This window comes from Oncorhynchus kisutch, linkage group LG25 (genome assembly GCF_002021735.2).
Source record: "Oncorhynchus kisutch isolate 150728-3 linkage group LG25, Okis_V2, whole genome shotgun sequence".
Lineage (NCBI taxonomy): Eukaryota > Metazoa > Chordata > Actinopteri > Salmoniformes > Salmonidae > Oncorhynchus > Oncorhynchus kisutch.
Genome location: NC_034198.2, coordinates 43876243 through 44020421, shown reverse-complemented (window position 1 = coordinate 44020421; position 144179 = coordinate 43876243). Strand labels below are relative to the sequence as shown.

At 46.9% G+C, this 144179-nt stretch overlaps 2 protein-coding genes and 1 non-coding gene across 5 annotated transcripts; all 3 read right to left on the bottom strand.

Moving 5' to 3' along the window:
- Positions 1-17360: 17360 nt before the first annotated feature.
- On the bottom strand, positions 17361-52264 carry LOC109870227 (protein MEMO1). The gene is made up of 9 exons (XM_031805248.1): positions 51785-52264; positions 44841-44922; positions 44109-44177; positions 43592-43704; positions 39161-39272; positions 32683-32825; positions 22548-22624; positions 19172-19276; positions 17361-17684 (listed from the first exon to the last, which is right to left on the bottom strand). The coding sequence occupies exons 1-9, from the start codon at positions 51894-51896 to the stop codon at positions 17553-17555; spliced, it is 945 nt and encodes a 314-aa protein (XP_031661108.1). The 5' UTR covers positions 51897-52264; the 3' UTR covers positions 17361-17552.
- Positions 52265-53071: 807 nt separating this feature from the next.
- On the bottom strand, positions 53072-53143 carry trnah-gug (transfer RNA histidin (anticodon GUG)). The gene has a single exon. It is a non-coding gene; the product is annotated as a tRNA-His (tRNA).
- A 9112-nt stretch (positions 53144-62255) lies between these two features.
- LOC109870146 (striatin) lies at positions 62256-122600 on the bottom strand. 3 transcript variants are annotated; one of them, XM_031804761.1, is made up of 17 exons: positions 122218-122600; positions 106096-106199; positions 95543-95616; positions 87758-87836; positions 81102-81242; positions 80608-80755; positions 79993-80152; positions 76500-76607; positions 73593-73739; positions 67936-68072; positions 67248-67423; positions 66134-66303; positions 65515-65679; positions 65261-65401; positions 64846-64947; positions 64443-64529; positions 62256-63562 (listed from the first exon to the last, which is right to left on the bottom strand). In XM_031804761.1, the coding sequence occupies exons 1-17, from the start codon at positions 122422-122424 to the stop codon at positions 63393-63395; spliced, it is 2316 nt and encodes a 771-aa protein (XP_031660621.1). In that variant the 5' UTR covers positions 122425-122600; the 3' UTR covers positions 62256-63392. The 3 variants fall into 3 exon arrangements, with proteins under 3 accessions (XP_031660621.1, XP_031660623.1, XP_031660622.1); XM_031804763.1 differs by lacking the exon at positions 76500-76607 and adding an exon at positions 109301-109451 and having other exon boundaries at positions 122218-122598; XM_031804762.1 differs by lacking the exon at positions 76500-76607 and having other exon boundaries at positions 122218-122598.
- Positions 122601-144179: the final 21579 nt, after the last annotated feature.

Below are 144179 nucleotides of genomic sequence, written 5' to 3'. Positions count from 1 at the left end.
TGAGAAGGCTGGACAAAATAAACTTTTCCCACCAAACATCTTGGCTCTGCTATGGGGCAACAGACACGTCAAGCCGGAGAGAAGGAAGGAGAGAGAAAGAGACCATTGTAAATACACCCATGTTAACGTTTATTTATTTTCCCTTTTATACATTAATGATTTGCACATCGTTACAACACTGTATATAGACATAATTTGACATTTGTAATGTCTTTATTCTTTTGGAACTTTCGTGAGTGTAATGTTTACTGTTCCTTTTTATTGTTTATTTCCATTTAATTTATTATCTATTTCACTTTCTTTGTCAATGTTAACACATGTTTCCCATGCCAATAAAGCCCTTTGAATGTAATTGAGAGAGAGGCATGTTCCCAGGCTCCACAAATGAATGATCATTAATAGCCAAGGGAGAGGGCATTGGACAGAGCAAGAGCAGAGACAGGTCCCCAGGTCCACTGTGCAGTCCCAGTCCCAGTCTCAGCCCCAGTCCCAGTCCCAGTCTCAGCCCCAGTCTCAGTCTCAGTCTCAGTCCCAGTCCCAGTCCCAATCCCAGTCCTAACCTCGGTCCCCATTCCTCACTAATCCACAGCTGTCCAACCGTATCTTTGACCTGACCTGACCTCGTCCTCCATTCTTCACTAATCCAGTCTCAGCCTCAGTCTCAGTCCCAGTCCCAGTCTCAGTCCCAGTCTCAGCCCCAGTCTCAGTCTCAGTCCCAGTCCCAGCCCCAATCCCAGCCCCAGTCTCAGTCTCAGTCCCAGTCCCAGCCCCAATCCCAGTCTCAGCCCCAGTCTCAGTCCCAGTCCCAATCCCAGTCTCAGTCTCAGTCCCAGTCTCAGCCCCAGCCCCAGTCTCAGTCCCAGTCCCAGTCCCAGTCCCAATCCCAGTCTCAGTCTCAGTCCCAGTCTCAGCCCCAGTCTCAGTCTCAGTCCCAGTCTCAGCCCCAGTCTCAGCCTCAGTCTCAGTCCCAGTCCCAATCCCAGTCCCAGTCTCAGTCTCAGTCTCAGCCCCAGTCTCAGTCTCAGTCCCAGTCCCAGTCCCAGTCTCAGCCCCAGCCCCAGTCTCAGCCCCAGTCTCAGCCCCATTCTCAGCCCCAGTCCCAGTCTCAGCCCCAGTCTCAGTCCCAGTGTCAGCTTCAGTCTCAGCCCCAGTCTCAGCCCCAGCCTCAGCCCCAGACTCAGTCTCAGCCCCATCCTCAGCCCCAGACTCAGACTCAGCCTCAGCCCCAGTCTCAGCCCCAGCCTCAGCCCCAGACTCAGTCTCAGCCCCATCCTCAGCCCCAGACTCAGACTCAGCCTCAGCCCCAGTCTCAGCCTCAGCCCCAGACTCAGTCTCAGCCTCAGCCCCAGACTCAGTCTCAGTCCCGTACAGCACAGGGCAAGAGCTGAACGGGGACAGAGCCTCTAGGCCCTGGTCAGACATGTGCACTGGTGAATAGAGTGCTGTTTACTTTTAACAAGGCACACCTGTTAATTGAAATACATTCCAGGTGACTACCTCATGATGCTGGTTGATATACTACATGATTCCTTATGTGTTATTTCATAGTTTTGATGTCTTCACTATTATTCTTCAATGTAGAAAATTGTCAAAATAAAGAAAACCCCTTGAATGAGTTGGTGTGTCCACACTTTTGACCGGTAGTATATCTCCATTGATTGTTGAAGAATATAACTTATAAATGCCTCATGATTTTAGTTCAACTGTTACACTCCATCAGAAACCAAAATATAAACTTGTTTTACTCCATGTTTGTAAACATTGTAAATGTAAACAAACACTGTATACCCTCATAACATGGTTAAAACTATAGTGTTGATATCATGGATGGTCAGTCCTGTATAGCCTCATAACATGGTTATAACTATAGTGTTGATATCATGGATGGTCAGTCCTGTATAGTCTCATAACATGGTTATAACTATAATGTTGATATCATGGATGGTCAGTCCTGTATAGCCTCATAACATGGTTATAACTATAATGTTGATATCATGGATGGTCAGTCCTGTATAGCCTCATAACATGGTTATAACTATAATGTTGATATCATGGATGGTCAGTCCTGTATAGCCTCATAACATGGTTATAACTATAATGTTGATATCATGGATGGTCAGTCCTGTATAGCCTCATAACATGGTTATAACTATAATGTTGATATCTCGGCTCACTGATATCTCAGCTCACTGGTCACGATGGCAACACCCATCCGTAGCACGCGCTCCAGCAGGTGTATCTCACTGATCATCCCAAAAGCCAACACCTCATTTGGCCGCCTTTCGTTCCAGTACTCTGCTGCCTGTGACTGGAACGAATTGCAAAAATCGCTGAAGTTGGAGACTTTTATCTCCCTCACCAACTTCAAACATCAGCTATCTGAGCAGCTAACCGATCGCTGCAGCTGTACATAGTCTATTGGTAAATAGCCCACCCTTTTCACCTACCTCATCCCCATACTGTTTTTATTTATTTACTTTTCTGCTCTTCTGCACACCAATATCTCTACCTGTACATGACCATCTGATCTTTTATCACTCAGGTGTTAATCTGCAACATTGTAATTATTTGCCTACCTCCTCATGCCTTTTGCACACATTGTATATAGACCCCCCCTTCGTTTTCTACTGTGTTATTGACTTGTTAATTGTTTACTCCATGTGTAACTCTTTGTTGTATGCTCACACTGCTATGCTTTATCTTGGCCAGGTCGCAGTTGCAAATGAGAACTTGTTCTCAACTAGCCTACCTGGTTAAATAAAGGTGAAATAAAATAAAAAAATATCATGGATAGTCAGTCCTGTATAGTCTCATAACATGGTTATAACTATAATGTTGATCTCATGGATGGTCAGTCCTGTATAGCCTCATAACATGGTTATAACTATAATGTTGATATCATGGATGGTCAGTCCTGTATAGTCTCATAACATGGTTATAACTATAATGTTGATATCATGGAGGGTCAGTCCTGTATAGCCTCATAACATGGTTATAACTATAATGTTGATATCATGGATAGTCAGTCCTGTATAGTCTCATGACATGGTTATAACTATAATGTTGATATCATGGATGGTCCTATATAGCCTCATAACATGGTTATAACTATAATGTTGATATCATGGATGGTCAGTCCTTGCATCCACAGCTCTGTCTATTAATCTGAGAGTGGTTACATTTCTCCAGGCCCATCCCTGTTTTTACCAAAACAGAGGTCAGGCGACCATTTTGTTATTGTTTCATCTGTGGATTTGCCCTTTAAAACAGCTGTATATTATCAAGATATCAAAGTGTCACCAACCAAAAGGTAAACAATAGGCCGATAGCAAATGCAGCATATGGCCACAGATAGAGCAATGAGCCAGATACTTCACCGATGTATAAATGTGAAGCATCCGGTTGGCGTTTCCTCTCACTACCAAATATGGTGCAGAGAGGAAGTCCAGTGGCTGGCAGTGGGAGAAGATGAAGCTACACCGATTTTGGCTAAAATTATGCACATTTTCTCATCAATGAAACATTTGATCTCCATACAGTCTTCTGTTTCCAAAACTAGAATCTATAACAAACATAGTGCACTACGTTTGGTAGACTTGACTTACCTAAGTGTTTACAAAGATTCATTTGTTTAGGACGAGTGCACTAGAAAGTGGGCGTTTTCCTAATGAACTTCATGCATATTCAGTAAGGCACAAATTGTCTTCATCCTCTTCTTGGCGGTAGCTGGCTAGCTGATCCCAAGTAGATATCTAGCTGGCTAGCTGGTCCCAAGTAGATTTATAGCTGGCTAGCTGGTCCCAAGTAGATATCTAGCTGGCTAGCTGATCCCAAGTATATATCTAGCTGGCTAGCTGATCCCAAGTAGATATCTAGCTGGTCCCAAGTAGATATCTAGCTGGCTAGCTTGTCCCAAGTAGATATCTAGCTGGCTAGCTTTTCCCAAGTAGGTATCTAGCTGGCTAGCTTGTCCCACGTAGATATCTAGCTGGCTAGCTTGTCCCAAGTAGATATCTAGCTTGCTAGCTTGTCCCAAGTAGATATCTAGCTGGCTAGCTTGTCCCAAGTAGATATCTCACTAGCTAGCTAATTCACAACTCACACAGAAAAAGCGTACTTGTCTTAAATAGCTATAAATCAATGTCTTTGTAAGTTTTGTACACTACAAGTACTCCTTCTGTGAATCAACTTTTTTTCACGATAAGAAACATATGTCTTCAATAAATACCGTGTTTTTCTGTAAAATGTTCTCTGTGATTTTGTTTAGGGGAGGGGAAGCAATATAAACAATAACATTTTTTTTATTCTTAATTAATTTCCCGCTTGATTATGAAATTGTTTGTGTTTGTTGTCAAAGACACGGATAACTACTGCGATTACTGCAATACTGTCCAGAGGAGGAAAATCATTGTTCCAGTTTCCAACAGACGTTGAAAGGTATGTAATAAATAATGAGAAGATGCATTTGGAGTAATTATTGCATGGTGAGACACACGTCATTGGCTGTTTAATCAGAAGGGTGCTGTATCCATGACTACCCATCGAATCAATCACCAAAGCAAGGATCACTGAAAGACACAAAAAGCTAGCTACCAGTAATGAAACAAAACTACAGCTGGGTTTAGCACAACTAGCATGAGGCAGCATGGCTAACTAACTATAGTTCACCAGGAGACCTTAAGCAGAGACCAACATCCAGCAGAAACTACAGTAAGGGGGAGAAAGGCAACTGGAGACCATGAGACCCAACTCCAGCAGATGATGCCGAGTTCAGGCGGAGGCTCAGGTGACAGGAAGAGGTTCAGGTGGTCTGTCAGGTGACCGAGGTGACAGGAGGCTCCTTCACAGGTGACAGGAGGAGGCGTCCTCATGAGCATACAGGAAGCGCAGATGTCAAAGGAAGCAGCGTTTAGCATAGGTGTCGTGCAGGAGTCCATCAAATAGAAGGAGGTCTATAGTATAATAATAACACACCCGTGATTGATTGCACACATATTGAAATAAAAATATCACAAAGATAATCTCATACAGATGTTTCATATTTCGTAAAGAGAATACAGCTCCTGGAAAAGAAGCTGTCAAAATCACACAGCCTGGCAAATGCAAAGCAGGTATCCTGCAAGACTGACAGCCACCAAAACCACGCAGTACTTCATCATCTCACAGATTGGATTAACACATACGTTGGCTTCCAATAGACAACATTAGGATTGATTATACAATTACTGTGATTTGATCATAATGCATCTATCCTCTTTATAATTTGCAGAACAAAACAAGACCTTCTAAAGTACAACAGGGAGCAGCCACCTCTAATCTGTCTTCTAAAGTACAACAGGGAGCAGCCACCTCTACCCTGCCTTCTAAAGTACAACAGGGAGCAGCCACCTCTACCCTGTCTTCTAAAGTACAACAGGGAGCAGCCACCTCTAGCCTGTCTTCTAAAGTACAACAGGGAGCAGCCACCTCTACCCTGCCTTCTAAAGTACAACAGGGAGCAGCCACCTCTACCCTGCCTTCTAAAGTACAACAGGGAGCAGCCACCTCTACCCTGCCTTCTAAAGTACAACAGGGAGCAGCCATCTCTAGTCTGTCTTCTAAAGTACAACAGGGAGCAGCAACCTCTACCCTGCCTTCTAAAGTACAACAGGGAGCAGCCACCTCTACCCTGCCTTCTAAAGTACAACAGGGAGCAGCCACCTCTACCCTGCCTTCTAAAGTACAACAGGGAGCAGCCATCTCTAGTCTGTCTTCTAAAGTACAACAGGGAGCAGCAACCTCTACCCTGCCTTCTAAAGTACAACAGGGAGCAGCCACCTCTACCCTGCCTTCTAAAGTACAACAGGGAGCAGCCATCTCTAGTCTGTCTTCTAAAGTACAACAGGGAGCAGCCACCTCTAGTCTGTCTTCTAAAGTACAACAGGGAGCAGCAACCTCTAGTCTGTCTTCTAAAGTACAACAGGGAGCAGCCATCTCTAGTCTGTCTTCTAAAGTACAACAGGGAGCAGCCACCTCTAGTCTGTCTTCTAAAGTACAACAGGGAGCAGCAACCTCTACCCTGCCTTCTAAAGTACAACAGGGAGCAGCCACCTCTACCCTGCCTTCTAAAGTACAACAGGGAGCAGCCACCTCTAGTCTGTCTTCTAAAGTACAACAGGGAGCAGCAACCTCTACCCTGCCTTCTAAAGTACAACAGGGAGCAGCCACCTCTACCCTGCCTTCTAAAGTACAACAGGGAGCAGCCACCTCTAGTCTCTCTTCTAAAGTACAACAGGGAGCAGCCACCTCTACCCTGTCTTCTAAAGTACAACAGGGAAAGTAAATAAACATAAATATGGTCTCTCTCTCTCCCCCTCTCTACCCCCTCTCTCTCTACCCCTCTCTCTTTCTCTCTGCCCTCTCTCTTTCTGTCTCTCTCTCCCCCCTCTCTCTCTCTCCCCCCTCTCTCTCTCTATCTCCGTCTCTCTCTCTATCTCCGTCTCTCTCTCTCTATCCCCTCTGTCTCTCTCCCTCTCTCTTTCTCTCTCTCCCCCTCTCTCTCTCTTTCTCCCCCCCCCCCCCCTCTCTCACTCTGCCCCCCCCCCTCTCTCTACCCCCTATAAGTATTTGGTCACCTACAAACAAGCAAGATTTCTGGCTCCTCTGTCCTCCACTCGTTACCTGTATTAATGGCACCCGTTTGAACTCGTTATCAGTATAAAAGACACCTGTCCACAACCTCAAACAGTCACACTCCTCCGTAAGCACCGGCCCCCCTTCAGCAGTGAGGTAATGGGAGCCGTCACCTGACCAAAACCCCGGATAAACCTCCGGTAGTAATTGGCAAACCCTAAAACCCACTGCACCTCCTTTACCGTGGTCAGAGTCAGCCAATTAAGCACGGCTGTAACGCGGTCACACTCCATCACCACCCCAAAGGTGGAAATGCGATAACCCAGGAAGGAAACGGCTTATTAGGAGAACACACATTTCTCAGCCTTGATGTACAGGTCATGCTCCAGCAGTTGCCCAAGTACCTTAAGCACCAGAGACACATGCGCGGCGCGTGTGGCAGAATAGATCAGTACATCATCCATATACACTACCACACCCTGCCCGTGCAGGCCTCTGAGAATCTTGTCTACGAAAGATTGGAAAATGGCTGTAGCACTTTTCAACCCATACGGCAAGACGAGGTACTCTTAATGGCCAGATGTGGTACTAAACGCGGTCTTCCACTCATCTCCCTCCCGGATACGCACCAAATTATACGCACTCCTGAGGTCCAGTTTTGTGAAAAAACTCGCCCCGTGAAATGATTCCACCGCCGTGGCGATGAGAGGTAGTGGGTAGTGGGTAACTAATCCAAACCTTAACGCGAGCCCACGATCCATAAAGTTCCCAGCTGAGCCTGAATCGACTAGCGCCTTAATGCTGTAGAGAGGGAGAAAAACTCAGAGAAAGAAATTAGTAAGAACATATGACCAACAAGGAGCTCTGGGTGAGTCTGGTGGGGTGAAAAAGGAGTGCTCTGCCTGCCATCCTGACTCCCAGACGAGCTCCTCCAGCACAGATCGGCAGGGTGTCCTCTCCGACCACACCAGGTGCAGGAGGAGCCTCCTCCCCTGATCCCCCTCGATGCAGCCCCCCCTAATCCCTGGGGATTGGAGCGGGACGGCCTGGAGGTGGAACCAACCGACGCCCGCGGGCAGCCAGCAGGTTGTCTAGTCAGATGGACATGTCAATGAGTTCGTCGAGGGAGAGGGTGGCGTCCTGACAGCGTCCGTACTCCCGGAGGCTACAGCGATAGTGGTCCATCAGGGCCCTGTTGTTCCACCCCGCCCCAGCGGCCAAGGTCCGGAACTCCAGCGCAAAGTCCTGCGCGCTCCTCGTCTCCTGTCGCAGGTGAAACAGCCGTACAACTTGGGGTATTGATCCCTTGCAGAGTCTGGGCCATTCCACACTGCGTTGGCCCACTCCAGGGCTTGACCCGTTAGACAGGAGACGAGGACGCTCACGCTCTCCTCCCCCTAGGGAGTCGGACAAACGGTAGCCAGGTACAGATCCAGCGGTAGTAAGAACCCCTGGCACCCAGCCGCCGTTCCATCGTACTCCCTGGGGAGCGCCAGACGCAGAGCACCGGATCCGGATGCCGTAGGATGGGTAGGTGGTGCTGGCAGAAGAGGAGCTGGGGGTGAGGTAGGGAGGCCACTCCTCTCCCATCGGTCAATCCTCTCCATCATCTGGTCCATTGCCGACCCGATACGGTGGAGAATGGCAATATGACGGAGGACTCGCTCCTCCATGGATGGGAGAGAAGGTGCAGCTGCTCCTGCTGACTCCATTGAGGTTCAGAGGATTCTGTCACAAACGCCTGGAGTGGTGGGAGCAGAATCAGATTCAGAGAGGAAACCGACTTTATTAGGATTCCCAAAACCAACACCCAAAACAACAGGCGAAAATCGACAGAAAATAGTCCAACCCAACACAGGGCACAACCTGACTAACAGAAAAACAATCCCCCATAAAAATAGGCGGGCCTAACATACTTAAATAGACATGAATCAAAAAACAAAATAATAGACAGGTGCAACCAATAAGACCAAACAAACAGAAAAGGGTATCGGTGGTGGCTAGTAGACCGGCGACGACGACCGCCGCCCGAACAGGCAGGGGAGCCACCTTGGGAGTCGTGACACTGGTGGCCACTGAGAGTACTTCCCAGGGTCTCCTTGTCTTGAGGGGAGTGATTCTCACGGACTCCCCTAATCTTTGTCGGCTGGGTAGCAGGACAGTGTGTGCGTAGGATACCTAATGTTTGTGTGTGGAAGTGTGTGCGTAAGAAGCCAGTATAAAATGAATGGTTTTGTACAACAGACCAGCGCCCTCGTGAATAAACCTTATTGACTATTTTAGCTGGGCCTCCGTCTGTTGCATTCAACCAGTATCTTACAAATTCTAGGTTGCAGACTGAGTAGTATAATTAAATTGGGTTATGAGAACATTATGAGAACATAATTCTCATGACAGGGGGAATAGGTTTTGTCGTGCCCTCTTCACGACTGCCTTGGTGTGTTTGGACCATGTTAGTTTGTTGGTGATGTGGACACCTAGGAACTTGAAGCTCTCAACCTGCTGCACTACAGCCCGTCGATGAGAATGGGGCATGCTAGGTCCTCCTTTTCCTGTAGTCCACAATCATCTCCTTTGTCTTGATCACATTGAGGGAAAGGTTGTTGTCCTGGCACCACACGGCCAGGTCTGTGACCTCCTCCCTATAGGCTGTCTCGTCATTGTCGGTGATCAGGCCTACCACTGTTGTGTCATTGGCAAACTTAATGATGGTGTTGGAGTTGTGCCTGGCCGTGCAGTCATGAGTGAACAGGGAGTACAGGAGGGGACTGAGCACGCACCCTGAGGGGCCCGTGTTGAGGATCAGCGTGGCAGATGTGTTGTTACCTACCCTTACCACCTGGGGACGGCCAGTCAGAAGTCCAGGATCCAGTTGCAGAGGGATGTGTTTAGTCCCAGGGTCCTTAGCTTAGTGATGAGCTTTGAGGGCACTATGGTGTTGAACGATGAGCTGTGGTCAATGAATAGCATTGTCAACATAGGTCCAGGTGGGAAAGGGTAGTGTGGAGTGCAATATAGATTGCATCATCTGTGGATCTGTTGGGGCGGTATGCAAATTGGAGTGGGCCTAGGGTTTCTGGGATAATGGTGTTGATGTGAGCCATGACTAGCCTTTCAAAGCACTTCATGGCTACAGACATGAGTGCTACGGTCGGTAGTCATTTAGGCAGGTTGGCTTTGTGTTCTTGGGCACAGGCACTATGATGGTCTGCTTGAAACATGTTGTCCACAGACTTGGACAGGGAGAGGTTGAAAATGTCAGTGAAGACACTTGCCAGTTGGTGAGCGCATACTCGGAGTACAAATCCTGGTAATCCGTCTGGCCCTGCGGCCTTGTGAATGTTGACCTGTTTACAGATATTACTTACATCGGCTACGTAGAGCGTGATTAGAGTAATCCGGAACACCTGATGCTCTCATGCATGTTTTAGTGTTACTTGCCTCGATGCGAGCATAGAAGTAATTTAGCACGTCTGGTAGGCTGGTGCCATTGGGCAGCTCTCAGCTGTGATTCCCTTTGTAGTCTGTAACAGTTTGTTAGCCCTGCCACATCCGACCAGCGTAGGAGCCGGTGTAGTACGATTCAATCTTAGTCCTGCATTGATACTTTGCCTGTTTGATGGTTCATTGGAGGGCATTGCAGGATTTCTTATAAGTGTCCAGGTTAGCAGTCAAACCTTCCCTGTAACCTGTAACCCCACTCTAATAGTCAGACCTGCCCTGTAATCTGTAACCCCACTCTAACAGTCAGACCTGTCCTGTAATCTGTAACCCCACTGACAGTCAGACCTGCCCTGTAATCTGTAACCCCACTCTAACAGTCAGACCTGTCCTGTAATCTGTAACCCCACTGACAGTCAGACATGTCCTGTAATCTGTAACTCCACTCTAACAGTCAGACCTGTCCTGTAATCTGTAACTCCACTCTAACAGTCAGACCTGTCCTGTAATCTGTAACTCCACTGACAGTCAGACCTGTCCTGTAATCTGTAACTCCACTGACAGTCAGACCTGTCCTGTAATCTGTAACTCCACTGACAGTCAGACCTGTCCTGTAATCTGTAACTCCACTGTAACTCCACTGACAGTCAGACCATTCCCTAACCAGAAACCGTGGATTGATGGCAGCATTCGTGTGAAACTGAAGGCGCGAACCACTGCTTTTAATCAGGGCAAGGTGTCTGGTAACATGACTGAATACAAACAGTGCAGCTATTCCCTCCGCAAGGCTATCAAACAAGCTAAACGCCAGTACAGAGACAAAGTAGAATCTCAATTCAACGGCTCAGACACAAGAGGCATGTGGCAGGGTCTACAGTCAATCACGGACTACAGGAAGAAACCCAGCCCAGTCACGGACCAGGATGTCTTGCTCCCAGGCAGACTAAATAACTTTTTTGCCCGCTTTGAGGACAATACAGTGCCACTGACACGGCCTGCAACGAAAACATGCGGTCTCTCCTTCACTGCAGCTGAAGTGAGTAAGACATTTAAACGTGTTAACCCTCGCAAGGCTGCAGGCCCAGACGGCATCCCCAGCCGCGCCCTCAGAGCATGCGCAGACCAGCTGGCCGGTGTGTTTACGGACATATTCAATCAAACCCTATACCAGTCTGCTGTTCCCACATGCTTCAAGAGGGCCACCATTGTTCCTGTTCCCAAGAAAGCTAAGGTAACTGAGCTAAACGACTACCGCCCCGTAGCACTCACATCCGTCATCATGAAGTGCTTTGAGAGACTAGTCAAGGACCATATCACCTCCACCCTACCTGACACCCTAGACCCACTCCAATTTGCTTACCGCCCAAATAGGTCCACAGACGATGCAATCTCAACCACACTGCACACTGCCCTAACCCATCTGGACAAGAGGAATACCTATGTGAGAATGCTGTTCATCGACTACAGCTCGGCATTCAACACCATAGTACCCTCCAAGCTCGTCATCAAGCTCGAGACCCTGGGTCTCGACCCCGCCCTGTGCAACTGGGTACTGGACTTCCTGACGGGCCGCCCCCAGGTGGTGAGGGTAGGCAACAACATCTCCTCCCCGCTGATCCTCAACACTGGGGCCCCACAAGGGTGCGTTCTGAGCCCTCTCCTGTACTCCCTGTTCACCCACGACTGCGTGGCCACGCACGCCTCCAACTCAATCATCAAGTTTGCGGACGACACAACAGTGGTAGGCTTGATTACCAACAACGACGAGACGGCCTACAGGGAGGAGGTGAGGGCCCTCGGAGTGTGGTGTCAGGAAAATAACCTCACACTCAACGTCAACAAAACTAAGGAGATGATTGTGGACTTCAGGAAACAGCAGAGGGAACACCCCCCTATCCACATCGATGGAACAGTAGTGGAGAGGGTAGCAAGTTTTAAGTTCCTCGGCATACACATCACAGACAAACTGAATTGGTCCACTCACACAGACAGCATCGTGAGGAAGGCGCAGCAGCGCCTCTTCAACCTCAGGAGGCTGAAGAAATTCGGCTTGTCACCAAAAGCACTCACAAACTTCTACAGATGCACAATCGAGAGCATCCTGGCGGGCTGTATCACCGCCTGGTATGGCAACTGCACCGCCCTCAACCGTAAGGCTCTCCAGAGGGTAGTGAGGTCTGCACAACGCATCACCGGGGGCAAACTACCTGCCCTCCAGGACACCTACACCACCCGATGCTACAGGAAGGCCATAAAGATCATCAAGGACATCAACCACCCGAGCCACTGCCTGTTCACCCCGCTGTCATCCAGAAGGCGAGGTCAGTACAGGTGCATCAAAGCTGGGACCGAGAGACTGAAAAACAGCTTCTATCTCAAGGCCATCAGACTGTTAAACAGCCACCACTAACATTGAGTGGCTACTGCCAACACACTGTCAACGACACTGACTCTACTCCAGCCACTTTAATAATGGGAATTGATGGGAAATTATGTAAATATATCACTAGCCACTTTAAACAATGCTACCTTATATAATGTTACTTACCCTACATTATTCATCTCATATGCATACGTATATACTGTACTCTATATCATCGACTGCATCCTTATGTAATACATGTATCACTAGCCACTTTAACTATGCCACTTGGTTTACATACTCATCTCATATGTATATACTGTACTCGATATCATCTACTGTATCTTGCCTATGCTCCTCTGTACCATCACTCATTCATATATCCTTATGTACATATTCTTTATCCCCTTACACTGTGTATAAGACAGTAGTTTTTTGGAATTGTTAGTTAGATTACTTGTTCGTTATTACTGCATTGTCGGAACTAGAAGCACAAGCATTTCGCTACACTCGCATTAACATCTGCTAACCACGTGTATGTGACAAATAACATTTGTTTTGATTTGATTTAGGAGCTACCTAGGATGCTATTCTCAGTGGCTTTAAGACGTTAACGGTACCCTACAGGCTCGGGTCCAAAGTAGTGCCATTTGGGCCAGGGTTTTACTACCAGGACATTATCCAAGCTTGTAAAGCAGTCAGTCAAAAGTCATTTCATTGTCATCATTTCAGTAAAATATGCATTCCATTTACACCTGCAGTTTTATTATTCCTTTAGTGAGTGAGGTCTGCAGAGTGCACACTTTAGTGAGATCACATGAGGTCTGCAGAGTGAGTGAGGTCTGCAGAGTGAGTGAAGTCTGCAGAGTGCACACTTTAGTGAGATCACATGAGGTCTGCACATGTAAAGAGGACTTCAGGACTTCAGGACTTATTTGAAAGTTTTAATATTCATTTTAAAAGTCTTGTTCAGGAAAACAACAGGGTCATAAGGAACAAGTTGAGTCCCTAAACGAACCCCAAATACAACCCCATTACTGTCCTCCATCCCAGATGAAAATATCAAAAAACACCCCTTCCCTTCCAATCCAAAAATAAATAATACATAAAGATAAATGCAACCACACTTCAGGCGGAGGAGGGGGAGGAGAGGGGGAGGGGGAGGAGAGGGGGAGGGGGAGGAGAGGGGGAGGGGGAGGAGAGGGGGAGGGTGAGGAGAGGGGAGGGAGAGAGGGGGGGTGAGGAGAGGGGGCGGGTGAGGAGGGTGTGAAGGGGGAGGAGATGGGAGAGGGTGAGGAGAGGGAGGAGAGTGAGGAGAGGGGGAGGGGGGGAGGCGGAGGGGAGGTGAGGAGAGGGGGAGGGAGAGGTGGAGGGGGAGGGGAGGGGGAGAGAGGGTGAGGAGTAGGGGGAGGAGGAGGGGGAGGGGAGGGGAGGGGAGGGGTGAGGAGAGGGGGAGAGGGGGAGGGGGAGGGACAGGAGGGGGAGGGGGAGGGGAGGGGGAGGGTGAGGCGGAGGCGGGGAGGAGAGGGGGATGGAGAGGGGAGGCAGAGGGAGGGGAGGGGAGGGAGGGGGAGGGTGAGTCCAGGGAGAGGGGGAGGACGAGGGGGAGGAGAGGGGGAGGAGATGGGGAGGTGAGGAGAGGGGGAGGGGGAGGAGAGGGGGAGGGTGAGGAGAGGGGGAGGGGGAGTGGTAGGGACGGGTGAGCCGAGAGGGGGAGGGTTGAGGAGAGGAGGCGGGTGAGGAGAGGGGGAGGGGGAGGGGAGGAGATGGGGAGGGGGCGGAGACGTAGGGTGAGGAGAGGGGAGGGTGAGGAGAGGGGGAGGGTGAGGAGAGGGGGGAGGGTGAGGAGAGGGGGAGGGGGAGGGAACGAGGGAGGAGAGATAGGGGGAAGGAGAGGGGGGAGGGTGAGGAGAGGGGGAGGGGGCGGGAGGAGAGGGGGAGGGTGAGGACGCGGGGGAGGGGAGGGGGGAGGAGAGGAGGGGGAGGAGAGGGGGGGGGGTGAGGGTGAGGAGAGTGAGGGGGAGGGGGGGAGAAGGGAGGGGGAGGGGAGGGGGAGGGAGGCAGGGGGAGGGGAGGAGAGGGGGCGGGTGAGGAGGAGAGGGGGAGGGGGGAGGAGTGAGAGGGGGAGGGTTTGAGGAGAGGGGGAGGGTGAGGAGAGTGGGGAGGGGGAGGAGAGGGGGGGCGGGTGGAGGAGGAGGGGTAGGGGGAGGACGAGGGGGACGGTGATGATGTGAGAGGGGGGGGCCCGAAGGGATTGTGATGAAGAGTAGGGTGAGGAGAGGGGAGGGGGAGGAGCGGGGGAGGGGGAGGGGAGGAGAGGGGGAGGTGATTGGATTGATGAGAGGGGGGAGGGGGAGGATGAGGGGAGGAGGGTGGGAAGAGGGGGAGGGGGAGGACGAGGGCGGAGGGGAGGAGAGGGGGAGGGGAGTATGTTGCGGAGAGGGGGGAGGTGTTGTGATGAGAGGGGGAGGGGGAGGATAGGGGAGGGGAGGAGGGGGAGGGAGAGAGAGGGGGAGGGGAGGAGAGAGGGGAGGGAGGAGAGGGGGAGGGTGAGCGAGAGGGGGAGGGTGAGGAGAGGGGGTGGAGGAGGGGGGAGGGAGGAGAGGGGGAGGGGAGGAGAGGGGGAGGGTGATGAGAGGGAGGGGAGAGGGGGGTGAGGAGGGGGAAGGGGAGGGAGGGGGAGGCGGGAGGAGAGGGGGACGGTGAGGGGGGGATGAGAGGGGCCGAGGGGTAGGGTGATGGAGGGGAGGAGAGGAGGGAGGGGGGAGGATGAGGGGAGGGGGAGGAGAGGGGGAGGGTGAGGAGAGGGGGGTGAGGAGAGGGGAGGGGGAGGGGGGGGAGGGAAGGGAGGGGGAGGGGAGGGCTGAGGAGAGGGGGGAGGGTGAGGAGAGGGGGAGGGTGAGGAGAGGGGGAGGGAGGAGAGGGGGAGGGGAGGAGCGGGGGAGGGGGAGGGGGAGGAGAGGGGGAGGGGGAGGAGAGGGGGAGGGGGAGGAGAGGGGGGAGGGTGAGGAGAGGGGGAGGGTGAGGAGAGGGGGACGGTGATGAGAGGGGGAGGGTTTGATGAGGAGGAGTAGGGTGAGGAGAGGGGGAGGGTGAGGAGAGGGGGAGGGTTGATGAGAGGAGTAGGTGAGGAGAGGGGGAGGGTGAGGAGAGGGGGAGGGTGATGAGAGGAGTAGGGTGAGGAGAGGGGAGGGTGAGGAGAGGGGGAGGGGTGAGGAGAGGGGGAGGAGAGGGGGAGGGTGAGGAGAGGGGGAGGGGAGACGGAGGGGGAGGGGGGAGGAGAGGGGGACGGTGATGAGAGGGGGAGGGTGATGAGAGGAGTAGGGTGAGGAAGAGGGGGAGGGTGAGGGAGGGGGGGCGGAGAGGGGGAGGGTGAGGAGAGGGGGAGGGTGAGGAGAGGGGGTAGGGTGATGAGAGGAGTAGGGTGAGGAGAGGGGGAGGGTGAGGATGAGGGGGAGGGGGAGGAGAGGGGAGGGGGAGGAGGGAGGGGAGGAGAGGGGGAGGAGAGAGGGGGAGGGGTGAGGAGAGGGGAGGGGGAGGAGAGGGGGAGGGTGAGGAGAGAGGGGAGGGGAGGTGAGGAGAGGGGGAGGGGGAGGAGAGGGGGAGGGTGAGGAGAGGGGGAGGGGGAGGAGAGGGGGAGGAGAGGGGGAGGGGGAGGAGAGGGGGAGGGGGAGGAGAGGGGGAGGGTGAGGAGAGGGGGAGGGGGGAGGGGGAGGAGAGGGGGAGGAGAGGGGGAGGAGAGGGGAGGGTGAGGAGAGGGGGAGGGTGAGGAGAGGGGGAGGGGGAGGAGAGGGGGAGGGGGAGGAGAGGGGGAGGGTGAGGAGAGGGGAGGGTGAGGAGAGGGGGAGGGGGAGGAGAGGGGAGGGTGAGGAGAGGGGGAGGGTGATGAGAGGGGGAGGGGGAGGAGAGGGGGAGGAGAGGGGGAGGGTGAGGAGAGGAGGAGGAGAGGACGGTGAGCAGAGGAGGGGGGGAGGCGAGGAGTAGGGTGAGGAAAGGAGGAGAGGGGGAGGGTGAGGAGAGGAGGAGGGTGAGGAGGAGGGTGAGGAGAGGAGGAGGGGGAGGAGAGGGGGAGGGGGAGCAGAGGAGGGGGGGAGGTGAGGAGTAGGGTGAGGAGAGGAGGGGGGTGAGGAGAGGAGGAGGGTGAGCAGAGGGGGAGGGGGAGGAGGGGGAGGAGAGGGGGAGGGTGAGGAGAGGAGGAGCGTGAGGAGGAGGTTGAGGAGAGGAGGAAGGTGAGAAGAGGAGGAGGTTGAGGAGGAGGGTGAGGAGAGGAGGAGGGGGAGGAGGAGGGTGAGGAGAGGAGGAGGGTGAGGGGGAGGAGTAGGGTGAGGAGAGGAGTAGGGTGAGGAGAGGGGGAGGGGGAGGGGGAGGGGGAGGAGGAGGGGGAGGAGAGGAGTAGGGTGAGGAGAGGGGGAGGGTGAGGAGAGGGGGAGGGTGATGAGAGGGGGAGGGTGAGGAGAGGAGGAGGGTGAGAGGAGGGTGAGGAGAGGAGGAGGGTGAGGAGGATGGTGAGGAGAGGAGGGTGAGGAGAGGGGGAGGGTGAGGAGAGTGGGAGGGTGAGGAGAGGAGGAGGGTGAGAGGAGGGTGAGGAGAGGAGGAGGGTGAGGAGGATGGTGAGGAGAGGAGGCGGGTGAGGAGGAGGGTGAGGAGAGGGGGAGGAGAGGAGGTTGAGGAGAGGAGGAGGGTGAGGGTGAGGGTGAGGAGGGTGAGGAGAGGAGTAGGGTGAGGAGAGGGGGAGGGTGAGAGGAGGAGGGTGAGGAGAGGGGGAGGGGGAGGAGGAGGGTGAGGAAAGGAGTAGGGTGAGGAGAGGGGGAGGGTGAGGAGGAGGAGGGTGAGGAGGAGGAGGGTGAGGAGAGGGGGAGGGTGAGGAGAGGGGGAGGAGAGGGGGAGGAGGGGGGGAGGGGTGGAGAGGAGGAGGGGGAGGAGAGGGGGAGGAGAGGGTGAGGAGAGGGGGAGGAGAGGGCGAGGGCGAGGGGTGGAGAGGAGGAGGGGGAGGAGAGGGGGTGGAGAGGAGGAGGGTGAGGAGAGGAGAGGGGTGAAGAGGAGCCTTTCTGGCTTGGACAGGGCTACTATCGGCACTGGTCAAAAAGTACAAAATAGGGAAGAGGGTGCCATTTGGGAATGTCCGAGGTGAACCACATCAATGTACAAGGAGGGCCCCGGCTGCGTAGCTAACAGAGCTGTCCTGCCAGTTCCTGCACTGGGAAGACTGGGCATAGTTCAGGAAGGAGAAGTTCATCTCTGTTCCACTCTTCCTCAGCTCAGACACAGCCTGGAAAACAAAATCAATCAAGTAGGAAGAAAGCAAGAAACAGTCAGATGTACACTACCGTTCAAAAGTTTAGTGTCACTTTGTCCTTGTTTTTGAAAGAAAAGCAATTTTTTTGTCCATTAAAATAACATCAAATTGATCAGAAATACAGTGTAGACATTGTTAATGTTGTAAATGACTATTCTAGCTGGAAATGGCAGATTTTTTATGGAATATCTACATAGGCGTCCAGAGACACTAATGTACTTGTCCTCTTGCTCAGTTGTGCACCGGGGCCTCCCACTCTTCTTTCTATTCTGGTTAGGGCCAGTTTTTCCTGCTCTGTGGAAGGAGTAGTACACAGCGTTGTACGAGATCTTCAGTTTCTTGGCAATTTCTTACATGGAATAGCCTTCATTTCTCAGAACAAGAATAGACTGACGAGTTTCAGAAGAAAGGTCTTTGTTTCTGGCCATTTTCAGCCTGTAATCAAAACCACAAATGCTGACGCTCAAGATACTCAATTAGTCTGAAGGCCAGTGCTATTGCTTCTTTAAATCAGAACAGTTTTCAGCTGCGCTAACATAATTGCAAAAGGGTGTTCTATTGCTCAATTAGCCTTTTAAATGATAAACTTGGATTAGCTAACACAACGTGCCATTGGAACACAGGAGTGATGGTTGCTGATAATGGGCCTCTGTACCCCTATGCAGATATTCCATCCGTTTCCAGCTACAATATTCATTTACAACATTAACAATGTCTACACTGTATTTTTTGATCAATTTGATGTTATTTTAAATGGACCCCAAAAAAATCTTTCAAATACACTTTTTAAGTCCAAATGTTTGAACAGTAGTGTACATCACATGACACAGGAACAGTCAGATACACAGATCTTCTGGCACACAGGGCTGTGTCATGTGATGTACAGTGCCTTGCGAAAGTATTCGGCCCCCTTGAACTTTGCGACCTTTTGCCACATTTCAGGCTAGAATGGCCAAGTCAAAGTCCAGACCTGAATCCAATCGAGAATCTGTGGAAAGAACTGAAAACTGCTGTTCACAAATGCTCTCCATCCAACCTCACTGAGCTCGAGCTGTTTTGCAAGGAGGAATGGGAAAAAATGTCAGTCTCTCGATGTGCAAAACTGATAGAGACATACCCCAAGCGACTTACAGCTGTAATCGCAGCAAAAGGTGGCGCTACAAAGTATTAACTTAAGGGGGCTGAATAATTTTGCACGCCCAATTTTTAAGTTTTTGATTTGTTAAAAAAGTTTGAAATATCCAATAAATGTTGTTCCACTTCATGATTGTGTCCCACTTGTTGTTGATTCTTCACAAAAAAATACAGTTTTATATCTTTATGTTTGAAGCCTGAAATGTGGCAAAAGGTCGCACAGTTCAAGGGGGCCGAATACTTTCGCAAGGCACTGTATAACTAACAAAGGTGTACTGTAGATGTCAGATTCTAACATGGTTGTTGTTGTACCCGTTACCACTCACGTTTAGCAGCACTCCAATAGGATGACGTCCACAGATGGTGTTGTGGTATTTCTTCAAGTAGTTGGTGAAGGACATGGGGTCCAGTGTTTCTATAATGCCCATACCCTGGAGAGACAAGAGAGAGGGGTTTAGAACCCAGTCTGATACAGTTAACTATATAACCCTAACCCTGGAGAGACAAGAGAGAGGGGTTTAGAACCCAGTCTGATACCCCCAACAGTTAACTATATAACCCTGGAGAGACTAGAGAGGGGGGTTTAGAACCCAGTCTGATACAGTTAACTATATAACCCTAACCCTGGAGAGACAAGAGAGAGGGGTTTAGTTATACAGTTAAGTTAACTATATAACCCTAACCCTGGAGAGACAAGAGAGAGGGGTTTAGAACCCAGTCTGATACAGTTAACTATATAACCCTAACCCTGGAGAGACAAGAGAGAGGGGTTTAGTTATACAGTTAAGTTAACTATATAACCCTAACCCTGGAGAGACAAGAGAGAGGGGTTTAGAACCCAGTCTGATACAGTTAACTATATAACCCTAACCCTGGAGAGACAAGAGAGAGGGGTTTAGTTATACAGTTAAGTTAACTATATAACCCTAACCCTGGAGAGACTAGAGAGGGGGGTTTAGAACCCAGTCTGATATGGTTAACTATATAACCCTAACCCTGGAGAGACAAGAGAGAGGGGTTTAGAACCCAGTCTGATACAGTTAACTATATAACCCTAACCCTGGAGAGACAAGAGAGAGGGGTTTAGAACCCACTCTGATACAGTTAACGATATAACCCTGGAGAGACAAGAGAGAGGGGTTTAGAACCCAGTCTGACACAGTTAACGATATAACCCTGGAGAGACAAGAGAGAGGGGTTTAGAACCCAGTTTGACACAGTTAACTATATAACCCTAACCCTGGAGAGACAAGGGAGAGGGGTTTAGAACCCAGTCTGATACCCCTAACAGTTCACTACAGTACCAGTCAAAAGTTGACACCCATTCATTAAAGGGTTTTTCTTGATTTTTACTATTGTCTATATTGTAGAAAAATAGTGAAGAAATCAAAACTATGAAATAACACATATGGAATCATGTAGTAACCAAAAAAGTGTTAAACAAATAAAATGTTTTGAGATTCTTCAAATTTGCCACCCTTTCTTTGCCTTTATGACAGCTTTGCATACTCTTGGCATTCTCTCAACCAGCTTCATGAGGTAGTCACCTGGAATCCATTTCAATTAACAGGTGTGCCTTTCTTTCCATCTTAATGCATTTGAGCCAATCAGTTGTGTTGTGACAAGGTAGGGGTGGTCAGTCAATACGGAAAACTTCAAGAACTTTCGTTTCTTCAAGTGCAGTCACAAAAACCATCAAGGGCTTTGATGAAACTGGATCTCATGAGGACCGCCACAGGAAAGGAAAACCCCAAAACCTCTGCTGCAGAGGATAAGTTCATTAGAGTTACCAGCCTCAGAAATTGCAGCCCAAATAAATGCTTCACAGAGTTCAAGTAACAGACACATCTCAACATCAACTGTTCAAAGGAGACTGCGTGAATCAGGCCTTCGTGGTAAAATTGCTGTAAAGAAACCACAACTAAAGGACACCAATAAGAAGAAGAGACTTGCTTGGGCCATGAAACAGGAGCAATGTACATTAGACCGGTGGAAATCTGTCCTTTGGTCTGATGAGTCTTTGTGAGACGCAGAGTAGGTGAACGGATGATCCCCGCATGTGTGATTCCCACCATGAAGCATGGAGGAGGAGGCGTGATGGTGCTTTGCTGGTGACACTGTCAGTGATTTATTTAGAATTCAAGGCACACTTAACCAGCATGGCTACCACAACATTCTGCAGCGATACGCCATCCCATCTGGTTTGCTCTTAGTGGGACTATCATTTGTTTTTCAACATGACAATGACCCAACACACCTCCAGGCTGTGTGAGAGCTATTTGACCAAGAAGGAGAGTGATGGAGTGCTGCATCAAATGACCTGGCCTCCACAATCACCCGACCTCAACCCAATTGAGATGGTTTGGGATGAGTTGGACCGCAGAGGGAAGGAAAAGCAGCCAACAAGTGCTCAGCATATGTGGGAACTCCTTCAAGACGTTTGGAAAAGCATTCCTCATGAAGCTGGTTGAGAGAATGCCAAGCGTGTACAAAGCTGTCATCAAGGCAAAGGGTGGCTACTTTGAAGTATCTGAAATATGAAGTGGAAACATCTTGGAGCAACAACGGCTCAGCCGCAAAGTGGTAGGCCACAGAAGCTCACAGAACAGGACCGCCAAGTGCTGAAGCGCATAAAAACCGTCTGTCCTCAGTTTCAACACTCACTACAGAGATACAAACTGCATCTGTAAGCAACGTCAGCACAATAACTATAAGTCTGGAGCTTCATGAAATGGGTTTCCATGGCCGAGCAGCCGCACACAAGCCTAAGATCACCATGCGCAATGCCAAGCGTCGGCTGAAGCTGAAGCGGTATAAAGCTCGACCACCATTGGACTCTGGAGGAGTGGAAACATCTTCTCTGGAGTGATGAATCACGCTTCACCATCTGGCAGTCCAACGGACTAATCGGGGTTTGGATACCAGGCGAACACCACCTGCCCGAAAGCATAGTGCCAACTATAAAGTTTGGTGGTGGAGGGTTAATGGCCAGGGGATGTTTTTCATGGTTCGGGCCCCATAGTTCCAGTGAAGGCAAATCTTAATGCTGCAGCATACAATGACATTCCAGACGATTCTGTGCTTCCAACTTTGTGGCAACAGTGACGATGCCCCGGTGCACAAAGAGAGGTCCATACAGAAACTGTTTGTCGAGATCGGTGTGGAAGAACTTGACTGGCCTGCACAGAGCCCTGACCTTAACCCCATCGAACATCTTAGGGAGGAATTGGAACACAGACTGTGAGCCAGGCCTAATCACCCTACATCAGTGCCCGACCTCCTTAATACTCTTGTGGCTGAACGGGAGCAAATTCATGCAGCAACGTTCCAACATCTAATGGAACTCCTTCCCAGAAGAGGGATGGCTGTTATAGCAGCAAACGGGGGGGGATCAACTCCATATTAATACCCATGGTTTTGGAATGAGATGTTTGATAAGCAGGTGTCCACATACTTTTGGTCAAGTAGTGTATTTTACATATGTTATTGCAGGTGTAGCAAAATGTTTACGTTCATAGCTTCAACAGTGCTGTAATACTTAACAAAATAAGCAAATCCCCAAAATAAAGAGAACGGAATTAAGAAATATAGAAATATTAGAACAAGCAATGTCAGAGTCCTGAATATATAAACACAGATATGATGGTGTGTACAGACATCTTTCATGTTACTAGAAATACCTGAATATCAGACTGTGTTTACCATTTTATCAAGGTGTTCAATGGATCTGTGGATCTCTCCTTGAGCCTCGTCATAGTACGTGTAACGGAACCGTTGGCCTGTGGGAAGGAGGTAAACATATTAACTGTTGGCCTGTGGGAAGGAGGTAAACATATTAACCATTGGCCTGTGGGAAGGAGGTAAACATATTAACCGTTGGCCTGTGGGAAGGAGGTAAACATATTAACTGTTGGCCTGTGGGAAGGAGGTAAACATATTAACTGTTGGCCTGTGGGAAGGAGGTAAACATATTAACCGTTGGCCTGTGGGAAGGAGGTAAACATATTAACCGTTGGCCTGTGGGAAGGAGGTAAACATATTAACTGTTGGGCTGTGGGAAGGAGGTAAACATATTAACTGTTGGCCTGTGGGAAGGAGGTAAACATATTAACTGTTGGCCTGTGGGAAGGAGGTAGACATATTAACTGTTGGCCTGTGGGAAGGAGGTAGACATATTAACCGTTGGCCTGTGGGAAGGAGGTAGACATTAACCGTTGGCCTGTGGGAAGGAGGTAGACATTAACCGTTGGCCTGTGGGAAGGAGGTAGACATTAACCGTTGGCCTGTGGGAAGGAGGTAAACATATTAACCGTTGGCCTGTGGGAAGGAGGTAAACATATTAACAGTTGGCCTGTGGGAAGGAGGTAAACATATTAACCGTTGGCCTGTGGGAAGGAGGTAGACATATTAACTGTTGGCCTGTGGGAAGGAGGTAAACATATTAACCGTTGGCCTGTGGGAAGGAGGTAAACATATTAACCGTTGGCCTGTGGGAAGGAGGTAGACATATTAACTGTTGGCCTGTGGGAAGGAGGTAAACATATTAACCGTTGGCCTGTGGGAAGGAGGTAGACATTAACCGTTGGCCTGTGGGAAGGAGGTAGACATATTAACTGTTGGCCTGTGGGAAGGAGGTAAACATATTAACTGTTGGCCTGTGGGAAGGAGGTAGACATTAACCCTTAAATCACACATTTTCATCACTAATTGTGTATAAAATGGGAAATGACAAGGTTGACAAACGTTGACCTCTAAAAATAGTATTTTAGAATGATGAAATTACTATTTTATAACTTTAGGAAGCCTTGAAAAATATGCAGGTGGTTGAGTTGCCCATTAAAGGAATGATATTTAGTCAACGGTAGCTACTATGGACAATGGAGAAATATTGTTATGGGATTGCTTTATCTGTCATATCCATATTAGTATCTACTGTCTGCCTGTTATCATCCAATATCGTTCCCAATATTATTCCGTACATGTCAGTTTACTTGTGCTAAGCATTTAAAACTGTAAACACATTAATGTTCATATTCAGTGAGCTCCAAAACTATAGTATATATATTGTTGTTTTGTCCTTGTACTCCAGCACTTTAGATTGGAAATGATACAATGACCATGAGGTTACAATGCAGACTGTCAGCTTTAACGGGTATTTTCATCCATATCAGGTGAAACATTTACAAAATACAGCATTTATTGTACATGGGTACATACAGTGCCTTGCGAAAGTATTCGGCCCCCTTGAACTTTGCGACCTTTTGCCACATTTCAGGCTTCAAACATAAAGATATAAAACTGTATTTTTTTGTGAAGAATCAACAACAAGTGGGACACAATCATGAAGTGGAACGACATTTATTGGATATTTCAAACTTTTTTAACAAATCAAAAACTGAAAAATTGGGCGTGCAAAATTATTCAGCCCCTTTACTTTCAGTGCAGCAAACTCTCTCTAGAAGTTCAGTGAGGATCTCTGAATGATCCAATGTTGACCTAAATGACTAATGATGATAAATACAATCCACCTGTGTGTAATCAAGTCTCCGTATAAATGCACCTGCACTGTGATAGTCTCAGAGGTCCGTTAAAAGCGCAGAGAGCATCATGAAGAACAAGGAACACACCAGGCAGGTCCGAGATACTGTTGTGAAGAAGTTTAAAGCCGAATTTGGATACAAAAAGATTTCCCAAGCTTTAAACATCCCAAGGAGCATTGTGCAAGCGATAATATTGAAATGGAAGGAGTATCAGACCACTGCAAATCTACCAAGACCTGGCCGTCCCTCTAAACTTTCAGCTCATACAAGGAGAAGACTGATAAGAGATGCAGCCAAGAGGCCCATGATCACTCTGGATGAACTGCAGAGATCTACAGCTGAGGTGGGAGACTCTGTCCATAGGACAACAATCAGTCGTATATTGCACAAATCTGGCCTTTATGGAAGAGTGGCAAGAAAAAAGCCATTTCTTAAAGACATCCATAAAAAGTGTTGTTTAAAGTTTGCCACAAACCACCTGGGAGACACACCAAACATGTGGAAGAATGTGCTCTTATCATATGAAACCAAAATTGAACTTTTTGGCAACAATGCAAAACGTTATGTTTGGCGTAAAAGCAACACAGCTCATCACCCTGAACACAACATCCCCACTGTCAAACATGGTGGTGGCAGCATTATGGTTTGGGCCTGCTTTTCTTCAGCAGGGACAGGGAAGATGGTTAAAATTGATGGGAAGATGGATGGAGCCAAATACAGGACCATTCTGGAAGAAAACCTTTTTTATTTTATTTTTTATTTCACCTTTATTTAACCAGGTAGGCTAGTTGAGAACACCTTTATTTAACCAGGTAGGCTAGTTGAGAACAAGTTCTCATTTGCAACTGCGACCTGGCCAAGATAAAGCATAGCAGTGTGAGCAGACAACAAAGAGTTACACATGGAGTAAACAATTAACAAGTCAATAACACAGTAGAAACCAAAGGGGGAGTCTATATACAATGTGTGCAAAAGGCATGAGGAGGTAGGCAAATAATTACAATTTTGCAGATTAACACTGGAGTGATGAATGATCAGATGGTCATGTACAGGTAGAGATATTGGTGTGCAAAAGAGCAGAAAAGTAAATAAATAAAAACAGTATGGGGATGAGGTAGGTGAGAAAGGGTGGGCTATTTACCAATAGACTATGTACAGCTGCAGCGATCGGTTAGCCGCTCAGATAGCTGATGTTTGAAGTTGGTGAGGGAGATAAAGTCTCCAACTTCAGCGATTTTTGCAATTCGTTCCAGTCACAGGCAGCAGAGTACTGGAACGAAAGGCGGCCAAATGAGGTGTTGGCTTTAGGGATGATCAGTGAGATACACCTGCTGGAGCGCGTGCTACGGATGGGTGTTGCCATCGTGACCAGTGAGCTGAGATAAGGCGGAGCTTTACCTAGCATGGACTTGTAGATGACCTGGAGCCAGTGGGTCTGGCGACGAATATGTAGCGAGGGCCAGCCGACTAGAGCATACAAGTCGCAGTGGTGGGTGGTATAAGGTGCTTTAGTGACAAAACGGATGGCACTGTGATAGACTGCATCCAGTTTGCTGAGTAGAGTGTTGGAAGCCATTTTGTAGATGACATCGCCGAAGTCGAGGATCGGTAGGATAGTCAGTTTTACTAGGGTAAGCTTGGCGGCGTGAGTGAAGGAGGCTTTGTTGCGGAATAGAAAGCCGACTCTTGATTTGATTTTCGATTGGAGATGTTTGATATGAGTCTGGAAGGAGAGTTTGCAGTCTAGCCAGACACCTAGGTACTTATAGACGTCCACATATTCTAGGTCGGAACCATCCAGGGTGGTGATGCTAGTCGGGCATGCGGGTGCAGGCAGCGACCGGTTGAAAAGCATGCATTTGGTTTTACTAGCGTTTAAGAGCAGTTGGAGGCCACGGAAGGAGTGTTGTATGGCATTGAAGCTTGTTTGGAGGTTAGATAGCACAGTGTCCAAAGACGGGCCGAAGGTATATAGAATTGTGTCGTCTGCGTAGAGGTGGATCAGGGAATCGCCCGCAGCAAGAGCAACATCATTGATATACACAGAGAAAAGAGTCGGCCCGAGAATTGAACCCTGTGGCACCCCCATAGAGACTGCCAGAGGACCAGACAGCATGCCCTCCGATTTGACGCACTGAACTCTGTCTGCAAAGTAATTGGTGAACCAGGCAAGGCAGTCATCCGAAAAACCGAGGCTCCTGAGTCTGCCGATAAGAATATGGTGATTGACAGAGTCGAAAGCCTTGGCAAGGTCGATGAAGACGGCTGCACAGTACTGTCTTTTATCGATGGCGGTTATGATATCGTTGAGTACCTTGAGTGTGGCTGAGGTGCACCCGTGACCGGCTCGGAAACCAGATTGCACAGCGGAGAAGGTGCGGTGGGATTCGAGATGGTCAGTGACCTGTTTGTTGACTTGGCTTTCGAAGACCTTAGATAGGCAGGGCAGGATGGATATAGGTCTGTAACAGTTTGGGTCCAGGGTGTCTCCCCCTTTGAAGAGGGGGATGACTGCGGCAGCTTTCCAATCCTTGGGGATCTCAGACGATATGAAAGAGAGGTTGAACAGGCTGGTAATAGGGGTTGCGACAATGGTGGCAGATAGTTTCAGAAATAGAGGGTCCAGATTGTCAAGCCCAGCTGATTTGTACGGGTCCAGGTTTTGCAGCTCTTTCAGAACATCTGCTATCTGGATTTGGTTAAAGGAGAACCTGGAGAGGCTTGGGCGAGGAGCTGCGGGGGGGGCGGAGCTGTTGGCCGAGGTTGAAGTAGCCAGGCGGAAGGCATGGCCAGCCGTTGAGAAATGCTTATTGAAGTTTTCGATAATCATGGATTTATCAGTGGTGACCGTGTTACCTAGCCTCAGTGCAGTGGGCAGCTGGGAGGAGGTGCTCTTGTTCTCCATGGACTTCACGGTGTCCCAGAACTTTTTGGAGTTGGAGCTACAGGATGCAAACTTCTGCCTGAAGAAGCTGGCCTTAGCTTTCCTGACTGACTGCGTGTATTGGTTCCGGACTTCCCTGAACAGTTGCATATCACGGGGGACTATTCGATGCTATTGCAGTCCGCCACAGGATGTTTTTGTGCTGGTCGAGGGCAGTCAGGTCTGGGGTGAACCAAGGGCTGTATCTGTTCTTAGTTCTGCATTTTTTGAACGGAGCATGCTTATCTAAAATGGTGAGGAAGTTACTTTTAAAGAATGACCAGGCATCCTCAACTGACGGGATGAGGTCGATGTCCTTCCAGGATACCCGGGCCAGGTCGATTAGAAAGGCCTGCTCACAGAAGTGTTTTAGGGAGCGTTTGACAGTGATGAGGGGTGGTCGTTTGACTGCGGCTCCGTAGCGGATACAGGCAATGAGGCAGTGATCGCTGAGATCCTGGTTGAAGACAGCGGAGGTGTATTTGGAGGGCCAGTTGGTCAGGATGACGTCTATGAGGGTGCCCTTGTTTACAGAGTTAGGGTTGTACCTGGTGGGTTCCTTGATGATTTGTGTGAGATTGAGGGCATCTAGCTTAGATTGTAGGACTGGCGAGGTGTTAAGCATATCCCAGTTTAGGTCACCTAACAGAACAAACTCTGAAGCTAGATGGGGGGCGATCAATTCACAAATGGTGTCCAGGGCACAGCTGGGAGCTGAGGGGGGTCGGTAGCAGGCGGCAACCGTGAGAGACTTATTTCTGGAGAGAGTAATTAAAAAAAATTGTAGTTCGAACTGTTTGGGTATGGACCTGGAAAGTATGACATTACTTTGCAGGCTATCTCTGCAGTAAACTGCAACTCCGCCCCCTTTGGCAGTTCTATCTTGACGGAAGATGTTATAGTTGGGTATGGAAATCTCTGAATTTTTGGTGGCCTTCCTGAGCCAGGATTCAGACACAGCAAGGACATCAGGGTTAGCAGAGTGTGCTAAAGCAGTGAGTAAAACAAACTTAGGGAGGAGGCTTCTGATGTTGACATGCATGAAACCAAGGCTTTTTCGATCACAGAAGTCAACAAATGAGGGTGCCTGGGGACATGCAGGGCCTGCGTTTACCTCCACATCACCCGCGGAACAGAGAAGGAGTAGTATGAGGGTGCGGCTAAAGGCTATCAAAACTGGTCGCCTAGAGCGTTGGGGACAGAGAATAAGAGGAGCAGGTTTCTGGGCATGGTAGAATATATTCAGGGCATAATGCGCAGACAGGGGTATGGTGGGGTGCGGGTACAGCGGAGGTAAGCCCAGGCACTGGGTGATGATGAGGGAGGTTGTATCTCTGGACATGCTGGTAGTAATGGGTGAGGTCACCTCATGTGTGGGAGGTGGGACAAAGGAGTTATCAGGGGCGTGAAGAGTGGAACTAGGGGCTCCATTGTGAACTAAAACAATGATAACTAACCTGAACAACAGTATACAAGGCATATTGACATTTGAGAGAGACATACAGCGAGGCATACAGTAATCACAGGTGTTGAATTGGGAAAGCTAGCTAAAACAGTAGGTGAGACAACAGCTAATCAGCTAGCACAACAACAGCAGGTAAAATGGCGTAGACTAGGCAACGGGGCCAACAGATAGAACAAACAAGCAGAATGGAGTACCGTGATTAATGGACAGTCCAGCGTGCATCAGCTATGTAGCCAAGAGATCAGTGTCCAGGGGGCAGCGGTGGATGGGGCAGGGAAGCTGGCCTGGCGAGTGTTATCCAGGTAAAAAAAAACTAACAATGACTAAATAGCTTGTAGCTAGTTAGCTGGTTAGCTTCTGGAGGTTCTTGAGTGTGTTCTAAAAATAAATACAAAATAATAGCGATTCCCTATCACATTGGGTGAGGCAGGTTTCCGGAAGGTATAAACAAATTAAAAGTCAAAAGAGATAGAAAGTAAATATGGGTCCGGTGAGCGTTTGAGACGCGGCGATTCAGGCGGTTAGCAGGCCTGTGCTAACAAGCTAACAGTTTGTAGGCCCGGGCTAGACAAGGTAGCAGTTAGCGGGCCGGAGCTGGACAAGCTAGCAGTTAGCAGGCCGAATTAGCAAGCAGGGAGATAGCGAGGGCTAGAGAGTTAGCCTTTGGGGGACGTCGCGATGGGGTGAGTCTGTTTATTCCTCTTCATGCGATGACATCGGTAGACCGGTCGTGGGCCCGGGTATTGTAGCTCAGGAGTAGCACAGGTGCTACGGCCGGGCTAGCTTCAAGCTAAGTGGGTGGAAACGCTAGCCAGGAGTAATCCGAGGTTGCGGTTTAGCTAGATAGCTAGTTGCTAGTTTGCGGTGGGAATCCGGGGATTAAAAATAAATAGGTCCGTTGTGCTCTGGTTAAAGTCGCGTTGTACGAACAGGCGAGAGCTTTCCGAACTACAGGTTAGCTGATGACCGGTTAGCTGGAGACCGCTAGCATACCCGCTGGTTAGCTGGCTAGCTTCAGTTGAGGGGTCCCGAAGTAAATATAAATACTTTAGGAAAAATAGCTACATTGGGTGAGTCGGGTTGCAGGAGAGTATTTGGAAGCTTAGGGTTTAGCAAAATGTTTTCAAAGAGATATGTGGAGAAAATATGTAAAAAACGAAAAATAAACGATATATACAGGGACACGACAGGACAGGACGACCTACTGCTACGCCATCTTGGATGATGATGGAGTCTGCAAAAGACCTGAGACTGGGATGGAGATTTGTCTTCCAACAAGACAATGATCCAAAACATAAAGCAAAATCTACAATGGAATGATTCAAAAATAAACATATCCAGGTGTTAGAATGGCCAACTCAAAGTCCAGACCTGAATCCAATCGAGAATCTGTGGAAAGAACTGAAAACTGCTGTTCACAAATGCTCTCCATCCAACCTCACTGAGCTCGAGCTGTTTTGCAAGGAGGAATGGGAAACAATTTCAGTCTCTCGATGTGCAAAACTGATAGAGACATACCCCAAGCGACTTACAGCTGTAATCGCAGCAAAAGGTGGCGCTACAAAGTATTAACTTAAGGGGGCTGAATAATTTTGCACGCCCAATTTTTCCGTTTTTGATTTGTTAAAAAAGTTTGAAATATCCAATAAATGTCGTTCCACTTCATGATTGTGTCCCACTTGTTGTTGATTCTTCACAAATCAGTTTTATATCTTTATGTTTGAAGCCTGAAATGTGGCAAAAGGTCGCAAAGTTCAAGGGGGCCGAATACTTTCGCAAGGCACTGTATACCCCCCCCCCACCACTGTAAGGGTTTTCTTCTGGTGAGAGGCAGACCAAAATGCAGCGTGGTGGTTATTCATGTTTTTAATAAAGACGACTATACATGAACAGACTAAATAAAACCAGAAAAGTGAAAACCTAAACAGTCCTATCTGGTGCAAACACAGAGACAGGAACAATCACCCACAAAACCCAACACAAAACAGGCTACCTAAATATGGTTCCCAATCAGAGACAATGACTAACACCTGCCTCTGATTGAGAACCATATCAGGCCAAACATAGAAATAGACAAACCAGACACACAACATAGAATGCCCACCCAGCTCACGTCCTGACCAACACTGAAACAAGGAAAACACATACGAACGATGGTCAGAACGTGACAACCACATTTTTAAGGGACCAAAAGTATTGTGACTCGACAAACCCGTTGGATGCTTTGGCTGGTTGATTTGGTTTCAGATTATTTTGGGAACTAATGGGGATCCATAATAAACCCCAGGAAGAGTAGCTGCTGCCTTGGCAGGAACTAATGAGGATCCATAATAAACCCCAGGAAGAGTAGCTGCTGCCTTGGCAGGAACTAATGAGGATCCATAATAAACCCCAGGAAGAGTAGCTGCTGCCTTGGCAGGAACTAATGGGGATCCTTAATAAACCCCAGGAAGAGTAGCTGCTGCCTTGGCAGGAACTAATGAGGATCCATAATAAACCCCAGGAAGAGTAGCTGCTGCCTTGGCAGGAACTAATGAGGATCCATAATAAACCCCAGGAAGAGTAGCTGCTGCCTTGACAGGAACTAATGAGGATCCATAATAAACCCCAGGAAGAGTAGCTGCTGCCTTGGCAGGAACTAATGAGGATCCATAATAAACCCCAGGAAGAGTAGCTGCTGCCTTGACAGGAACTAATGAGGATCCATAATAAACCCCAGGAAGAGTAGCTGCTGCCTTGACAGGAACTAATGAGGATCCATAATAAACCCCAGGAAGAGTAGCTGCTGCCTTGACAGGAACTAATGAGGATCCATAATAAACCCCAGGAAGAGTAGCTGCTGCCTTGGCAGGAACTAATGAGGATCCATAATAAACCCCAGGAAGAGTAGCTGCTACCTCGGCAGGAACTAATGGGGATCCATAATAAACCCCAGGAAGAGTAGCTGCTGCCTTGGCAGGAACTAATGAGGATCCATAATAAACCCCAGGAAGAGTAGCTGCTACCTCGGCAGGAACTAATGGGGATCCATAATAAACCCCAGGAAGAGTAGCTGCTGCCTTGACAGGAACTAATGGGGATCCATAATAAACCCCAGGAAGAGTAGCTGCTGCCTTGACAGGAACTAATGGGGATCCATAATAAACCCCAGGAAGAGTAGCTGCTGCCTTGACAGGAACTAATAGGGATCCATAAAAAAAACCAGGAAGAGTAGCTGCTGCCTTGACAGGAACTAATGGGGATCCATAATAAACCCCAGGAAGAGTAGCTGCTGCCTTGACAGGAAGGAACTCATGGGGATTATTAACCCAAATTACAACACAAAATGAGTTTGCCCTAAATTGAGCAACTCGGCTGGTTGTGATGTTTACGATGCACTATCACATTTTAAGTCATACAAATAACAATTATTTATAGCCTATACCGAGGCTAAATACAAGTATTCAAAAACATAATTTGATCTTTTTTGGGGTGAGTGACAGTTAAGGATGAAGGAAAGGTTTTTCCACAAGACAGAACCACTGTTTCCTTATAGAACCCCAAGGAGACAGAACCACTGTTTCCTTATAGAACCCCAAGGAGACAGAACCACTGTTTCCTTATAGAACCCCAAGGAGACAGAACCACTGTTTCCTTATACAACCCCAAGGAGACAGAACCACTGTTTCCTTATAGAACCCCAAGGAGACAGAACCACTGTTTCCTTATAGAACCCCAAGGAGAAATAACCACTGTTTCCTTATAGAACCCCAAGGAGACAGAACTCTGTTTCCTTATAGAACCCTTTTCACCGACCTGGCTATTCTTTCCAGCAACTACAGCGAATGGATGTATAACCAGACTAGCTCAACTCAGTAGTGTGAACAGGGTATAATATATTGATCTCTACCAGTCCTGTTCAGTACGTACCCCAGTGGCAGAAGTCCGAGGAGATGATGAACAAGTTGGAGGGATCAGCCAGATACCTGCTGAGCAGTTTCCCATAATCCTGTTCTTTAGACTCACTGAGAGATCCAACCAGCACCGGGACAATGCTGAGCTCATCTTTATGACTGCAGTAGGAAATGGAGACAACACATTACAAGTCTGTATGGGTGTGGTGCACTGGGGACAGTTACCTGACTGAGATGGTAGAAGCTGTTACAGAGACACGTATTAACCCAAGCTGATTAAAAGGAAGGTGTGGGTATTAACCCAACCTGATTAAAAGGAAGGTGTGGGTATTAACCCAACCTGATTAAAAGGAAGGTGTGGGTATTAACCCAACCTGATTAAAAGGAAGGTGTGGGTATTAACCCAACCTGATTAAAAGGAAGGTATGGGTATTAACCCAACCTGATTAAAAGGAAGGTGTGGGTATTAACCCAACCTGATTAAAAGGAAGGTGTGGGTATTAACCCAACCTGATTAAAAGGAAGGTGTGGGTATTAACCCAACCTGATTAAAAGGTGTGGGTATTAACCCAACCTGATTAAAAGGAAGGTGTGGGTATTAACCCAACCTGATTAAAAGGAAGGTGTGGGTATTAACCCAACCTGATTAAAAGGAAGGTGTGGGTATTAATCCAACCTGATTAAAAGGTGTGGGTATTAACCCAACCTGATTAAAAGGAAGGTGTGGGTATTAACCCAACCTGATTAAAAGGAAGGTGTGGGTATTAACCCAACCTGATTAAAAGGTGTGGGTATTAACCCAAACTGATTAAAAGGAAGGTGTGGGTATTACCCCAACCTGATTAAAAGGTGTGGGTATTAACCCAACCTGATTAAAAGGAAGGTGTGGGTATTAACCCAACCTGATTAAAAGGAAGGTGTGGGTATTAACCCAACCTGATTAAAAGGTGTGGGTATTAACCCAACCTGATTAAAAGGAAGGTGTGGGTATTACCCCAAGATGATTAAAAGGTGTGGGTATTAACCCAACCTGATTAAAAGGTGTGGGTATTAACCCAACCTGATTAAAAGGTGTGGGTATTAACCCAACCTGATTAAAAGGTGTGGGTATTGCCCCAACCTGATTAAAAGATGTGGGTATTAACCCGACCTGATTAAAAGGAAGGTGTGGGTATTAACCCGACCTGATTAAAAGGAAGGTGTGGGTATTAACCCAACCGGGTTAAAAGGAAGGTGTGGGTATTAACCCAACCGGATTAAAAGGAAGGTGTGGGTATTAACCCAACCGGATTAAAAGGAAGGTGTGGGTATTAACCCAACCTGATTAAAAGGAAGGTGTGGGTATTAACCCAACCTGATTAAAAGGAAGGTGTGGGTATTAACCCAACCTGATTAAAAGGAAGGTGTGGGTATTAACCCAACCTGATTAAAAGGAAGGTGTGGGTATTAATCCAACCTGATTAAAAGGAAGGTGTGGGTATTAACCCAACCTGATTAAAAGGTGTGGGTATTAACCCAACCGGATTAAAAGGTGTGGGTATTAACCCAACCTGATTAAAAGGAAGGTGTGGGTATTAACACAACCTGATTAAAAGGTGTGGGTATTAACCCAACCTGATTAAAAGGTGTGGGTATTAACCCAACCTGATTAAAAGGAAGGTGTGGGTATTAACCCAACCTGATTAAAAGGAAGGTGTGGGTATTAACCCAACCTGATTAAAAGGAAGGTGTGGGTATTAACCCAACCTGATTAAAAGGAAGGTGTGGGTATTAACCCAACCTGATTAAAAGGAAGGTGTGGGTATTTACCCAACCTGATTCAAAGGAAGGTGTGGGTATTAACCCAACCTGATTCAAAGGAAGGTGTGGGTATTAACCCAACCTGATTAAAAGGAAGGTGTGGGTATTAATCCAACCTGATTAAAAGGAAGGTGTGGGTATTAACCCAGCCTGATTAAAAGGTGTGGGTATTAACACAACCTGATTAAAAGGTGTGGGTATTAATCCAACCTGATTAAAAGGTGTGGGTATTAACCCAACCTGATTAAAAGGTGTGGGTATTAACCCAACCTGATTAAAAGGAAGGTGTGGGTATTAACCAAACCTGATTAAAAGGAAGGTGTGGGTATTAACCCAACCTGATTAAAAGGAAGGTGTGGGTATTAACCCAACCTGATTAAAAGGAAGGTGTGGGTATTAACCCAACCTGATTAAAAGGAAGGTGTGGGTATTAATCCAACCTGATTAAAAGGAAGGTGTGGGTATTAATCCAACCTGATTAAAAGGAAGGTGTGGGTATTAACCCAACCTGATTAAAAGGAAGGTGTGGGTATTAACCCAACCTGATTAAAAGGAAGGTGTGGGTATTAACCCAACCTGATTAAAAGGAAGGTGTGGGTATTAACCCAACCTGATTAAAAGGAAGGTGTGGGTATTAACCCAACCTGATTAAAAGGTGTGGGTATTAACCCAACCTGATTAAAGGTGTGGGTATTAACCCAACCTGATTAAAAGGTGTGGGTATTGCCCCAACCTGATTAAAAGGTGTGGGTATTGCCCCAACCTGATTAAAAGATGTGGGTATTAACCCGACCTGATTAAAAGGAAGGTGTGGGTATTAACCCAACCGGATTAAAAGGAAGGTGTGGGTATTAACCCAACCGGATTAAAAGGAAGGTGTGGGTATTAACCCAACCTGATTAAAAGGAAGGTGTGGGTATTAACCCAACCTGATTAAAAGGAAGGTGTGGGTATTAACCCAACCTGATTAAAAGGAAGGTGTGGGTATTAACCCAACCTGATTAAAAGGAAGGTGTGGGTATTAACCCAACCTGATTAAAAGGAAGGTGTGGGTATTAACCCAACCTGATTAAAAGGAAGGTGTGGGTATTAACCCAACCTGATTAAAAGGAAGGTGTGGGTATTAACCCAACCTGATTAAAAGGAAGGTGTGGGTATTAACCCAACCTGATTAAAAGGAAGGTGTGGGTATTAACCCAACCTGATTAAAAGAAAGGTGTGGGTATTAACCCAACCTGATTAAAAGAAAGGTGTGGGTATTAACCCAACCTGATTAAAAGGTGTGGGTATTAACCCAACATGATTAAAAGGTGTGGGTATTAACCCAACCTGATTAAAAGGTGTGGGTATTGCCCCAACCTGATTAAAAGATGTGGGTATTAACCCGACCTGATTAAAAGGAAGGTGTGGGTATTAACCCAACCGGATTAAAAGGAAGGTGTGGGTATTAACCCAACCGGATTAAAAGGAAGGTGTGGGTATTAACCCAACCGGATTAAAAGGAAGGTGTGGGTATTAACCCAGCCTGATTAAAAGGTGTGGGTATTAACACAACCTGATTAAAAGGTGTGGGTATTAATCCAACCTGATTAAAAGGTGTGGGTATTAACCCAACCTGATTAAAAGGTGTGGGTATTAACCCAACCTGATTAAAAGGAAGGTGTGGGTATTAACCAAACCTGATTAAAAGGAAGGTGTGGGTATTAACCCAACCTGATTAAAAGGAAGGTGTGGGTATTAACCCAACCTGATTAAAAGGAAGGTGTGGGTATTAACCCAACCTGATTAAAAGGAAGGTGTGGGTATTAACCCAACCTGATTAAAAGGAAGGTGTGGGTATTAACCCAACCTGATTAAAAGGAAGGTGTGGGTATTAACCCAACCTGATTAAAAGGAAGGTGTGGGTATTAACCCAACCTGATTAAAAGGAAGGTGTGGGTATTAACCCAACCTGATTAAAAGGAAGGTGTGGGTATTAACCCAACCTGATTAAAAGGAAGGTGTGGGTATTAACCCAACCTGATTAAAAGGTAGGTGTGGGTATTAACCCAACCTGATTAAAAGGTAGGTGTGGGTATTAACCCAACCTGATTAAAAGGAAGGTGTGGGTATTAACCCAACCTGATTAAAAGGAAGGTGTGGGTATTAACCCAACCTGATTAAAAGGAAGATGTGGGTATTAATCCAACCTGATTAAAAGGAAGGTGTGGGTATTAATCCAACCTGATTAAAAGGAAGGTGTGGGTATTAACCCAACCTGATTAAAAGGAAGGTGTGGGTATTAACCCAACCTGATTAAAAGGAAGGTGTGGGTATTAACCCAACCTGATTAAAAGGAAGGTGTGGGTATTAACCCAACCTGATTAAAAGGTGTGGGTATTAACCCAACCTGATTAAAAGGTGTGGGTATTAACCCAACCTGATTAAAAGGTGTGGGTATTGCCCCAACCTGATTAAAAGGTGTGGGTATTGCCCCAACCTGATTGAAAGATGTGGGTATTAACCCGACCTGATTAAAAGGAAGGTGTGGGTATTAACCCAACCGGATTAAAAGGAAGGTGTGGGTATTAACCCAACCGGATTAAAAGGAAGGTGTGGGTATTAACCCAACCTGATTAAAAGGAAGGTGTGGGTATTAACCCAACCTGATTAAAAGGAAGGTGTGGGTATTAACCCAACCTGATTAAAAGGAAGGTGTGGGTATTAACCCAACCTGATTAAAAGGAAGGTGTGGGTATTAACCCAACCTGATTAAAAGGAAGGTGTGGGTATTAACCCAACCTGATTAAAAGGAAGGTGTGGGTATTAACCCAACCTGATTAAAAGGAAGGTGTGGGTATTAACCCAACCTGATTAAAAGGAAGGTGTGGGTATTAACCCAACCTGATTAAAAGGAAGGTGTGGGTATTAACCCAACCTGATTAAAAGGAAGGTGTGGGTATTAACCCAACCTGATTAAAAGGAAGGTGTGGGTATTAACCCAACCTGATTAAAAGAAAGGTGTGGGTATTAACCCAACCTGATTAAAAGGTGTGGGTATTAACCCAACCTGATTAAAAGGTGTGGGTATTAACCCAACATGATTAAAAGGTGTGGGTATTAACCCAACCTGATTAAAAGGTGTGGGTATTGCCCCAACCTGATTAAAAGATGTGGGTATTAACCCGACCTGATTAAAAGGAAGGTGTGGGTATTAACCCAACCGGATTAAAAGGAAGGTGTGGGTATTAACCCAACCGGATTAAAAGGAAGGTGTGGGTATTAACCCAACCTGATTAAAAGGAAGGTGTGGGTATTAACCCAACCTGATTAAAAGGAAGGTGTGGGTATTAACCCAACCTGATTAAAAGGAAGGTGTGGGTATTAACCCAACCTGATTAAAAGGAAGGTGTGGGTATTAATCCAACCTGATTAAAAGGAAGGTGTGGGTATTAACCCAACCTGATTAAAAGGTGTGGGTATTAACCCAACCTGATTAAAAGGTGTGGGTATTAACACAACCTGATTAAAAGGTGTGGGTATTAATCCAACCTGATTAAAAGGTGTGGGTATTAACCCAACCTGATTAAAATGTGTGGGTATTAACCCAACCTGATTAAAAGGTGTGGGTATTAACCCAACCTGATTAAAAGGAAGGTGTGGGTATTAACCCAACCTGATTAAAAGGAAGGTGTGGGTATTAACCCAACCTGATTAAAAGGAAGGTGTGGGTATTAACCCAACCTGATTAAAAGGAAGGTGTGGGTATTAACCCAACCTGATTAAAAGGAAGGTGTGGGTATTAACCCAACCTGATTAAAAGGTGTGGGTATTAACCCAACCTGATTAAAAGGAAGGTGTGGGTATTAACCCAACCTGATTAAAAGGAAGGTGTGGGTATTAACCCAACCTGATTAAAAGGAAGGTGTGGGTATTAACCCAACCTGATTAAAAGGAAGGTGTGGGTATTAACCCAACCTGATTAAAAGGTGTGGGTATTAACACAACCTGATTAAAAGGTGTGGGTATTAATCCAACCTGATTAAAAGGTGTGGGTATTAATCCAACCTGATTAAAAGGTGTGGCTATTAATCCAACCTGATTAAAAGGTGTGGCTATTAATCCAACCTGATTAAAAGGTGTGGGTATTAACCCAACCTGATTAAAAGGTGTGGCTATTAATCCAACCTGATTAAAAGGTGTGGGTATTCGTCCAACCTGATTAAAAGGAAGGTGTGGGTATTAACCCAACCTGATTAAAAGGTGTGGGTATTAACCCAACCTGATTAAAAGGTGTGCGCGCTTATTGAGTGGGTTCATTAATTGAGCATGCAGGCTTTAATTAGATTAGATTCTTGATTTACAATGACTCTCCATTAGCGACAGCTAGTCTTAGTGGGGTTTGACACAGTAAACAACCAATCATTAGTAAACAACCAATCATTAGTAAAACAACCAATCATAAACCATGGTAATGAAGCAAAACATAAATGGGGCTTGGGGATGACAGAACTACACAAAATGTCAAGGCAAACCAGTCATTAGACCCACAACTCTCCTCCATTAGTCATGAGGCCCTGCTGGCTCCCACAACCTGGTCTCTTAATCACCTTAACCTGGTAACCTGGTCTCTTAATCACTGTACTCTCCACTGATGGATGGCTTGTGATGAATGAAGCAGACAACATGTCCTGACAGACTGTACTCTGTCTTACCTCTCCATGGCTTTAGCAGTGTAAGGCAGGTGCATTTCAATGCTGTGCTCATCCTCGTCTGTCTGAAGACTCATCCTCTCAAACATCCCAGTCTTCCAGAGGTCAGCATAGACTAGAGGGAGGTGAGGATTCAATATACAGACATCGACATAGACTAGAGGGAGGTGAGGATTCAATATACAGGAGGTCAGCATAGACTAGAGGGAGGTGAGGATTCAATATACAGGAGGTCAGCATAGACTAGAGGGAGGTGAGGATTCAATATACAGGAGGTCAGCATAGACTAGAGGGAGGTGAGGATTCAATATACAGGAGGTCAGCATAGACTAGAGGGAGGTGAGGATTCAATATACAGGAGGTCAGCATAGACTAGAGGGAGGTGAGGATTCAATATACAGGAGGTCAGCATAGACTAGAGGGAGGTGAGGATTCAATATACAGGAGGTCAACATAGACTAGAGGGAGGTGAGGATTCAATATACAGGAGGTCAACATAGACTAGAGGGAGGTGAGGATTCAATATACAGGAGATCAACATAGACTAGAGGGAGGTGAGGATTCAATATACAGGAGGTCAACATAGACTAGAGGGAGGTGAGGATTCAACATCCACATTATTACTGGTGAACAGAGGCTCGTATTAGAATTTGACTGCGAGTCATTAGTTCAGACGCACTGATATGTGTTTGGCAGCGTCAGTGAGAATGTCTCTTTTCCAGTATCAGTCAGATGATTGGTCCCCTGAGGACAACTCAGGTTTTTGTTTGTGTCAAGCTTTAAAAAAAGGCACAATAAACACTGGATTAGGGCTGTGGCGGTCATGGAATTTAGGATGACTGTAATTGGCCAGCCAAATGACCATGGTCTCAGTAATAACTTGATAAATAATCATTAGGCACTCCTCTCCTTCACTCCGGACTGCATGTGCAGCCATATAAAGAGGATAGAAGGGGCATCCCCATTCAAGTCAATGGTAGCGTAATGGTTGGACTGGAGGCCCTTGGTGAGTGTACCAATAGGAGCAAAGCAGGAAGTGTACCCATCAATATGTGCTGTGATTTGTTGGTGTTGCTCAACTGACATTACAAAAAAAAATACATTGCATGAGCCACATCAGTTAACATCATTTGAATTAACATTCTATACTAAACAAAAATGAATGCAACATGTAAAGTGTTGGTCCCATGTTTCATGAGCTGAAATACAAGATCCCAGAAATGTTCCATACGCACAAAAAGCTGATTTCTCTCAAATTTGATGCACAAATTAGTTTAAATCCCTGTTTGTGAGAATTTCTCCTCTGCCAAGATAATCCATCCACCTGACAGGTGTGGCATATCAAGAAGCCGATTAAACAGCATGATCATTACACAAGTGCACCTTGTGCTGGGGACAATAAAAGGCTACTAAAATATGCAGTTTTGTCACAACACAATGCCACAGATGTCTCAAGTTGAGGGAGAGCGCAATTGGCATGCTGACTGCAGGAATGTCGTTGTTGCAAGATCATTTTGTTAATTTCTCTTCCATAAGCCGCCAACCAACGTCATTTTAAAGAATTTGGCGGGATGTCCAGCCGGCCTCATATCCGCAGACCACGTGTAACCTCGCCAGCCCAGGACCTCCACATTCGACTTCTTCACCTGAGGCATCATCTGAGACCAGCCACAAGGACAACTGATGATACTGAGGCATCGTCTGAGACCAGCCACAAGGACAACTGATGAAACTGGGTTTGCACAAACTAAGATTTTCTGCACAAACTGTCAGAAACCATCTCAGGGAAGCTTATTTGTGTGCTCGTCGTCCTCACCAGGGTCTTGGCCTGACTGCACTTTGGCGTCGTGACCGACATCAGTGGGCAAATGCTCACCTTCGATGGCCAATGGCAAACTGGCCCAGACCAGCTATGAAGAGGTCTTGGCCCAGACCAGTTATGAAGAGGCCTTGGCCCAGACCAGTTATGAAGAGGCCTTGGCCCAGACCAGTTATGAAGAGGCCTTGGCCCAGACCAGTTATGAAGAGGCCTTGGCCCAGACCAGTTATGAAGAGGCCTTGGCCAAGACCAGTTATGAAGAGGCCTTGGCCCAGACCAGCTATGAAGAGGTCTTGGCCCAGACCAGCTATGAAGAGGCCTTGGCCCAGACCAGTTATGAAGAGGCCTTGGCCCAGACCAGTTATGAAGAGGCCTTGGCCCAGACCAGTTATGAAGAGGCCTTGGCCAAGACCAGTTATGAAGAGGCCTTGGCCCAGACCAGCTATGAAGAGGTCTTGGCCCAGACCAGCTATGAAGAGGTCTTGGCCCAGACCAGCTATGAAGAGGCCTTGGCCCAGACCAGCTATGAAGAGGTCTTGGCCCAGACCAGCTATGAAGAGGCCTTGGCCCAGACCAGCTATGAAGAGGCCTTGGCCCAGACCAGCTATGAAGAGGGTTGTAACGGTACACACCTCAAGGCCACTCCTCCTCCTGCTCTCCCTCTCAAGGCCCCTCCTCCCCTTCTCAAGGCCCCTCCTCCCCATTTCAAGGCTCCTCCTCCCCATTTCAAGGCTCCTCCTCCGTCTGCTCCCCCTCTCAAGGCCCCTCCTCCTCCTGCTCTCCCTCTCAAGGCCCCTCCTCCTACTGCTCTCCACCTCAAGGCCCCTCATCTGCCATCCCTCTCAGGGCCCCTGCTCTCCCTCTCAAGGCCCCTGATCCCCCTCTCAAGGCACCTCCTCCTCCTGCTCTCCATTTCAAGGCTCCTCCTCCGCCTGCTCCGCCTCTCAAGGCCCCTCCCCCCCTCTCAAGGCCCCTCCTCCGCCTGCATCAGCTCTGGTTAATAAAGTTACATTCAAATGGACTTTTCTGCTGCTTCCCTCACTCGGATCTGACCACGTCAACACGGAACTGGTCATCATCAGGTCCATTTGGAAAGAGTCTCTAATACTGAAAAATGTATTTATGCGTATTTGTTTGGGTGGGAAAGCCCCAGGTTAATTTCAGAATGGGTTCAACTTCTTAGACCGCTTATAAATCACCTCAGGATTGACCAGGTGGGTAGGTACACACACACACTGCCCTGTCCTCTGCTGAGGTTTATAAATCACCTCAGGATTGACCAGGAGGGTAGGTACACACACACACTGTGCCCTGTCCTCTGCTGAGGTTTATAAATCACCTCAGGATTGACCAGGAGGGTAGGTACACACACACACTGTGCCCTGTCCTCTGCTGAGGTTTATAAATCACCTCAGGATTGACCAGGAGGGTAGGTACACACACACACTGTGCCCTGTCCTCTGCTGAGGTTTATAAATCACCTTCAAGGCTCCTTGAACAACGCCAGGAATATTGTAAACAATGTCACAGAAACTGGACTTAGGGCCTGGAATAGGGTGGTTTGTCTTTGCCAAATAAACAAAAATGGACTACAGTAAGTATCTGAATTTAATTTCTCCTCTGTAACCCTGAAACCCCAATACATTCTGAAACATGGGTTTGGTGAACTGTTACACCCTTAGTTATGAATATAACTACTGTTCCCTGAAGGAGGGAACGAGGTACAACATATTTTGGACCAAACCACCGGCAGAGTTTGGGCTCACTGAAGAGTGGTGCTGAATGGAGAAAATGGATGTGAGGTCCGCTATTATAGCAGGGAGGCGGGGACACCTAGAGGGAGGCGGGGACAACTAGAGGGAGGCGGGGACAACTAGAGGGAGGCGGGGACAACTAGAGGGAGGCGGGGACAACTAGAGGGAGGCGGGGACAACTAGAGGGAGGCGGGGACAACTAGAGGGAGGCAGGGACAACTAGAAATGATCCATAGCCTCCTGGTCAATCCTGAGGTGATTTATAAACCTCAGCAGAGGACAGGGCACAGTGTGTGTACCTACCCTCCTGGTCAATCCTGAGGTGATTTATAAACCTTAGCAGAGGACAGGGCACAGTGTGTGTGTGTACCTACCCTCCTGGTCAATCCTGAGGTGATTTATAAACCTTAGCAGAGGACAGGGCAGTGTGTGTGTGTACCTACCCTCCTGGTCAATCCTGAGGTGATTTATAAACCTTAGCAGAGGACAGGGCACAGTGTGTGTGTACCTACCCTCCTGGTCAATCCTGAGGTGATTTATAAACCTTAGCAGAGGACAGGGCAGTGTGTGTGTGTACCTACCCTCCTGGTCAATCCTGAGGTGATTTATAAACCTCAGCAGAGGACAGGGCAGTGTGTGTACCTACCCTCCTGGTCAATCCTGAGGTGATTTATAAACCTCAGCAGAGGACAGGGCAGTGTGTGTGTGTGTACCTACCCACCTGGTCAATCCTGAGGTGATTTATAAACCTCAGCAGAGGACAGGGCACAGTCTGTGTGTGTGTACCTACCCTCCTGGTCAATCCTGAGGTGATTTATAAACCTCAGCAGAGGACAGGGCACAGTGTGTGTGTGTACCTACCCTCCTGGTCAATCCTGAGGTCGTAGAGAGGTGTTTTATAAACCTCAGCAGAGGACAGGGCACAGCGGGACAGAGGAACATGGTGAGACGGACCCAGGATGAACACCCTGCGACTACAGGGGAAAGAGAGGACTCAGTCACCTCACTGTCCTCAGTAGGACTCAGCTCAGCAGCTCAGTGGACCAGTCATCATGGACCAGTCATCATGGACCAGTCAACAGGCCACTAGCAGCGTCGGCCGACCAGGCTTCGCTCATGTTGTTCCAAGGTGAGGCTGTGACAGAGGCTATACTGCTCCCTACTGTCTGTCTGAGGTAACTACAGGCTGATAGTTCCTTCATGGTGAATTTGAAAGGATTTGATAAGGAGGGACAATGTAGAACAAGCTATTTAAAAACCTCTCATTTCGATTTGATGATACTTAAATTGTCGATGAAAATTTATTTTGTTACTGAAAAAATGTGTTTAATTTAGAAAAGTGACTGAACATTAGTAATAGACATGATCAATGACTTACGTAACAGAAGGGTCTATTTGTTTGTAGGCGTGTGCAGCACAAGCACCACAGTAGGAATATCCTGCATGGCTGAAAACACATTACAAGACACCATTACAACCTGGCTGAAAACACATTACAACCTGCCTGCCTAAAAACACATTACAACCTGCATGGCTGAAAACACACTACAACCTGCCTGGCTGACAACACACTACAACCTGCCTGAAAACACATTACAACCTGCCTGGCTGACAACACACTACAACCTGCCTGAAAACACATTACAACCTGCCTGGCTGACAACACACTACAACCTGCCTGGCTGACAACACACTACAACCTGCCTGAAAACACACTACAACCTGCCTGAAAACACACTACAACCTGCCTGAAAACACACTACAACCTGCCTGAAAACACATTACAACCTGCCTGAAAACACACTACAACCTGCCTGAAAACACACTACAACCTGCCTGAAAACACATTACAACCTGCCTGAAAACACATTACAACCTGCCTGGCTGACAACACATTACAACCTGCCTGAAAACACATTACAACCTGCCTGAATGAAAACACATAACAAGACACCATTACAACCAATAGAAGACATGACCCCCACTGCCCCAATCACTACATTCACATTTCAGTCATTCATATGCTGTGATCAAATGATATTCAGAATGACTTGGTGACAAGATGAGGCCTTTTCCTCGACTTATCAGAACAACTAGCACTGGAGCTTACGGTGCTATGATGGCTCTAGCAGGGCTGACAGTGGATTGTGCTTGAGACAGCCAACCTTCTAGTTGTGTATTCAGCTGGGAGCCTGCAGAGAGGGAGAAGAACACTTCATTAATCCATACCAAACAGAAACGACTCTTCTGCTGAACCCAATGCCTCTTATACACAGGGGAACATAAACAACTCTTCTGCTGAACCCAATGCCTCTTATACACAGGGGAACATAAACGACTCTTCTGCTGAACCCAATGCCTCTTATACACAGGGGAACATAAACAACTCTTCTGCTGAACCCAATGCCTCTTATACACAGGGGAACATAAACGACTCTTCTGCTGAACCCAATGCCTCTTATACACAGGGGAACATAAACAACTCTTCTGCTGAACCCAATGCCTCTTATACACAGGGGAACAGAAACGACTCTTCTGCTGAACCCAATGCCTCTTATACACAGGGGAACATAAACGACTCTTCTGCTGAACCCAATGCCTCTTATACACAGGGGAACATAAACGACTCTTCTGCTGAACCCAATCCCTCTTATACACAGGGGAACATAAACGACTCTTCTGCTGAACCCAATGCCTCTTATACACAGGGGAACAGAAACGACTCTTCTGCTGAACCCAATGCCTCTTATACACAGGGGAACATAAACGACTCTTCTGCTGAACCCAATGCCTCTTATACACAGGGGAACATAAACAACTCTTCTGCTGAACCCAATGCCTCTTATACACAGGGGAACATAAACGACTCTTCTGCTGAACCCAATGCCTCTTATACACAGGGGAACATAAACGACTCTTCTGCTGAACCCAATGCCTCTTATACACAGGGGAACAGAAACGACTCTTCTGCTGAACCCAATGCCTCTTATACACAGGGAAACAGAAACGACTCTTCTGCTGAACCCAATGCCTCTTATACACAGGGGAACAGAAACGACTCTTCTGCTGAACCCAATGCCTCTTATACACAGGGGAACATAAACTACTCTTCTGCTGAACCCAATGCCTCTTATACACAGGGGAACAGAAACAACTCTTCTGCTGAACCCAATGCCTCTTATACACAGGGGAACATAAATGACTCTTCTGCTGAACCCAATGCCTCTTATACACAGGGGAACATAAACGACTCTTCTGCTGAACCCAATGCCTCTTATACACAGGGGAACATAAACGACTCTTCTGCTGAACCCAATGCCTCTTATACACAGGGGAACAGAAACAACTCTTCTGCTGAACCCAATGCCTCTTATACACAGGGGAACATAAACGACTCTTCTGCTGAACCCAATGCCTCTTACACACAGGGGAACATAAACGACTCTTCTGCTGAACCCAATGCCTCTTATACACAGGGGAACATAAACGACTCTTCTGCTGAACCCAACGCCTCTTATACACAGGGGAACATAAACAACTCTTCTGCTGAACCCAATGCCTCTTATACACAGGGGAACAGAAACGACTCTTCTGCTGAACCCAATGCCTCTTATACACAGGGGAACATAAACGACTCTTCTGCTGAACCCAATGCCTCTTATACACAGGGGAACAGACTCAGGTCGACATTATTAACTGCAATAGAGAGAGTCAGCGGTTTTTAAGTTTCTTGGCATCCACGTCACAGAGGACTTGACATGGCTGAGGTTCGGCATGCTACCCCGGGGCCTCTCTAAGTACTACTGCTTCACCGTTGAGAGCATCGTGACCAGTTGCATCACAGACTGGTGCAGGAATTGCTCGGTCCACGACCGCAAGGCCCTCCAGCGGGTGGTGAAGACGGCCCAGTAGATGTGTAAGAGGACAGTCCGCCCACCCATCCAGGACATCTCCTCTAAAACGGTGGCTGAGGAAGGCCTGCAGCATCACCAAGGACCGAACACACCAGCTGTTCACTGCCTTACCGTCCAGCAGACAGCATCGGAGCACCTCACCTTAGCACACATCCCCCTTCCCCAAAACCTACCACTAAACAATTTAAACACTTGTCCCACAATCCCCCTTCCCCAAAACCTACCACTGCACAATTTAAACACTTGTCCCACAATCCCCCTTCCCCAAAAACCTACCACAGCACAATTTAAACACTTGTCCCACAATCCCCCTTACCCAAAACATACAACTGCACAATTTAAACACTTGTCCCACAATCCCCCTTCCCCCAAACCTACCACTGCACAATTTAAACACTTGTCCCCCTATCCCCCTCCCCAAAACCTACCACTGCACAATTTAAACACTTGTCCCACAATCCCCCTTCCCCAAAACCTACCACTGCACAATTTAAACACTTGTCCCACAATCCCCCTTCCCCCAAACCTACCACTGCACAATTTAAACACTTGTCCCCCTATCCCCCTTCCCCAAAACCTACCACTGCACAATTTAAACACTTGTCCCACAATCCCCCTTCCCCAAAACCTACCACTGCACAATTTAAACACTTGTCCCACAATCCCCCTTACCCAAAACATGTGTAAATACCGGACTATAAATGGTGCATTCCTGTTTTATACACTGAAAGGTTTATTCTATTCTACTGAGACATTTACTTGATGTTCGTGTTCTTATCTTTTAGTATTTCTTATCGTTTCCAGAATGAATCTGGCATTTGGCTGGATGGTGTAGACCATGTGTGTCCTGTACAAACAACTAATACAACTAAACACATTTGGTTGGAGTCTGTATGTGAAATAATGCAAGTCCTTGTGATGCTAAACATTGTCTGCATGGTAAGGAGTTTGACAGCACAGAAAGATCTGGGACAAGGCTAATAGAAGCTACTTCGTTGTTATGTGTGACTGACTGGGCTGGAGCAGAGAGATAACAAGGAGATACAGGTCTGGTTAATGTGTTTACATCCCAAGTGGCACCTTATTACCTTTATTGGGCACTAATTTGACCAGGGACCATAGAATAGGGCACTAATTACTAGGGACCATAGAATAGGGCACTAATTTGACTAGGGACCATAGAATAGGGCACTAATTTGACCAGGGACCATAGAATAGGGCACTAATTTAACCAGGGACCATAGAATAGGGCACTAATTTGACCAGGGACCATAGAATAGGGCACTAATTTGACCAGGGACCATAGGACCATAGAATAGGGCACTAATTTGACCAGGGACCATAGAATAGGGCACTAATTTGACCAGGGACCATAGGGCACTAATTTGACCAGGACTAATTTGACCAGGGACCATAGGGCACTAATTTGACCAGGGACCATAGAATATGGCACTAATTTGACTAGGGACCATAGAATAGGGCACTAATTTGACCAGGGACCATAGGATAGGGTACTAATTACTAGGGACCATAGAATAGGGCACTAATTTGACCAGGGACCATAGAATAGGGCACTCATTTGACCAGGGACCATAGAATAGGGCACTAATTTGACCAGGGACCATAGATTAGGGCACTAATTTGACCAGGGAACATAGAATATGGCACTAATTTGACCAGGGACCATAGAATAGGGCACTAATTTGACCAGGGACCATAGACTAGGTCACTAATTTGACCAGGGACCATAGTGCCCTATTCTATGGTCCCTGGTCAAATAGGGCACTAATTTGACCAGGGACCATAGAATAGGGCACTAATTTGACCAGGGACCATAGAATAGGGCACTCATTTGACCAGGGACCATAGAATAGGGCACTCATTTGACCAGGGACCATAGAATAGGGCACTAATTTGACCAGGGACCATAGAATAGGGCACTAATTTGACCAGGGACCATAGAATAGGGCACTAATTACCAGGGACCATAGAATAGGGCATTAATTACCAGGGACCATAGAATAGGGCACTAATTACTAGGGACCATAGAATAGGGCACTAATTTGACCAGGGACCATAGAATAGGGCATTAATTACCAGGGACCATAGAATAGGGCACTAATTTGACTAGGGACCATAGAATAGGGCACTAATTTGACCAGGGACCATAGAATAGGGCACTAATTTGACCAGGGACCATAGAATAGGGCACTAATTTGACCAGGGACCATAGAATAGGGCATGAATTACCAGGGACCATAGAATAGGGCATGAATTACCAGGGACCATAGAATAGGGCACTAATTACCAGGGACCATAGAATAGGGCATTAATTACCAGGGACCATAGAATAGGGCACTAATTTGACCAGGGACCATAGAATAGGGCACTAATTACCAGGGACCATAGAATAGGGCATGAATTACCAGGGACCATAGAATAGGGCACTAATTACAGAAAACCCAAACATATGGCAACAGATCCACAAGGTCTGCCATGAGAGGTGACTGTATAGTTCCCTTAAGGAAAAGCACCTTTAGTAAATCTGTTTTCTCTGTGACAGCTTCCCATGTCTGGAATACACTGCCATCAGACACACATAACTGCACCACATATCACACTTTCACAAAATGCTTGAGCTAAAAGAAGTCGCTACATCCTCACGGTAAGATATTTTGAACACAGTAATATCCTAACTCACAGGTTCCTTCACATGTATATTGCAATGTGAGAGAAAAATGTATGTAACGTGACATACACTAAACCCCTTGGATTAGGGTTATTTTAAATGCCACCCCCCACAAAAAATCTACTTTTGATGATCATTTGACAAAAGCCGTATCCCTTCTAGCCACAACCCTAGACTAGTCGCTATAGTTGGCTAATAAGGAACATAGTAGCAAGCTTGTGAAATAAACTAAATGAATAGTAGTGTGTGAGATGAGAGATAAACTAGCTAGCTGGGCCCAATATGAGCACTCAATTTGCTGCCTAGACCTACACAGGGAGGTGGTCCTTTTGTTCCAGGCGAGAGGGATTTATATGTGGACCAAACAACCAGGGAGGGCCAGTTAGCTAGCCAGATCAACTCGCTGCAGAAGTACGTTGGTGGAGTAGGCTATAATGATAGATGGATGGGGAAAGCTTTGCTATAATGGTTAACTGACTGTTCACTGAGATGGTTGTCAGTGTTTTGACATAATTAGCTAGCTAATGCTGTTGACAAGGGTACCTGTAACTACCTAGCCATTTATTCCAATGACCAGGTCCTAGAGCACACCATTTATTCCAATGACCAGGTCCTAGAGCACACCATTTATTCCAATGACCAGGTCCTAGAGCACACCATTTATTCCAATGACCAGGTCCTAGAGCACACCATTTATTCCAATGACCAGGTCATAGAGCACACCATTTATTTCGCCAAACCATTTCCACTGAACGCCCATGGATAAAAGTTCTGAGTAAACAAGACATGAGTGGATCAAATAAATGTTATGTGTTAGCTATATTCTAACCTAGTTTGTAAATTACAAATCTGCCTATTCCGCTGTTTGATAAAGAAGTGACAGCTGATGCAAGCTAAGTAGCAGACTGTTGCTCTGGACCAGCTGATAGAGAACAGCCTGTTGTTTTTCCTCACCTCTCTCCTACTCAAATAGACAGCTAACTAACTAACTAACTAGTTACTCCCCCTGGACAACAGTCCCATTGACAGATAGTTCTGTAGCTGGCTAGTTAGCAAGGTTTGGTAACCAGTTTAGCTACTTACCCGGACAACAACCCAAACATTACAGAGGCCCATATGCAGCTAGTTATCTTGACCCTATTAGCTAACGTTAAAACTGGTTAACCCTGGTCTCTGACCTGTTCCCCAGTCCAGTTCTATATCTGAGGCGGTGTACCCTGGTCTCTGTCCCGTTCCCCGGTCCAGTTCTATACCTGAGGCTGTGTACCCTGGTCTCTGACCCGTCCCCCGGTCCGGTTCTATACCTGAGGCGGTGTACCCTGGTCTCTGACCCGTTTCCCGGTCCAGTTCTATACCTGAGGCGGTGTACCCTGGTCTCTGACCCTTTCCCCGGTCCAGTTCTATACCTGAGGCGGTGTACCCTGGTCTCTGGCCAGTTCCCCGGTCCAGTTCTATACCTGAGGCTGTGTACCCTGGTCTCTGGTCCAGTTCTATACCTGAGGCGGTGTACCCTGGTCTCTGTCCCGTTCCCCGGTCCAGTTCTATACCTGAGGCGGTGTACCCTGGTCTCTGACCCGTCCCGCGGTCCAGTTCTATACCTGAGGCGGTGTACCCTGGTCTCTGACCCGTCCCCCGGTCCAGTTCTATACCGGAGGCTGTGTACCCTGGTCTCTGACCCGTTCCCCGGTCCAGTTCTATACCTGAGGCTGTGTACCCTGGTCTCTGACCCATTCCCCGGTCCAGTTCTATACCTGAGGCGGTGTACCCTGGTCTCTGACCCGTCCCCCGGTCCAGTTCTATACCTGAGGCTGTGTACCCTGGTCTCTGACCCGTCCCCCGGTCCAGTTCTATACCTGAGGCTGTGTACCCTGGTCTCTGACCCGTCCCAGTTCTATACCTGAGGCTGTGTACCCTGGTCTCTGACCCATACCCCGGTCCAGTTCTATACCTGAGGCTGTGTACCCTGGTCTCTGACCCGTTCCCCGGTCCAGTTCTATACCTGAGGCTGTGTACCCTGGTCTCTGACCCATTCCCCGGTCCAGTTCTATACCTGAGGCGGTGTACCCTGGTCTCTGACCCGTCCCCCGGTCCAGTTCTATACCTGAGGCTGTGTACCCTGGTCTCTGACCCGTCCCAGTTCTATACCTGAGGCTGTGTACCCTGGTCTCTGACCCATACCCCGGTCCAGTTCTATACCTGAGGCTGTGTACCCTGGTCTCTGACCCGTTCCCCGGTCCAGTTCTATACCTGAGGCTGTGTACCCTGGTCTCTGACCCATTCCCCGGTCCAGTTCTATACCTGAGGCGGTGTACCCTGGTCTCTGACCCGTCCCCCGGTCCAGTTCTATACCTGAGGCTGTGTACCCTGGTCTCTGACCCATTCCCCGGTCCAGTTCTATACCTGAGGCGGTGTACCCTGGTCTCTGACCCGTCCCCCGGTCCAGTTCTATACCTGAGGCGGTGTACCAACTGCCGGCGTGACTTGCTTCTCTGCAAACGGTTCGGTTCGACATCTTAGCTCCCGAACTGCCTATCTTGGTAAGATGTCCGGTAGAAATAAACATAAATTAAAAACTCGGAGAAAAACAACTACCTAAATAGAAACCACCAATAAAAACAAAAAGTTGGCTAGACAAAGAAAGAATACAAAAATAGTTATCCAGATGGCGAAGTTGACATGTTGAGAAAAGTGTGCGTTTGATAGCAGGCTAACATTACTTCAAAATAAGATCTTAAAACGAGGGTTTTAGTTACGGATGAACAAAACCCTCAATGCAGTTTGTCTGTTGTTTGCCAAAATAGCACTATTGGTTTGTCATAAATCGGGCTCGATGGTAGCAACAGTACATCATAATAGACTAAAACTAAGATGTCTGATTTAGCAGAGATCCAGTTCATAGGAGATATTAATCCCAGTGGGCAGAAGATGCATCACCGCACCAAGCAGACCGTCGACTAAATGCAGTTATACGTTGTCATGCTGCGTCACCCGGTTGCTGAGATAATCCTCACGCAATTACATTTTAAATTGAGGGTATAAATCGAGCAGTCGAGTAAATTAATCGAGCAAACTATTTTTTTATTAACAAATCAATGCAAAAAGTACATGGGAAACACAAGTATATATAAAGAATATGCCAATTACATTTGGGCTATTGGGTACAATATCACATTAAACAAGGACCTTAAGAGGCGTACACACATTTATAATTATAACAGCTTTTTTGTTGGCAGAGTATTTCATTGTTTTAAAATGTAAATTAAATGTTCAATCTCTGCATAGAGTCAGAGCAAGTCAAATCTGCTGCGTTGAACACGCCAGTCGGAACTAAGTAACTCGGGAATTTTCGACCTGCTGATTTGTTGAGCTACAACCAGATAGGCTTTCGGAAATGTCCGAGTTTCTTAGTTCCGAAAAGCGTGTATGAATCGATTCCTTGATTCCCGATGGTCGCAAACATTTTCTTAAAATGACGTAAAACCTGCGTGGATTGGCTGCTCGAGGAGAATATAGAGAAACGATTGGTTAAAATGTTTTGTAGGCGTGTAGAAAGAGTGGGTGATATGCCATAGATGTCTATGGGTAATGCTCGGTTTGACTCAGTTCACACATATATTCTATATTTCCTGATTTCTCCCATGAAAAACTGGAATAGATATGATTACAAAGCATAGTTATTACGTTCAGAACACATTTTCTAAAAAAGTATCCCTTTTGCCGTGACATTGTGTATCGCAATGCCGTGACCCGGATTCGAACCGGGGTTGCTGCGGCCACAACGCAGAGTACTAACCACTATACGATCACGGCGAGCTACCAGGGCTTAAACTCACTTGGGAGATATTCCCCGAATAGTGTTCATCGAAAGATCAAGACATTGCTCATGCTGATTTTAACACGTGGTACAGGGCTGATTTTGCCCAATGCAGACCCTACGGGGACTTCTTCTGGACTAATAAACGAAACCAGGCCACATGGAATAATCCACAGAGTGTATTTAGGACTGGTAATGTCTGTTACTATGGTTGCGGCGGCAGTTTATGTAAAGTTTCCATAGTTAGCAACACTAACAACATGAACCCGACAGGTATTCACACAACTGTCAACTACGTACTTAAAAAACAATATGAATACTGTACAATGGAAATAAAACCATGTATTTGGTGTATCGTAGGCATCACATAGCACATGATGCGAGTGTATTGTCTCACTAACAATGATTTAGCTGATAGTTGCTTTATTGAAGTTTCCATTATAATGATTGTGATACGTGTTTTAAGAATACAGAATGTCGCTCAAAATATCAGCCTTTTGATATAAGGCATGTCAAGTTGACTGTGTTTATATGGCTGAAGAAACACTCCATAACATGTAGTCAATTACAGAATAATTTTTCTTTTGTTCAACAAAATGTATCATATAAAATAACAGGGAATCAGTACACACCAGCTGGTACACCTACACTATATAGTGGTATATATTATACGTCCACCAGTGTAGTTTCGTCAGAGGTGTTAGATGCAGTCCTCATATTGAGACTTGTTTTGGAGGAGATGTGCAGCTAGAAACACAATGGGATTATGAGTCCTGGAAAAGAAGAAAAGCTAGGATTAATACAAATCAGTCATCAAATAAAACCAATAAAACAATTAGGGATTTCATCAATGTGGGAATAACTATTCTTTATTTCAGTGCCCAGCTTCACAACACAACACAGGCTCATGTGAGACTGGGAAAGGAAATGTATTGGAGCCTGGTTCCTCTCTAGGTTTCTTCTTAGGTTCCTGCCTTTCTAGGGAGTTTTTCCCAGCCACTGTGCTTCTGCCTCTGCATTGCTTGCTCTTTGGGGTTTTAAACTGGGTTTCTGCCTCTGCATTGCTCTTTGGGGTTTTAAGCTGGGTTTCTGCCTCTGCATTGCTCGCTCTTTGGGGTTTTAAACTGGGTTTCTGTAAAGTACTTTGATATAAAAAGGGCTTTATAAAATAGATGTGATTGATATTGTAGCCCACCTTTCTTTGGCACAGAGAGCACCACAGTCTGGTCCAGATATGCCCGTGTTGGGAGAGACTGAACCCCAAAGAACACAGGACAGTCCTGCACTGCCTCTACCATGAACACAGGACAGTCCTGCACTGCCTCTACCTCCACCTTGGACACAGGACAGTCCTGCACTGCCTCTACCTCCACCATGAACACAGGACAGTCCTGCACTGCCTCTACCTCCACCATGAACACAGGACAGTCCTGCACTGCCTCTACCTCCACCATGAACACAGGACAGTCCTGCACTGCCTCTACCTTCACCATGAACACAGGACAGTCCTGCACTGCCTCTACCTCCACCATGGACACAGGACCGTCCTGCACTGCCTCTACCATAAACACAGGACAGTCCTGCACTGCCTCTACCTCCACCTTGGACACAGGACAGTCCTGCACTGCCTCTACCTCCACCATGAACACAGGACAGTCCTGCACTGCCTCTACCTCCACCATGAACACAGGACAGTCCTGCACTGCCTCTACCTCCACCATGAACACAGGACAGTCCTGCACTGCCTCTACCTCCACCATTAACACAGGACAGTCCTGCACTGCCTCTACCTCCACCTACACTCTAACCACTAGACTACCTGCCGTCCCCTACACTCTAACCACTAGACTACCTGCCGCCCCTACACTCTAACCACTAGGCTACCTGCCTCCCCTACACTCAAATCACTAGACTATCTGCCGCCTCTACACTCTAACCACTAGACTACCTGCCGCTCCTACACTCTAACCACTAGACTACCTGCCGCCCCTACACTCTAACCACTAGACTACCTGCTGCCCCTACACTCTAACCACTAGACTACCTGCTGCCCCTACACTCTAAACACTAGGCTCTGATCTAAGGCCCTCAATACAGGAAGTAAAGTGAAATTCCAGTAGAAAAATAGCCTTATGGGGACATGGTGTTATTATAGAAACATAGCCTTATGGGGACATGGTGTTATTATAGAAACATAGCCTTATGGGGACATGGTGTTATTATTGAAACACAGCCTTATGGGGACATGGTGTTATTATAGAAACATAGCCTTATGGGGACATGGTGTTATTATTGAAACACAGCCTTATGGGGACATGGTGTTATTATAGAAACATAGCCTTATGGGGACATGGTGTTATTATAGAAACATAGCCTTATGGGGACATGGTGTTATTATAGAAACATAGCCTTATGGGGACATGGTGTTATTATAGAAACATAGCCTTATGGGGACATGGTGTTATTATTGAAACACAGCCTTATTGGGACATGGTGTTATTATGGGGACATTGTGTTATTATCGAAACACAGCCTTATGGGGACATGGTGTTATTATAGAAACATAGCCTTATGGGGACATGGTGTTATTATAGAAACATAGTCTTATAGGGACATGGTGTTATTATGGGGACATGGTGTTATTATGGGGACATGGTGTTATTATAGAAACATAGTCTTATAGGGACATGGTGTTATTATGGGGACATGGTGTTATTATAGAAACATAGCCTTATGGGGACATGGTGTTATTATGGGGACATGGTGTTATTATAGAAACATAGCCTTATGGGGACATGGTGTTATTATAGAAACATAGCCTTATGGGGACATGGTGTTATTATGGGGACATGGTGTTATTATAGAAACATAGCCTTATGGGGACATGGAGTTATTATAGAAACATAGCCTTATGGGGACATGGTGTTATTATGGGGACATGGTGTTATTATAGAAACATAGCCTTATGGGGACATGGTGTTATTATAGAAACATAGCCTTATGGGGACATGGTGTTATTATGGGGACATGGTGTTATTATGGGGACATAGCCTTAAGGGGACATGGTGTTATTATAGAAACATAGCCTTATGGGGACATGGTGTTATTATAGAAACATAGCCTTATGGGGACATGGTGTTATTATGGGGACATAGTCTTATAGGGACATGGTGTTATTATGGGGACATGGTGTTATTACGGGGACATGGTGTTATTATAGAAACACAGCCTTATGGGGACATGGTGTTATTATAGAAACATAGCCTTATGGGGACATGGTGTTATTATAGAAACATAGCCTTATGGGGACATGGTGTTATTATAGAAACACAGCCTTATGGGGACATGGTGTTATTATAGAAACATAGCCTTATGGGGACATGGTGTTATTATGGGGACATGGTGTTATTATAGAAACACAGCCTTATGGGGACATGGTGTTATTATAGAAACATAGCCTTATGGGGACATGGTGTTATTATGGGGACATGGTGTTATTATAGAAACATAGCCTTATGGGGACATGGTGTTATTATAGAAACATAGCCTTATGGGGACATGGTGTTATTATAGAAACATAGCCTTATGGGGACATGGTGTTATTATTGAAACACAGCCTTATGGGGACATGGTGTTATTATAGAAACATAGCCTTATGGGGACATGGTGTTATTATTGAAACACAGCCTTATGGGGACATGGTGTTATTATAGAAACATAGCCTTATGGGGACATGGTGTTATTATAGAAACATAGCCTTATGGGGACATGGTGTTATTATAGAAACATAGCCTTATGGGGACATGGTGTTATTATAGAAACATAGCCTTATGGGGACATGGTGTTATTATAGAAACATAGCCTTATGGGGACATGGTGTTATTATTGAAACACAGCCTTATTGGGACATGGTGTTATTATGGGGACATTGTGTTATTATCGAAACACAGCCTTATGGGGACATGGTGTTATTATAGAAACATAGCCTTATGGGGACATGGTGTTATTATAGAAACATAGTCTTATAGGGACATGGTGTTATTATGGGGACATGGTGTTATTATGGGGACATGGTGTTATTATAGAAACATAGTCTTATAGGGACATGGTGTTATTATGGGGACATGGTGTTATTATAGAAACATAGCCTTATGGGGACATGGTGTTATTATGGGGACATGGTGTTATTATAGAAACATAGCCTTATGGGGACATGGTGTTATTATAGAAACATAGCCTTATGGGGACATGGTGTTATTATGGGGACATGGTGTTATTATAGAAACATAGCCTTATGGGGACATGGAGTTATTATAGAAACATAGCCTTATGGGGACATGGTGTTATTATGGGGACATGGTGTTATTATAGAAACATAGCCTTATGGGGACATGGTGTTATTATAGAAACATAGCCTTATGGGGACATGGTGTTATTATGGGGACATGGTGTTATTATGGGGACATAGCCTTAAGGGGACATGGTGTTATTATAGAAACATAGCCTTATGGGGACATGGTGTTATTATAGAAACATAGCCTTATAGGGACATGGTGTTATTATAGAAACATAGCCTTATGGAGACATGGTGTTATTATGGGGACATGGTGTTATTATAGAAACACAGCCTTATGGGGGCATGGTGTTATTATAGAAACACAGCCTTATGGGGACATGGTGTTATTATAGAAACATAGCCTTATGGGGACATGGTGTTATTATAGAAACATAGCCTTATGGGGACATGGTGTTATTATAGAAACATAGCCTTATGGGGACATGGTGTTATTATGGGGACATGGTGTTATTATAGAAACATAGCCTTATGGGGACATGGTGTTATTATAGAAACATAGCCTTATGGGGACATGGTGTTATTATAGAAACATAGCCTTATGGGGACATGGTGTTATTATAGAAACATAGCCTTATGGGGACATGGTGTTATTATAGAAACACAGCCTTATGGGGACATGGTGTTATTATAGAAACATAGCCTTATGGGGACATGGTGTTATTATAGAAACATAGCCTTATGGGGACATGGTGTTATTATAGAAACATAGCCTTATGGGGACATGGTGTTATTATGGGGACATGGTGTTATTATGGGGACATGGTGTTATTATAGAAACACAGCCTTATGGGGACATGGTGTTATTATAGAAACATAGCCTTATGGGGACATGGTGTTATTATGGGGACATGGTGTTATTATAGAAACACAGCCTTATGGGGACATGGTGTTATTATAGAAACATAGCCTTATGGGGACATGGTGTTATTATAGAAACATAGCCTTATGGGGACATGGTGTTATTATGGGGACATAGTCTTATAGGGACATGGTGTTATTATGGGGACATGGTGTTATTACGGGGACATGGTGTTATTATAGAAACACAGCCTTATGGGGACATGGTGTTATTATAGAAACATAGCCTTATGGGGACATGGTGTTATTATAGAAACATAGCCTTATGGGGACATGGTGTTATTATAGAAACACAGCCTTATGGGGACATGGTGTTATTATAGAAACATAGCCTTATGGGGACATGGTGTTATTATGGGGACATGGTGTTATTATAGAAACACAGCCTTATGGGGACATGGTGTTATTATAGAAACATAGCCTTATGGGGACATGGTGTTATTATGGGGACATGGTGTTATTATAGAAACATAGCCTTATGGGGACATGGTGTTATTATAGAAACATAGCCTTATGGGGACATGGTGTTATTATAGAAACATAGCCTTATGGGGACATGGTGTTATTATAGAAACACAGCCTTATGGGGACATGGTGTTATTATAGAAACATAGCCTTATGGGGACATGGTGTTATTATGGGGACATGGTGTTATTATAGAAACACAGCCTTATGGGGACATGGTGTTATTATAGAAACATAGCCTTATGGGGACATGGTGTTATTATGGGGACATGGTGTTATTATAGAAACATAGCCTTATGGGGACATGGTGTTATTATAGAAACATAGCCTTATGGAGACATGGTGTTATTATGGGGACATGGTGTTATTATAGAAACATAGTCTTATAGGGACATGGTGTTATTATGGGGACATGGTGTTATTATAGAAACACAGCCTTATGGGGACATGGTGTTATTATAGAAACATAGCCTTATGGGGACATGGTGTTATTATAGAAACATAGTCTTTAGGGACATGGTGTTATTATGGGGACATGGTGTTATTATGGGGACATGGTGTTATTATAGAAACATAGCCTTATGGGGACATGGTGTTATCATAGAAACATAGCCTTATGGGGACATGGTGTTATTATAGAAACATAGCCTTATAGGGACATGGTGTTATTATGGGGACATGGTGTTATTATAGAAACATAGCCTTATGGGGACATGGTGTTATTATGGGGACATGGTGTTATTATAGAAACATAGCCTTATGGGGACATGGTGTTATTATAGAAACATAGCCTTATGGGGACATGGTGTTATTATAGAAACATAGCCTTATGGGGACATGGTGTTATTATAGAAACATAGCCTTATGGGGACATGGTGTTATTATAGAAACATAGCCTTATGGGGTACTGTGTGTGTAGATCAGGATTTTCCCCCAAATTTATACAATTAATAATAAGGCTGTTACGTCCACTGTGTAAGACGTCAAGGGCTCTGAATACTTTCCGAATGCACTGCACGAACACACACAGTCTGCACTGCACGAACACACACACAGTCTGCACTGCACGAACACACAGTCTGCACTGCATGAACACACACACAGTCTGCACTGCACGAACACACACAGCCTGACTTGCATGAACACACACACAGTCTGCACTGCATGAACACACACACAGTCTGCACTGCATGAACACACAGCCTGACTTGCATGAACACACACACAGTCTGCACTGCATGAACACACACACAGTCTGCACTGCATGAACACACAGCCTGACTTGCATGAACACACACAGTCTGCACCGCATGAACACACAGCCTGACTTGCATGAACACACACACAGTCTGCACTGCATGAACACACACACAGTCTGCACTGCATGAACACACACACAGTCTGCACTGCATGAACACACACACAGTCTGCACTGCATGAACACACACACAGTCTGCACTGCATGAACACACACAGTCTGCACTGCATGCACACACACAGTCTGCACTGCATGAACACACACAGTCTGCACTGCATGAACACACCTACAGTCTGCACTGCATGAACACACCTACAGTCTGCACTGCATGACCACACCTACAGTCTGCACTGCATGAACACACAGTCTGCTCTGCATGTACACTACAGTCTGCACTGCATGTACACTACAGTCTGCACTGCATGAACACACACAGTCTGCACTGCATGAACACACACAGTCTGCACTGTATGAACACACAGTCTGCACTGCATGAACACACACAGTCTGCACTGCATGAACACACACACAGTCTGCACTGCATGAACACACTACAGTCTGCACTGCATGAACACACCACAGTCTGCACTGCACAAACACACTACAGTCTGCACTGCACGAACACACACAGTCTGCACTGCATGAACACACCTACAGTCTTCACTGCATGAACACACAGTCTGCACTGCATGAACACACACACAGTCTGCACTGCATGAACACACACACAGTCTGCACTGCATGAACACACACAGTCTGCACTGCATGAACACACACAGTCTGCACTGCATGAACACACACAGTCTGCACTGCATGAACACACTACAGTCTGCACTGCATGAACACACACAGTCTGCACTGCATGAACACAGTCTTGTACAGCTGACCTTGTGGGAAAACACAATTCAGTCCCATTCAAAATTCTAATTTTCCTAACCCTAAACCGTACCCTAACCCTAATTCTAACCTGTACCCTAATTCTAACCTTTCCCCCTAAACCTAATTCTAACCTGTACCCTAAACCTAAACTGTACCCTAACCCTAATTCTAACCTGTACCCTAATTCTAACCTTTCCCCTAACCCTAATTCTAACCTACACCCTAATTCTAACCTGTACCCTAAACCTAATTCTAACCTGTACCCTAATTCTAACCTTTCCCCTAACCCTAATTCTAACCTGTACCCTAATTCTAACCTTTCCCCTAAACCTAATTCTAACCTGTACCCTAATTCTAACCTTTCCCCTAACCCTAATTCTAACCTGTACCTTAAACCTAATTCTAAACTGTACCCTAACCCTAATTCTAAACTGTACCCTAATTCTAACCTGTACCCTAACCCTTATTCTAACCTGTACCCTAACCCTAATTCTAACCTTTACCCTAAACCTAATTCTAATCCTAACTCCCCTAGAAACAGCATCTGGCCTTGTGGGGACCAACAAAATGTCCCCAGTTGGTCACATTTCTGTTTGTTTACATACTGTTTGTTTACATACTGTATGAAAATGTATGTATCACTACGTTCAGTCGCTCTGCGAAATTACTCAAACATTAGGAACCCCTTCCTAAAATTGAGTTGCACCCCCCCAACACCTGTTACTGCAGACTGAACCTCATGTTGTAGAGGCTGTATTGTAAACACAGACCTGTTACTGCAGACTGAACCTCATGTTGTAGAGGCTGTATTGTAAACACAGACCTGTTACTGCAGACTGAACCTCATGTTGTAGAGGCTGTATTGTAAACACAGACCTGTTACTGCAGACTGAACCTCATGTTGTAGAGGCTGTATTGTAAACACAGACCTGTTACTGCAGACTGAACCTCATGTTGTAGAGGCTGTATTGTAAACACAGACCTGTTACTGCAGACTGAACCTCATGTTGCAGAACCAGATTTACTTTGGAAACATGACTAAAACATGACTAATTTGCAGTGTACAATTATAACTAGGAATTCTTCGAACAAACAGGAAACATTTACTTGGTCTGTTTCACTCTGCCAGCTTGGCTTTGAAGAAGTGATTCCCCTCTAGCCTGGTCCCAGATCTGTTTATGCTGCCGTACCAACTCCTATATAGTCAATAGCAAAACAGCACAAAGATCTGGGATAAGGCTCATTTCCACTCATGCTATTTATCAAAAATTAACACTCAAACATCAACACAGTAAGTTAAGACTTAATATATATTTATTATAGGTATTTGCAATTTTACACCCAATGTTTTGTAAAAACGGACACCATCGTGAAAACCTTTCCTCATTAACTCCACCTCCCTCAAAAAAACAGTTCTGTAAAATAACTTCTGCTTCAAGACCTTTTTAAAGCAAAGGCACATTTGTCAACAAGTGTTCTTAAAAGGAAAGCAGAGAGAGAGAGAAAGGCTGGCTGGAGGCAGGCAGAGTAGAAGCAGAAAAGAATAGTGAGATGCCACAGCCAGTCTTCAGTAAGTACCCCACATCTCCATCACAACACAACTCTGAACCTGACTTGGAGGAGAAGGAGAGGAGGGACCAGGGAGCAGACAGGGGTCTAAATGGGAGAAGCCTGAGCCTAGAGATTGGGGAAATGAGAGGCCCGGGGTTCTGGGGAAAGGAGAGGCCCGGGGTTCTGGGGAAAGGAGAGGCCCGGGGTTCTGGGGAAAGGAGAGGCCCGGGGTTCTGGGGAAAGGAGAGGCCCGGGGTTCTGGGGAAAGGAGAGGCCCGGGGTTCTGGGGAAAGGAGAGGCCCGGTGTTCTGGGGAAAGGAGAGGCCCGGGGTGCTGGGGAAAGGAGAGGCCCGGGGTTCTGGTTAAATGAGAGGCCTGGGGTTCTGGTTAATGGGCTTGTTGACATGGAGAGGGGGTAGGGTTAGGGCATGGTGCTCCACTTCTCCAGTGAGTCTACACTATAAAACACCTGTCAGTCTGTCTTCAACCCCCTCGCTAGCTGCAGACAGACCATAAGATTAGTCTGAACCATAGTCAGTCTTTGTGGGTGCTCATTGGATCCAGGAGGAGGGTCTCTGTGGCCGGTCACACCCAGGGGCCTGCCTGGATTATAGAGGGAGGAGGAATCCTTGTGCCCAATAGCAGTTCTCCTAACAGACCTCCCAGTCAACCACAGCCCTGACCCTCTCCCTCTGGAGGAGGACCTAGTCTAGGGCTTAGTAGAGGCTATTGGCGGCACCATCCACCAGTCAAAACAGGAAACCAGTAGCGTGAGAGGGGATATGTGTGAGATGAAGCCTGCGTAGCACCCCACACGCCCACATCTATTGGTCCCTGGAGCTGGGAAGCTGTGTCAGTGGACTGTGATAGGTCCTCGTCATACGAACACCTTGGCAAGAGCGTCTGCCCCGGCGGAGGCGATGTAGGCCTTAGAGGGGTGGAAGGCCACGTCATGGATAGACTCATCATTCTTCTTCCTGTGAGCTGTAAACTCCTGGATACATGTCTTAGTCTCTAGGTTCCACAGACGAATAGAACAGTCATGACCTGAGGGAGGAGAGGAGAAAGGGATTAGGGAGGGAAAAATGATCAAAGAGGAGGAGAGCAGGAAGAAGTTAGAGGAAAGTGAACAGTAGATGGGCGACAAGGCAGTTCATATAAAGTGTACAGCTCTGGTGTTCCCCAGGGCTCAGGTCTAGACCCTCTCCTGTTCTGGTGTCCCCCAGGGCTCAGGTCTAGACCCTCTCCTGTTCTGGTGTCCCCCAGGGCTCAGGTCTAGACCCTCTCCTGTTCTGGTGTCCCCCAGGGCTCAGTTCTGTGCCCTCTCCTGTTTTATAAAGTGTACAGCTCTGGTGTTCCCCAGGGCTCAGGTCTAGACCCTCTCCTGTTCTGGTGTCCCCCAGGGCTCAGTTCTGTGCCCTCTCCTGTTTTATAAAGTGTACAGCTCTGGTGTCCCCCAGGGCTCAGGTCTAGACCCTCTCCTGTTCTGGTGTCCCCCAGGGCTCAGTTCTGTGCCCTCTCCTGTTTTATAAAGTGTACAGCTCTGGTGTCCCCCAGGGCTCAGGTCTAGACCCTCTCCTGTTCTGGTGTCCCCCAGGGCTCAGTTCCGGGCCCTCTCCTGTTTTATAAAGTATACAGCTCTGGTGTTCCCCAGGGCTCAGGTCTAGACCCTCTCCTGTTCTGGTGTCCCCCAGGGCTCAGTTCCGGGCCCTCTCCTGTTTTATAAAGTGTACAGCTCTGGTGTCCCCCAGGGCTCAGTTCTGTGCCCTCTCCTGTTTTATAAAGTGTACAGCTCTGGTGTCCCCCAGGGCTCAGGTCTAGGCCCTCTCCTGTTTAATAGTCTGTCATATCATCACATGCAGAATGACAAGGTATATATCTAGCTGAGTATGTTAGAAATCATTGTTATGGAGAGTTAGCTACTTACTGCCAGACATCAGATAGAGACCATTGGGGTCGACAGCTAGACTGGTAACAGCATCCAGGTGGGCCACCATTGAGTGGACCAGCTTCCCTGAAGAGTTCAAATGGACAACATTTGTTAATTTCATGTTTCTGCTTTCTGTGTGAAGGTTAAGCTTTCTGTGTGAAGGTTAAGCTTTCTGTGAGAGCTGTAATTAAAATGTGAATTCATTCCGCTTTTAAAAACATCTATAAAATAAACTGCCATGAGAAACCAAACGGTCAGGTTGAGGTAAAAACCTGGAGGACCGCGAGATTCCACATACTTTCAGATTGATGGATGAAGACATTTAGTTCTGCGAGGAAGACACTGTTGGAGTGAAAAACTCATAGAAAGTTTATATGTAGACCAGCAAAATGTCTGTTACCCGTGTTGTTGTCGTAGAACTTGATGTGTCTGTCCTCCTCAGCGGTGATAGTGATGGGGAGGGTGGGGTGACTCAGCACCTTGTTGACCTGACAGGGGGTACCTGGGGAGAGGAGAGAGAGCTTGTTAGGTCATATCTGGCTCCAAGGACCATGTACATTAATAATATACCAAGGCTTCCAAAACTGGCTTCAAATAGCTTCCTTTACTTTTTAACAAAAAGGTCTGGAGGCTTTCCAAACTCCCTCCCTCCCTCCCTCCCTCCCTCCCTCCCTCCCTCCCTCCCTCCCTCCAGACCTACCCGTCTCCGCAGCAGACTCCAGGTTGAGCACCAGTTGCTGTGTCTCCATGTTGAACAGGCCAATCTGACCATCCCCTCCCTCCCTCCCTCCCTGCCTCCCTCCCTCCAGACCTACCCGTCTCCGCAGCAGACTCCAGGCTGAGCACCAGTTGCTGTGTCTCCATGTTGAACAGGCCGATCTGACCACTGGTGAAAGATGTCACCATGTGGGCGGGGTCACTGCAGACCACGTCCACTGACGAGGGCACGCCAAACTCTGAAGCAGCGAACCATAGTTGTTGATTTCACCACAGAATTTGAATATGATAAACATACAACACAAATGAATCAGCGTAGGATTCTGTTGACATGAATGAGAATGAAGAGTACCTTTCCTGTGGAAGGTGACCAGGGCAGGCTTGGTATCGGAGGCGTCCCACAGCCTGACGGTGCCGTCTCCAGAGCAAGACAGGAGTCTCTGATGAACACCACTGTACACCAGACCCCACACCGAGTCAGTATGACCACACAGCGCCCCACGCAGGACAGACGGCTCTATTACACACAGGGAGGAGGACATGTTACAGACAGACAGAGACAGACAGACAGATAACAGAGTGAGAGAGAGAACAGAGAGAGAGAGAGAGAGAAAGAGAGATAACAGAGAGAAAGAACAGAGAGAGAGAGAGAGAAAACAGAGAAAATGAGAGAACAGAGAACACAGAGAGAGAGAACGAGAACAGAGAGAGAGAGAGAGAGAGAGATAACAGAGAGAGAGAGAGATAACAGAGAGAGAGAGAGAGAGAACAGAGAGAGAGAACAGAGAGAGAACAGAGAGAGAGATAACAGACAGAGAACAGACAGAGAGAACAGACAGAGAGAACAGACAGAGAGAACAGAGAGAGAGAGAACAGAGAGAGAGAGAACAGAGAGAGAGAACAGAGAGAACAGAGAGAGAGATAACAGAGAGAGAGAGAGAAAACAGACACAGCCAGCCCTCTGTTCTTACCGTATGAATCGTATGGGTCTAGGTTAGGATTCGGTGTGTTCCAGCTCTGAATGGTGCCGTCCAGCCCTCCACTGAAACACTGCTCTCCTGTACTGCTCATCACAACACAGAGCACTGCACCCTGGTGGGCCCTGAACGTGTGCATGGGTTCCACATCTACAGAGGCATTCCTGGAGATAAAGACTTAAACACTTTCTACACAATCTAGACTGTATAAAAGGTCTTGTGAGAGACATTGGTCTCACCATGTTTGGAGTCAATTCCTTTACCATTCAGTAAATTCAGGAAGGAAACTGAAATTCCAACTCTCCCCTGGTGAGAGCAATGTCTCAATGTCTTTAGTTAAGTAGACACTGATTTGGTTAGGGTTAACATTATAGTACTATTAGACAGGGAGGTTAACATTATAGTACTATTAGACAGGGAGGGTAACATTATAGTACTATTAGACAGGGAGGGTAACATTATAGTACTATTAGACAGGGAGGGTAACATTATAGTACTATTAGACAGGGAGGGTAACATTATAGTACTATTAGACAGGGAGGGTAACATTATAGTACTATTAGACAGGGAGGGTAACATTATAGTACTATTAGACAGGGAGGTTAACATAGTACTATTAGACAGGGAGGTTAACATTATAGTACTATTAGACAGGGAGGTTAACATAGTACTATTAGACAGGGAGGTTAACATTATAGTACTATTAGACAGGGAGGTTAACATTATAGTACTATTAGACAGGGAGGGTAACATTATAGTACTATTAGACAGGGAGGGTAACATTATAGTACTATTAGACAGGGAGGGTAACATTATAGTACTATTAGACAGGGAGGGTAACATTATAGTACTATTAGACAGGGAGGGTAACATTATAGTACTATTAGACAGGGAGGTTAACATTATAGTACTATTAGACAGGGAGGTTAACATAGTACTATTAGACAGGGAGGTTAACATAGTACTATTAGACAGGGAGGTTAACATTATAGTACTATTAGACAGGGAGGTTAACATAGTACTATTAGACAGGGAGGGTAACATTATAGTACTATTAGACAGGGAGGTTAACATTATAGCACTATTAGACAGGGAGGGTCAGTCTTACTTCTTGGCGGGGGAAGTCTTCTGCAGGTTCCACATCTTCAGCGTGTGGTCCTCTGAGGCGGTGACTAGAACCGCTTCTACGGGGTGGAACGCCAGACCTCGGATCGCGTCAAAGTGGCTCCGTAGGGTAAACTTAGGGTTCCACGTCCTCCTCAGGGCATCCTTGTTGTTGGACATCTGAGGGGGGGAAACACCATGGATAGATATGGGTAGATAAAGTCTAAGTAAACTGCAATCCTTTGCATCCCCCAGGACAGCAGCAGGGCTGTAGTACTGTACATCCCCCAGGACAGCAGCAGGGCTGTAGTACTGTACATCCCCCAGGACAGCAGCAGGGCTGTAGTACTGTATATCCCCCAGGACAGCAACAGGGCTGTAGTACTGTACATCCCCCAGGACAGCAGCAGGGCTGTACACCCACCAGGACAGCAGCAGGGCTGTAGTACTGTACATCCCCCAGGACAGCAGCAGGGCTGTACATCCCCCAGGACAGCAGCAGGGCTGTAGTACTGTACATCCCCCAGGACAGCAACAGGGCTGTAGTACTGTACATCCCCCAGGACAGCAGCAGGGCTGTAGTACTGTACATCCCCCAGGACAGCAGCAGGGCTGTAGTACTGTACATCCCCCAGGACAGCAGCAGGGCTGTAGTACTGTACATCGCTGTACAGAGGTATATGGATACTTACATCATAGGCCAGACTATCAGCCTCATTAGATACAGTAAGACCAGCCAGCTCTCCCAGTCCTAGTTCAGCCTCCATGTTCACATCAGGACCCAGGATAAAGGCCATCCCAGAGGAAGGAGGGACCGTCAACACCTCCACTGGAAGAGAAACAGAGACAGTCAATTAATCAATCAACCAATAACCTGCAGGACACTCAAGATGTTAACACTGAGCAAATACATGGTACCATCTAACAGCCCTAGCCCTGGGTCCAACACCTAGTTTAGACTAGTCCTGAGTCCAACACCTAGTTTAGACTAGTCCTGGGTCCAACACCTAGTTTAGACTAGCCCTGGGTCCAACACCTAGTTTAGACTAGTCCTGAGTCCAACACCTAGTTTAGACTAGTCCTGGGTCCAACACCTAGTTTAGACTAGTCCTGAGTCCAACACCTAGTTTAGACTAGTCCTGAGTCCAACACCTAGTTTAGACTAGTCCTGGGTCCAACACCTAGTTTAGACTAGTCCTGGGTCCAACACCTAGTTTAGACTAGTCCTGGGTCCAACACCTAGTTTAGACTAGTCCTGGGTCCAACACCTAGTTTAGACTAGTCCTGGGTCCAACACCTAGTTTAGACTAGCCCTGGGTCCAACACCTAGTTTAGACTAGCCCTGGGTCCAACACCTAGTTTAGACTAGCCCTGGGTCCAACACCTAGTTTAGACTAGTCCTGGGTCCAACACCTAGTTTAGACTAGTCCTGGGTCCAACACCTAGTTTAGACTAGTCCTGGGTCCAACACCTAGTTTAGACTAGTCCTGGGTCCAACACCTAGTTTAGACTAGTCCTGGGTCCAACACCTAGTTTAGACTAGTCCTGGGTCCAACACCTAGTTTAGACTAGTCCTGGGTCCAACACCTAGTTTAGACTAGCCCTGGGTCCAACACCTAGTTTAGACTAGTCCTGGGTCCAACACCTAGTTTAGACTAGTCCTGGGTCCAACACCTAGTTTAGACTAGTCCTGAGTCCAACACCTAGTTTAGACTAGTCCTGAGTCCAACACCTAGTTTAGACTAGTCCTGGGTCCAACACCTAGTTTAGACTAGTCCTGGGTCCAACACCTAGTTTAGACTAGTCCTGGGTCCAACACCTAGTTTAGACTAGTCCTGGGTCCAACACCTAGTTTAGACTAGTCCTGGGTCCAACACCTAGTTTAGACTAGTCCTGAGTCCAACACCTAGTTTAGACTAGTCCTGGGTCCAACACCTAGTTTAGACTAGTCCTGAGTCCAACACCTAGTTTAGACTAGTCCTGGGTCCAACACCTAGTTTAGACTAGTCCTGGGTCCAACACCTAGTTTAGACTAGTCCTGAGTCCAACACCTAGTTTAGACTAGTCCTGGGTCCAACACCTAGTTTAGACTAGTCCTGGGTCCAACACCTAGTTTAGACTAGTCCTGGGTCCAACACCTAGTTTAGACTAGTCCTGAGTCCAACACCTAGTTTAGACTAGTCCTGGGTCCAACACCTAGTTTAGACAAGTGGTCCAACAAAGGCAAGGACAGAGGAGCAGTACCTGTCAAAATTAAAGATGTGCACTGAGCAAATTTGTGACCTGTTTCAGGAAACTAGGCGTATGTCGCGGGTCCACTACAGGAGAGACGTTGGAACGTAAACTTTTTTTTTGAGGGCAGAAATGTCTTCTGGAACATGTGAGCTTTCATGTGTCTTAATAACAACCATCTATGCCGTCTGTACATATGAATACAATGGTTAAATAAGGAGCCTAGTTGGTTTAGCCACAGATAAATACAGCAACCTTCTCACTAGCCATGATTGGCTGAGATAATGAGTGGGCTGGACATGCCAAGAGATGAGTTTGGATTGGTCTGCCATATGGCATGCTTCTGTCTATTTGAGTTGGTCAGTATGTGTAGGTAATCCTGTTCGAACGCGGCTTAATATATACAATATATTTACAGTGTATTAAACCTGTATAAGTGTTGCTCTCCACTTTCTGAAGGACCGAGTTTTTAAATCAGTGGAATTAGAGTCTGATCGCTAAAGAGGTGGAGAAAACATAGGTCTCCGGATTACATCTTCAAACTAAGGGCAACAATGGCAACAGGAGACGCGTCCAACCATGAATGATGTATATATAATTCTACTCCATCCCAGAATTTGAGAAAAATATTAAAAATATTCCTATTTTGGAGAATGTGTAAACGGTCGGTGGAGAAGTCATGACCCGGTCCATTTTGTTTCATGTTTGTGACTACATGAAAGACAATACAGCCACATTACCCTAACTCTGTTTATACAGGTGGCTCAGTTATGAGGTTTGCATCTAATTGGTTTGGTTTGCATTTAATGAGTAAAGATTAAACTATTTGCGAAATTATGTAATGTAATGTTAACCTTCTAAATGAGAGAATCGTTTTCATAAGTAAAATATGCTCACTCAGTGGCCACGCCCACGTGAATACGCATTGGTTGGAAATGATGAACCAACCCCTTTTCTACATTTTTACAAGAGCCCCGGTGACCCAATTAATGTCAGACTAGGCCAACCCCAGCGTGAGCTGTGGTGGCGAATAGTTGAATAGCCACTCTACATAACGAAAAGCCACTCAAGTGCTCACGTTTAAAAGGGCTAATTCTAATATCAACCACACAGGCCAGGAAACGTGGGAGCCAAGGGGTCTGAATACTTTCTGAATGCACCGTATAACGAGAGAGAGAAAGGGACAGAGAGAGAGCTCTACATGTGAAATGGTATGAACTCTGAACTAACTGATGACTCAAGAAGAAGTGAGTCCTAGATGACAGCCTAACAGACTGCAGCTGGAAAGGTAGTAAATCTAGTACGACAACACTGCCGGATGTGGACGACTCTCCAGAGTGAGATGAACCTCTCAGACGACTCTCCAGAGTGAGATGAACCTCTCAGACGACTCTCCAGAGTGAGATGAACCTCTCAGACGAATCTCCAGAGTGAGATGAACCTCTCAGACCACCCGGAACACTCCACAAAGGACAGGACAAACTCGAGCCTCACATCACCAGCTTCAGGTAAATAGTATGCATTGCTTTTCCAAATGAGCGATCGTTAGTGGCATATGTATTTATGTGAGAATAGCTTCCCAGGTCCAATAGAGACCCATGTTCCTTAGTCTTCCTTCCCGAAACCCCCGTCTCTTCTCTCTGAATCTATCGTGTTATAGCCCAACTGTTTTTGTTGAGTCCACTAGGGATGGTATTTACTGTATAATGTTATGTATTGTATATTCTGTAATTGTTAAGTTAGTTAGGAAATAAATCATTGAGCCAATTGGTGTATAGCTGATTTATAGTAAAGGCTGGGTTCGTGCAGATAACCAACAATTTCTGACGTTCAGATGAGACTGAAGAAGGTAAAAATAATTAATGATTTTAATAGAAGACTAATTGATCAGATATTAAAATATCTGAAAAGTTATATTAGGAAAATTATAACTATGTAATCTGAACATTTTCCTTGGTGCCCTGACTTCCTAGTTAATTACATTTACATGATTAGTTTCATCACGTAATAATAATCACAGAGATGATAATACTAACAGAGATATTGATACTAAAGACAGGACACTAGCTAACATTGAACCTGGTTGGTTAGCTACCTGCAGATTCATGCAGGGCAGTAACATCATGAGTTGTGATTATGGTTTATTGTTTGCCTGGCAAGCTATCTAGCTAACATTAGCTGGCTGGCTCGCTAGCTAACATTGCGTGTATGACCTTATTATTCGTATTGCAGAGTCATTTGCTTAGCTAATTATAGCCTGATGTTAGCTAGCTGACATTGAACCTGGTTGGTTAGCTACCTGCAGATTCTTGCAGGGTAGTAACGTCATGAGTTGTGATTATGGTTCATTGTTTACCTAGCTAGCTAGCTAGCTACATGTCTTAACAAAAGACTCCACCATGCAAGTAACCATTACGGGTGAGTTCATAAATTCAGTCTGGTCATCTACTCCGATTTCAGAGCACTCTCGTCTGAGTGTGCCAGAGAGAGCAGAATAACTGCTGAATTTAAAAACGCTCTACACCCGTTGAATATGGCCGGTGTCAGTAAACGTCAGTAAACTCATCAGCCAGAGCATCCAACGCAAAACGCTCTGAACTTGGAATGGACAATCTGACAGCACGGTTACAGTCACCAACACTCTGGATAACATAACAGCCTAACCAGCTCTACTAGGGCGAGTAATGTTCAGTGAGCTGTTCTCTCTCTCTCTTAGATGTCTGGAAGTAGCTAGCAAGTTAGTACAGAACGGTTGGATCAACCCTTAAAGAGATGGGTGGGGCTAAGGCTTAACTTCTTGGATATAGGGGGCGCTATTTGAATTTTTGGATGAAAAACGTTCCCGTTTTAAACAAGATATTTTGTCACGAAAAGATGCTCGACTATGCACATAATTGACAGCTTTGGAAAGAAAACACTCTGACGTTTCCAAAACTGCAAAGATATTGTCTGTGAGTGCCACAGAACTGATGTTACAGGCAAAACCCAGATAAAGATCCAATCAGGAAGTGCCGCATTTTTTTAAACAGCCTCATGCCAATGACTCCTTATATGGCTGTGAAGCAGCTAGGAGTCAGCTTACGTTTTCCACGTTTTCCCAAGGTGTCTGCAGCATTGTGATGTCTTTTTAGGCATTTCCATTGGAGAATGGCTGTAAGAGACCATATATGGCATGTGGTCACATGGTGTCTCCCGGAGAAAACGTTGCGTAAAATACTGAGGTAGCCATTTTTCCAATAGTTTCTTAAGAGAAACCAATTGCCTCCACGGATATATTATTGAATATATATGTTAAAAACACTTTGAGGATGGATCCTAAACAACGTTTGCCGTGTTTCTGTCGATATTATGGAGCAAATTTTGAAAAAAGTTTGGCGTTATAGTTGAAGTATTTTCGGTCGATTTCTCAGCCAAGCAGGTTGAACAAACGTGACGTTTTTCGCCTCCCAAAATATTCTTTTTGGAAAAAAGGAACATTTGCTATCTAACTGGGAGTCTTCCTGAGTGAAAGCATCTGAAGTTCTTCAAAAGAAAATGATTTAATTTGGTTGCTTTTCTTATTTTGTGAAAATGTTGCCTGCTGCCAGCACAGCCTAGCATAGCATTATGCCATGCTAAACTTACACAAATGCTTGTCTAGCGTTGGCTGTAACCCATATTTTGAAAATCTGAGATGACAGTGTTGTTAATAAAAGGCTAAGCTTGTGTTTGAATATATTTCTTTCATTTGCGATTTTCATGAATAGGAAACGTTGCGTTATGGTAATGCTCTTGAGGCTATGATTATGCTCCCGGATACGGGATTGCTCGACCCTAGAGGTTAAGAGGGTGTGAACAATGCTGAATGGGTGTAGACACAGAGGAGCTCTCCAGGAGGAGGACCAAAACATTCAAGGGCCATTTTCTCAAAAGTGTTTATCAACAAGTTTATCAACTTTCAAAGCAGAATGACTTTCCCATTGCTCCTCAAATACAGTCTATGATATAACATTTTCTAGCTCTGAGTCTCTACTTTTATCCAATGTAAAAAACACAATTTCTAATTTTGCTACATAAGACCGATGTGAGCCGGTCACATATGGTAGTACAGAGACAGGGACAGAGACAGGGTCAGTACCTTCATCAGTGTTGTTTTCCTGGTGGTGGTCGTTGAGCCTGGGTGCGTTGGAGCGGGACTGGGAAGTAGAGGAGGGTTCTCTGGGATTCATGTCCTCCTGGTCCCTCAGGTTGGCCAACATGTCCTGGAGCTTAGACCGGTTAGGTCCTGAGGGAGGGCAGACAGGGGACAAGATAATGTTGGCACAACAGAGGCTGTGTCCCAAATGGCAGCCCTATGTGCCCTGGTGAAAAGAAGAGCACTAGAAAGGGAACCGGGTGCCATTTGGGATGCAAACAGAGAGAACTTGGCTTGGAAAGGTAGTACAGCTACCTGTCCCCTCCCCCGAACACACTTCCTGAATACTCACCACCCCAACATCAAAAAATGAACAAAATAGAATTTGACGAAAAAAAGTAAAAGAAAGATTTTGGGAAGAAAAGAATGGCGACAGGCTGTAGTGATCAGAGGATGAATCTGGACAGAATCATGTCAAATGGAGAGAGGATAGAGACTGATACTTAAGTAGGAAAATGGGACTGAGCTTCGGTCTTGTTTTGTATCATGACATCAACTTAAATAGTCTCGTCTTTCAAGGTTGCAGAGTTGATTCTAAGTGCTGTTTATGCCCAACCGTCACTTCTATGAGACTCTAGGAGAAGATGGGAATGTTGAGTGCAATATGATTCAATCAGGGTTTGATTCCTTGTCTTCTATGCGACTCTGCTAGAAGATAGGTACGTTGAGTGCAATATGATTCACTCAGGGTTTGATTCCTTGTCTTCTATAAGACTCTACTAGATGGGTATGTTGAGTGCAATATGATTCAGTCAGACAATTCCTTGTCTTCTATAAGATTCTACTAGAAGATGGGTATGTTGAGTGCAATATGATTCAGTCAGGGTTTGATTCCTTGTCTTTTATAAGATTCTACTAGAAGATGGGTATGTTGAGTGCAATATGATTCAGTCAGGGTTTGATTCCTTGTCTTCTATAAGACTCTACTAGAATATGGGAATGTTGAGTGCAATATGATTCAATCAGGGTTTGATTCCTTGTCTTCTATAAGACTCTACTAGATGGGTATGTTGAGTGCAATATGATTCAGTCAGACAATTCCTTGTCTTCTATAAGATTCTACTAGAAGATGGGTATGTTGAGTGCAATATGATTCAATCAGGGTTTGATTCCTTGTCTTCTATAAGACTCTACTAGAAGATGGGAATGCAATATGATTCAGTTTGATTCCTTGCAGACTAACTCCAATAGAGGTTCTATAGACTGCATTAAGACAGACAATGATAATAGACATGGGGAATGATACACTGTAGCTAGCAGTGAACAAATGGATATCTAAACTAGAGACAGAACAGAATGGAGCATTGAAGGAAATGAAGGAATAACTAAACAGATACACAGAATGTTTACACAAAGAGTCAGAATATAGAGAGTTGAAGACAGAGCTATGGAATATAGGGAGTTGAAGACAGAGCTATGGAATTAAGGGAGTTGAAGACAGAGCTATGGAATATAGGGAGTTGAAGACAGAGCTATGGAATATAGGGAGTTGAAGACAGAGCTATGGAATTAAGGGAGTTGAAGACAGAGCTATGGAATTAAGGGAGTTGAAGACAGAGCTATGGAATTAAGGGAGTTGAAGACAGCTATGGAATTAAGGGAGTTGAAGACAGAGCTATGGAATTAAGGGAGTTGAAGACAGAGCTATGGAATTAAGGGAGTTGAAGACAGAGCTATGGAATTAAGGGAGTTGAAGACAGAGCTATGGAATTAAGGGAGTTGAAGACAGAGCTATGGAATTAAGGGAGTTGAAGACAGAGCTATGGAATTAAGGGAGTTGAAGACAGAGCTATGGAATTAAGGGAGTTGAAGACAGAGCTATGGAATTAAGGGAGTTGAAGACAGAGCTATGGAATTAAGGGAGTTGAAGACAGAGCTATGGAATTAAGGGAGTTGAAGACAGAGCTATGGAATTAAGGGAGTTGAAGACAGAGCTATGGAATTAAGGGAGTTGAAGACAGAGCTATGGAATTAAGGGAGTTGAAGACAGAGCTATGGAATTAAGGGAGTTGAAGACAGAGCTATGGAATTAAGGGAGTTGAAGACAGAGCTATGGAATTAAGGGAGTTGAAGACAGAGCTATGGAATTAAGGGAGTTGAAGACAGAGCTATGGAATTAAGGGAGTTGAAGACAGAGCTATGGAATTAAGGGAGTTGAAGACAGAGCTATGGAATTAAGGGAGTTGAAGACAGAGCTATGGAATTAAGGGAGTTGAAGACAGAGCTATGGAATTAAGGGAGTTGAAGACAGAGCTATGGAATTAAGGGAGTTGAAGACAGAGCTATGGAATTAAGGGAGTTGAAGACAGAGCTATGGAATTAAGGGAGTTGAAGACAGAGCTATGGAATTAAGGGAGTTGAAGACAGAGCTATGGAATTAAGGGAGTTGAAGACAGAGCTATGGAATTAAGGGAGTTGAAGACAGAGCTATGGAATTAAGGGAGTTGAAGACAGAGCTATGGAATTAAGGGAGTTGAAGACAGAGCTATGGAATTAAGGGAGTTGAAGACAGAGCTATGGAATTAAGGGAGTTGAAGACAGAGCTATGGAATTAAGGGAGTTGAAGACAGAGCTATGGAATTAAGGGAGTTGAAGACAGAGCTATGGAATTAAGAGAGTTGAAGACAGAGCTATGGAATTAAGGGAGTTGAAGACAGAGCTATGGAATTAAGGGAGTTGAAGACAGAGCTATGGAATTAAGGGAGTTGAAGACAGAGCTATGGAAGAGAAGCCTCAGTAAAAGAACAAGATGCTTGTTCTTGATATAAGGCTTTTGTTTATATTTCTCTTACTCTACAGAGAGAGAAGAGGAAGAGGAGGAGGAGGAGGAGGCATCGAGAGAGGACTTACTCTGCCCTACTTTTTTCCCATTGCGTTCCTTCCTGTACTCCTCTTTGAGTTTGGATATCAGACCCTGGTCCATGTCCCAGGCCCCTGACATGGCAGTCTGCTCCTCCTCTACAGGGGGACAAAACCAGAGCGATAGGAGAGGCTGTCCAGGATCTAGATGTGACCAGGAAGCAGCAACCAATTCCTACTGTCCAGGAGGGTTTGCCCTGGTCTTGGATAGTCCCTCCAGTAACTAGCCACTAAGCCCAGATACTATTGAAATAGTTATAAAGGAGCTGAAAGGGAAGGAGAATACCCCAAGGAGTATAGACCTTTAGGAGTCACAAGGAGCTCCGAGACCCCACCCCCCCCACATGGACACTGTGGAGACAATCCTTAACCAAAACCACTCTGTCCATCTTTCTTTCTATCTTTCTTTTTATCAATCTTTATTTCTTGCAATCTTGCTAATACATTTTCCAGGTTTTGGTTAAAATAAAAACTGTATGGTTCGCAAAGCATGTGACAAAAGATGGGTTGTGCCGTGGAGGAGATCTTTGTGGGCTATACTCAGCCTTGTCTCAGGATGGTAAGTTGGTGGTTGAAGATATCCCTCTAGTGGTGTGGGGGCTGTGCTTTGGCAAAGTGGGTGGGGTTATATCCTTCCTGTTTGGCCCTGTCCGGGGGTATCATCGGATGGGGCCACAGTGTCTCCTGACCCCTCCTGTCTCAGCCTCCAGTATTTATTCTGCAGTAGTTTATGTGTCGGGGGGCTGGGGTCAGTTTGTTATATCTGGAGTACTTCTCCTGTCCTATTCGGTGTCCTGTGTGAATTTAAGTGTGCTTTCTCTAATTCTCTCTTTCTTTCTCTCTCTCGGAGGACCTGAGCCTTAGGACCATGCCTCAGGACTACCGGGCATGATGACTCCTTGCTGTCCCCAGTCCACCAGGGCCTTGCTGCTACTGCAGTTTCAACTGTTCTGCCTGCGGCTATGGAACCCTGATCTGTTCACCGGACGTGCTACCTGTCCCTGACCTGCTGTTTTCAACTCTCTAGAGACAGCAGGAGAGGTAGAGCTACTCTTAATGATCGGCTATGAAAAGCCAACGGACATTTACTCCTGAGGTGCTGACTTGCTGCACCCTCGACAACTACTGTGATTATTATTATTTGACCATGCTGGTCATTTATGAACATTTGAACATCTTGGCCATGTTCTGTTATAATCTCCACCCGGCACAGCCAGAAGAGGACTGGCCACCCCACATAGACTGGTTCCTCTCTAGGTTTCTTCCTAGGTTTTTGGCTTTTCTAGGAAGTTTTTCCTAGCCACCGTGCTTCTACACCTGCATTGCTTGCTGTTTGGGGTTTTAGGCTGGGTTTCTGTACAGCACTTTGAGATACCAGCTGATGTACGAAGGGCTATATAAATAAATTTGAACACAGAGGTGGAAAAGACCTGATTACCACAGACTTAGAACACACAATGGAACATAATACAGGCTACAAAGGGGTAGAGACAGGCTACAGAGGGGTAGAGACAGGCTACAGAGGGGTAGAGACAGGCTACAGAGGGGTAGAGACAGGCTACAGAGGGGTAGAGACAGGCTACAGAGGGGTAGAGACAGGCTACAGAGGGGTAGAGACAAGTAATATGTCTAAAGTAATGAGTTGGTGGATTATTGTGATGGACACTAAATCTCTATCAACAATCTGTTTGAACAAAAAACACCAGAGAAAAATAACAGAAAAATGACGTGAAATGGCCAGTTTCAACAGGTTTCAGAATGAAACAATCAAATATATAATAGTTAATGTGTGTAAAATAATGAATATGCGGTATTTAAGGTAGTAAATACAAGTGATCTGCAGTTATTCATTAAAAACTCTACAGTCTACCAGGTTGACAGTGACCTGAACACTACATTCTACCAGGTTGACAGTGACCTGAACACTACAGTCTACCAGGTTGACAGTGACCTGAACACTACAGTCTACCAGGTTGACAGTGACCTGAACACTACAGTCTACCAGGTTGACAGTGACCTGAACACTACAGTCTACCAGGTTGACAGTGACCTGAACACTACAGTCTACCAGGTTGACAGTGACCTGAACACTACAGTCTACCAGGTTGACAGTGACCTGAACACTACAGTCTACCAGGTTGACAGTGACCTGAACACTACAGTCTACCAGGTTGACAGTGACCTGACCACTACAGTCTACCAGGTTGACAGTGACCTGACCACTACAGTCTACCAGGTTGACAGTGACCTGAACACTACAGTCTACCAGGTTGACAGTGACCTGAACACTACAGTCTACCAGGTTGACAGTGACCTGACCACTACAGTCTACCAGGTTGACAGTGACCTGACCACTACAGTCTACCAGGTTGACAGTGACCTGAACACTACAGTCTACCAGGTTGACAGTGACCTGAACTCTACAGTCTACCAGGTTGACAGTGACCTGAACACTACAGTCTACCAGGTTGACAGTGACCTGAACACTAGTCTACCAGGTTGACAGTGACCTGAACACTACAGTCTACCAGGTTGACAGTGACCTGAACACTACAGTCTACCAGGTTGACAGTGACCTGAACACTACAGTCTACCAGGTTGACAGTGACCTGAACACTACAGTCTACCAGGTTGACAGTGACCTGACCACTACAGTCTACCAGGTTGACAGTGACCTGAACACTACAGTCTACCAGGTTGACAGTGACCTGAACACTACAGTCTACCAGGTTGACAGTGACCTGAACACTACAGTCTACCAGGTTGACAGTGACCTGAACACTACAGTCTACCAGGTTGACAGTGACCTGAACACTACAGTCTACCAGGTTGACAGTGACCTGAACACTACAGTCTACCAGGTTGACAGTGACCTGAACACTACAGTCTACCAGGTTGACAGTGACCTGAACACTACAGTCTACCAGGTTGACAGTGACCTGAACACTACAGTCTACCAGGTTGACAGTGACCTGAACACTACAGTCTACCAGGTTGACAGTGACCTGAACACTACAGTCTACCAGGTTGACAGTGACCTGACCACTACAGTCTACCAGGTTGACAGTGACCTGAACACTACAGTCTACCAGGTTGACAGTGACCTGAACACTACAGTCTACCAGGTTGACAGTGACCTGACCACTACAGTCTACCAGGTTGACAGTGACCTGAACACTACAGTCTACCAGGTTGACAGTGACCTGAACTCTACAGTCTACCAGGTTGACAGTGACCTGAACACTACAGTCTACCAGGTTGACAGTGACCTGAACACTACAGTCTACCAGGTTGACAGTGACCTGAACACTACAGTCTACCAGGTTGACAGTGACCTGAACACTACAGTCTACCAGGTTGACAGTGACCTGAACACTACAGTCTACCAGGTTGACAGTGACCTGAACACTACAGTCTACCAGGGTGCTAATATTTTAGTCAGAGGGACAGGTTTTAACCTTGTTTATTTATGTGTGTAACTTACCCCAGTTGGTCCCGTTCCCTGCGCTGCGGGACTCAGGTGATGTGTCCATATCATCTGGACTAGACAGGAAGTCAAAGCCCTTCAGTGCATCCTCAGTGTCTGGGTCCTCACTTGTGTCCATACTGGTGGACAGGGCAGATGATGGCTTCTTCCTCACTATCTAAGGGGCAGAGACAGAGACATTGAGGCATATTGTGACTGCCAGCAGACATAAATCCATTCTGATATTGTCAGATCAGTTCTGTTAATTGACTGATATTATCATGAACTTCAGAGTAAAGTAAAACGATTTAGCTAAGCGTTTGTCTGTGTGTGTGTGATGCATGTCTGTGTGTGTGTGATGCATGACTATGTGTGTGTGATGCATGACTATGTGTGTGTGTGTGTGTGTGATGCATGTCTGTGTGTGTGTGATGCATGACTATGTGTGTGTGTGTGTGTGTGATGCATGTCTGTGTGTGTGTGATGCATGACTATGTGTGTGTGTGTGTGTGTGATGCATGTCTGTGTGTGTGTGATGCATGACTATGTGTGTGTGTGTGTGTGTGATGCATATCTGTGTTTGTGATGCATATCTGTGTGTGATGCATATCTGTGTGTGTGTGTGCACCTTACCGTCCCTGTAGGTCCTGTCTGTTCCATGATAGTCCTGTCATTCCCTGAACCGTCTTCATCATCATCTTCATCACTGTAGTCAGCTGCAGAGCTTTCTATGAACCTGAAGGCCTCCTGCACAACACTGGACTCAGATTGCTCTGTCTTCCTGCTCTCACACACACACACACACACACACACACAGTGGTTCACTCTGCCAGAGGCAACACGGACCTAGCTGTCCTAACAATATCAAGGCAGTTTTTTAGGTTGGGGCCAGCCTGATCCACCATCTTGACCTCTCCATCTTACATACCCGTTTCTCTAGGTTGGGGCCATAGAAATAGAATGACTAGAATTATATTATTGGTCTGAGGTATTTTCTCCCTTCTAGTAATGCTATCATTGGCACCATCCTGTGGGGGCATCATCCTGTGGGGGCACCATCCTGCGGGGTACCATCCTGTGGGGGCACCATCCTGTGTGTGTATTGACAGTGAGGTGTGTTAACTTACCCTCCTCTGGTGTGCGTGTCTGTTCCGTTGGCCGTCCTCTCCACAGGGCCCCCACCATCTCCGGCCAGACCCAGCAGGGTTTGCACCCTGCGAGACTTCACATCCAGGATGGTGTCTGTGTAACCCACCTCCTGGAGATACCTGGACAAATTAGACAGGCTGTGTGAGTGTTTTTTAGTCCCAGGAGGAGCTTGTCCCTACGCCTCCCACTACTGTCAGTTGAGTCAGACTGCTGGGAGAGAAAGATGCACATAACATGACACAGAGGAGAGGAGACAGAGCCTTCGGGTCTGGTGAAAATCTCATTTAAAATCACACAAGTGATGTGTCAGGACATTTATATTATAGATCTATATCTCCTCCAATCAAACCTGCTGACAGAGAGAAAGACAGACAACCAGCATCATTACACTGGTGTCCTCTAACACATAACCATCTCAGCTGTGTTGAAGACAGCTAGTAAACTGGCACTCTGTAATGAGTTACTACAATAACAACAGTGTCTGTCTGAAAATATACTGCTGAATACAACAGGTGTAGTAGAGCTTACAGTGAAATGCTGAATACAACAGGTGTAGTAGACCTTACAGTGAAATGCTGAATACAACAGGTGTAGTAGACCTTACAGTGAAATGCTGAATACAACAGGTGTAGTAGACCTCACAGTGAAATGCTGAATACAGCAGGTGTAGTAGACCTCACAGTGAAATGCTGAATACAACAGGTGTAGTAGACCTTACAGTGAAATGCTGAATACAACAGGTGTAGTAGACCTTACAGTGAAATGCTGAATACAACAGATGTAGTAGACCTTACAGTGAAATGCTGAATACAACAGGTGTAGTAGACCTTACAGTGAAATGCTGAATACAACAGGTGTAGTAGACCTTACAGTGAAATGATGAATACAACAGATGTAGTAGACCTTACAGTGAAATGATGAATACAACAGGTGTAGTAGACCTTACAGTGAAATGCTGAATACAACAGGTGTAGTAGACCTTACAGTGAAATGCTGAATACAACAGGTGTAGTAGACCTTACAGTGAAATGCTGAATACAACAGGTGTAGTAGACCTCACAGTGAAATGCTGAATACAACAGGTGTAGTAGACCTTACAGTGAAATGCTGAATACAACAGGTGTAGTAGACCTTACAGTGAAATGCTGAATACAACAGGTGTAGTAGACCTCACAGTGAAATGCTGAATACAACAGGTGTAGTAGACCTTTACAGTGAAATGCTGAATACAACAGGTGTAGTAGACCTCACAGTGAAATGCTGAATACAACAGGTGTAGTAGACCTCACAGTGAAATGCTGAATACAACAGGTGTAGTAGACCTCACAGTGAAATGCTGAATACAACAGGTGTAGTAGACCTTATAGTGAAATGCTGAATACAACAGGTGTAGTAGACCTCACAGTGAAATGCTGAATACAACAGGTGTAGTAGACCTCACAGTGAAATGCTGAATACAACAGGTGTAGTAGACCTTACAGTGAAATGCTGAATACAACAGGTGTAGTAGACCTCACAGTGAAATGCTGAATACAACAGGTGTAGTAGACCTCACAGTGAAATGCTGAATACAACAGGTGTAGTAGACCTTACAGTGAAATGCTGAATACAACAGGTGTAGTAGACCTCACAGTGAAATGCTGAATACAACAGTGCAGTTTAAAAAAAATACGGATAAGAGATAAAAGTAACAAGTAATTAAAGAGCAGTAGTAAAAAAATAACAATATAAACAGGGGGTACCGGTACAGAGTCAATGTGCGGGGGTACTGGTTAGTTGAGGTCATATATACATGAAGATAGAATTATTTATGTGACTCTGCATAGATAACAACAGAGAATAGCAGTGGTGTGGAGAGAGGAGGGGGGCAATGCAAATAGTCTGGGTGGCCATTTGGTTAGATGTTCAGGAGTCTTATGGCTTGGGGGTAGAAGCTGTTCAGAAACCTTTTGGACCTAGACTTGGCACTCAGGTACCGCTTGCCCTGCAAATGCAGAGAGAACAGTCTATGCCTAGGGTGGCTGGAGTCTTTGACAATTTTTAGGGCCTTCCTCTGACACCGCCTGGAATAGAGGTCCTGGATGGCAGGAAGCTTGGCCCCAGTGATGTACTGGGTCTGTACTGGGTCGTACGCACTACGCTCTGTAGTGCCTTGCGGTCGGATGCCGAGCGGTTGCCATACCAGGTAGTGATGCAACCCGTTAGGATGCTCTCGATGGTGCAGCTGTAGACCCTTTTGAGGATCTGAGGACCCATGCCAAATCTTTTCAGTCTCCTGAGGGGGAATTGGTTTTGTCGTACCCTCTTCATGAGTGTCTTGGTGTGTTTGGTGTGTCTGAGCACGCACCCCTGAGGGGCCCCTGTGTTGAGGATCAGCATGGCGGATGTGTTGTTACCTACTCTTACCACCTGGGGGCAGCCCGTAAGGAAGTCCAGGATCCAGTTGCAGAGGGAGGTGTTTAGTCCCAGGGTCCTTAGCTTAGTGATGAGTTTTGTGGGCACTATGGTGTTGAACGCTGAGCTGTCGTCAATGAATAGCTTTCTAACATAGGTGTTCCTTTTGTCCAGGTGGGAAAGGCAGTGTGGAGTGCAATAGAGATTGGATCATCTGTGGATCTGTTGGGGCGGTATGCAAATTGGAGTGGGCCTAGGGTTTCTGGGATAATGGTGTTGATGTGAGCTATGACCAGCCTTTCAATGCACTTCATGGCTACAGACGTGAGTGCTACAGGTCGGTAGTCATTTAGGCAGGTTATCTTGATGTTCTTGGGCACAAGCACTATGGTGGTCTGCTTAAAACATGTTGGTATTACAGACTCGGACAGGGAGAGATTGGAAATGTCAGTGAAGACACTTGCTAGTTGGTCAGCGCATGCTTGGAGTACAAGTCTTGGTAATCCGTCTGGCCCTGCAGTCTTATGAATGTTGACCTGTCTAAAGGTTTATTCACATCAGCTGTGGAGAGCATGATCATACAGCTGGTGCTCTCATGCAGGTTTCAGTGTAATTTGCCTCGAAAAGAGCATAGAAGTAGTTTAGCTAGTCCTGTAGGCTAGTGTCACTGGGCAGCTCTCGGCTGTACTTCCATTTGTAGTCTAATGTTTTGTTAGCCCTGCCACATCCGACACGCGTTGGAGCCAGTGTAGTATGACTCGATCTTAGTCCTATATTGACGCCATCTTAGTAAAACATAAGATGTTACCGTTTTTAATGTCCCGTTAGTAGTTTAATCTTCCCCGTAACTTGTCAATTTTATTGTCCAAAGATTGCATGTTTGCGAGCAGAATTGGGGAAGTGGGAGTTTATTCAATCATCTCCGACTCCTCAGAAGGCAGCCTGCCCCCCGTCATCTCTTTCTCCGCCTCCTCTTCACGCAGATCACTGGGGGCGGGGCCTGTTCCCGAGGGAGTCGTTTATCCTCCGCCTCGTGTTCGTCAGAGTCGTGAAAGAAGAAAAAGGATTCTGCTAGTCCGTGGTGAGTAATCGCAGACCTGATGTCCAGAAGTTATTTTCGGTAATAAGAGACGGTAGCGGAAACATTATGTAGAAAATGAGTAAAAAAATAAGTTACAGACAACGCAGATAAACGAACAAAAAAACACAATCGGTTGGGCTCAAGTAAAACGTCCTCCTCTTGCTCCGGCGCCACCTTAGAAAGGCCTGTCTGTCTGGCCGCAAGGTAGAGCAGTGCTAGTACTGTTTGTCTCAGACAACGAGTCTAAGTGTGACACTGCCATGCAGACTACACAACGGCCAGTCTGAAAAGAGGAGCCGCCAGAGCCGCTGAAAAGCCGTTTTGACTGGAGTCTGTCTGAGGTAATTCTGAGGAGACACTAAAGGTCAAATGCAATATCTTTGCATTCATTATGTGTATGTCTTGTATAACTATGGTTGTATAACTTCAGCTTGAAAGCATCTCTGTAGGGGGTCATGATGGTCCTCTGGAGAGTTGGGGTGGAACTCTGTTGATGTAACAGACAGCCTGTATATTCCCTAGTTGTGTTGGAGCCATGTCAATATAATCCATCAGAAAAATATAACAGTTCAGTAACTCACTGAGGAGCTGATGACCTTGTTTCCAGGGTTAGTGGTAGTGGTATAGTAACTCACTGTCTGAGGAGCTGATGACCTTGTTTCCAGGGTTAGTGGTATGGTATGGTAACTCACTGTCTGAGGAGCTGATGACCTTGTTTCCAGGGTTAGTGGTAGTGGTATGGTAACTCACTGAGGAGCTGATGACCTTGTTTCCAGGGTTAGTGGTAGTGGTATAGTAACTCACTGAGGAGCTGATGACCTTGTTTCCAGGGTTAGTGGTAGTGGTATGGTAACTCACTGTCTGAGGAGCTGATGACCTTGTTTCCAGGGTTAGTGGTAGTGGTATAGTAACTCACTGTCTGAGGAGCTGATGACCTTGTTTCCAGGGTTAGTGGTATGGTATAGTAACTCACTGTCTGAGGAGCTGATGACCTTGTTTCCAGGGTTAGTGGTATGGTATAGTAACTCACTGTCTGAGGAGCTGATGACCTTGTTTCCAGGGTTAGTGGTATGGTATAGTAACTCACTGAGGAGCTGATGACCTTGTTTCCAGGGTTAGTGGTAGTGGTATAGTAACTCACTGAGGAGCTGATGACCTTGTTTCCAGGGTTAGTGGTATGGTATAGTAACTCACTGTCTGAGGAGCTGATGATCTTGTTTCCAGGGTTAGTGGTAGTGGTATAGTATCTCACTGTCTGAGGAGCTGATGACCTTGTTTCCAGGGTTAGTGGTATGGTATAGTAACTCACTGTCTGAGGAGCTGATGACCTTGTTTCCAGGGTTAGTGGTAGTGGTATAGTAACTCACTGAGGAGCTGATGACCTTGTTTCCAGGGTTAGTGGTAGTGGTATAGTAACTCACTGAGGAGCTGATGACCTTGTTTCCAGGGTTAGTGGTAGTGGTATAGTAACTCACTGAGGAGCTGATGACCTTGTTTCCAGGGTTAGTGGTAGTGGTATAGTAACTCACTGTCTGAGGAGCTGATGACCTTGTTTCCAGGGTTAGTGGTATGGTATAGTAACTCACTGTCTGAGGAGCTGATGACCTTGTTTCCAGGGTTAGTGGTATGGTATAGTAACTCACTGTCTGAGGAGCTGATGACCTTGTTTCCAGGGTTAGTGGTATGGTATAGTAACTCACTGTCTGAGGAGCTGATGACCTTGTTTCCAGGGTTAGTGGTAGTGGTATAGTAACTCACTGTCTGAGGAGCTGATGACCTTGTTTCCAGGGTTAGTGGTATGGTATAGTAACTCACTGTCTGAGGAGCTGATGACCTTGTTTCCAGGGTTAGTGGTAGTGGTATAGTAACTCACTGTCTGAGGAGCTGATGACCTTGTTTCCAGGGTTAGTGGTAGTGGTATAGTAACTCACTGTCTGAGGAGCTGATGACCTTGTTTCCAGGGTTAGTGGTATGGTATAGTAACTCACTGTCTGAGGAGCTGATGACCTTGTTTCCAGGGTTAGTGGTAGTGGTATAGTAACTCACTGTCTGAGGAGCTGATGACCTTGTTTCCAGGGTTAGTGGTAGTGGTATAGTAACTCACTGTCTGAGGAGCTGATGACCTTGTTTCCAGGGTTAGTGGTATGGTATAGTAACTCACTGTCTGAGGAGCTGACGGCCTTGTTTCCAGGGTTAGTGGTAGTGGTATAGTAACTCACTGTCTGAGGAGCTGATGACCTTGTTTCCAGGGTTAGTGGTAGTGGTATAGTAACTCACTGTCTGAGGAGCTGATGACCTTGTTTCCAGGGTTAGTGGTATGGTATAGTAACTCACTGTCTGAGGAGCTGACGGCCTTGTTTCCAGGGTTAGTGGTAGTGGTATAGTAACTCACTGTCTGAGGAGCTGATGACCTTGTTTCCAGGGTTAGTGGTAGTGGTATAGTAACTCACTGAGGAGCTGATGACCTTGTTTCCAGGGCTAGTGGTAGTGGTATAGTAACTCACTGTCTGAGGAGCTGATGACCTTGTTTCCAGGGTTAGTGGTATGGTATAGTAACTCACTGAGGAGCTGATGACCTTGTTTCCAGGGTTAGTGGTATGGTATAGTAACTCACTGAGGAGCTGATGACCTTGTTTCCAGGGTTAGTGGTATGGTATGGTAACTCACTGTCTGAGGAGCAGATGACCTTGTTTCCAGGGTTAGTGGTAGTGGTATGGTAACTCACTGTCTGAGGAGCTGATGATCTTGATTCCAGGGTTAGTGGTATGGTAACTCACTGTCTGAGGAGCTGATGACCTTGTTTCCAGGGTTAGTGGTATGGTAACTCACTGTCTGAGGAGCTGATGACCTTGTTTCCAGGGTTAGTGGTAGTGGTATAGTAACTCACTGAGGAGCTGATGACCTTGTTTCCAGGGTTAGTGGTATGGTATGGTAACTCACTGTCTGAGGAGCAGATGACCTTGTTTCCAGGGTTAGTGGTAGTGGTATGGTAACTCACTGTCTGAGGAGCTGATGATCTTGATTCCAGGGTTAGTGGTATGGTAACTCACTGTCTGAGGAGCTGATGACCTTGTTTCCAGGGTTAGTGGTATGGTAACTCACTGTCTGAGGAGCTGATGACCTTGTTTCCAGGGTTAGTGGTATGGTATAGTAACTCACTGTCTGAGGAGCTGACGGCCTTGTTTCCAGGACAACTGGTTGTTCAAGGACCCAGGAGTCTCATTCTCAATCACCTCGTCTGTGGACAGAGAAACACAGAGAAACATGCTGAGCAACAATCACATAAACATTAACCACAACACAACATCACACAATGACAGAAACATCAACCCCAACATCACACAGTGACAGAAACATCAACCCCAACATCACACAGTGACAGAAACATCAACCACAACATCACACAGTGACAAAAACATCAACCACAACATCACAGTGACAGAAACATCAATCCCAACATCACACAGTGACAGAAACATCAACCCCAACATCACACAGTGACAGAAACATCAACCCCAACATCACACAGTGACAGAAACATCAACCCCAACATCACACAGTGACAGAAACATCAACATCACACAGTGACAGAAACATCAACCACGACATCACACAGTGACAGAAACATCAACCACAACATCACACAGTGACAGAAATATCAACCCCAACATCACACAGTGACAGAAATATCAACCCCAACATCACACAGTGACAGAAACATCAACATCACACAGTGACAGAAACATCAACATCACACAGTGACAGAAACATCACACAGTGACAGAAACATCAACCCCAACATCACACAACGACAGAAACATCAACCCCAACATCACACAATGACAGAAACATCAACCCCAACATAACACAGTGACAGAAACATCAACCCCAACATCACACAGTGACAGAAACATCAACATCACACATTGACAGAAACATCACACAGTGACAGAAACATCAACCCCAACATCACACAATGACAGAAACATCAACCCCAACATCACACAGTGACAGAAACATCAACCCCAACATCACACAGTGACAGAAACATCAACCCCAACATCACACAGTGACAGAAACATCAACATCACAGTGACAGAAACATCAACCCCAACATCACACAATGACAGAAACATCAACCCCAACATCACACAGTGACAGAAACATCAACATCACAGTGACAGAAACGTCAACCCCAACATCACACAGTGACAGAAACATCAACCCCAACATCACACAGTGACAGAAACATCAACCCCAACATCACACAGTGACAGAAACATCAACCACAACATCACACAGTGACAGAAACCCCAACATCACACAGTGACAGAAACATCAACCCCAACATCACACAGTGACAGAAACATCAACCCCAACATCACACAGTGACAGAAACATCAACCCCAACATCACACAGTGACAGAAACATCAACCCCAACATCACACAGTGACAGAAACATCAACCACAACATCACACAGTGACAGAAACATCAACCACAACATCACAGTGACAGAAACATCAACCACAACATCACACAGTGACAGAAACATCAACCACAACACAACTCCACTGTACATCGTGGTCTTATTCTTCTTAGAAGCCTGTTTCCTCTATGGCTCCTTATCATGAGTTCATTAGAGCCATTCCATGGGTATAGACATTCAAGTAGAAACCAGAGAGACTTCTCTATGTAGAAAAACTTCCATTAAGGCCCAGCACTAAGGTGTTAGAGGCAGTGTGAAGGTGTTAGCGGTAGCACTAAGGTCTTAGCGGGCAGCGCTAAGGTGTTAGCGGGCAGCGCTAAGGTGTTAGCGGGCAGCGCTAAGGTGTTAGCGGGCAGCGTTAAGGTGTTAGCGGGCAGCGTTAAGGTGTTAGCGGTTAGCTTGCAGCGTTAAGGTGTTAGCGGCAGCGTTAAGGTGTTAGCGGCAGCGTTAAGGTGTTAGCGGCAGCGTTAAGGTGTTAGCGGCAGCGTTAAGGTGTTAGCGGCAGCGTTAAGGTGTTAGCGGCAGCGTTAAGGTGTTAGCGGCAGCGTTAAGGTGTTAGCGGCAGCACTAAGGTGTTAGCGGCAGCATAAGGTGTTAGCGGGCAGCACTAAGGTGTTAGCGGGCAGCACTAAGGTGTTAGCGGGCAGCACTAAGGTGTTAGCGGGCAGCACTAAGGTGTTAGCGGGCAGCACTAAGGTGTTAGCGGGCAGCACTAAGGTGTTAGCGGGCAGCACTAAGGTGTTAGCGGGCAGCACTAAGGTGTTAGCGGGCAGCACTAAGGTGTTAGCGGGCAGCACTAAGGTGTTAGCGGGCAGCACTAAGGTGTTAGCGGGCAGCACTAAGGTGTTAGCGGGCAGCACTAAGGTGTTAGCGGGCAGCACTAAGGTGTTAGCGGGCAGCACTAAGGTGTTAGCGGGCAGCACTAAGGTGTTAGCGGGCAGCACTAAGGTGTTAGCGGGCAGCACTAAGGTGTTAGCGGGCAGCACTAAGGTGTTAGCGGGCAGCACTAAGGTGTTAGCGGCAGCACTAAGGACCGCTACTTCTTTAACAGGCATTCTCTCTTTACTGTGTCGCCACCATGCTCGATGTTAGGTACAAGGACCGCTACTTCTTTAACAGGCATTCTCTCTGAGCCTCTTTACTGTGTCGCCACCATGCTCGATGCTAGGTACAAGGACCACTACTTCTTTAACAGGCATTCTCTCTTTACTGTGTCGCCACCATGCTCGATGTTAGGTACAAGGACCGCTACTTTGATGCAGACCAGAAACAGGGTTTACGTGAAATGTTACATACACAGCTGGACAATAAGGAAACGGACACAGTGACAGTGCGTACCGAGGAAGAGAGGACACGGACAGACATGGCTGGACAAGATGGAAACGGACACAGTGACAGTGCGTACCGAGGAAGAGAGGACACGGACAGACATGGCTGGACAAGATGGAAACGGACACAGTGACAGTGAAGCACCGAGGAAGAGAGACCACGGACAGACATGGCTGGACAAGATGGAAACGGACACAGTGACAGTGCGTACCGAGGAAGAGAGACCACGGACAGACATGGCTGGACAAGATGGAAACGGACACAGTGACAGTGAAGCACAGAGGAAGAGAGACCACGGACAGACATGGCTGGACAAGATGGAAAAGGACACAGTGACAGTGAAGCACCGAGGAAGAGAGACCACGGACAGACATGGCTGGACAAGATGGAAACGGACACAGTGACAGTGCGTACCGAGGAAGAGAGACCACGGACAGACATGGCTGGACAAGATGGAAAAGGACACAGTGACAGTGAAGCACAGAGGAAGAGAGACCACGGACAGACATGGCTGGACAAGATGGAAACGGACACAGTGACAGTGAAGCACAGAGGAAGAGAAACCACGGACAGACATGGCTGGACAAGATGGAAACGGACACAGTGACAGTGAAGCACAGAGGAAGAGAAACCACGGACAGACATGGCTGGACAAGATGGAAACGGACACAGTGACAGTGAAGCACGGAGGAAGAGGCCACGGACAGACATGGCTGGACAAGATGGAAAAGGACACAGTGACAGTGAAGCACGGAGGAAGAGGCCACGGACAGACATGGCTGGACAAGATGGAAACGGACACAGTGACAGTGAAGCACGGAGGAAGAGGCCACGGACAGACATGGCTGGACAAGATGGAAACGGACACAGTGACAGTGAAGCACGGAGGAAGAGGCCACGGACAGACATGGCTGGACAAGATGGAAACGGACACAGTGACAGTGAAGCACGGAGGAAGAGGCCACGGACAGACATGGCTGGACAAGATGGAAACGGACACAGTGACAGTGCGCACCGAGGATGAGAGGCCACGGACAGACATGGCTGGACAAGATGGAAACGGACACAGTGACAGTGAAGCACGGAGGAAGAGGCCACGGACAGACATGGCTGGACAAGATGGAAACGGACACAGTGACAGTGCGCACCGAGGATGAGAGGCCACGGACAGACATGGCTGGACAAGATGGAAACGGACACAGTGACAGTGAAGCACGGAGGAAGAGGCCACGACAGACATGGCTGGACAAGATGGAAAAGGACACAGTGACAGTGAAGCACAGAGGAAGAGAGACCACGGACAGACATGGCTGGACAAGATGGAAACGGACACAGTGACAGTGAAGCACAGAGGAAGAGAAACCACGGACAGACATGGCTGGACAAGATGGAAACGGACACAGTGACAGTGAAGCACCGAGGATGAGAGACCACGGACAGACATGGCTGGACAAGATGGAAACGGACACAGTGACAGTGAAGCACCGAGGAAGAGAAACCACGGACAGACATGGCTGGACAAGATGGAAACGGACACAGTGACAGTGAAGCACAGAGGAAGAGAGGCCACGGACAGACATGGCTGGACAAGATGGAAACGGACACAGTGACAGTGAAGCACGGAGGAAGAGACCACGGACAGACATGGCTGGACAAGATGGAAACGGACACAGTGACAGTGAAGCACAGAGGAAGAGAGACCACGGACAGACATGGCTGGACAAGATGGAAACGGACACAGTGACAGTGAAGCACGGAGGAAGAGGCCACGGACAGACATGGCTGAAACCTCACTGTTTGACATGTATGATGGAATCCTGGTTGAGAATGAAACGACTGAACAACAAAACAGCACAGCAAGTAAGTAAAAGAAATAGGTTTTGATGATGTTTTACTGGTAATGGGGACGTAAATGGAAACATGGTCAGTGTGGTGTGAGTGTGTAACCTTTATGTAACAATTCAGTTAAGAACCAATTCTTATTTACAATGACGGCCTACCCCGAACGACGTTGGGCCAATTGTGTGCCGCCCTATGGGACTCCCAATCACGGCCGGATGTGATACAGCCTGGTTTCAAACCAGGGACTGTAGTGACGCCACTTGCACAGAGATGCAGTGCCTTAGACCGCTGTGTGCATGTGTGTGTGTTAACTATACTTGAATGCTTAACAGGCCGCAACCATTTTTTATAAATCGATATTGGTTTAATTTTGTCAAGGAAAATATTGGATATCGGTATCGGCCAAAAATGTAATATCGGTGCATCCCTACTTGGTAATTTAGGAGAGAGGGGAGAGGAGAAGAGAGAGACGTGGCTAATTTAGGCACATGAACACGCACACCACGACACGCACACACACACACCCCGACACAAACACACCACAACACGCACACCCCGACACGCACACCCCGACACCCACACCCCGACACCCACACCCCGACACCCACACCCCGACACCCACACCCCGACACCCACACCCCGACACCCACACCCCGACACCCACACCCCGACACCCACACCCACACCCCGACAAACACACCACAACACGCACACCCCGACACCCACACCCCGACACACACACACACACCCCGACACACACACACACCCCGACACACACACCCCGACACGCAAACACCCCGACACGCACACACACACACACCCCGACACGCACACACACACACACACACCCCGACACGCACACACACACACACACACCCCGACACGCACACACACACCGACACGCACACACACACCGACACGCGCACACACCGACACGCGCGCACACCGACACGCGCGCACCCCGACACGCACGCACCCCGACACGCACGCACCCCGACACGCACGCACCCCGACACGCACACACACCCCGACACACACACACCCCGACACACACACACCCCGACACACACACACCCCGACACACACACACACCCCGACACACACACACACCCCGACACACACACACACCCCGACACACACACACCCCGACACACACACACCCCGACACACACACACCCCGACACACACACACCCCGACACACACACACCCCGACACACACACACCCCGACACACACACACCCCGACACACACACACACCCCGACACACACACACCCCGACACACACACACCCCGACGCACACACCCCCCGACGCACACACCCCCCGACGCACACACCCCCCGACGCCACTTGCACAGAGATGCAGTGCCTTAGACCGCTGTGTGCATGTGTGTGTGTTAACTATACTTGAATGCTTAACAGGCCGCAACCATTTTTTATAAATCGATATTGGTTTAATTTTGTCAAGGAAAATATTGGATATCGGTATCGGCCAAAATGTAATATCGGTGCATCCCTACTTGGTAATTTAGGAGAGAGGGGAGAGGAGAAGAGAGAGACGTGGCTAATTTAGGCACATGAACACGCACACCACGACACGCACACACACACACCCCGACACAAACACACCACAACACGCACACCCCGACACGCACACCCCGACACCCACACCCCGACACCCACACCCCGACACCCACACCCCGACACCCACACCCCGACACCCACACCCCGACACCCACACCCCGACACCCACACCCCGACACCACACCCACCCCGACAAACACACCACAACACGCACACCCCGACACCCACACCCCGACACACACACACACACCCCGACGCACACACCCCCCGACGCACACACACCCCGACACGCACGCACCCCGACACGCACCCCGACACGCACACACACCCCGACACACACCCCGACACGCACCCCGACACGCACACACACCCCGACACGCACACACACCCCGACACGCACACACACCCCGACACGCACACACACCCCGACACACACACACACACCCCGACACACACACACACACCCCGACACACACACACACACCCCGACACACACACACCCCGACACACACACACCCCGACACACACACACCCCGACACACACACCCCCCGACACACACACCCCCCCGACACACACACCCCCCGACACACACACCCCCCGACACACACACCCCCCGACACACACACCCCGACACCTTTCCAGTTCATCAACACTTCCAGACAGCTGATGCTTTGAACAGACAGAACAGGCTGTATCTTATGAATAAAGATGATGAATGATGAGGAGGACATGGAGACCAATAGGACACATCCCTAAAGACAGGAGGGAATCAGAACATGGAGACCAATAGGACACATCCCTAAAGACAGGAGGGAATCAGAACATGGAGGCCAATAGGACACATCCCTAAAGACAGGAGGGAATCAGAACATGGAGACCAATAGGACACATCTCTAAAGACAGGAGGGAATCAGAACATGGAGACCAATAGGACACATCCCTAAAGACAGGAGGGAATCAGAACATGGAGACCAATAGGACACATCCCTAAAGACAGGAGGGAATCAGGACATGGAGACCAAAAGGACACATCCCTAAAGACAGGAGGGAATCAGAACATGGAGACCAATAGGACACATCCCTAAAGACAGGAGGGATTCAGAACATGGAGACCAATAGGACACATCCCTAAAGACAGGAGGGAATCAGAACATGGAGACCAATAGGACACATCCCTAAAGACAGGAGGGAATCAGAACATGGAGACCAATAGGACACATCCCTAAAGACAGGAGGGAATCAGAACATGGAGACCAATAGGACACATCTCTAAAGACAGGAGGGAATCAGAACATGGAGACCAATAGGACACATCTCTAAAGACAGGAGGGAATCAGAACATGGAGACCAATAGGACACATCTCTAAAGACAGGAGGGATTCAGAACATGGAGACCAATAGGACACATCCCTAAAGACAGGAGGGAATCAGAACATGGAGACCAATAGGACACATCTCTAAAGACAGGAGGGAATCAGAACATGGAGACCAATAGGACACATCTCTAAAGACAGGAGGGAATCAGAACATGGAGACCATCAGAGAGAGTGTGATAGTTATCAAGAAAATACATGGTGAAACTATTGGATAAGACATGTGTAAAAGTCTACACAGCCAGACAGGATTCAGGTATGTGAATGCTGGATTCTCTAGGATTTAGTACAGCCATAGAAGAAGAGGGTCATGTGTAAGTTGTCCTACCGTAGTCATAGCTGGGAGGTTTCACGTCTCCTTGGTTTAACTCCGTTCCATATTTTAACTTGTGGTACTTGGACCTGGAAGAGAAAGCAGAAACAACTGTTCAAAGATGCTGATGATTAAGATTGACAGAGAAACATTGTTCCACTTCAATCAGTATAATAACTTGGGATAACAGTTCCTGTTAACTAGCCAGAACATTCCTGTTAACTAACCAGAATATTCCTGTTAACTAGCCAGAATATTCCTGTTAACTAGCCAGAATATTCCTGTTAACTAGCCAGAATATTCCTGTTAACTAACCAGAACATTCCTGTTAACTAACCAGAACATTCCTGTTAATGTGCTAGTAGTCTAAGCCCTGTCTAAGTCGGTGGAAGGGGGTTCTACTAAACTAGATGGATGGCTTGAAGAAGGTCACACCGAGGACCATTAAGATATTTCATTTGGAAATTGTTAACACCCCTTGAAGTATAAAACTAAAATACATAAAACAATGTATTGATGAAAATGTGTATTTGTCCTTAATGCTATTAGCCCATAGAAACACATTGAATAACAGACGGTCCTTACTGCTATTAGCCCATAGAAACACATTGAATAACAGATAGTCCTTACTGCTATTAGCCCATAGAAACACACTGAATAACAGATAGTCCTTACTGCTATTAGCCCATAGAAACACATTGAATAACAGATAGTCCTTACTGCTATTAGCCCATAGAAACACATTGAATAACAGATAGTCCTTACTGCTATTAGCCAATAGAAACACATTGAATAACAGATAGTCCTTACTGCTATTAGCCCATAGAAACACATTGAATAACAAATAGTCCTTACTGCTATTAGCCAATAGAAACACATTGAATAACAGATAGTCCTTACTGCTATAAGCCCATAGAAACACATTGAATAACAGATAGTCCTTACTGCTATTAGCCCATAGAAACACATTGAATAACAGATAGTCCTTACTGCTATTAGCCCATAGAAACACATTGAATAACAGATAGTCCTTACTGCTATTAGCCAATAGAAACACATTGAATAACAGATAGTCCTTACTGCTATTAGCCCATAGAAACACATTGAATAACAGATAGTCCTTACTGCAGGCTGCCTGTATTTATTCATCATCATTAAGGATCTGCTGCAGGCTGCCTGTATTTATTCATCATCATCATTAAGGATCTGCTGCAGGCTGCCTGTATTTATTCATAATCATCATTAAGGATCTGCTGCAGGCTGCCTGTATTTATTCATCATCATCATCATCATCACGCATCTGCTGCAGGCTGCCTGTATTTATTCATCATCATCATCATCATCACGCATCTGCTGCAGGCTGCCTGTATTTATTCATCATCCTCTTCATCATCATCAAGGATCTGCTGCAGGCTGCCTGTATGTATTCATCATCATCATCAAGGACATGCTGCAGGCTGCCTGTATTTATTCATCATCATCATTAAAGATCTGCTGCAGGCTGCCTGTATTTATTCATCATCATCATCATCACGCATCTGCTGCAGGCTGCCTGTATTTATTCATCATCATCATCATCACGCATCTGCTGCAGGCTGCCTGTATTTATTCATCATCCTCTTCATCATCATCAAGGATCTGCTGCAGGCTGCCTGTATGTATTCATCATCATCATCAAGGACATGCTGCAGGCTGCCTGTATTTATTCATCATCATCATTAAGGATCTGCTGCAGGCTGCCTGTATTTATTCATCATCATCATTAAGGATCTGCTGCAGGCTGCCTGTATTTATTCATCATCATCATTAAGGATCTGCTGCAGGCTGCCTGTATTTATTCATCATCATCATTAAGGATCTGCTGCAGGCTGCCTGTATTTATTCATCATCATCATTAAGGATCTGCTGCAGGCTGCCTGTATTTATTCATCATCATCTTCATCATCATTAAGGATCTGCTGCAGGCTGCCTGTATTTATTCATCATCATTAAGGATCTGCTGCAGGCTGCCTGTATTTATTCAACATCATTAAGGATCTGCTGCAGGCTGCCTGTATTTATTCATCATCATTAAGGATCTGCTGCAGGCTGCCTGTATTTATTCGTCATCATCATTAAGGATCTGCTGCAGGCTGCCTGTATTTATTCATCATCATTAAGGATCTGCTACAGGCTGCCTGTATTTATTCATCATCATTAAGGATCTGCTGCAGGCTGCCTGTATTTATTCATCATCATTAAGGATCTGCTGCAGGCTGCCTGTATTTATTCATCATCATTAAGGATCTGCTGCAGGCTGCCTGTATTTATTCATCATCATTAAGGATCTGCTGCAGGCTGCCTGTATTTATTCATCATCATTAAGGATCTGCTGCAGACTGCCTGTATTTATTCATCATCATTAAGGATCTGCTGCAGGCTGCTGCGGGCTTACTTCCGGCGCCGACAGAGATGGCCGTCTCGCTTCGCGTTCCTAGGAAACTATGCAGTTTTTTGTTTTTTTACGTGTTATTTCTTACATTAGTACCCCAGGTCATCTTAGGTTTCATTACATACAGTCGAGAAGAACTACTGAATATAAGATCAGCGTCAACTCACCATCAGTACGACCAAGAATATGTTTTTCGCGACGCGGATCCTGTGTTCTGCCTTACAAACAGTACAACGGAGCGGATCCTATGCAGCGACCCAAAAAAACGACTCCGAATGAGAGGGAAACGAGGCGGTCTTCTGGTCAGACTCCGGAGACAGGCACACCGTGCACCACTCCCTAGCATTCTTCTTGCCAATGTCCAGTCTCTTGACAACAAGGTTGATGAAATCCGAGCAAGGGTAGCATTCCAGAGGGACATCAGAGACTGTAACGTTCTTTGCTTCACGGAAACGTGGCTCACCGGAGAGACGCTATCCGAAGTGGTGCAGCCAACGGGTTTCTCCACGCATCGCGCCGACAGAAACAAACATCTTTCGGTAAGAAGAGGGGCGGGGGCGTATGCCTTATGGCCAACGTGACATGGTGTGATGAAAGTAACATACAGGAACTCAAATCCTTCTGTTCACCTGATTTAGAATTCCTCACAATCAAATGTAGACAGCATTATCTACCAAGAGAATTCTCTTCGATTATAATCACAACCGTATATATCCCCCCCCAAGCAGACACATCGATGGCTCTGAACAAACTTTATTTAACTCTCTGCAAACTGGAAACAATTTATCCGGAGGCTGCATTCATTGTAGCTGGGGATTTTAACAAGGCTAATCTGAAAACAAGACTCCCTAAATTTTATCAGCATATCGATTGCGCAACCAGGGGTGGAAAGACCTTGGATCATTGTTACTCTAACTTCCGCGACGCAGATAAGGCCCTGCCCCGCCCCCCTTTCGGAAAAGCTGACCACGACTCCATTTTGTTGATCCCTGCCTACAGACAGACACTAAAACAAGAGGCTCCCACGCTGAGGTCTGTCCAACGCTGGTCCGACCAAGCTGACTCCACACTCCAAGACTGCTTCCATCACGTGGACTGGGAGATGTTTCGTATTGCGTCAGATAACAACATTGACGAATACGCTGATTCGGTGTGTGAGTTCATTAGAACGTGCGTTGAAGATGTCGTTCCCATAGCAACGATTAAAACATTCCCTAACCAGAAACCGTGGATTGATGGCAGCATTCGTGTGAAACTGAAAGCGCGAACCACTGCTTTTAATCAGGGCAAGGTGTCTGGCAACATGACCGAATACAAACAGTGCAGCTATTCCCTCCGCAAGGCTATCAAACAAGCTAAGCGCCAGTACAGAGACAAAGTAGAATCTCAATTCAACGGCTCAGACACAAGAGGCATGTGGCAGGGTCTAGAAGTCAATCACGGACTACAGGAAGAAATCCAGCCCAGTCACGGACCAGGATGTCTTGCTCCCAGGCAGACTAAATAACTTTTTTGCCCGCTTTGAGGACAATACTGTGCCACTGACACGGCCTGCAACGAAAACATGCGGTCTCTCCTTCACTGCAGCCGAGGTGAGTAAGACATTTAAACGTGTTAACCCTCGCAAGGCTGCAGGCCCAGACGGCATCCCCAGCCGCGCCCTCAGAGCATGCACAGACCAGCTGGCCGGTGTGTTTACGGACATATTCAATCAAACCCTATACCAGTCTGCTGTTCCCACATGCTTCAAGAGGGCCACCATTGTTCCTGTTCCCAAGAAAGCTAAGGTAACTGAGCTAAACGACTACCGCCCCGTAGCACTCACATCCGTCATCATGAAGTGCTTTGAGAGACTAGTCAAGGACCATATCACCTCCACCCTACCTGACACCCTAGACCCACTCCAATTTGCTTACCGCCCAAATAGGTCCACAGACGATGCAATCTCAACCACACTGCCCTAACCCATCTGGACAAGAGGAATACCTATGTGAGAATGCTGTTCATCGACTACAGCTCGGCATTCAACACCATAGTACCCTCCAAGCTCGAGACCCTGGGTCTCGACCCAGCCCTGTGCAACTGGGTACTGGACTTCCTGACGGGCCACCCCCAGGTGGTGAGGGTAGGCAACAACATCTCCTCCCCGCTGATCCTAGCAAGTTAAGTTCCTTGGCATACACATCACAGACAAACTGAATTGGTCCACTCACACAGACAGCATCGTGAAGAAGGCGCAGCAGCGCCTCTTCAACCTCAGGAGGCTGAAGAAATTCGGCTTGTCACCAAAAGCACTCACAAACTTCTACAGATGCACAATCGAGAGCATCCTGGCGGGCTGTATCACCACCTGGTATGGCAACTGCACCGCCCTCAACCGTAAGGCTCTCCAGAGGGTAGTGAGGTCTGCACAACGCATCACCGGGGGCAAACTACCTGCCCTCCAGGACACCTACACCACAGGAAGGCCATAAAGATCATCAAGGACATCAACCACCCGAGCCACTGCCTGTTCACCCCGCTGTCATCCAGAAGGCGAGGTCAGTACAGGTGCATCAAAGCTGGGACCGAGAGACTGAAAAACAGCTTCTATCTCAAGGCCATCAGACTGTTAAACAGCCACCACTAACATTGAGTGGCTGCTGCCAACACTGTCAATGACACTGAATCAACTCCAGCCACTTTAATAATGGGAATTGATGGGAAATGATGTAAATATATCACTAGCCACTTTAAACAATGCTACCTTATATAATGTTACTTACCCTACATTATTCATCTTTATTTATTTATTTATTTTACCTTTATTTAACCAGGTAGGCAAGTTGAGAACAAGTTCTCATTTACAATTGCGACCTGGCCAAGATAAAGCAAAGCAGTTCGACAGATAAAACGACACAGAGTTACACATGGAGTAAAAACAAACATACAGTCAATAATGCAGTATAAACAAGTCTATATACAATGTGAGCAAATGAGGTGAGAAGGGAGGTAAAGGCAAAAAAGGCCAAGATGGCAAAGTAAATACAATATAGCAAGTAAAATACTGGAATGGTAGTTTTGCAATGGAAGAATGTGCAAAGTAGAAATAAAAAAATAAATTAAAATTAAATACAGTTGGGAAAGAGGTAGTTGTTTGGGCTAAATTATAGGTGGGCTATGTACAGGTGCAGTAATCTGTGAGCTGCTCTGACAGTTGGTGCTTAAAGCTAGTGAGGGAGATAAGTGTTTCCAGTTTCAGAGATTTTTGTAGTTCGTTCCAGTCATTGGCAGCAGAGAACTGGAAGGAGAGGCGGCCAAAGAAAGAATTGGTTTTGGGGGTGACTAGAGAGATATACCTGCTGGAGCGTGTGCTACAGGTGGGAGATGCTATGGTGACCAGCGAGCTGAGATAAGGGGGGACTTTACCTAGCAGGGTCTTGTAGATGACATGGAGCCAGTGGGTTTGGCGACGAGTATGAAGCGAGGGCCAGCCAACGAGAGCGTACAGGTCGCAATGGTGGGTAGTATATGGGGCTTTGGTGATAAAACGGATTGCACTGTGATAGACTGCATCCAATTTGTTGAGTAGGGTATTGGAGGCTATTTTGTAAATGACATCGCCAAAGTCGAGGATTGGTAGGATGGTCAGTTTTACAAGGGTATGTTTGGCAGCATGAGTGAAGGATGCTTTGTTGCGAAATAGGAAGCCAATTCTAGATTTAACTTTGGATTGGAGATGTTTGATATGGGTCTGGAAGGAGAGTTTACAATCTAACCAGACACCTAAGTATTTGTAGTTGTCCACGTATTCTAAGTCAGAGCCGTCCAGAGTAGTGATGTTGGACAGGCGGGTAGGTGCAGGTAGCGATCGGTTGAAGAGCATGCATTTAGTTTTACTTGTATTTAAGAGCAATTGGAGGCCACGGAAGGAGAGTTGTATGGCATTGAAGCTTGCCTGGAGGGTTGTTAACACAGTGTCCAGAGAAGGGCCGGAAGTATACAGAATGGTGTCGTCTGCGTAGAGGTGGATCAGGGACTCACCAGCAGCAAGAGCGACCTCATTGATGTATACAGAGAAGAGAGTCGGTCCAAGAATTGAACCCTGTGGCACCCCCATAGAGACTGCCAGAGGTCCGGACAGCAGACCCTCCGATTTGACACACTGAACTCTATCAGAGAAGTAGTTGGTGAACCAGGCGAGGCAATCATTTGAGAAACCAAGGCTGTCGAGTCTGCCGATGAGGATATGGTGATTGACAGAGTCGAAAGCCTTGGCCAGATCAATGAATACGGCTGCACAGTAATGTTTCTTATCGATGGCGGTTAAGATATCGTTTAGGACCTTGAGCGTGGCTGAGGTGCACCCATGACCAGCTCTGAAACCAGATTGCATAGCAGAGAAGGTATGGTGAGATTCGAAATGGTCGGTAATCTGTTTGTTGACTTGGCTTTCGAAGACCTTAGAAAGGCACGGTAGGATAGATATAGGTCTGTAGCAGTAGTATCTCATATGCATACGTATATACTGTACTCTATATCGACTGCATCCTTATGTAATACATGTATCACTAGCCACTTTAACTATGCCACTTTGTTTACATACTCATCTCATATGTTATACTGTACTCGATATCATCTACTGTATCTTGCCTATGCTGCTCTGTACCATCACTCATTCATATATCCTTATGTACATATTCTTTATCCCCTTACACTGTGTATAAGACAGTCGTTTTTTGGAATTGTTAGTTAGATTACTTGTTGGTTATTACTGCATTGTCGGAACTAGAAGCACAAGCATTTCGCTACACTCGCATTAACATCTGCTAACCATGTGTATGTGACAAATACAATTTGATTTGATTTGATGTATTTATTCATCATCACTAAGGATCTGCTGCAGGCTGCCTGTATTTATTCATCATCATCATTAAGGATCTGCTGCAGGCTGCCTGTATTTATTCATCATCATCATCATCATCATCATCATTAAGGATTTGCAGCGGGTTGCCTGTATTTATTCATCATCATCATTAAGGATCTGCTGCAGGCTGCCTGTATTTATTCATCATCATCATCATCAAGGCTCTGCTGCAGGCTGCCTGTATTTATTCATCATCATCATCATCAAGGATCTGCTGCAGGCTGCCTGTATTTATTCATCATCATCTTCATCATCATTAAGGATCTGCATCAGGCTGCCTGTATTTATTCATCATCATCAAGGATCTGCTGCAGGCTGCCTGTATTTATTCATCATCATCTTCATCATCATTAAGGATCTGCATCAGGCTGCCTGTATTTATTCATCATCATCAAGGATCTGCTGCAGGCTGCCTGTATTTATTCAACAACACATGATGCTCGGGTGCGTGCTGAGTCCCCTCCTGTACTCCCTGTTCACCCACGACTACTTTGCCACGCACAACTCCAACACCATCATTAAGCTTAGATACACGACGGTGGTAGGATCTGGCAGTGTGGTGCCAGGACAACAACCTCTCCCTCAAGATGAAGGAGCTGATCGTGGACTACAGGAAACGGAGGGCTGAGCACGCCCCCATCCACATCGACGGGGCTGTAGTGGAGTGGGTCAAGGAGCTTCAAGATCCTCAGTGAAAACAAAAAAACAAAAAGGCCCTCAGATTCTCAAAAAGTCCTACAGCTGCACCATTGAGAACAGCTTGATTGGCTGCATCACCGCTTGGTATGGTGTCAGAGGAAGAGCCACCCGAGTCATAGACTGTTCTCTCTGCTATCGCATGGCAAGCGGTACCGATGCAGTATGGAACCAACAGGACCCTGAACAGTTTCCACCCTCAAGCTAGAAGACTGCTAAATAGTTGGTTAAATAGCTACCTGGAATATATGCATTGACCTTGTTTGCACTAATCATACATTGCTGTTACTGTTTATTATCTATCCCGTTAACTAGTAACTTTATCCCTACTTATATTGTACATACAGTGCCTTGCGAAAGTATTCGGCCCCCTTGAACTTTGCGACCTTTTGCCACATTTCAGGCTTCAAACATAAAGATATAAAACTGATTTGTGAAGAATCAACAACAAGTGGGACACAATCATGAAGTGGAACGACATTTATTGGATATTTAAAACTTTTTTAACAAATCAAAAACGGAAAAATTGGGCGTGCAAAATTATTCAGCCCCCTTAAGTTAATACTTTGTAGCGCCACCTTTTGCTGCGATTACAGCTGTAAGTCGCTTGGGGTATGTCTCTATCAGTTTTGCACATCGAGAGACTGAAATTGTTTCCCATTCCTCCTTGCAAAACAGCTCGAGCTCAGTGAGGTTGGATGGAGAGCATTTGTGAACAGCAGTTTTCAGTTCTTTCCACAGATTCTCGATTGGATTCAGGTCTGGACTTTGACTTGGCCATTCTAACACCTGGATATGTTTATTTTTGAACCATTCCATGGTAGATTTTGCTTTATGTTTTGGATCATTGTCTTGTTGGAAGACAAATCTCCGTCCCAGTCTCAGGTCTTTTGCAGACTCCATCAGGTTTTCTTCCAGAATGGTCCTGTATTTGGCTCCATCCATCTTCCCATCAATTTTAACCATCTTCCCTGTCACGGCTGAAGAAAAGCAGGCCCAAACCATGATGCTGCCACCACCATGTTTGACAGTGGGGATGGTGTTCAGGGTGATGAGCTGTGTTGCTTTTATGCCAAACATAACGTTTTGCATTGTTGCCAAAAAGTTCAATTTTGGTTTCATCTGACCAGAGCACCTTCTTCCACATGTTTGGTGTGTCTCCCAGGTGGCTTGTGGCAAACTTTAAACAACACTTTTTATGGATATCTTTAAGAAATGGCTTTCTTCTTGCCACTCTTCCATAAAGGCCAGATTTGTGCAATATACGACTGATTGTTGTCCTATGGACAGAGTCTCCCACCTCAGCTGTAGATCTCTGCAGTTCATCCAGAGTGATCATGGGCCTCTTGGCTGCATCTCTGATCAGTCTTCTCCTTGTATGAGCTGAAAGTTTAGAGGGACGGCCAGGTCTTGGTAGATTTGCAGTGGTCTGATACTCCTTCCATTTCAATATTATCGCTTGCACAGTGCTCCTTGGGATGTTTAAAGCTTGGGAAATCTTTTTGTATCCAAATCCCGCTTTAAACTTCTTCACAACGGTATCTCGGACCTGCCTGGTGTGTTCCTTGTTCTTCATGATGCTCTCTGCGCTTTTAACGGACCTCTGAGACTATCACAGTGCAGGTGCATTTATACGGAGACTTGATTACACACAGGTGGATTGTATTTATCATCATTAGTCATTTAGGTCAACATTGGATCATTTAGAGATCCTCACTGAACTTCTGGAGAGAGTTTGCTGCACTGAAAGTAAAGGGGCTGAATAATTTTGCACGCCCAATTTTTCAGTTTTTGATTTGTTAAAAAAGTTTGAAATATCCAATAAATGTCGTTCCACTTCATGATTGTGTCCCACTTGTTGTTGATTCTTCACAAAAAATACAGTTTTATATCTTTATGTTTGAAGCCTGAAATGTGGCAAAAGGTCGCAAAGTTCAAGGGGGCCGAATTCTTTCACAAGGCACTGCATCTACCTCAGTTATCTCGTACCCCTGCACATTGACTCAGTACTGGTACCCCGTGTATATAGCCTAGTTACTCATTGTGTATTAATGGACTCAGTACTGGTAGCCTGTGTATATAGCCAAGTTACTCATTGTGTATTAATGGACTCAGTACTGGTACCCCGTGTATATAGCCAAGTTACTCATTGTGTATTAATGGACTCAGTACTGGTAGCCTGTGTATATAGCCAAGTTACTCATTGTGTGTTAATGGACTCAGTACTGGTACCCCGTGTATATAGCCAAGTTACTCATTGTGTATTAATTGACTCAGTACTGGTACCCCGTGTACAGGCTGTACAGACACATCACACCAGGGACTCCCCTTATGCCCCTGGCATTTTAGACCCTCTGATTTCTGCTGTGTTAAGTCTCATGGTCATTTGAAGACGTCATGTAGAGACGTCTTTGGCTGTCAGGCCCTCTGTCATTATCAGTGTGGTGAATTAAATGTGAAAGGTCACAGGGTCATGTGATGATGTCAGTATGATGTCAGAAGGCAGTGTAATGTGGTAAGATGCAAGGTGCATACCTCTCCTGTTTGAGGGCATATTCCAGCATCTTAATCCTCCTGATGAGATCCTTCTTCAGGTTCTCCTGTCCTTTCCTCTCTCCCTGCAGGAAGGCTATCTGGGCCTGAGGAGACACACCACATATACACACACCTTTAACACTAGGTTTGGGTAGTATACCATATATACAGAATACAGGGGTATTTGGAAAAAAGACAGGTGGGTTTTCAATACCGTCAATACCGTTGAAACGATTTATTTGAGGCGTTTTAATACAGTTGAATATTTGTAGCTACATTTAAGTAAATACCTGCAGGAAACTTGGTTCAATTCGTTAGAAGAACATTAAGTTCATAATTTCACCGGTCACATGACGCTTACAGTAGCAACAGAACAGTATACTGTTTACACTCGGGCTGTTGTTTTGATTAAATCGTTTTAAAATCATATCTAATGTTTGTTTTGCTACCGATTCCGCAAATTTGTGTCCCGGATTCCTGTTATGTAGCTGTTAGCCATCATGAAAATGTAGCAGGCTAATGCTAGCAGTGCTAGCCCACCAGTGTTTTTATCCACAACTAGACACAAATCAAATTGTATTTGTCATATGCGCCAAATACAACAGGTGTTTAAAAAAAATGAAATAAAAAGTAATAATTACAGAGCAGCAGTAAAATAACAATAGAAGGTCTATATACAGGGGGTACCGGTACAGAGTCAATGTGGAGGCTATATACAGGGAGTACCGGTACAGAGTCAATGTGGAGGCTATATACAGGGGGTACCGGTACAGAGTCAATGTGGAGGCTATATACAGGGGGTACCGGTACAGAGTCAATGTGGAGGCTATATACAGGGGGTACCGGTACAGAGTCAATGTAGAGGCTATATACAGGGGGTACCGGTACAGAGTCAATGTGGAGGCTATATACAGGGGGTACCGGTACAGAGTCAATGTGGAGGCTATATACAGGGGGTACCGGTACAGAGTCAATGTGGAGGCTATATACAGGGGGTACCGGTACAGAGTCAATGTGGAGGCTATATACAGGGGGTACCGGTACAGAGTCAATGTGGAGGCTATATACAGGGGGTACCGGTACAGAGTCAATGTGGAGGCTATATACAGGGGGTACCGGTACAGAGTCAATGTGGAGGCTATATACAGGGTGTACCGGTACAGAGTCAATGTGGAGGCTATGTACAGGGTGTTACGGTACAGAGTCAATGTGGAGGCTATATACAGGGGGTACCGGTACAGAGTCAATGTGGAGGCTATATACAGGGGTACCGGTACAGAGTCAATGTGGAGGCTATATACAGGGGGTACCGGTACAGAGTCAATGTGGAGGCTATATACAGGGGGTACCGGTACAGAGTCAATGTGGAGGCTATATACAGGGGGTACCGGTACAGTAAATGTGTGGGGCCAACGGTTAGTCGAGATAATTGAGGTAATATGTACAAGTGACTATGCACAGATAACAGAGAGTAGCATCATTGTATGGGGGAGCAATGCAAATAGTCTGGGTAGCCCTTTGATTAGATGTTCAGGAGTCTTATGGCTTGGGGGGTAGAAGCTGTTAATAAACCTCTTGGACCTAGACTTGGACCTAGACTTCCTCTGACATCGCCTGGTGGTCCTGGATAGCAGGAAGCTTGGCCCCAGTGATTTACTGGGCAGTACGCACTGCCCTCTGTAGCGCCTTGCGTTCGGAGGCCGAGCAGTTGCCATACCAGGCAACCAGCTCTCGATGGTGCAGCTGTCGAACCTTTTGAGGATCTGAGGACCCATGCCAAATTTTTCAGTCTCCTGAGGGGGAATATGTTTTTTCGTGCCCTCTTCACAGCCGTCTTGGTGTGATTGGACCATGGTAGTTTGTTGTTGATGTGGACACCAAGGAACTTGAAGCTCTCAACCTGCTCCACTATAGCCCCGTCGATGAGAATGGGGGCGTGCTCCTCTTTTTCCTGTAGACCACAATCATCTTTTTCTTGATCGTGTTGAGGGAGAGGTTGTTGTCCTGGCACCACACGGCCAGGTCTCTGACCTCCTCCCTATAGGCTGTCTTGTTGTTGTCGGTGATCAGGCCTACCACTGTTGTGTCATCGACAAACTTAATGATGGTATTGGAGTCGTGCTTGGCCCTGCAGTCATGAGTGAACAGGGAGTACCAGGAGGGGACTGAGCACGCACCCCTGAGGGACCCCCGTGTTGAGGATCAGCGTGGCGGATGTGTTGTTACCTACCCTTACCACCTGGGGGCGGCCCATCAGGAAGTCCAGGATCCATTTGCAGAGGGAGGTGTTAAGTCCCAGGGCCCTTAGCTTAGTGATGAGCTTTGAGGGCACTATGGTGTTGAACGCTGAGCTCTCGTCAATGAACAACATTCTCACATAGGTGTTCCTTTTGTCCAGGTGGGAAAGGGCAGTGTGGAGTGCAATAGATATTGCAGCGTCTGTGGACCTATTGGGGCAGTAAGCAAATTGAAGTGGGTCTAGGGTGACAGTTAAGGTGGGGGTGATATGACCCTTGACTAGCCTCAAAGCACTTCATGACGACAGAAGTGAGTGCTATGGGGCGATGGTAACTGAACTGAATGACTTTCTTGGATACAGCAAAAATGGTGGCCATCTTGAAGCATATGGGAACAACAGACTGGAGAGATTGAATATGTCCGTAAACACACCAGCCAGCTGGTCTGCGCATGCTCCGAGGATGCGGCTAAGGATGCCGTCTGGGCTGGCAGCCTTGTGAGGATTAAAATGTTTAAATGTCTTACTCACATCGGGCATGGATGAGGAGAGCCCACAGTCCTTGGTAGCAGGCCGCATCTGTGGCACTGGGTTATCCTCAAAGCAGGCAAAGAAGGTGTTTAGTTTGTCTGGAAGCAAGACGGTGTCTGCGATGTGGCTGGTTTTTCTTTTGTTGCCCGTGATTGTCTGTAGACCCTGCCACATACATCTTGTGTCTGAACTTTTGAGTTCCGACTCCACCTTGTCCCTGTACTGGCATTGTGCCTGTTTGATTGTCTTGCGGAGGGAATAACTACACCGTTTATGTTCAGCCATATCACCAGTCATCTTGCCATGGTTAAATGCGGTGGTTCTTACTTTCAGTTTTGCACGAATGCCACCATCTATCCATGGTTTCTGGTTAGGGTAGGTTTTAATAGTCACAGTAGGTACAACATCTCTTACACACTTCCTTATAAACTCACTCACCGATTCAGCGTATACGTCGATATTATTCTCTGAGGCTACCCGGAACATGTCCCAGTCCGCGTGATCAAAACTATCTTGAAGTGTGGATTCCAATTGGTCAGACCAGCGCGGAATATTCCTTGGCACAGGTACTTCCTGTTTGAGTTTCTGCCTATAGGAAGGGAGAAGCAAAATGGAGTCGTGGTCAGATATGCCGAAAGGAAGGCGGGGCCTCGTATGCATCGCGGGAGTTATATGAGCAGTGATCCAGTGTTTTAACGGCGAGAAAGCTACAGTCAATATGAATTTAGGTAGTTTTGTTCTCAAAGTTGCTTTGTTAAAATACCCAGGTATAATAAATGCAGCCTCATAACATATGGTTTCCAGTTTGCATAAAGTCCAGTGAAGTTCCTTGAGGGCCGTCGTGGTATCAGCTTGAGGGGGGATATACACGGCTGTGACAATAACCAATGAGAATTCTCTTGGGAGATAATTCGGTTGGCATTTGAAGGGTGGCTACTTTGAAGAATATAAAATATAAAATACATTTAGATTTTTTTTGGTTACTACATGATTCCATATGTGTTATTTCATAGTTTTGATGTCTTCAATATTATTCTACAATGTAGACAATAGTGAAAATAAAGACACAGAGACAGCCTTAGTTAAGTGGTAAATGATCCTAGAGCCAACACGGAGACTGCCTTAGTGGTAAATGATCCTAGAGCCAACACAGAGACAGTCTTAGTTAAGTGGTAAATGATCCTAGAGCCAACACAGAGACAGCCTTAGTTAAAGTGGTAAATGATCCTAGAGCCAACACAGAGACAGCCTTAGTTAAGTGGTAAATGATCCTACAGACAACACAGAGACAGCCTTAGTGGTAAATGATCCTAGAGCCAACACAGAGACAGTCTTAGTGGTGAATGATCCTAGAGCCAACACAGAGACAGCCTTAGTGGTAAATGATCCTAGAGCCAACACAGAGACAGCCTTAGTGGTAAATGATCCTAGAGCCAACACAGAGACAGCCTTAGTGGTAAATGATCCTAGAGCCAACACAGAGACAGTCTTAGTGGTAAATGATCCTAGAGCCAACACAGAGACAGCCTTAGTGGTAAATGATCCTAGAGCCAACACAGAGACAGCCTTAGTGGTAAATGATCCTAGCTCCAACACAGAGACAGCCTTAGTTAAAGTGGTAAATGATCCTAGAGCCAACACAGAGACAGCCTTAGTTAAGTGGTAAATGATCCTACAGACAACACAGAGACAGCCTTAGTGGTAAATGATCCTAGAGCCAACAGAGACAGTCTTAGTGGTAAATGATCCTAGCTCAAACACAGAGACAGCCTTAGTTAAAGTGGTAAATGATCCTAGAGCCAACACAGAGACAGCCTTAGTTAAGTGGGAAATGATCCTAGCTCCAACACAGAGACAGCCTTAGTTAAGTGGGAAATGATCCTAGAGCCAACACAGAGACAGCCTTAGTGGTAAATGATCCTAGAGCCAACACAGAGACAGCCTTAGTTAAGTGGTAAATGATCCTACAGACAACACAGAGACAGCCTTAGTGGTAAATTATCCTACAGACAACACAGAGACAGCCTTAGTTAAAGTGGTAAATGATCCTAGAGCCAACACAGAGACAGCCGTAGTGGTAAATGATCCTAGAGCCAACACAGAGACCGTCTTAGTGGTAAATGATCCTGGAGCCAACACAGAGACAGTCTTAGTGGTAAATGATCCTAGAGCCAACACAGAGACAGCCTTAGTTAAGTGGGAAATGATCCTAGAGCCAACACAGAGACAGTCTTAGTTAAGTGGTAAAGGACCAAAAATCCCAAAGCCTGGGACCAAGAGACATGGAGAGAGAGCCTTTTAACTATCCCAAAGCATAGGACCAAGAGGCATGGAGAGACAGCCTTTTAACTATCCCAAAGCCTGGGACCAAGATGCATGGAGAGGCGGCCTCTAGTTACTTTGACCCCAGCCTCTGCAATAACCTGCCTGAGAACCTGAGGGGGGCTGAAACTGTGGACATATTTAAGAGATCTTGAAACACATTTGTAGCTTTGCTTTTCAGTCATTCAGGGTGTCATTCTTTTGCTTTTTTTAATCTTGTTTGTTGTGTAGTACATATTTCAGCTTTTAATTTCATAGTTTTCTTTCCTGAAAGCACATTGTGTTGCATTCCATGTCTGAAATGGGCTGTATAAATAAAGATTGATTTGATATAGTCCCCAATCACGTGGGGTTTGTTTACAAGCACACAGAGATGAGAGACCAGAGCCTTGTGAGTCACAACGATGAGAGACCAGAGCTGGATGGCTAGCTGACTGGATGGCTAGCCATCATCCAGCTAGCCATCCAGTCAGCTAGCAATCCAGCTAGCCATCCAGTCAGCTAGCAATCCAGCTAGCCATCCAGTCAGCTAGCAATCCAGCTAGCCATCCAGTCAGCTAGCAATCCAGCTAGCCATCCAGTCAGCTACCAATCCAGCTAGCCATCCAGTCAGCTACCAATCCAGCTAGCCATCCAGTCAGCTACCAATCCAGCTAGCCATCCAGTCAGCTACCAATCCAGCTAGCCATCCAGTCAGCTACCAATCCAGCTAGCCATCCAGTCAGCTACCAATCCAGCTAGCCATCCAGTCAGCTACCAATCCAGCTAGCCATCCAGTCAGCTACCAATCCAGCTAGAAAAGAGAACACCTTTATTTAACCAGGTAGGCTAGTTGAGAACAAGTTCTCATTTGCAACTGCGACCTGGCCAAGATAAAGCATAGCAGTGTGAGCATACAACAAAGAGTTACACATGGAGTAAACAATTAACAAGTCAATAACACAGTAGAAAACAAAGGGGGGGTCTATATACAATGTGTGCAAAAGGCATGAGGTAGGCAAATAATTACAATTTTGCAGATTAACACTGGAGTGATAAAAGATCAGATGGTCATGTACAGGTAGAGATATTGGTGTGCAGAAGAGCAGAAAAGTAAATAAATAAAAACAGTATGGGGATGAGGTAGGTGAAAAGGGTGGGCTATTTACCAATAGACTATGTACAGCTGCAGCGATCGGTTAGCTGCTCAGATAGCCGGAGTTTGAAGTTGGTGAGGGAGATAAAAGTCTCCAACTTCAGCGATTTTTGCAATTCGTTCCAGTCACAGGCAGCAGAGTACTGGAACGAAAGGCGGCCAAATGAGGTGTTGGCTTTAGGGATGATCAGTGAGATACACCTGCTGGAGCGCGTGCTACGGATGGGTGTTGCCATCGTGACCAGTGAGCTGAGATAAGGCGGAGCTTTACCTAGCATAGACTTGTAGATGACCTGGAGCCAGTGGGTCTGGCGACGAATATGTAGCGAGGGCCAGCCGACTAGAGCATACAAGTCGCAGTGGTGGGTGGTATAAGGTGCTTTAGTGACAAAACGGATGGCACTGTGATAGACTGCATCCAGTTTGCTGAGTAGAGTGTTGGAAGCCATTTTGTAGATGACATCGCCGAAGTCGAGGATCGGTAGGATAGTCCGTTTTACTAGGGTAAACTTGGCGGCTTGAGTGAAGGAGGCTTTGTTGCGGAATAGAAAGCCGACTCTTGATTTGATTTTCGATTGGAGATGTTTGATATGAGTCTGGAAGGAGAGTTTGCAGTCTAGCCAGACACCTAGGTACTTATAGACGTCCACATATTCTAGGTCGGAACCATCCAGGGTGGTGATGCTAGTCGGGCATGCAGGTGCAGGCAGCGACCGGTTGAAAAGCATGCATTTGGTTTTACTGGCGTTTAAGAGCAGTTGGAGGCCACGGAAGGAGTGTTGTATGGCATTGAAGCTTGTTTGGAGGTTAGATAGCACAGTGTCCAAAGACGGGCCGAAGGTATATAGAATGGTGTCGTCTGCGTAGAGGTGGATCAGGGAATCGCCCGCAGCAAGAGCAACATCATTGATATACACAGAGAAAAGAGTCGGCCCGAGAATTGAACCCTGTGGCACCCCCATAGAGACTGCCAGAGGACCGGACAGCATGCCCTCCGATTTGACACACTGAACTCTGTCTGCAAAGTAATTGGTGAACCAGGCAAGGCAGTCATCCGAAAAACCGAGGCTACTGAGTCTGCCGATAAGAATATGGTGATTGACAGAGTCGAAAGCCTTGGCAAGGTCGATGAAGACGGCTGCACAGTACTGTCTTTTATCGATGGCTGTTATGATGTCGTTTAGTTCCTTGAGTGTGGCTGAGGTGCACCCGTGACCGGCTCGGAAACCAGATTGCACAGCGGAGAAGGTACGGTGGGATTCGAGATGGTCAGTGACCTGTTTGTTGACTTGGCTTTCGAAGACCTTAGATAGGCAGGGCAGGATGGATATAGGTCTGTAACAGTTTGGGTCCAGGGTGTCTCCCCCTTTGAAGAGGGGGATGACTGCGGCAGCTTTCCAATCCTTGGGGATCTCAGACGAGATGAAAGAGAGGTTGAACAGGCTGGTAATAGGGGTTGCGACAATGGTGGCAGATAGTTTCAGAAATAGAGGGTCCAGATTGTCAAGCCCAGCTGATTTGTACGGGTCCAGGTTTTGCAGCTCTTTCAGAACATCTGCTATCTGGATTTGGGTAAAGGAGAACCTGGAGAGGCTTGGGCGAGGAGCTGCGGGGGGGACGGAGCTGTTGGCCGAGGTTGAAGTAGCCAGGCGGAAGGCATGGCCAGCCGTTGAGAAATGCTTATTGAAGTTTTCGATAATCATGGATTTATCAGTGGTGACCGTGTTACCTAGCCTCAGTGCAGTGGGCAGCTGGGAGGAGGTGCTCTTGTTCTCCATGGACTTCACAGTGTCCCAGAACTTTTTGGAGTTGGAGCTACAGGATGCAAACTTCTGCCTGAAGAAGCTGGCCTTAGCTTTCCTGACTGACTGCGTGTATTGGTTCCGGACTTCCCTGAACAGTTGCATATCACGGGGACTATTCGATGCTATTGCAGTCCGCCACAGGATGTTTTTGTGCTGGTCGAGGGCAGTCAGGTCTGGGGTGAACCAAGGGCTGTATCTGTTCTTAGTTCTGCATTTTTTGAACGGAGCATGCTTATCTAAAATGGTGAGGAAGTTACTTTTAAAGAATGACCAGGCATCCTCAACTGACGGGATGAGGTCAATGTCCTTCCAGGATACCCGGGCCAGGTCGATTAGAAAGGCCTGCTCACAGAAGTGTTTTAGGGAGCGTTTGACAGTGATGAGGGGTGGTCGTTTGACTGCGGCTCCGTAGCGGATACAGGCAATGAGGCAGTGATCGCTGAGATCCTGGTTGAAGACAGCGGAGGTGTATTTGGAGGGCCAGTTGGTCAGGATGACGTCTATGAGGGTGCCCTTGTTTACAGAGTTAGGGTTGTACCTGGTGGGTTCCTTGATGATTTGTGTGAGATTGAGGGCATCTAGCTTAGATTGTAGGACTGGCGGGGTGTTAAGCATATCCCAGTTTAGGTCACATAACAGAACAAACTCTGAAGCTAGATGGGGGGCGATCAATTCACAAATGGTGTCCAGGGCACAGCTGGGAGCTGAGGGGGGTCGGTAGCAGGCGGCAACCGTGAGAGACTTATTTCTGGAGAGAGTAATTTTCAAAATTAGTAGTTCGAACTGTTTGGGTATGGACCTGGAAAGTATGACATTACTTTGCAGGCTATCTCTGCAGTAAACTGCAACTCCTCCCCCTTTGGCAGTTCTATCTTGACGGAAGATGTTATAGTTGGGTATGGAAATCTCTGAATTTTTGGTGGCCTTCCTGAGCCAGGATTCAGACACAGCAAGGACATCAGGGTTAGCAGAGTGTGCTAAAGCAGTGAGTAAGTCAAACTTAGGGAGGAGGCTTCTGATGTTGACATGCATGAAACCAAGGCTTTTTCGAACACAGAAGTCAACAAATGAGGGTGCCTGGGGACATGCAGGGCCTGGGTTTACCTCCACATCACCCGCGGAACAGAGAAGGAGTAGTATGAGGGTGCGGCTAAAGGCTATCAAAACTGGTCGCCTAGAGCGTTGGGGACAGAGAATAAGAGGAGCAGGTTTCTGGGCATGGTAGAATATATTCAGGGCATAATGCGCAGACAGGGGTATGGTGGGGTGCGGGTACAGCGGAGGTAAGCCCAGGCACTGGGTGATGATGAGAGAGGTTGTATCTCTGGACATGCTGGTAGTAATGGGTGAGGTCACCGCATGTGTGGGAGGTGGGACAAAGGAGTTATCAGGGGTATGAAGAGTGGAACTAGGGGCTCCATTGTGAACTAAAACAATGATAACTAACCTGAACAACAGTATACAAGGCATATTGACATTTGAGAGAGACATACAGCGAGGCATACAGTAATCACAGGTGTTGAATTGGGAAAGCTAGCTAAAACAGTAGGTGAGACAACAGCTAATCAGCTAGCACAACAACAGCAGGTAAAATGGCGTAGACTAGGCAACGGGGCCAACAGATAAAACAAACAAGCAGAATGGAGTACCGTGATTTATGGACAGTCCAGCGTGCATCAGCTATGTAGCCAAGAGATCAGTGTCCAGGGGGCAGCGGTGGATGGGGAAGGGAAGCTGGACTGGCGAGTGTTATCCAGGTAAAAAAAAACGAACAATGACTAAATAGCTTGTAGCTAGTTAGCTGGTTAGCTTCTGGAGGTTCTTGAGTGTGTTCTAAAAATAAATAAAAAATAATAGCGATTCCGTATCACATTGGGTGAGGCAGGTTTCCGGAAGGTATAAACAAATTAAAAGTCAAAAGAGATAGAAAGTAAATATGGGTCCGGTGGGCGTTTGGGACGCGGCGATTCAGGCGGTTAGCAGGCCTGTGCTAACAAGCTAACAGTTTGTAGGCCCGGGCTAGACAAGGTAGCAGTTAGCGGACCGGAGCTGGACAAGCTAGCAGTTAGCAGGCAGAATTAGCAAGCAGGGAGATAGCGAGGGCTAGAGAGTTAGCCTTTGGGGGACGTCGCGATGGGGTGAGTCTGTTTATTCCTCTTCATGCGGTGACATCGATAGACCGGTCGTGGGCCCGGGTATTGTAGCTCAGGGGTATGCTACGGTGGTAGCGCAGGCCGGGCTAGCTTCAAGCTAAGTGGGTGGAAACGCTAGCCAGGGGTAATCATCCGGGGTTGCGGTTTAGCTAGATAGCTAGTTGTGAAGATCCAGCGTATTTGGAAGCTTAGGTTTAGCAAAATGTTTTTAAAGGGATAGCTATGTAAAAAACGAAAAATATGTAAAAAACGAAAACTAAACAAAGTTTTCTAGCCATCCAGTCAGCTACCAATCCAGCTAGCCATCCAGTCAGCTACCAATCCAGCTAGCCATCCAGTCAGCTACCAATCCAGCTAGCCATCCAGTCAGCTACCAATCCAGCTAGCCATCCAGTCAACTAGCAATCCAGCTAGCCATCCAGTCAACTAGCAATCCAGCTAGCCATCCAGTCAACTAGCAATCCAGCTAGCCATCCAGTCAACTAGCAATCCAGCTAGCCATCCAGTCAGCCAGCCATCCATCCAGTCAGCCAGCCATCCAGCCAGCCAGCCAGCCATCCATCCATCCAGTCAGCTAGCCATCCATCCAGTCAGCTAGCCATCCATCCAGCCATCCATGCAGTCAGTCAGCCATCCATCCAGTCAGCCATCCAGGTTCTTTGTGTTCAATACTGTGCGTAGCTAGAGCCTATATTGGATGGGTCTGTTTTCTTATATAAACAAGGTGTTGAGGGAGTCAGAGGTACACACTGTCTCTACCTACTTAGTACACATGTAGCTACCTATATGAGACTACACAGACCAACACCCTTCCAGTCCTACCACAGAGCAGGAGAGACTAAACATTTACAGCCAGGTACAACTCAGGGGCCATAACTCTCTCTCTCCTGTCTCAGTCCATGCTGCAGGTAGTGGACACCACTCTCTCTCTCTCCTGTCTCAGTCCATGCTGCAGGTAGTGGACACCACTCTCTCTCTCCTGTCTCAGTCCATGCTGCAGGTAGTGGACACCACTCTCTCTCTCCTGTCTCAGTCCATGCTGCAGGTAGTGGACACCACTCTCTCTCTCCCGTCTCAGTCCATGCTGCAGGTAGTGGACACCACTCTCTCTCTCTCCTGTCTCAGCCCATGCTGCAGGTAGTGGACACCACTCTCTCTCTCTCTCTCCTGTCTCAGTCCATGCTGCAGGTAGTGGACACCACTCTCTCTCTCTCCTGTCTCAGTCCATGCTGCAGGTAGTGGACACCACTCTCTCTCTCCTGTCTCAGTCCATGCTGCAGGTAGTGGACACCACTCTCTCCTGTCTCAGTCCATGCTGCAGGTAGTGGACACCACTCTCTCTCTCTCCTGTCTCAGCCCATGCTGCAGGTAGTGGACACCACTCTCTCTCTACTGTCTCAGTCCATGCTGCAGGTAGTGGACACCACTCTCTCTCTCCTGTCTCAGTCCATGCTGCAGGTAGTGGACACCACTCTCTCTCTCCTGTCTCAGTCCATGCTGCAGGTAGTGGACACCACACTCTCTCTCTCTCTCCTGTCTCAGCCCATGCTGCAGGTAGTGGACACCACTCTCTCTCTCTCTCCTGTCTCAGTCCATGCTGCAGGTAGTGGACACCACTCTCTCTCTCTCTCCTGTCTCAGTCCATGCTGCAGGTAGTGGACACCACTCTCTCTCTCTCTCCTGTCTCAGTCCATGCTGCAGGTAGTGGACACCACTCTCTCTCTCCTGTCTCAGTCCATGCTGCAGGTAGTGGACACCACTCTCTCTCTCCTGTCTCAGTCCATGCTGCAGGTAGTGGACACCACTCTCTCCCGTCTCAGTCCATGCTGCAGGTAGTGGACACCACTCTCTCTCTCTCCTGTCTCAGCCCATGCTGCAGGTAGTGGACACCACTCTCTCTCTCCTGTCTCAGTCCATGCTGCAGGTAGTGGACACCACTCTCTCTCTCCTGTCTCAGTCCATGCTGCAGGTAGTGGACACCACTCTCTCTCTCCTGTCTCAGTCCATGCTGCAGGTAGTGGACACCACACTCTCTCTCTCTCTCTCCTGTCTCAGCCCATGCTGCAGGTAGTGGACACCACTCTCTCTCTCTCTCTCTCCTGTCTCAGTCCATGCTGCAGGTAGTGGACACCACTCTCTCTCTCTCTCTCCTGTCTCAGTCCATGCTGCAGGTAGTGGACACCTCTCTCTCTCTCTCCTGTCTCAGTCCATGCTGCAGGTAGTGGACACCACTCTCTCTCTCCCGTCTCAGTCCATGCTGCAGGTAGTGGACACCACTCTCTCTCTCTCCTGTCTCAGCCCATGCTGCAGGTAGTGGACACCACTCTCTCTCTCCTGTCTCAGTCCATGCTGCAGGTAGTGGACACCACTCTCTCTCTCCTGTCTCAGTCCATGCTGCAGGTAGTGGACACCACTCTCTCTCTCTCTCTCCTGTCTCAGCCCATGCTGCAGGTAGTGGACACCACTCTCTCTCTCTCTCTCCTGTCTCAGTCCATGCTGCAGGTAGTGGACACCACTCTCTCTCTCGCTCTCCTGTCTCAGTCCATGCTGCAGGTAGTGGACACCTCTCTCTCTCTCTCCTGTCTCAGTCCATGCTGCAGGTAGTGGACACCACTCTCTCTCTCCTGTCTCAGTCCATGCTGCAGGTAGTGGACACCACTCTCTCTCTCTCCTGTCCACAGAGCCGAAGTCCACAGACACAGAGCCGACGTCCACAGAGCCGACGTCCACAGACACAGAGCGGAAGTCCACATCTACATTCAGGAGGATGCCATATTGAGAAGTGCCAAAACGCCTAGACTGGAGAGATACTGGAGAGCAGAGCATAAAATACTTGGTATTCCTATTAGCCTAGCTATATTCTGATGTGGCTGAAACAAGCCACTGTTGTCCAGTACAGTCCTCAAGTGACAGGGAGGGAGGAGAGGCCAGAGGAAGAGCATTAGGGAGTGAACAGAGGACAGGTCGTTAAAGAAGGATTTTGGTTCAGCATCCCTTCATCCCTCCCGAGTGTCCTTCAGAGTCCAGTGTTAGAGACAGTCGGGGACTATGGAGAGGGGAGAGGATATACGGAAGAGAGAACACAAGGAAGAGAGGGTAGCTCTTTAGAAAATGATCGTCTTCGACAGTCCCCTCACACTCCATCCCTCACTCGCCAATCAGACATTAACCTTGGCTGGAATGCTTCTATGAGTCAAGTGGGCCATAATTTTTTATTATTTTTTAAAACAGGAAGCGTTTTATTAACAACGTTACAGTCCTCACTGGCTGACTGACTGCTTTTTCAGGCCAGAGGATAAGGGTCTCTCAGTCCACTGAGGTAAAGCAGTTGCATCAGGCCAGAGGATAAGGGTCTCTCAGTCCACTGAGGTAAAGCAGTTGCATCAGGCCAGAGGATAAGGGTCTCTCAGTCCACTGAGGTAAAGCAGTTGCATCAGGCCAGAGGATAAGGGTCTCTCAGTCCACTGAGGTAAAGCAGTTGCATCAGGCCAGAGGATAAGGGTCTCTCAGTCCACTGAGGTAAAGCAGTTGCATCAGGCCAGAGGATAAGGGTCTCTCAGTCCACTGAGGTAAAGCAGTTGCATCAGGCCAGAGGATAAGGGTCTCTCAGTCCACCGAGGTAAAGCAGTTGCATCAGGCCAGAGGATAAGGGTCTCTCAGTCCACTGAGGTAAAGCAGTTGCATCAGGCCAGAGGATAAGGGTCTCTCAGTCCACTGAGGTAAAGCAGTTGCATCAGGCCAGAGGATAAGGGTCTCTCAGTCCACTGAGGTAAAGCAGTTGCATCAGGCCAGAGCTTGAGGGGGTATCAAGGGGTGAGGAAGGGGTAGGTAGGTATCTACACTGAACAAAAATAAAAACACAAAGTATTGGTCCCATGTTTCAGGAGCTAAAATAATATATATAAAAATTTTCCATGTGGACAAAAAGCTTATTTCTCTCCAGTTTTGTTCACAGATTTGTTTACATCCCTGTCAGTGAGCATTTCTCCTTTGCCATGATAATCCATCCACCTGACAGGTGTGACATATCAAGAAGCCGATTAAACATTAAGCATGATCATTACACAGGTGCACCTTGTGCCGGGGACAATAAAAGGCCATGTGACATCATCCAAAAGTATCTAAAATTGATTTTGAAGCTGAAAAAAAAAGTTGCTTCTAGATGATGTGAACATTGTGTGTGAGAAATGATGCCAATATAGGCAGTGTTTTCCACAAGCACGGAGTAGCTGCTTCCCCTCCAGGTGAAGATTGATCTGCAGTCTCTGTTGGGTACTGATCACATGCTTCATTAGCTGTTGCACAATATGATCAGGGCCTAAAACTAACTTCTTTTGAACAACAGCCACCGTGACATGTACAGTACTGGTCAAAAGTTTGTAATCACCTACTTATTCAAGGGTTTTTCTTTATTTTTACTATTTTCTACATTGTTGAATAGTAGTAAAGACGTCAAAACTATGAAATAACACAATTAGAATCATTAGATCATCCACCATGCCAGTAGATAACTAAGGCCTAGCATTAGCATCGACTCCTGTGTAGACAGATCATCCACCATGCCAGTAGATAACTACAGCCTAGCATTAGCATCGACTCCTGTGTAGACAGATCATCCACCATGCCAGTAGATAACTAAGGCCTAGCATTAGCATCGACTCCTGTGTAGACAGATCATCCACCATGCCAGTAGATAACTAAGGCCTAGCATTACATGAGTGTATGTCCGAGTGCCAGCTGAGCCTTGTTCAGAGCATAACAGTGACAACTGAACTCAGGATGTCGGGGGCAGGAAGGAGGAAAGGATGTCGGGGGGCAGGAAGGAGGAAAAGATGTCGGGGGCAGGAAGGAGGAAAGGATGTCGGGGGCAGGAAGGAGGAAAAGATGTCGGGGGCAGGAAGGAGGAAAAGATGTCGGGGGCAGGAAGGAGGAAAAGATGTCGGGGGGCAGGAAGGAGGAAAAGATGTCGGGGGGCAGGAAGGAGGAAAGGATGTCGGGGGCAGGAAGGAGTAAAGGATGTCGGGGGCAGGAAGGAGTAAAGGATGTCGGGGGGCAGGAAGGAGGAAAAGATGTCGGGGGCAGGAAGGAGTAAAAGATGTCGGGGGGCAGGAAGGAGGAAAAGATGTCGGGGGCAGGAAGGAGGAAAAGATGTCGGGGGCAGGAAGGAGGAAAATATGTCGGGGGCAGGAAGGAGGAAAATATGTCGGGGGCAGGAAGGAGGAAAAGCCATTACACAGGAAATGTCTGTGTCCCCTACAGATTGTTCTGTCCTTCCTCCATCTTCAGATGGCCAATGCATAAATGTGTGGAGTGTGTTCATTGGGGGGTGGCATCACTCAGATACAGGTAATGTAATACGTTATTAACTTTATACCATCACAGGGTTCAGCAGCTTCAATGCCTGTATTTTCCAAGACAACAGCAGAGGGAGCAGATTGACTAGCTAACCAGTTGGTTTGCTAGATTGTTGCTATAACATTAGTTAGCCGACTACCTGGTTAGTCACTCTTGGGAGGTTTCATCAGCTTTGCCATGCCAGTTACTAACTTGCTAGTGAGTTTGCTACACAAATAAACATCACATTTTAAGGCACTAGACACAACAGATTTAGCTAACTAACATTAGCTAGTTTTTGAAAAAGGACTAAAATAGCATGTAAATTACACCTCATCCAGAACTAACTACATGCAGCTAGACAAGCTAGAGTTGTCCTCACGACTCAAATAACTAACTAACTAGTAGCTTGTCAAGACAGAATGGCTACTTAGCATGTGCTAACCAACCAGGAGACAATGCACGCTAGCTAATGCTAACTAAAACAATCCCATTTATGCATTGAATAGCTATGTAGCTATCCTGATAAGACCATTGGAAAACCTGCCATTTCACCAAAAACATCCTTTCAAAAAAGTGAATATACAAAATATCAAAGTTATTCACCTGTAATTCGACGCGTTGCAACTCCCATTGCACCTTCTCCACGTCGAAGCGGGCCCATTCGTGTTGCAGGAAGTGTAGGATCCCCGGGATACTGTACGGTGACCTGGCTGCCTCCGCTGCGTCGCCCTCCGGTAGCAGTCCTTTCCCACCGCCCGATAAGATAGAGTTGTTGTTGAAGAAAACCCCGGGCCCTGCCTGTTCGTCCATGGCCTGGGCTCGGGTCACGGACAGAGTGACAGCGCCTCTTTTGTGTCGCTGATTCGTGAGATTGTTCGCCAAGCCAAATGAATGTACGGTGTTCAATCGGAAGGATAGTAACTACTACCGTATACTGACAGTTCTCTCTCTCTCTCTGTGTCTCGGGCTTTCTGACAGCTAGCTGTCATTGACTGACGTCGGAGAACATCATCACGCCCACACCATGTATGGGTGTAGTCAGAAAACACACAAGACCACATGGGGACACATCAACACTGAGTGGACAAACCATAAGGAACACAATTTGCATAATAAAAACATTTACATACAACTCCGTCAATTTAAGATATTTGTATCTATTGATTGTATTTACCTGTTTTGCTCTAGGACGCCCACGTACCTCACAAGACTAGTCTGAAAGTCCCCTCTAACTGTCGGGTAAATGAATAGAAGTTTTGGAAAGGTTGCTGGATCGAATCCCAGAGCAGACAAGGTAAAAAATATGTTGTTCTGCCCCTGAAGGAGGCAGTTAACCCACTGTTCCCCTGAAGGAGGCAGTTAACCCACTGTTCCCCTGAACAAGGCAGTTAACCCACTGTTCCCCTGAACAAGGCAGTTAACCCACTGCTCCCCTGAACAAGACAGTTAACCCACTGTTCCCCTGAACAAGGCAGTTAACCCACTGTTCCCCTGAACAAGACAGTTAACCCACTGTTCCACTGAACAAGGCAGTTAACCCACTGTTCCCCTGAACAAGGCAGTTAACCCACTGTTCCCCTGAACAAGGCAGTTAACCCACTGTTCCCCTGAGCGAGGCAGTTAACCCACTGTTCCCCTGAGCAAGGCAGTTAACCCACTGTTCCCCTGAACAAGGCAGTTAACCCACTGTTCCCCTGAGCGAGGCAGTTAACCCACTGTTCCCCAGAGCAAAGCAGTTAACCCACTGTTCCCCTGAACAAGTCAGCTAACCCACTGTTCCCCTGAGCAAGGCAGTTAACCCACTGTTCCCCTGAACAAGACAGTTAACCCACTGTTCCCCTGAACAAGACAGTTAACCCACTGTTCCCCTGAACAAGGCAGATAACCCACTGTTCCCCTGAACAAGGCAGTTTAACCCACTGTTCCCCTGAACAAGACAGTTAACCCACTGTTCCCCTGAACAAGACAGTTAACCCACTGGTCCCCTGAACAAGACAGTTAACCCACTGTTCCCCTGAGCAAGGCAGTTAACCCACTGTTCCCCTGAGCAAGGCAGTTAACCCACTGTTCCCCTGAACAAGACAGTTAACCCACTGTTCCCCTGAGCAAGGCAGTTAACCCACTGTTCCCCTGAGCAAGGCAGTTAACCCACTGTTCCCCTGAGCAAGGCAGTTAACCCACTGTTCCCCCGAACAAGACAGTTAACCCACTGTTCCCCTGAACAAGACAGTTAACCCACTGTTCCCCCGAACAAGACAGTTAACCCACTGTTCCCCTGAACAAGACAGTTAACCCACTGTTCCCCTGAACAAGACAGTTAACCCACTGTTCCCCTGAACAAGACAGTTAACCCACTGTTCCCCTGAACAAGACAGTTAACCCACTGTTACCCCAAGCAAGGCAGTTAACCCACTGTTACCCTGAGCAAGGCAGTTAACCCACTGTTCTCTGGGATTAAGGCAGCCCCCCTTACCTCTCTGAATCAGAGCGGTGGGGCTCCTGAGTGGTGCAGCTGTCTAAGGCACTGCATCTCAGTGCAAGAGGCGTCACTACAGTCCCTGGTTCGAATTCAGGCTGTATCACATCCGGCTGTGATTGGGAGTCCCATAGGGCGGCGCACAATTGGCCCAGAATTTCCAGGTTTGGCCAGGGTAGGCCGTCATTGTAAATAAGAATTTGTTCTTAATTGACTTGCCTAGTTTAATAAAGGTTCAAATAAAATAAATGTGGAAGACACATTTCAGTTGAAGGTATTCAGTTGGTCAACTGACTAGGTATCCCCCTTTGTTGGTCAACTGACTAGGTATCCCCCTTTGTTGGTCAACTGACTAGGTATCCCCCTTTGTTGGTCAACTGACTAGGTATCCCCCTTTGTTGGTCAACTGACTAGGTATCCCCCTTTGTTGGTCAACTGACTAGGTATCCCCCTTTGTTGGTCAACTGACTAGGTATCCCCCTTTGTTGGTCAACTGACTAGGTATCCCCCTTTGTTGGTCAACTGACTAGGTATCCCCCTTTGTTGGTCAACTGACTAGGAATCCCCCTTTGTTGGTCAACTGACTAGGTATCCCCCTTTGTTGGTCAACTGACTAGGTATCCCCCTTTGTTGGTCAACTGACTAGGTATCCCCCTTTGTTGGTCAACTGACTAGGTATCCCCCTTTGTTGGTCAACTGACTAGGTATCCCCCTTTGTTGGTCAACTGACTAGGTATCCCCCTTTGTTGGTCAACTGACTAGGTATCCCCCTTTGTTGGTCAACTGACTAGGTATCCCCCTTTGTTGGTCAACTGACTAGGTATCCCCCTTTGTTGGTCAACTGACTAGGTATCCCCCTTTGTTGGTCAACTGACTAGGTATCCCCCTTTGTTGGTCAACTGACTAGGTATCCCCCTTTGTTGGTCAACTGACTAGGTATCCCCCTTTGTTGGTCAACTGACTAGGTATCCCCCTTTGTTGGTCAACTGACTAGGTATCCCCCTTTGTTGGTCAACTGACTAGGTATCCCCCTTTGTTGGTCAACTGACTAGGTATCCCCCTTTCCCTTATATATGGAGACTGTTTAGTGCCAAAAATAAGGGGTTAAATATATTTGTTTCTTAATTCACTCAGACATAGGACAGGCTCAGCCAGAAGAGTACTGGACAGCCCCCTGGTTCCTCTCTAGGTTTCTTCCTAGGTTCTGGCCTTTCTAGGGAGTTCCCAGCCACCTTGCGTCTACACCTGCATTGCTTGCTGTTTGGTGTTTCAGGCTGAGTTTCTGTATAGCACTTTGTGACATCTGCTGATATAAAAAGAGCTTTATAAATGCATTTGATTTGATTTTAATTTGACACTTCACAACAAACTTCCTTTAGATTTTTTTTGGGGGGGGACTCTGTCGTTTAATGTTGTGAATCTGTTATTCAATGTGTTTGTATTGGCTAATAGCAGTACAGACCAAAATATATTTTCATCAAATATTATTTTTGATATTTTTTTATACTTTAATAAGGGGTCATAAAATTCAAAACCAAATAGCAAAATGATCCTTGGTATGACCTTAAAACAATTTCATATAGCTTAGACAGAGCTAAGACTCTTATGGGTTAAAGAAGGATTTTGAATGGGGTATGGTACTAGGTAGTAGGTACACCACTTTGACTGCCTCAAATAAAGGGCCCTATTCAATACTCTTTTACAAATATTTGATTAAGTTTAGGTGCTTTCATTTTACACAACAATAACTTGACTATCTGTCCTCTATCATCCTGTTTAGACTAGCAGAGGAGTGAGGTATCTGGTTTAATTCATTGATTGACTGATTGATGATGGATGATTGGTCGATTGGTTGATTGACTGATTGATGATGGCTGATTGGTTGATTGACTGATTGATGATTGGCTGATTGGTTGATTGATGATGGCTGATTGGTTTATTGATTGATTGATGATGGATGATTGGTTGATTGGTGATGGCTGATTGGTTTATTGATTGATTGATGATGGATGATTGGTTGATTGACTGATTAATGATGGATGATTGGTTGATTGATTGATTGATTGACTGACTGATGGATGATTGGTTGATTGGTTGATTGGTTGATTGATGATGGATGATTGGTTGATTGATTGATGGATGATGATTGGTTGATTGATTGATGATGGATGATTGGTTGATTGGTTGATTGATGATGGATGATTGGTTGATTTGTTGGTTGATGATGGATGATTGGTTGATTGATTGATGATGGATGATTGGTTGATTTGTTGATTGACTGAAATTGTGCTACTAACGCATAAACACATCTCGTAAAGTAATTATGTTTTTGTTTGGTTAGCTTCTTCAGAAGTTCCAGCTAGGCAGGCTAACGTTAGTTAGCTAATTAATTTACTAGCTATCATACAGTAGGCGTATATTAATAATTATATATTTAATATAAGTAGACATGCACTCATAATTGACTGAAGCGCATATAAAGCACCCACAAGCTACCGGTGGCTGAAAACAGTCGTTGAGGGACAAACGAGTGACGAATTTCTGGGAAGAATTCATTCCTTCCTCGCCCTTCGCCCTGCAAGTGTAAACTCGTCAGATGTCATGATACGTAATCAAAGTGTCCACTTAATTTAATTGAGGGGAGAGGGTGTGTCTTTTGAGTGTTTGGAATGTAGCCTGGGATAACACAAAACCACTTCCTTATTTCCTTTGTGGTCTGTATTTACACAGGCAGCCCAGTTCTGATCTAGTTCATTCTTCACTAAGGCTGTATTTACACAGGCAGCCCAGTTCTGATCTAGTTCATTCTTCACTAAGGCAGTATTTACACAGGCAGCCCAGTTCTGATCTAGTTCATTCTTCACTAAGGCAGTATTTACACAGGCAGCCCAGTTCTGATCTAGTTCATTCTTCACTAAGGCTGTATTTACACAGGCAGCCCAGTTCTGATCTAGTTCATTCTTCACTAAGGCAGTATTTACACAGGCAGCCCAGTTCTGATCTAGTTCATTCTTCAATAAGGCAGTATTTACACATACTTCGCATTTCCAGTGCTTTGCCTGCTGATAGAATAGATACTTATTGTCCATTTTAATCCAAATAAATTGTTCCGCTGTCACAAGTCAAACCTCAGACGCTATGTATATCCCCCTTCCCCAAAACCTACCACTGCACAATTTAAACACTTGTCCCCCTATCCCCCCTCCCCAAAACCTACCACTGCACAATTTAAACACTTGTCCCCCTATCCCCCCTCCCCAAAACCTACCACTGCACAATTTAAACACTTGTCCCCCTATCCCCCTTCCCCAAAACCTACCACTGCACAATGTAAACACTTGTCCCCCTATCCCCCTTCCCCAAAACCTACCACTGCACAATTTAAACACTTGTCCCCCAATCCCCCTTCCCCCAAACCTACCACTGCACAATTTAAACACTTGTCCCACAATCCCCCTTCCCCAAAACATGTGTAAATACCGGACTATAAATGGTGCATTCCTGTTTTATACACTGAAAGGTTTATTCTATTCTACTGAGACATTTACTTGATGTTCGTGTTCTTATCTTTTAGTATTTCTTATCGTTTCCAGAAGGAATCTGCAGTCAGCATCTGGCTGGATGGTGTAGACCGTGTGTGTCCTGTACAAACAACTATTAAACCTAAAACCTTGAACTCGTATCTTGAGAATAGAATAGAATATACACACTAAATAAACAGCAGTATGTGGACACCAATTCAAATTTGTGGATTATTTCAGCCATTGCTGACAGGTGTATAAAATTGAGCCCTGCTAGAGTTGCCGGGGTCAACTGTAAGTCAAATCAAATCAAATCCTATTTTATTTGTCACATACACATGGTTAGCAGATGTTAATGGGAGTGTAGCGAAATGCTTGTGCTTCTAGTTCCGACAATGCAGTAATAACCAACAAGTAATCTAACTAACAATTCCACAACTACTACCTTATACACACAAGTGTAAAGGAATGAGGAATATGTACATAAAAATATATGAATGAGTGATGGTACAGAAAGGCATAGACAAGATGCAGTAGATGGTATAGAGTACAGTATATACATATGAGGTGAGTAATGTAGGGTATGTAAACATATAAAAGTGGCATTGGTTAAAGTGACTAGTGATACATTTTTTACCTAAATGTTTCCATTATTAAAGTGAGCTGGAGTTGAGTCAGTATGTTGGCAGCAGCCACTCAATGTTAGTGGTGGCTGTTTAACAGTCTGATGGCCTTGAGATAGAAGCTGTTTTTCAGTCTCTCGGTCCCTGCTTTGATGCACCTGTACTGACCTTGCCTTCTGGATGACAGCGGGGTGAACAGGCAGTGGCTCGGGTGGTTGATGTCCTTGATAATCTTTATGGCCTTCCTGTAGCATCGGGTGGTGTAGGTGTCCTGGAGGGCAGGTAGTTTGCCCCCGGTGATGCGTTGTGCAGACCTCACTACCCTCTGGAGAGCCTTACGGTTGAGGGCGGTGCAGTTGCCATACCAGGCGGTGATACAGCCCGCCAGGATGCTCTCGATTGTGCATCTGTAGAAGTTTGTGAGTGCTTTTGGTGACAAGCCGGATTTCTTCAGCCTCCTGAGGTTGAAGAGGCGCTGCTGCGCCTTCTTCACGATGCTGTCTGTGTGAGTGGACCAATTCAGTTTGTCTGTGATGTGTATGCCGAGGAACTTAAAACTTGCTACCCTCTCCACTACTGTTCCATCGATGTGGCTAGGGGGGTGTTCCCTCTGCTGTTTCCTGAAGTCCACAATCATCTCCACACACCAGCCCTCCGGTGGCAGCTCCCCTCACCAGGCTTCCTGTGCATGTCCAGAGCCCAGTACTCCCTGTTCCTCCTCCCCGCACTCACCCTGAGGTGCGTGTCCTCGGCCCAGTACCACCAGCACCGGCACCACGCACCAGGCCTACAGTGCGCCTCGTCTGTCCAGAGCTGCTAGAGTCTCCCGTCTGTCCAGAGCTGCTAGAGTCTCCCGTCTGTCCAGAGCTGCTAGAGTCTCCCGTCTGTCCAGAGCTGCTAGAGTCTCCCGTCTGTCCAGAGCTGCTAGAGTCTCCCGTCTGTCATGAGCCGCCAGAGTCTCCCGTCTCTCATGAGCCGCAAGAGTCTCCCGTCTGTCATGAGCCGCCAGAGCCGCCAGTCAGCCAGGATCTTCCAGAGCCGCCAGTCAGCCAGGATCCGCCAGAGCCGCCAGTCAGCCAGAAGCTGCCAGAGCCGTCAACCAGCCTGAGCTACCTCTCAGTCCTGCGCTACCTCTTAGTCCTGCGCTACCTCTTAGTCCTGCGCTACCTCTTAGTCCTGCGCTACCTCTTAGTCCTGCGCTACCTCTTAGTCCTGCGCTACCTCTTAGTCCTGCGCTACCTCTTAGTCCTGCGCTACCTCTTAGTCCTGCGCTACCTCTTAGTCCTGCGCTACCTCTTAGTCCTGCGCTACCTCTTAGTCCTGCGCTATCTCTCAGTCCTGAGCTACCTCTCAGTCCTGAGCTACCTCTCAGTCCTGAGCTACCCCTCAGTCCTGAGCTACCCCTCAGTCCTGAGCTACCTCAGTCCCGAGCTGACCCTCAGTCCGGTGCTGCCCCTCAGTCCAGTGGGGCTCTCTGTTAGGGTTCTTAGGCCAAGGTCGGTGGCGAGGGTCGCCACTCAAAGGACGCTAAGAAAGCGGACTAAGACTATGTTGGAGTGGGGTCCACGTCCCGCGCCAGAGCCGCCACCGTGGATAGACGCCCACCCAGACCCTCCCCTATATGTTTAGGTGTGCGGCCGGGAGTCCGTACCTTTGGGGGGGGGGTACTGTCACACCCTGGCCTTAGTTATCTGTGTTTTCTTTATTATTTTGGTTAGGCCAGGGTGTGGCCATGGGTGATTTATTGTGTTTCGTCTTGTCTAGGGGGTTATTAGATTTATGGGGTTGTGTTCAGTGTAGTTGTCTAGGTAAGTCTATGGTTGCCTAGAGTGGTTCTCAATCAGAGGCAGGTGTTTATCGTTGTCTCTGATTGGGAACCATATTTAGGCAGCCATATTCTTTGGATATCTTTGGTGGCAGTTGTCTCCTGTGTCAGTGTTTGTGCCACACGGGACTGTTTGGGTTTTCACGTTTCTTGTTTTGTATTCTGTTCATGTATAGTTTCTCTGATTAAAGAACCATGAACTTTAACCACGCCGCATATTGGTCCTCTGATCCTTCTCGGAAATCCCTTACAGAACGTTGGAACATTGCGCTGAGTGCTTTAGCACAATGCAACACTCACTACAGAGTTCTAAACTGCCTCTGGAATCAACATCAGCACAATAACTGTTTGTCGGGAGCTTCATGAAATGGGCTTCCATGGCTGAGCAGCCGCACAAAAGCCTAAGATCACCAAGCGCAATGCCAAGCGTCGGCTAGAGTGGTGTAAAGCTCGCCGCCATTGGATTCTGGAGCAGTGGAAACGCTTTCTCCAGAGTGATGAATCACGCTTCACCATCTGCCAGTCCGAAATGGACTGGGTTAGGTTTTGCGGATGCCAGGAGAATGCTACCTTCCCCAACACATAGCGCCAACGGTAAAGTTTGGTGGAGGAGGAATAATGGTCTGGGCTGTTTTTCATTGTTCTGGCCCCTTAGTTCCAGTGAAGGGAAATCTTAACATTTTAGACGATTCTGTGCTTCCAACTTTGTGGCAATAGTTTGGGGAAGGCCCTTTCCTGTTTCAGCATAACAATGCCCCCGCACACAAAGCGAGGTCCATACACAAATGGCTTGTTGAGATCGGTGTGGAAGAACTTGACTGGCCTACACAGAGCCCTGAACTGAACCCCATCAAACACCTTCGGGATGAATTGGAACACCGACTGTGAGCCAGGCCTAATTGCCCAACATCAGTCCCCAACCTCACTAATACTCTTGCGGCTGAATGGAAACAAGTCTCCACAGCAATGTTCCAACATCTAGTGGAAATCCTTCTCAGAAGAGGGGAGGCTGTTACAGCAGCAAAGGGGGGATCAACTCCATATGAATGCCCATGATTTTAGAGTGAGATGTTCGACGAGCAGGTGTCCACATACTTTTGGTAGTGTAGTGTATTTTATTGCCCATCAGAATGATTGCCTGTCACAATAGACATAAAAACACACGTGGTCCACTGTGACATTGGAGCTGCACCAGACACTGTTGCTTCATGTCTTACCATGTACTGGAGGGGGTTAGAGGCCGGAGACGGAGCACACGTGACAGAGAGAAAAAGAGAGAGAGAATTAGAGAGAACATACTTAAATTCACACAGGACACCGGATAAGACAGGAGAAAAACTCCAGATATAACAGCATGGATATAACCCAACAAACATTGCCAACAAACATTGCCACACCACTATAGGGATATTTTCAACCACCAGCCTACTAAGCTGAGACAAGGCATATAGCCCACGAAGATCTCCCCCACAGCATGACCCCGAGGGGGGTGTCCTGGTAATCCGTTTGGCCCCGCGACTTTGTGAATGTTGACCTGTTTAAAGGTCTTGCTCACACCGTCACCAAGAACAGCGGGTGATCTTGTGCATGCTTCAGTGTTGCTTGCCTCAAAACGAGCATAAAAGGCATTTAGCTCATCTGGTAGGCTCGTGTCACTGGGCAGCTCGCATCTGGGTTTTTCTTTGTAGTTCATAATAGTTTTCAAGCCCAGTCTGTAATAGTTTGCAGGCCCTGCCACATCCGACGAGCTTCAGAGCCGGTGTAGTAGGATTCAATCTTAATCTTGTATTGACGCTTTGCAAAATTTCTGAGAGGCGTCCGGATTAGTGTAAAAAAAAGCGACAGCTCTAGCCTTTAGCTTGATGCGGATGTTGCCTGTAATCCATGGCTTTTGGTTGGGAAATGTAAGTACCGTCACAGTGGGGACGACATCGTCGATGCACTTATTGATGAAGCCGATGACTGAGGTGGTAAACTCCTCAATGCCATTGGATGAAACATATTCCAGTCTGCAAAGCAGTCCTGCAGCGTAGCATCCGCGTCATCTGACCTCTTCCGTATCGAGCGAATCTCTGGTACTTCTTGCTTTAGCTGTTGCTTGTAAGGAGGAATCAGGAGGGTTGAATTATGGTCAGATTTGCCAAATGGAGGGCGAGGGAGAGCTTTGTATGCATCTCTGTGTGATGTAAAGTTTTTTTTTAATCTGGTTGCACATTACCAGGGTATTAACACTGCAGGCCAACCTGACCCCTGTCTACAGTGGTACCAGGATATTAACACTGCAGGCCAACCTGACCTCTGTCTACAGTGGTACCAGGGTATTAACACTGCAGGCCAACCTGACCCCTGTCTACAGTGGTACCAGGGTATTAACACTGCAGGCCAACCTGACCCCTGTCTACAGTGGTACCAGGATATTAACACTGCAGGCCAACCTGACCCCAGTCTACAGGGGTACCAGGGTATTAACACTGCAGGCCAACCTGACCCCTGTCTACAGTGGTACCAGGGTATTAACACTGCAGGCCAACCTGACCCCTGTCTACAGTGGTACCAGGGTATTAACACTGCAGGCCAACCTGACCCCTGTCTACAGTGGTACCAGGGTATTAACACTGCAGGCCAACCTGACCCCGGTCTACAGTGGTACCAGGGTATTAACACTGCAGGCCAACCTGACCCCAGTCTACAGTGGTACCAGGGTATTAACACTGCAGGCCAACCTGACCCCAGTCTACAGTGGTACCAGGGTATTAACACTGCAGGCCAACCTGACCCCAGTCTACAGTGGTACCAGGGTATTAACACTGCAGGCCAACCTGACCCCAGTCTACAGTGGTACCAGGGTATTAACACTGCAGGCCAACCTGACCCCAGTCTACAGTGGTACCAGGGTATTAACACTGCAGGCCAACCTGACCCCAGTCTACAGTGGTACCAGGGTATTAACACTGCAGGCCAACCTGACCCCTGTCTACAGTGGTACCAGGGTATTAACACTGCAGGCCAACCTGACCCCTGTCTATAGTGGTACCAGGATATCAACACTGCAGGCCAACCTGACCCCTGTCTACAGTGGTACCAGGGTATTAACACTGCAGGCCAACCTGACACCTGTCTACAGTGGTACCAGGGTATTAACACTGCAGGCCAACCTGACCCCTGTCTACAGTGGTACCAGGGTATTAACACTGCAGGCCAACCTGACCCCTGTCTATAGTGGTACCAGGGTATTAACACTGCAGGCCAACCTGACCCCAGTCTACAGTGGTACCAGGATATATCACTGCCTGTCTGAATTTTCCAGTCTATTTAAAACAATGTTTTGATTTGTGTCGATCTTGTCAGTGTGATCATTAAAGACTACCACCAGGGGGAGCTGTGGCATCATGCTGCAGGCTACAGACTCCTATGGAGAACCATTCAGGATCAGTAGTGGTTCTGTCTGACTAGTGTTCTCAGTACATAACATAATGGAACCAAATCATTCTCTCTCCCTCACTCTTCCTCCCTCTCTCATCCAGAACCAAAACATTCTCTCTCTCCCTCGCTCTTCCTCCCTCTCTCATCCAGAACCAAAACATTCGCTCTCCCTCTCTACACACGTTTTCTCAGTCAGTCCAGATCACAATGGCTACAACATGGTCACATCTGACTTCTACCCTATTTTAGTTGAGGTAAATTAGGTAATATGTACATATAGGTATAGTTAAAGTGACTATACATAGATAATAAACAGAGTGTAGCAGCAGTGTAAAAGAGGGGTTAGGGTCAGAAGGGGCCTTAATGTCTCAGCAGACACTCAGAAGGGGCCTTAATGCCTCAGCAGACACTCAGAAGGGGCCTTAATGCCTCAGCAGACAAACAGAAGGGGCCTTAATGCCTCAGCAGACACTCAGAAGGGGCCTTAACGTCTCAGCAGACACTCAGAAGGGGCCTTAATGCCTCAGCAGACACTCAGAAGGGGCCTTAATGTCTCAGTAGACACTCAGAAGGGGCCTTAATGTCTCAGCAGACACTCAGAAGGGGCCTTAATGCCTCAGCAGACACTCAAAAGGGGCCTTGATGTCTCAGCAGACACTCAGAGGGGGCCTTAACGTCTCAGCAGACACTCAGAAGGGGCCTTAATGCCTCAGCAGACACTCAGAGGGGGCCTTAATGCCTCAGCAGACACTCAGAGGGGGCCTTAATGCTTCTCTTATCAATCATTCATCAGAGGCAGGGAGACAGACAGGCAGGGAAGAGAGGCAGGGAGACAGACAGGCAGGAAAGAGAGGCAGGGAGACAGACAGGCAGGAAAGAGAGGCAGGGAGACAGACAGGCAGGAAAGAGAGGCAGGAAGAGAGACAGGCAGGAAAGAGAGGCAGGGAGACATACAGGCAGGGAAGAGAGGCAGGGAGACAGACAGGCAGGAAAGAGAGGCAGGGAGACAGACAGGCAGGAAAGAGAGGCAGGGAGACAGACAGGCAGGAAAGAGAGGCAGGGAGACAGACAGGCAGGAAAGAGAGGCAGGGAGACAGACATGCAGGAAAGAGAGGCAGGGAGACAGACAGGCAGGAAAGAGAGGCAGGGAGACAGACATGCAGGAAAGAGAGGCAGGGAGACAGACAGGCAGGGGAGAGAGTCAGGGAGTGGGACAGGGGAATGGGGAGAGGAGGAGGGGAGGAGAGTGTGGAGGAGAGGGAGGAGTGGGAGAGGAGAAGATGAGGAGCAGGAGACTTAGGAGGAGGAAAGTAATGATAGAATGCGTTTGAAAGAGGCCGAAGCAAATGAAATGTGCTGACGCCCTCCCTCCCTCCCTCCCTCCCTGCCAGTGTTGTTTTTCCTCCTCTCAGGACTCCAGCAGCAGTCAGGTCAACTCCAGGCCAGCTCTTCAGATGAGAAATAGTTGGCCTGTTGCCCTGGACCTGCCTGGCACATGCTCAAATACGCCCTTTTCAAAAGATTACTGTGCTGCAACAGCAGTGTGTACATTTTGCCACTGCCAAAGCCTCCTGGGGGGCAGGGCAGATCTAATGAGGGGAGAGGAATGTGAATGAGGGAGAAGGGAGGGGGAGAGGAAGGTACAGAGAGGGGAGAGTCTTGGCAACAGTGTTGGTGCACGTGGAATGGACTAGCACTGCAGATGAAGGGATAGGAGGAAGGGAGGGAGGAAGATATAGGAAGAAACGAGGGATAGATAGGAGGAAGGGAGGGAGGAAGGGATAGGAAGAAATGAGGGATAGATAGGAGGAAGGGAGGGAGGAAGGGATAGGAGGAAATAAGGGAGAGATGGGAGGGAGGAAGGGATAGGAGGGATATGAGGTTAGGGAGGGAGGGATATGAGGAAGGGAGGGAGGAAGGGATAGGAGGAAACGAGGGAGAGATAGGAGGAAGGGAGGGAGGAAGGGATATGAGGGATATGAGGTTAGGGAGGGAGGGATGGAGGGATATGAGGAAGGAAGGGAGGGAGGGATAGGAGGAAACGAGGGAGGGAAAGGAGGAAACGAGGGAAAGATAGGAGGAAGGGAGGGAGGGAGGGATAGGAGGAAGCGAGGGAGAGATAGGAGGAAGTGAGGGAGGAAGGGATAGGAGGGATATGAGGTTAGGGAGGGAGGGATGGAGGGATATGAGGAAGGAAGGGAGGGAGGGATAGGAGGAAACGAGGGAGGGATAGGAGGAAACGAGGGAAAGATAGGAGGAAGCGAGGGAGGGAGGGAGGGATAGGTGGAAATGAGGGAGGGAGGGATAGGAGGAAACGAGGGAGCGAGGGATAGGAGGAAGGGAGGGATAAGAGGAAACGAGGGAGGGATAGGAGGAAGGGAGGGAGGGATAGGAGGAAGGGAGGGAGGGATAGGTGGAAGGGAGGGGGGGATAGGAGGAAGGGAGGGGGGGAAGGATAGGAGGAAGGGAGGGATAGGAGGAAGGGAGGGATAGGAGGAAGGGAGAGAGGGAAGGATAGGAGGAAATGAGGGAGGGATAGGAGGAAGGGAGGGAGGGATAGGTGGAAGGAAGGGATAGGAGGAAGGGAGGGAGGGAGGGATAGCTGGACGGGAGGGAGGGAGGGATAGGTGGAAGGGGGGGAGGGATAGGAGGAAACGAGGGAGGGATAGGAGGAAGGTATAGGAGGAAGGGAGAGAGAGATAGGAGGAAGGGAGGCGGGAAGGATAGGAGGAAAGGAGGGAGGGGTAGGAGGAAGGGATAGGTGGAAGGGAGGGAGGGAGGATAGGAGGAAGGAAGGGAGGGATAGGAGGAAACGAGGGAGGGAGGGAGGGATAGGTGGAAGGGAGGGAGGGATAGGAGGAAACGAGGGAGGGTGGGATAGGTGGAAACGAGGGAGGGATAGGAGGAAACGAGGGAGGGATAGGTGGAAGGGTGGGAGGGATGGATAGGAGGAAGGGAGGAAGAGATAGGAGGAAGGGAGGTAAGATCAGTCTTACTGAAGACTGACATCAGGTCACAAAAACAGATTACTGATTGATTACATGTTTTGAGAAAAATAGTGAAGGCAAAGCTGAGAGAGCAAGATATCCTCGACAGACAGTTGTCTTTTTTAAAACTTAAGTGATAATTATTATTATTTTATTATTATTTCCCCAGAAACAGTCATTAACATTTGTGAATGACCTTTTACACAAAATACTTCACCTTCCAAGCAGCATTAGTCAACTTACCACTGAACCTCCTGAGGCACAGATGAGGTCACGACTCATATTCTTTCAGGAAAATAAGTGAATTTCCCAGATGAGAATATCAACAGTACAATGTAAAGGTGTGTATCTGTTCTGTCATCTTTCTGGGAAGGTACGTACCACCTGAGCATAGTTGGATCTCCATTCATTCATGACACCACACCCCTCATGACACAATAGTTACAGTCAAATGAACAGACATTCTTTCCCACGGTCAACGGTTGAGCAAGGTAAGCTGAGACGTTTCATTTACTGGTATCCTAGACAAACATGTACACCCCTGTGCACGCACAGTTGTCTGTCCCACACCCACTTCAACATCTCCTCCTACACACAGTTGTCTGTCCCACACCCACTTCAACATCTCCTCCTACACACAGTTGTCTGTCCCACACCCACTTCAACATCTCCTCCTACACACAGTTGTCTGTCCCACACCCACTTCAACATCTCCTCCTACACACAGTTGTCTGTCCCACACCCACTTCAACATCTCCTCCTACACACAGTTGTCTGTCCCACACCCACTTCAACATCTCCTCCTACACACAGTTGTCTGTCCCACACCCACTTCAACATCTCCTCCTACACACAGTTGTCTGTCCCACACCCACTTCAACATCTCCTCCTACACACAGTTGTCTGTCCCACACCCACTTCAACATCTCCTCCTACACACAGTTGTCTGTCCCACACCCACTTCAACATCTCCTCCTACACACAGTTGTCTGTCCCACACCCACTTCAACATCTCCTCCTACACACAGTTGTCTGTCCCACACCCACTTCAACATCTCCTCCTACACACAGTTGTCTGTCCCACACCCACTTCAACATCTCCTCCTACACACACCTGTTGACAAACTAGGGCATAACTCCCAGGCCTCCCTGAACCCCTAGCCTTCTCCATCAATCAGCCTAGCCCTGTGCAACTAAACTAATCAGCCTAGCCCTGTGCAACTAAACTAATCAGGCTACTTCTCCACCAATCAGCCTAGCCCTGTGCAACTAAACTAATCAGGCTACTTCTCCACCAATCAGCCTAGCCCTGTGCAACTAAACTAATCAGGCTACTTCTCCACCAATCAGCCTAGCCCTGTGCAACTAAACTAATCAGGCTACTTCTCCACCAATCAGCCTAGCCCTGTGCAACTAAACTAATCAGGCTACTTCTCCACCAATCAGCCTAGCCCTGTGCAACTAAACTAATCAGGCTACTTTATATTACCCCTTCTCCACCAATCAGCCTAGCCCTGTGCAACTAAACTAATCAGGCTACTTCTCCACCAATCAGCCTAGCCCTGTGCAACTAAACTAATCAGCCTACTTTATATTACCCCTTCTCCACCAATCAGCCTAGCCCTGTGCAACTAAACTAATCAGGCTCACAGAAATTAAGAAACCGGTTTCTTGGAAGGGACATTCAGGACTTATATGAATATCTGAAATACTTTAAATCGTAGATAAGTTCAGGAGTAAAAATGTGCCTTACAAGTCACAAAATAAGTTGCATGGACTCTGTGTGCTATAATATTGTTTAACTGTCACGTTGGCATGAAGGATCAGGAGACAGACGCAGGAATGCGTAATATTTCCCCCCAAAATTATACCCCAAATAACGGCGTGCCTTGTAAGGGCACGGAGACGAAGGCGTAACAAAATCACAGGGCTGAATCCCAAACAAAAGAGTGAGGAGTACCCCGATAGAAAACACTAGCGTACAATGATTAAAGCACTGGGCCTAATCATCTGCGCAATCCACAATGGCATGAAAGCCCAAAACACACAGCACAGGTACTCACACGCACCAACGGACATAGTAACAATAATGGACCCCACCATGGTGAACGAAGGGCACATATATATAAATACAATCAGTGAGAATAGGGGCCAGGTGTGGGAACAGGGGCCAGGTGTGGGAATAGGGGCCAGGTGTGGGAATAGGGGCCAGGTGTGGGAACAGGGGCCAGGTGTGGGAACAGGGGCCAGGTGTGTGAACAGGGGCCAGGTGTGTGAATAGGGGCCAGGTGTGTGAATAGGGGCCAGGTGTGTGAATAGGGGCCAGGTGTGTGAATAGGGGCCAGGTGTGGGAATAGGGGCCAGGTGTGGGAACAGGGACCAGGTGTGTGAATAGGGGCCAGGTGTATGAATAGGGGCCAGGTGTGGGAATAGGGGCCAGGTGTGTGAATAGGGGCCAGGTGTGTGAATAGGGGCCAGTTGTGTGAACAGGGGCCAGGTGTAGGAATAGGGGCCAGGTGTGTGAATAGGGGCCAGGTGTGGGAATAGGGGCCAGGTGTGGGAATAGGGGCCAGGTGTGGGAATAGGGGCCAGGTGTGGGAATAGGGGCCAGGTGTGTGAATAGGGGCCAGGTGTGGGAATAGGGGCCAGGTGTGGGAATAGGGGCCAGGTGTGTGAACAGGGGCCAGGTGTAGGAATAGGGGCCAGGTGTGTGAATAGGGGCCAGGTGTGGGAATAGGGGCCAGGTGTGGGAATAGGGGCCAGGTGTGGGAATAGGGGCCAGGTGTGGGAATAGGGGCCAGGTGTGTGAACAGGGGCCAGGTGTAGGAATAGGGGCCAGGTGTGTGAATAGGGGCCAGGTGTGAGCAATGACGGTTCCAGAGGGATCTGTGACATTAACATGATTTTGAATGACTACCTCATCTCTGTTCCACACATCAAATTATCTGTAAGGTCCCTCAGTTGAGCAGAGAATTTCAAACACAGATTCAACCACAAAGACCAGGTAGGTTGTCCAATGTCTCGCAAAGGTCACCTATTGGTATGTGGGTAAAACTAAAATAAAAAGCAGGCATTGAATATCCCGTTGAGCATGATGAAGTTATTAATTACACCTAGATGGTTTATCACAACCTGGTCTCAGAGCATTTTGTATTATTCTGTACATAAATCCGGTACATTTGGTCTGATATGTTATCCAGGTGTGCAAAGCTCTTTGAGACTTACCCAGAAAGACTCACAGCTGTGAGTGACTCAGGGGTGTGAATACTTATGTAGTTTGTTGTTATGGTATTCCACTGACTCATCAATGGGGTTTGTTATGGTCATTTCACTGATTCATCAAGGAGGTTTGTTATGGTCATTTCACTGATTCATCAAGGGGGTTTGTTATGGTCATTTCACTGATTCATCAAGGGGGTTTGTTATGGTCATTTCACAGATTCATCAAGGGGGTTTGTTATGGTCATTTCACTGATTCATCAAGGGGGTTTGTTATGGTCATTCCACTGACTCATTAATGGGGTTCGTTGTTATGGTCATTCCACGGACACATCAATGGGGTTCGTTGCTATGGACATTACACTGAAACATAAATGGGGTTCATAGTGGTAGTAGTGGTGGTAGAAGTAGTAGCAGTATTGGTAGTAATAGTAGTAGTAGTAGTGGTAGTAGAAGTAGTGGCAGTGGTGGTGGTAGTGGTAATAGTAGTAGTGGTGGTGGTAGTGGTAATAGTAGTAGTTGTGGTAGTGGTAGTAGTAGTAGTGGTAGTAGTAGTGGTAGTGGTAGTAGCAGTAGTGGTAGTAGTAGTATAGTAGAAGTAGCAGTAGTGGTAGTAGTAGTAGTAGTAGTGGTAGTAGCAGTGGTGGTGGCGGTAGTGGTAATAGTAGTAGTAATTGTAGTAGTAGTAGTAGTGGTAGTAGCAGTAGTAGTAGTAGTGGTGGTAGTGGTAGTAGTAGTAGTGGTGGTAGTGGTAGTAGTTGTGGTAGTGGTAATAGTAGCAGTAATGGTAGTGGTAATGGTAGTAATGGTAGTGGTAATGGTAGTAGTAGTAGTGGTGGTAGTGGTAATGGTAGTAGTAGTAGTGGTGGTAGTGGTAATAGTAGTAGTAATGGTAGTAGCAGTAGTAGTAGTAGTGTTGGTAGTGGTAGTAGTGGTAGTGGTAATAGTAGTAGTAATGGTAGTGGTAATGGTAGTAGTAGTGGTGGTAGTGGTAATAGTAGTAGTAATGGTAGTGGTAATGGTAGTAGTAGTAGTGGTGGTAGTGGTAATAATAGTAGTAATGGTAGTAGTAGTAGTAAATGTAGTGGTAGTAGCAGCAGTAGGGGTAGTAGTAGTAGTAGTGGTAGTAGTGGTAGTAGTATTGGTAGTAGTAGTAGTAGTTGTAGTAGTGGTAATAATAGTAATTGTAGTGGTAGTAGTGGTAGTAGTAGTAGTGGTAGTAGTGGTAGTAGTAATGGTAGTAGTAGTAGTAGTGGTAGTAGTGGTAGTAGTAGTGTCAGTAGTGGTAGTAGTAGTAGTAGTGGTAGTAGTAGTGGCAGTAGTAGTAGTAGTAGTAGTAGTAGCAGTAATTGTAGTGGTAGTAGTAGTAGTAGTAGTGGTAGTAGTGGTAGTAGTAATGGTAGTAGTAGTAGTAGTGGTAGTAGTAGTGTCAGTAGTGGTAGTAGTAGTAGTAGTGGTAGTAGTAGTGGCAGTAGTAGTAGTAGTAGTAGTAGTAGTAGCAGTAATTGTAGTGGTAGTAGTAGTAGTAGTAGTGGTAGTAGTGGTAGTAGTAGTGGTAGTAGTAGTGGTAGTAGTAGCAGTAATTGTAGTAGTAGTAGCAGTAGTAGTAGTGGTAGCAGTAGTAGTAGTGGTAGTAGTAGTAGTAGTAATTGTAGTAGTAGTAGCAGTAGTATTAGTGGTAGTAGTAGTGGTAGTGGTAGTAGTAGTAGTAGTAATTGTAGTAGTAGTAGCAGTAATTGTAGTGGTAGTAGTGGTAGTAGTAGTGGTAGTAGTAGTGGTAGTAGTAGTAGCAGTAATTGTAGTAGTAGTAGCAGTAGTAGTAGTGGTAGTAGTAGTGGTAGTGGTAGTAGTAGTAGTAGTAATTGTAGTAGTAGTAGCAGTAGTAGTAGTGGTAGTGGTAGTAGTGGTAGTAGAGGTGTCAGTAGTGGTAGCAGTAATTGTAGTAGTAGTAGCAGTAGTAGTAGTGGTAGTGGTAGTAGTAGTGGTAGTAGTAGTAGCAGTAATTGTAGTAGTAGTAGCAGTAGTAGTAGTGGTAGTAGTAGTAGTAGTGGTAGTAGTAGTAGTAGTAATTGTAGTAGTAGTAGCAGTAGTAGTAGTGGTAGTAGTAGTGGTAGTGGTAGACATAGCCCGTTAGACCTGGCTGCCAACAGTCTGCATTAAGGCACAACCCAGTCAGAAGCCATTATATTTTAAAGGGAAAAACCTAATATCAGGGTGGCCGATGGAGGCCTGCTGCTTGTCTGCTGCTAGACTCCTGTTATTAACAGCCCAGTTTATTGTTGTTTCTCCCAACACACTGCCAACAGCAAAACAATTGGCACATGAGCCGAATACAACAGGTCTAGACTTTACCTTGAAATGCTTACTGACAAGCCCTTAACCAACAATGCAGTCAATGTGGAGGCTATATACAGGGGGTACGGTACTGAGTCAATGTGGAGGCTATATACAGGGGGAACCGGTACCGAGTCAATGTGGAGGCTATATACAGGGGGTACCGGTACCGAGTCAATGTGGAGGCTATATACAGGGGGTACCGGTACCGAGTCAATGTGGAGGCTATATACAGGGGGTACCGGTACCGAGTCAATGTGGAGGCTATATACAGGGGGTACCGGTACCGAGTCAATGTGGAGGCTATATACAGGGGGTACCGGTACAGAGTCAATGTGGAGGCTATATACAGGGGGCACCGGTACCGAGTCAATGTGGAGGCCATATACAGGGTATTAAGGTACAGAGTCAATGTGGAGGCTATATACAGGGGGTACCAGTACAGAGTCAACGTGGAGGCTATATACAGGGGGTACCGGTACAGAGTCAATGTGGAGGCTATATACAGGGGGTACCGGTACAGAGTTAATGTGCGGGGGTACAGGTTAGTCGAGGTAATATGTAAGTTGACTATGCATAGATAATAAACAGCAAGTAGCTGAGGGGGGAGGGTGAATGTAAATAGTCCACGTGGCCATTTGATTAATTGTTCAGCAGTCTTATGACTTGGGGGTAGAAGCTGTTGAGGAGCCTTTTGGTCCTAGACTTGGAGCTGCAGTACCGCTTGCCGTTTGGTAGTTGGGTAGCCGAGAGAACAAGTCTATGACTTTGGTGACTGGAGTCTTTGACAATTGTTTGGGCCTTCCTCTGACACCGCCTATTATATAGGTCCTGGATGTCAGGAAGCTTGGCCCCATGATGTACTGGGCTGTACGCACTACCCTCTGTAGCGCCTTACGGTCAGATGTTGAACAGTTGCCATACCAGGCGGTCATGCAACCGGTCTGGATGCTCTCGATGGTGCAGCTGTAGAACTTTTCGAGAATCTGGGGACCCATGCCAAATCTTGTCAGTCTCCTGAGGGGGAAAAGGTGTTGTCGTGTCCTCTTCACAACTGTCTTGGTGTGTTTGGACCATGATTAGTACGTTGGTGAACTTGAAGCTCTCGACCTGCTCCACTACAGCCCCGTCGATGTTAATGGGGGCCTGTTCAGTCCTCGTTTTCCTGTAGTCCACAATCAGCTCCTTTGTCTTGCTCACATTGAAGGAGAGGTTGTTGTCTTCGCACCACCTGGCCAGGTCTCTGACCTCCTCCCTATAGGCTGTGTCATCGTTGTTGGTGATCGGGCCTACCACTATTGTGTCGTCAGCAAACTTAATGACGGTGTTGGAGTCGTGCTTGGCCACACAGTCATGGGTGAACAGGGAGTACAGGAGGGGACTGAGCACGCACCCCTAAGGGGCCCCCGTGTTGAGGATCAACATGGCCAATGTGTTCTTACCTACCCTCACCACCTGGGGGCAGCCCGTCAGGAAGTCCAGGATCCAGTTGTAGAGGGAGGTGTTTTAGTCCCAGGGTCCTTAGCTTAGTGATGAGTTTTGAAGGCACTATGGTGAGCTGTTGTCAATGAACATCATTCCCACATAGATGTTCCTTTTGTCCAGGTGGAAAGGACAGTGTGGAGTGCAATTGAGATTGCATCATCTGTGGATCTGTTGGGGCGGTATGCGAATTGGAGTGGGTCTAGGGTTTCCGGCATGATGGTCTTGTTATGAGCCATGGTTACCGACATGAGTGCTACGAGGGGGTAGGCAGGTTACCTGACTCGGTCAGGGAGAGGTTGAAAATGTCAATGAAGACACTTGTCAGTTGGTCCGTGCAGGCTTTGAGTACACGTGCTAGTAATCCGTCTGGCTTAATGGTCTTGCTGGCATCGGCGACGGAGAGCGTGATCACACAGTCGTCCGAGCTGGTGCTCTCATGCATGCTGGTGCTCTCATTCATGCTTCAGTGTTGCTTGCCTCGAAAAGAGCACTAAAGAAAGGCATTTAGCTCGTCTGGTCTTCTCGCGTCACTGAGAAGCTCACGGCTGGGTTTCCCTTTGATGTTTGTAATACTTCTCTGTCTGTGTTAATTTCTCTCTCTCTCTCTCTCTCTCTCTCTCTCTCTCTCTCTCCTCTCTCTCTACATCAATGGAGAGCATGTTTTGTAAAAAA

Coding starts and splice junctions, on each gene's coding strand:
- LOC109870227 (XM_031805248.1), bottom strand. CDS start 51,896: ATGTTTATTTCTACCGGACATCTTACCAAGATAGGCAGTTCGGGAGCT. Junction 39,273..43,591: donor CCTCAGGATTGACCAGGAGG/GTAGGTACACAC, acceptor ACCTCCCTCTAG/TCTATGCTGACCTCTGGAAG. Junction 22,625..32,682: donor CTCGGACTTCTGCCACTGGG/GTACGTACTGAA, acceptor TCCTTCCCACAG/GCCAACGGTTCCGTTACACG.
- LOC109870146 (XM_031804761.1), bottom strand. CDS start 122,424: ATGGACGAACAGGCAGGGCCCGGGGTTTTCTTCAACAACAACTCTATC. Junction 81,243..87,757: donor GGCCGTCAGCTCCTCAGACA/GTGAGTTACTAT, acceptor TAATTTGTCCAG/GTATCTCCAGGAGGTGGGTT. Junction 64,948..65,260: donor GGAGTCTGCTGCGGAGACGG/GTAGGTCTGGAG, acceptor TCCTCTCCCCAG/GTACCCCCTGTCAGGTCAAC.